General features: G+C 36.1%; 2 protein-coding genes across 3 annotated transcripts in view; both read left to right on the top strand.

Annotated features, from left to right (window-relative positions):
* Positions 1 to 44,400: 44,400 nt before the first annotated feature.
* On the top strand, positions 44,401 to 121,680 carry LOC128868804 (myeloid differentiation primary response protein MyD88-like). Of its 2 annotated transcripts, none has more exons than XM_054111328.1 (6): positions 44,401 to 45,430; positions 77,210 to 77,880; positions 114,205 to 114,533; positions 114,682 to 114,850; positions 114,937 to 115,135; positions 120,558 to 121,680. In XM_054111328.1, exons 2-6 carry the CDS (start codon positions 77,400 to 77,402, stop codon positions 121,012 to 121,014), a joined length of 1,635 nt encoding a protein of 544 aa, XP_053967303.1. In that variant the 5' UTR covers positions 44,401 to 45,430; positions 77,210 to 77,399; the 3' UTR covers positions 121,015 to 121,680. The 2 variants fall into 2 exon arrangements, with proteins under 2 accessions (XP_053967303.1, XP_053967304.1); XM_054111329.1 differs by having other exon boundaries at positions 44,401 to 45,370.
* Positions 121,681 to 126,102: 4,422 nt separating this feature from the next.
* The window catches only part of LOC128865972 (uncharacterized), a 2,420-nt gene continuing 1,529 nt past the window's right edge, over positions 126,103 to 126,993 (top strand). Inside the window, exons 1-3 of the mRNA XM_054106420.1 lie at positions 126,103 to 126,355; positions 126,412 to 126,889; positions 126,967 to 126,993. The exon at positions 126,967 to 126,993 is cut by the window's right edge and continues 533 nt beyond it. Coding sequence (XP_053962395.1) covers positions 126,514 to 126,889; positions 126,967 to 126,993 — 403 coding nt within the window. The 5' untranslated portion in view covers positions 126,103 to 126,355; positions 126,412 to 126,513. The remainder of the gene's footprint in view (positions 126,356 to 126,411; positions 126,890 to 126,966) is intronic.

Here is a 126,993-nt window from a genome sequence, read left to right on the forward strand (position 1 = left end):
TGCTTCACTATTAAGTACTAGTAAATCAAGGAGTTTGTTTTAGTGCTTAAATACTTTATTATATCTTTCCTTTTAAAGAAAAATGAATTAAATACAACTTTGGAGGAAATTGAAAGTACCTAAAGGTATCAGCAATTCAATTTTCATTTTTAGTTTCTATGTTTGTATAGTTTGAGTTATAATATAATTTTATGAGTATTCCAGTTTTTTTATTAATTAAATGGTATATTTTGTGGGCAAGTGCACCAAATACCAGCTTAAAATACTGATATTCACCTATGAATGCAAAATGGCTTATCAGTTATGAACAACGAGAAAGATTAAGAAAGTAACTAAAATTCTACATCCTTTATTAAAAAGTGACTAAACAACTGAAGTTAAAAACTGTTATGCAATAATATAACTGCAGCAATTTTAAGTCGCATTAGTTGCCTTGCTTAAAGCCTCTGATATGCAAGCTATATATGACTTTTGGGTGTCTAGAGAGCTGGATACATCTGCTGAAAAAGTAAGTGCAGCTCTACAAAGCTTGATGAAGAATTTTCCAGTTGATGCGCGACAAAATTACTAAAACTCTGTCAATTCTGCGTCCTTTAATTTCAGGAAGAAAAAACCATGCTTTGTATTTAAATTCATTAGGAAAGTTTGGTAAAGTACAAGAGAATCTAGGTAATGAAAAATGTGTAAGCATATGTGCTTTCTCGAAATCCCCTACCACTACTACTTCCACTTGCGCAGTTCTAAGGAATCAAACAGCAGGGTTGCGGTCACCTTTGTCGGCGCGCAAATAGAATACTAAGGATGTGCTCACTTTGGAGGTTAAACAAATCATTTTGTTTGAGCGAATAGATATTCTTATTTATATTTTTGATTTCTTCCAGTATTTTTATATGACATTCAAACGTTAATTTGGGAAATTCGAAGCTTTTAGGTTTTTATTTTTAACATATGCGAAATGCCACTGTGCGAGAATAAGTAATGGAAATGTTTGCGCATTCTCGTAATATTTTTATTTATTTAATTTCTCTTTGAAAAAAAAAAAGTTCAATACTTTAATTTTAATTTTACCTAATTTCACCCTCAAGTGGTTTATTTATGTTTCGCTCAGCATTTCAAATGTACAATGACCTGGCCTAACCATACGACGAATATTTATTTATTTAAATTCATGAACACATGGAAAATTTAATTGGTTTTAAGAGCTTACAATGGAAGTAATTTGAAATTTAATGAATTGAATTTCTTTTTGATAAATATACATTTTGCTCGAACTGGATGAATTTTAGCGTGCTTGCCGAGGATGTATTTCTTAATATCAGACCGACAAAGAATCAAAAAAAAATTGAAGGAATCAAAATAAATTTAAACTGTTTATTATTAACAAAAAAAAAAATACTTTACTGTACTAAGTGGAAATATAAAAGAAGATGGAAGCAACTAACTGCATGTATTACAACAAAAAACACATGGCCGTCATACAAAATCCAAAGGACGAATGATCTGTTAGGAAGTTCTCAGCCAAACATCTCACGCATCACTGCAACCCTTACAGGCCATTGGAAAGCAGGGGATCATTCAGCTAGTCTCAACCTACCCTTCAATCCAATTTGCAGAAGCTGTCTAGCGGACGGAGCGAAGGAAAGTCTTTTCCACTACTTATGTGAATGTACAGGGCTAGCTAGAGCACGACTCGGCTCCTTTGGTAAGCCTTTCTTGCAGCAAATTAATGAGATCTCAGACATCGAGATACAGAATTTGCTGCTTTACTTGAACCTCACTAAATGGATTTGACTTACTCGTAGAACAAAACAAAAAAAGTAAAAAACATCATTATACGAGGACGGTGGTAGTAAAACGATGCTGGGCACTAATTAGGATTATTTCAGTGGAAATACTCAACCACTTCAATAACAACAGCAACAACAACAAGTGGAAATTGTTCAAGGAAACAGTAATTGGCTTAGATTAGCCGAAGCACATCCGTCAAAAAAAACTCACATACTCCTTTAAATTATAAATTGTGAAATCGAATTCTTTTAATTTAATAAAAGATTGTAAATTTCAATTAAATTTTTAAATGAAAAAAAAATATAATTACTTTTCCCACAAAAGTCATATGAATCATTGTTTCAAACCTTCCAGGAGTTTCAGAAACATGCATGAAGTTTCCAAGAAAATACCAATAAGAATTTTCATAAAACGTTTGTGTATGCAGTTTTATAGTCTATTTAATTTTTGAAGTGTAAATTTAATGTGCCTAAAAAATCGCTTTGAATTAGAAAACAACTGATAATATTATGTATTCTCTTCCTTTATAAGTTTTTGCACGTAAAAAAACTAAACACGTAAAATTTTAACACCGTAAGTACAAAAAACAAATCCCCAGTACGAGTATCAAAGCGATTTTCGAGGCACTTCAAGTCTTTTATTAAACTAAAATTAAATTGGTTCCGAAACTGCATAAAAATAATAATAATAATTATCATAGTTGCTATAGCGCCGGCTGGTGGGTACATAGCGCCCACTGCATACTCAGAAGTTAACTAAAAATTCTTGTTAAAAAGTTAGAAATTGTGATGAACTTTTGATGAATATTTCTGAATTTCGCAGAAAGTTTAGAATTTTTACTCATAAGGTTTTTGTTACATTAAATAATAAACTACTTTTTCACTTAGAGTCAGTAAAAATTAAGGTTAAAAAATTAAATGTAAAAATTTATAATCCAAACGAGTGCGTGGGATTTAAATCGGCCGCCCTATATAAGTTTCTCATTGAGATCTAATGTACCCAAATACAGGATTCGAGGACGTTTACGGCCAAAAGACCTCAAGTGCCAGAGCACATTGAAGAAAGAAAACGCTGCTCTCATTATCAAACATTGAAAAAGGACTTGCATGGTTAAAGCAAATTCAAAACGAAATTGGACAAACGTCATATTCACGGATGACTCTTTTAGGCGAATAGTTGCATATGTCGGTCCTAGTGCGCTGCTGATAATTGACAACGTCAACAAACTGTTAAGCAGCCAGTTAAGGTTCATATTTGAGGCTGCTGCTCTGAAAAAGGATTTGGCTGTTTATTTCGGCCTATTTTATTGCAGTTTTGATTAATAAAATTTACCAAAAAGCATTATTACTATCAACTGCAAAGATATTAAATTCGGAAGAACTAGCAAACATTGGTTTTTACAGAATTACAACGTTCCCAATTATCGAAGCCGGAGGTGTGTAGAGTGGAAGCAGGAAAATGTGATAGTAATGTTAGAGTGGCCTTCACAGTCGCCTGGTGTCAAACCTTTTGAAAATTTTTGGACAGAAGTTAAGCAAAAACTGAACGGAAATCAAATATGGACGGAGCCAAACAGATATCAGGGCAAACTCGGTTGATTTGGAGCCGATTACCTTCACAATTTGCGCAGAAATTAACTCAAAGTAAAACTCAAAAAGGTGCAGTCATTATAGCTATTGGGGGTGACTACCATATACATTTCATTGAATATATTGCGTATACGAAATATTATGAGGTCATGCAGTGCAGTTTGTTGAAATCGAATTGCTCGAATAGTTTCTAAGTTATAACGGGTACGCTTCCATTAGATCGGCTCTTTACCGTATTTCGTTAATAGTAACCGAAATATATCTACCGAAATATATCTACCGAAATATAACTAACGCTAGCCTTCTTATATTCCATCACGTATTATGACGAATCTATCATGGCAGCTTTTGCTGGCTGAAGGTAACGCTTGACTATCTCAAGATTATTTCTGAAATAGGAGCGAGCTGCTGCAAGCTCCCGCGAAATTTCCCTATTCCTGTGGTGTCGGTACGCACTTAGAAGCACTTGTACAGTACATTGTAACTGATCTGGCTAGGAGTGCAGTTCGTTCTTTTCCAGCTCAGCAATAGAAAATTCCTCCACATAGAAGCTAGACTCAGCCGAATATGAGAAATTTCAAAGGGTCTTCTCTTATGTGGGAGTGAAACATCCATCAAGCTTTGCTATTGGGAGCGCCAAGCCACTGGGTTCTCTTTCTCTCAGTCAAAAACCTGAGCTATAAGTGCCTATTTTTTAAGCTTAATTGTAATTTCAATTTTTATAAATAAACTGTACACAAGAATACTGAGAAATTCGCCTTTTTTGAGTAGCTAAGCACATGCTACTTTTTAAAATAATTCACAAAATAGTTGCTATACAATTGTTGTTCTTCTTTTTTTAATGATGTGAAGTAGGAAATAATTAGTAGAAAATCGTAAATTAAAAATTTATCAAATGCCAATATTTTAGTGTCAGGACTTGTATCTAGGATGACTTTCCCGATACCCTATATAAAAATAATAATAATAATTTCTCTCAGAATGATTTTTGAAAAGGCTACTAAGAGGAACAAAGGCAGAAACTATCAAGTCTTCCCTATGTGACTGCGCTGCTTTAAATAGAAAACAACGAATTTAGCGTACCGAAGTGGACCGAGAGCAGTAAAAGTGTTGAAAATCAATAGCAGCTCAGATCTGTTGCCTCGATTAACAGGTTAACTTAGAAGACTTCAAAAAGTAAGTAATCATTACACATTTGCAAACAAATTTCGGAATTAATAAGCTTGAGGTATTTAAAAATAATTTCTATAAATCAAATTCTTCAAGCATCATACTTTTTTCTATATTGATCGTATGTGCACCAATGTGTCGGAACAGTGCCACAATTTTGGTGGTACCAAGGTACTTGAACAAGTAGTAGCAGTGGAACAAAAACAACAAGGACTGATGGTTTAGAGTAATTAAATTTGACAATCTTGAGAACAAAAAAAATAGAAAAAAATCAAATTTGCTATGTGCCTTGGATGGCACTCACATTTTTTTTACTGAGAATCTCAAAAACCCATTTGAACATGAAATGGATTCGTATATCTGAGAGGAATTGAGGAAAAAAGTTTATGGCGATGATTGTCTAACTCGTGCCAGAGTCAAAGATGGGCGTGAGGACATAAATTAGAATGAACATACGGCCGCTAAAAATCAATAATCACCGAAAACTCCATCGAAATTTTTCCTAAATTTATCGAAAATGAACCGAAAACATCCTTGAATTTCATGGAATCGGAGTTGAATATCTCCAAAATATCGATTTATCGCGTTTTAACTGATCATTTGGGCTTACGAAAGGTCTGTGAACATTTCACTCCGCACCAGTTAACTGAGGGCCAAAAATTTCTCAGAATTAAACATTTGAAAACCTCATTAAAGAGGTGAGGAGAGACAAGAACTTTCATTACAACATTGTAACTGGTGATAAAACGTGATGTTTCGAACATGAACCTGAAACTGAAACTAAGCACCCAAGTGCCGAATGGAAGGCAGCAGACGAGCCACCACCCAAAAAGTCGCGTTTGGAGAAGTCAAAAATCAAGTCGATGCTCATTTGTTTTTACAATTCCAAGAGAATTGTCCACAAGGAGTATCTTGGCGTTATGAAGCGTTTGTTGCATCGCATTCGTCGAATTCGCCCTGAATACCGCGAAGGAGGAAGCTGGCGCTTATTGCATGATAACGCACCATCTCATCGATCCACTCTAATTATTGATTTTTTGACTAGAAATCGGATTTTAATCAACAATCGTTCATAGTATTCGCCTGATATGGCTCCCTGTGACTTCTACCTATTCGGAAAATTGCATTTAGTCATGAAAAGAAAGCGTTTTGCGTCCGTAGAGGTCATCCAAAAGTCTTGTACTGACATCCTGAAGGGCATTTCGGCCAATGACTTGAAACACTCTTTAGAAAAGTTTTTAGATCGCGCAAAACAGTATATCCAGGCCAGAAAGAACTATTTTGAATAAATTTTGTCAGAACAAAGCTCCTCTAGTTTCTATTTTATATATACATATAGGCTCCTCTAACTCCTAAACTCCTAAATGCAGCATATGGCGACTTTAGAATGAGCTGTAAAACTAAACATAAACGTTGCGATATTCTTACCCAAGTGGAATCTAATTAGAAAACGATAGTAATAAAGTCGTGCAGTCGAAAGATTATTTAAAAAAAAACACATTTAATTGTATCCTATCTTCGATTCTAGGGCGATATTTTTTGGGTGTTTTTGTGTAATTTCTGCTGCTACTCAATACTGCCTCGCCAAAAACTGGTTAAAATAGGAAAAGTAAAGCTATGGCTTTGAGTCCCCGTAGCACCAAGAAGAGCTCAATTATAAACCTATGTCTGCTGGCAAATTGCTAACAGTCACCTCAACCTAACCTAACCTTTTGCGATTTCATATAACAGACTTGTTACTGGAAAACATTTTGCTCTAGGTTTTATATAAAAGTTTTTCTAGAGGCTGATCACATTGGAGGAACTTTTTCAATCAAGCTTTTTTGACAGATCACGCAGGTTTACTGTCAGCTTAATAGATAATTTTTTTCAGTATTCATTGGTTTTTCATCACGGAAAGGCTTACGCCTCAACAACGTTTAAAAATCGTAGAATTATATTACGAAAATTGACGCTCTATGAAAAGTGTTTATCGCGCGCTCAGATTAACTTATGGTGTTCAACGATGAAGCCCATTTTTGGCTTAGTAGCTGCGTCAATAAGCAAAACTGCCATATTTGGACTGAGCAACCCGAAGCCCATCAAGAGCAGTCATGACATCTATTGAAAATAATCGTTTGGTGCGGCCTATGGGTTGGAGGAATCATCGGCCCATATTTCTTCAAAGAAGACACTGGCGTCTATGTAACAGTGAATGGCGAACGATATCGTGATTCCTCAAAATTTTTTCCAACAACACGGCGCTTGCAAAACTTACCATACAGGCCGTAAAACAATGGATTTACTGCGCCGTCGTTTCGGTGAGTAATTTATCTGCCGTCTCGGACCAGTAGATTGGCCACCAAGTTTATGTGATATCACACCTTTGGACTTTTATTTGTGGGGATTTGTAAAGTCTAAATGCTTGCTTGTGGATAAACCAGCTTCGATTGAGGCATTGGAAGCCAACATTACTAAAATTGCTCACGTGATACCGACTGAAGTTCTCCAGCGACTCATTCTAAATTGGTGTTTACAGATGGCCGAATTACGGCGCAGTTGCGGCCAACATTTGAAAGGTATTTAAAAAAAAAATGTTGTGAATGGTTATACACAAAACTAATAAAGATTGCCGAATCAATTTGAAATTCCGTGTCTTTATTTCAATTTAAAATCCGATACCTCTAAATGCATTACCCTTTATAAACGTTATGAGAAAGAGCATTGCTTGCGCTTGTAAATTAAATGCAAACATTCGTAGCGATTCATTCAACCTTTCAAAGCGAAGGCAAATTCATACCAGTTTATCAATTCCGTCAATTTTTTGGCTTCTTAAAATATTCAATTAACTGCTTGCAGGTATTTATTAAGAAAATACTTTTTCTCAGGTCTTTTAGTTTTTGCATATTTTTTTTTTTGTATTGTATATATTGTTTTTTTTTTTTAAACCATTTTTCGCACACGCTGTATTTCGTTTGCTATGTAAACTTTTTAATGAGTTCTGTCAACATCTACCATAGTTTCTTTAGCAAACTTTGCTTTCACCAAAATTCTCTCTGCTTAAATGGTCAGATTTCTGTTTGAGACAGTCACCAATTTTTGCAATTTTTTTCGTCTCAAATTTCCAATTTTCTGCAACAACAGCAGCAGCACTCACAGACTGGCACAAGCATCCCAGCTGTTGCTGCTTCTTGCAAGGCCAAGGTAGCAGCTTCGTACGCACCTACGCACGTACACACACGTTTTTCTGTTTGTTTTTGTTTTTATATATAGTTTGGATATGCATGCACGTGCTGACTTGCGTGGAAACGCTCAAAACACCAACCACAAGAAAAAGGAAAGTAAATTGTATCTAAATAAGTATTTTGCACGCCTTGAGTGTGTCCCACTCGCTTGAGGTTGTCCCACTCCCTTGGGGACTTGCTCGGTTTACTCGCACTGTGGCTGCACTCAGACACGCAATAACCGCAGCAGCAGCAGAAATCAAACGCACCTTATGTTGCTGTAAAACAGTTTGCTTTTGTTGCTGTGCGGGTGTGTTGTTTTCCCCCTGCTGTCAATTGCACGTCATGCACAGAATTTAAATTGTGTGATTTTGGAAGTGGAAGCAGAAAATGTAGCCATTGGCCAATTTCCACGAAATTAATTTTTATAATTTTTTCTTTGCTTTGATTTCTCTTTACACTTTCACTTGACTTGTTTATTTAATTTTGTTATTTTATTTTTTATTTCATTTTTTTTTTCGTTTTTCAACTCACTTTAATAAATTTTGTATTATGCTTTGAAAAATTGTAACGGTTTTCTACACAAAATTTAACACTTTTGCACACACACACACTCGGCACATGTTTGCCTATGTACTTAGGTATGCATATACTCTACATATATGTATGCGCCGCTACAACGTTGTTGTGTTAGTAAGCGCCACCAAGCAGGATTTTGGAGCACTATGTGCAAATTCATTGCTAGTAGTATTTACTTCCGGTTGCGCTTCACTTTAGGTCGCTTAGAGATTATATCCGCTAGCCACGTCCGTTCTTGAAAGCAACACGTCTTCTACTGTTGCACAGTCACGAAACGGCAACTTGTGGCTGCCGACGATGATGTGGAGACTGATGTGGATGCTGCCGACGCAGCATCGTACATTCACTTTGGCTCCAGTGTTGCTGTTGTTTCTACGTAATTTATCACTGGAACATGGTGTTGTTGTTGTTGTTGTTGTATTTCTAGTTTGCGTTTGTTTTTGTTTCCTGCGCAACAACAATGGGGTGTTTGTGATGCTGTGTCAGATAGAAAAGTCTCCAAAGTAAACAGATGAAAGCTTCTCGCAGTTCGTACCAAATGAGGAGAGAGTTTTTTGAGAGAAAAGTTACGTTGTACGCGCTATGCTTCGCTTTGCAATTCTTATCAGTTGGTCCTGCTGTGTTCTCTCATATCTGCTATCATAACCCTGGCACACTACTCGTACAAGGCTGATTTTGTTTTTATGCTTTTTTTGTCTTGTCTTGTGTTGCTGATATCTTTCATGTCTGCTGTGATGTTAAGATGGACTGTGGAGGCAACCGCCTGTTGAAAGGCAGGTAATAATCTTGAATTTGTCCGTATGGCTGAATATTGAAGATTGCAGATGGACTGTTGTGTATGTGTATATTTATATTATATTTATGTATGTGTGTGAATATTTAGATTTTTTTACGTTCGTGTACATTTGTTTGAATATATACGTATACATATGACGATTTATTTCCTTCGCATTGGACCACCTCATTATTCGACCTTCTTGGAAAATCCTTCAAAAACATCTGTGATTTTTCTCATTGCGAAATATTGTCCACACATGAAAATATTTTCATATTCGATAAGCATTGACAATTAATTATGGATGTGGATATGAAGAATATGTACATTTTTCCTTTGAATGGTAGGCAGAGTTCTAATGAGCGCATAATTCCTGGAGAAAGGTTGGTTTTGAGCTTGTTGGAAGTTTTTTCATGCACGATTTCATTTCAAGATATGTAAGAATTAGAAGAAGCTGCCATAGTAATGGACAGACGAGTACAGTTAGAAGAAGCTGGCGTAAACAACGGAACAGAAGAGTACAGTTTGATGAGCAAAATTTAAAAAAGTGAAATACCCTGGCATTTTGTGGATTTTCATCCGGCCATTTAAGAAATACTATCCAGTACATGTTGATTGACAAGTGATAACTGCAATTCAATCTTTTTCCTGTAATTTTTTTCTCAGAAAATATTATAGAAATCAAATATTACACATTATATGTATATTAGGGCGGGTCGATTTAAAAATCGCTCATTGCTCTGTGAAAATCGTATTCTAGGGATCAAAATAAGAAACTTTGCCGAAGGAGCCACACCTCTAAAACGAATTCTGATGTCCCCCAATTTGGGTCGAACGAAAAATCCCACTTTGACCCATTTAGAGTGCTCCAATCGAGTCCAAATGTATGACCGACCCCCACTAACTTTGGACGGCCGATCCACCCATGCCAGTGGGACACCCCCTGGAACTCCCCTGGGGGGTTCCCCATACAATCATTTCAAAATATCACCATTTTTGACCTTTACATGAGAAAAGAAACCAAAAAGTTCGACCCAAATTGGGGGGCATCAGAACTCGTTTTAGAGGTATGGTTCCTTCAGTAAAGTTTCTTATTTTGATCCCTAGAATATGATTTTCACAGAGCAATGGGCGATTTTTTTGCCTCCCCACAAAAGACACTAAAAGTTCGACCCAAATTGGGGGATATCAGATTTCGTTTTAGAGGTATGGTTCCTTCGGCAAAGTTTCTTATTTTGATCCCTAGAATATGATTTTCACAGAGCAATGGGCGATTTTTTTGCCTCCCACAAATCGACCCGGCCTAATGTATATGTGTATAATAGAATTACAATTGAATACTTGCACGCAATTTTTATCTAATATTTTTATTTTACAATACTTTAAAGAGATGTCTAAGTTGCCGTCAAACAATCGAAAAGAATTCGACTTCCGGTTCATTTTCTAGAAAACTGTTTTCGAGATTCACTTCAATCGAGTTTCAATAAAAATTCAAACGTTGCCAAGCTATTTAATTGGTATTTCAGATATATTGTTTTGTTTTTGTTTCCTTATTCACTCCTCCCGGGAGTTTCGTTAATCTATTTTTGATTTCTGACAGGGTAGGTGATTGCCAGCCGCTACCAGCCCTAAGTAGTGGGAATGCCCACCTGTCGCTGCTTAGAAATAACACCTTCTTACTGCTTGGAACGCCATCTGTGTCGCACATTTTTCTGGCAGAAGGATCGCAAAGATTGTTGAGGACTACGCTAAATTTTGTGTGCCTGGGCTATTACCGCGGTCGCCCGCTTCCTCTTGCTAGCGCCACTGATACAATGTGTAACTGTGTATTTTTCTTTGTGTTTTTTTTTTGTTTTTTTTTTTTTTAGAAACAGGGAAAGTACGTAAATTTAAAAAAGTGCGAAGAGCGCTTTAGGTGGGATTCGAACCCACAACCGCTGGGATTTCAGATATACATATATAAAAAGGCCAAACTTAAGGCCTCATGAAAACCATCTAAACACTGTATCTTCTACCTTTTTGTAAAACAACTTAAAGACACGCACCACAAATTGCAGGAGCACCTTGTAGCGCCAATTATTGATGCAGAAATAAACAGTCCTTGGCCGGATGAAAACCTGGGTCGTTCCGGTTATGTAGAACCGACTGTCGTTCCCAAGACTGTCGTTCCAACTTCAGCGTCTGTAATAGGCATTCAGTCTGCGTAAATTATTTTTGCATTAAAGCTGTCAAAAGGGATCGTTTTTTAAGCATTCATTGTATTTGAAAGAAAACAGAGAACTTCTTAATTCTAATAAAATGGGAAAGCAGAAAAGATTAACGATCACGAAAAAGGACAAATCGATATCTTGACCTCAGAGGGACTTTCAAACCGCCAAATTGCCAAAGAGATTGATCGATGTCCAAACGTTGTGTTTCTTCACGTGAAACAAGGTGCCCTTTATGGTGAAAAATACAAAGGCAGAACTGCAATGGCTTTGACACCGATGAAAACCCACAAAAATTTTAGGATTGAATCAAATTCCGCGCTTCTTACAATAAAAGCTAAAGAAATGGCAAATGTTGCAGCCAACTAATCCATCACTCGAAAGGCTATTCTAAAAGCGCCACAACTGAAACATGAAAAGCTCCAAAAAAACCACATTTGCATAAATTTTACAAAGAACGCCGACTCGATTTTGCAAGGGACCACAAGATTTGGTGTTCTGTTTCAAATATCTACATATCCCGTTGAATTTAAAAACGTAGTACTTAGTGACGAAAAGAAGATCAATCTGAATGGGCCGGATGGATACAATTAGTATTTGCATATCTTAAGAAAGGAGGAAATGTACTTGAGTCGACATCACAGCGGTGAAGTTGGAGTTATGGTATGGGACCAGTATCGTTACAACTGCAATCATCTTTTCCCAAGATACGTGAAACATTTGGACCTATATATATTACAATTTTTTAATAAACTTTTCCTCCTCGTAAATCGACTTCAAGTTACAAGTGGCTCAAAATTCTCTTTGATTTTCATTATTTTTTTTTCACTGACGTTGCAGCAAATTTGCTGCATATAAGGAATGCAAGACATTTTTTTTGAGGGTCCCTGATTTTTAAACCACTTCTTAATACCAAAAAATAAAAAAACAAATAAAAATAAAGATCGGATCGTAAAGTGATTTCTTTTAAAAATTCAAAAATACTAATAAAATAAAACAAAAATTTTTTCGATTTGATTCGATTGGAACAAATCGTCCCCTTAGTATTAAAATAGCCTATAAATTTTTTGATGTTTTGAGAAAATGAATTTCAAACTTTTTGTCGAAAGTAGCTCTCACTCAAATCTCGTTATGTCTGTAAATATTTATTATTTTTGACTGACGTTTTGACCCACTTTCTGGAACTAGAATTTGACCAAAATTTGACCACATATAAAATCGACGATGGAGAATCCAAAAATTCAATAAAAAAATAATAGCCTATGAGCACATAGGCTATTGTTATACTAAGGGGACGAAATATTCGCATTATCTACGCAACACGATTTCCTTCGTGTGACTACCTTGACTGGCTTCGAAGTTGCTCATCCAGTTAACCCTGTTGTCGAACATTTTGGTGACGGTTTCTGGCTCTATCTTACGCATGGCTTGCTTGATATTCGTCTTAAGGGCCTGAATCACTGATGGATTGTTCGCATAACATCGATCCGTTACGGCATCTCACAAAAACAAATCGAACGGCGTGAAATCGCAGCTCTGAAGTGGCCAATTAACATCGAATTAAAAGCTCGAAAGGAAAGATCGTCCACTCACAGAGGAGGAATTGGTTTCTCCACGATCACATGCTGGTTTAAAAGCCTCCAAATACAGCATTTTTGCTTGTTTGCTTACCCTGCGAGATGAAAATTTGCTTCCGCAGAAAATATGATTTTGACTTCTTTTCTTTTATTGTTTGATGATTTTGATTTTTCTCATTGAAAGCACGTATACTAATGTTTTTCAACCGTAGAACGATTAATTCCGATCCGCGGAGTTACGATATTATCTTTCTGTCAAGATTTGCAGCGGAAAGTCATTGGACATACATAAATGCGCGCCTTTTTATTCTTTAATTCTTCCAGAACTTTTTAATTTTTATTTTTGAGCTTGACTCCGATGCAGTTGCATCTCGTTATGATAAGAGGGTACAGTTCTGGTGAACTTCTAGGACAAAACCATTTAGGAAGTCTTAGTCGGACCCGCTTTAAGCCATAGCCGCGCAATAAAATGCATGTTTAGGTAGTCAGTACTCACAAGTTATTAGAAGTTATGATATTTCTGCATACTCCAAAAAATGGTAAGAAAAACTTTTCCTTAACAAGATTCAAATCTATGCAAACTTCTTATTTGTGTAAACAAGCAACTTTGAGAGATTCGATTTGACTTTCGATTAGGAATTGTTGTTACTTTTCAATAAAAATTAGTAGATTTGGAGTCGTTGACCGTTTATATTACAGGGTCTGCCTATCCTTTTGAAGAAGCAACGAGCTTCTACTTTCTTCTCTCTCGCTTTTCTGCGTCTTCATATCCTCCCTTCACCGTACCATTTATTTTCATTTGTTTCCTATGTATTCCTAATCTACAAATCTATTACCTTTCTTTAAATACAGTGTGCTTAAAACTGTTTTGTTATAAGCGAGATAAAAGCTCACTTCTACAGCTTTTACCTAAATATTGAACTTTTCATATTGTTTTTGCTGCTTCGCTATGCTTTCAATCACTCTCACACCATGCTTGTATTACACATACACTCTCACAGCTGCACAATCTCTACAAAATTTACTCACCTCAGTGATAAGCGTGACCTTTTCTTCGCGGATGGAAGTACTGAGGCAACCAAATAGTTGTAAAAACAAGTAAAATAAAATTTTATAAAATTGAAAAAAAAACCAAAAAAAAAACAAATTGCATGCAACCAGTTTTTTAAGGTGATAAGTCGCAAACCAAGCCCAATAGCCCATTAGCCTTGAAACCAATAAGGCCACATCAACATAAATCCAAACAAATGTTGATCATCAACGCAATGGACATAGATCAACAACAAGAATATATTTACATAGGTATATTACGGTGGCCCAAAAAGGAAACCAAAATTTTATTTTTGATAAATTTTAATTTTTTTTTTTGGTCAAAGCAACTAATCGCTTAAATATAATTTTTTTTTATTTAATACGAGTATTTTTACCCGTATACCAGCGGTTAGCAATTTTCCTAGGAAAAAATGCACAATTATAGTATTTAATCCTCTCCTAACTTCTCTTCACTGACGTCCAAAAAATTATACCAGAAGTAAAAGCACGAGATTAACCCTTATTCTTACCTCAAACCCATGTCGGTGGGGCGTTCGCGTTCGGCGCTTATTTCTACTATGTAACGCCAACAGAAAGAGTGAGTACGAAGAGCTTGAGATGCTGACCAACAGGAACAACGCCCGAAAATTCTAAACGAAAGTTTGGCGGCTTACAGAAGGTTTTAAGACCGGGGCGTTTTCCTGACATCCATGGCGGCGAGGAGCTGGTAAGGTGTATGCATCAGCTTCTATACAAAATATGGTCGGATGAAAGCATGCCTGCCGATTGGAATTTAAGTGTGCTCTTCCCAATCCATAAGAAGGGCGATCCTGCAATCTATGCCAATTACCGCGGGATTAGTCTTCTAAATATCGCCTACAAGGTTCTAGCGAGCGTATTGTGTAAAAGGCTGAAGCCCACCGTCAACCAACTGATTGGACCTTATCAGTGTGGCTTTAGACATAGAAAGTCTACCGTCGACCAAATATTCACAATACGGAAAAGACCCACGAAAGGAGTATCGACACACACCATATTTTCGTCGATTACAAAGCTGCATTCGACAGTACGGAAAGGAGTTATTTGTATGCCGCGATGTCCGAATTTGGTAACCCCACAAAACTAATACGGCTATGTAAGATGACGTTGCTCAGCACCAGCAGCGCCGTCAGAATTGGGAAGGGCCTCTCCGAGCCGTTTGATACCAAACGAGGTTTCAGACAGGGTGACTCGCTGTCGTGTGACTCCTTTAACCTGGAGTTTGAGGAGAAAGATACTGCGCAAGATTTTTGGACCTTTGCACGTTGACAGCGGCGAATATCGCAGGCGATGGAACGATGAGCTGTATGAGCTTTACGACGACATAGACATAGCGAAGCGAATCGGCTACGTTGGCTGGGTTATGTCGACCGAATGGATACAAACGCTCCGGCTTTGAAAGTATTCGATGCGGTACCAGCTGGTGGTAGCAGAGGAAGAGGAAGGCCTCCTCTGCGTTGAAAAGATCAGGAGGAGAAGGACTTGGCTTCACTTGGTGTGTCCAATTGGCGCCGGTTAGCACGAGAAAGAAACGACTGGCGCGCTTTGCTAAACTCGGCCAAAATCTTGTAAGCGGTTATCGCGCCAATTAAAAAGAAAAAGCACGCCAACAGAAAATTAGAAAAAATTCAAAAGGTATCTTCTAGGCTTTAACTAAACATATGCGAAGAGATTTTTTCAATTTTTTTTATTTAATAATATTTTATCATAAACAAGTGATATGAAACATGCACCGTGCAGGAGTTTAATAAAAAATTCATGATTTCTCAACGAATTGGCCGAACACGAACGACCCATCGACATGGTTGACTTTTAAATTTATAAATAATTTATTTTTTTAAGTAAAACTTAAGGCATCGTTTCGTGGATATTTCTGAAGGGAAGTAAAATAATATCGATGTTTAAACATTTTATATTGGGAGGTTGAATTAGTTTTAAAGGTGACACACAGATGGCGCTATTTATCACTTTATCGCGTTGGCAATACTGAATATATATTCATGACAAAGCCTCATCCCTAGGCTTTGTTTATCAGTATCTGTCATTTCGCTGAAGTATAAACAACGCAGTGTTTTCGTGCTCCGAGTATGTCAACTTTTGTGCCGTCGAAACGCAATTTGCGGGAAGCTTTGCTTTTCTGCTTCAATTTGAAAAAAAATACAGCCCAAGCCCGTGAATTGCTGCAGGAGGCCTACCCAGACCATACTCCGTCGATTTCAACATGTGAGTACTGGTTTCGACGATTCAAAAGTGGTGATTTTCACACCGAAGACAAGGAGCGTCTTGGCCAGCCCAAAAAGTTCGAGGACGCGGAATTGGGGGAATTGGTAAACGAGGACTCGTGCCAAACCCAAGAAGAGCTTGCTGAATCATTGGGCGTTGATAAATCAACCGTTTGCAAGCGTCTAAAAGCGATGGGAATGATCCAAAAGCAAGGACATTGGGTCCCGAGTTGAAGCTGCGCGACCTCGAACGGCGACTTTTTACGTGCGAATTGCTGATCGAGCGACAAAATCGGAAGGGTTTTTTGCATCGGGTGGTGACTGGCGACGAAAAATGGATCCACTACGATAACCCAAAACGCAAAAAATCATGGGGTTTGCCCGGCCACGCATCAACGTCGACGGCCATGCAGAATATTCACGGCAAGAAAATCATGCTCTGCATTTGGTGGGATCAGGTCGGCGTCGTATATTTTGAGCTGCTCCAACCGGGCGAAACAACCACGGGGGATCGTTACCGACTGCAATTGATGCGTTTAAGCCGGGCATTGAAAGAAAAACGGCCGGAAACGGTAAAAAGGCACGACAAGGTTATTTTGCAACATGACAACGCTCGGCCGCATGTTGCTCAACCTGTCAAAAAATACCTTGGAACGCTTGGCTGGGAAGTGTTACCCCACCCGCCGTATAGTCCAGACATAGCTCCCTCCGATTATCATTTGTTCCGGCATATGAGTCTCGATTTGGCGGACCAGCGGTTCTCCTCGTACGAGGCTACCAAAATATGGGTTGAGTCATGGATAGCCAAGCAGCGGCCAGAATTTTGGAGAAACGGCATCCGGAAATTGCCCGAAAGATAGGCGAAAGTTGTAGCTAGCGATGGTCAATACTTCGAATAAAATATTTTGTACCGTTTTTTCACAATAAAGCCCCAAATCTTCGAAAAAAAACCTTTAAAACTAATTCAACCTCCCAAATTTACGAAAAGCGAATTTACCCATGAGAATTCAATGGCAATTTTCAAAGCTGGTAAATATTAAATATAAAAAATATTAAAATAGAACAAATGTACTGGGTACCATCAATTTTTTACCATTCAAGGCTCATTGAACATGAAATATGTAGCAGTAGAGCAGCTGATTTGAGTTTTTATATTTATTTGGTATCTAAACCGTCGATTCTTATTTATAGATTTTGAGATTCTGATTCAATTAGTCTTGGGATCATCCTAATATACATACATACATTCATACATACCCAAACCCCAAATGTCGTCTGGTTAGTTGAAGCTGAACAATTATGGTCAAATGAAGTCGACAGATGGACAATTTATGGGTATTTTGTGTACGCGAAGCGCCTACATACAAAAGCACACAAGTACGGGCGCAAGCCTAAAAGCACGCTACGCTAGTTATTAAGCCTTACAAAAATATACAATTGCCATTTGTTGAAAACCAAAACGACAGATTTGTAATGAATTACATATGGGGAAGCAACACCGCGCGCCACATTGGACTACGTACAATGAAAAACAACAAAAATAAAAAACTGACAATATTGAGGCTGGAAGTTGCCACGCATTGTGAGAGTAGTCAATCGCTGTGGGTATAACCATACCGAAGTGGCCTCAAATTAGCGCCTCTAGTAGGCCATTGATGGAGCATTGTTTGTGGTGAACAGCAGCTGTAGACATAGGGACGGCGACAACAATCACACGAGTATCGCATAGCAATTGGCATTGGAGTGGTTAATAGGAGGAAAAGTTCCGAGAGCAATTTATTGTCAATATGAAGATGGCAAGGTTTTGCCATTGTCAACTTGAGATGCTTACCTATGCGAATGCGGTAGAGGCGGTAATGGCGACAGTTGTTAAGTGCCTACAGCAGCAAATGTTCAGCTCCCAGAGTAACTAACTTTTCACCCAAACGAACCGCAGTGGCGGTAAGTGTTGAGGTGATGAATGTGGTGCAAGAAGAGTATAACTAGCTTCTGCTTTCATTGGGGCATATTTTTTGGTATTGTTGTTGCTTTTGGCGATAGTAAGTTAATCTTGATTCTGTGTTTTTGCACACATACGTTCATTCATACACCTACATATTTAACGTATTTTCTAGTTGATTTGTTATTGTCGCTTTTTCGGCAACATTTATTTATTACTCTGTTAGCTCTTATAAATTTCTAAATATGTGTTTTTTATAGTTGTATAGGTGTATGCACACGTGAATGACTCTTCTACTTATTTCAGTTGGTATTTGTTGCCGAAATTCTTGTCTGTCTGCTTTGTTATACCCCTGTCTAGTATTACACAAGTAATAACTTTGTGTACATAACGGTTGTGTGCCATAGATATGGCGAAATGAAATCGAAATAGATACGAGTATAAATATCAAAATTTCGTGGATGATGGAAGGAATTTATTTTGTTCTGCCTGGTTACCAGCTTTTGCAACGGATAACTGAAGCAAAAACAGAAATATCTGACCAAAAATCGGTACTCATGGAAGAGTTGGTATTGAAAATGCGTTCGTACGCACATAAACAATGCGAATCTGTCATATAACAGTAACTCCCAAAAAAGCGAAAAGGCGATATTTCATTAATACGATTAGTAGAGAAAAATTACTAACACTATTCCAAAAAACGATCAGGCGCAACCAGGAGCTTTAGAAAATGACTTTTAATTGAGGTCGGAATATTGACAAATAAATAATAGCAGTAATTATATATGTTGTTATAGTGTTAAGTTAATCAGTTCACTAAAAAAAAACGAAAATTAATAAAAATCTTTTCATTACAAAAAATATTACGCAACTGTATCCCTGCTCCTTCAGGATTAATTAACAACATCACTCCGGACGCTGTAACCTCATCGCTCGAAAAAGTAGACGTTTACTAAGCTACTATTTACTGTGTTTGCCAAGAATTTGTGCATGGTGAAGGTAGTAAATGCAGAGCTAGATGAATAATCTGGAAGACATAGGTAATTCTAAACGAGGAAGACATGATGCCCCTTTTCAATGGCGTTACGTTAATGAGAGTGAAAGGGCAAAATAACTAGGACTAATTTTAGACAGGAAATTAAATAGCAATTCCATGGTCGACGAAAGATAGTGCAAAGCCACAATGATAGGCCTCTTCTATACGCCAGTTATCTGTTCGCTATCTCTTATGAGGTATAACCATACTCGCTAGCGGCGAATCCTGCTCGAAAGTTTTGTTGTTCCTTTCATATTCAAATTTTTCGCCACCCCTCGAACAGAATTGCAGCGGGCAACGGGTAACGTGTTGACGGATGCCCACTCTCAAAATTAGAGCACATTTAATAGCATGTATCTTTCCGATGGAAGTGGATCAGCTAATCATCACTCGTCAACCCGTTACGCGCTGTTCCGCTACAATTCTAACATGCAAAACTGCGCATCATCACATGCAACATGTGACTGTCGAGAAGCCAATGCATCCTCTGTGAATGAACGAGCCCTCGTTTCAGCAAGATGGCGCGCTATGCCTCACAGTGCATGCCACAATCGATTTTTTGCGACGATGCCAATTGCGCACTTCAGAGCTGCGATTTGACGCAGTTCGGTTTTTTTTTCTGAGATGCCGTGACGGACTGATGCTATACGAACAATCCATAATCCATGAAGGGCCTGACCTTAAGGCGAATATCGAACAACCCATCATTAAATAGACCCAGAAACTGTCTGCAAGGTCTGATTTAAGAGGATGAGCTATTGCAAAATCAGCCGAGGGCATACATTAAAAAATAGAGAAGGCCCAGCGACTAGTATTTGAACTACTTAACAACAAATGCGAGATTGTTTTTTTTGCGGTTGAGGGGGATGAAAATGCCTAAAGCATCATCAAAGCTGCCGTCACAGCAATGGTATGCCCAGAGTCAAAGAAAACTCCCTCTCGTTTAGAAACTCTAGAATCGCTTTCAAACTTACGTTGCATCTTCCTCATTACCTCATATCTGCGTCCAGGTCCCTCTTTTTAATTTGGAGAATTCTTTCTGCGAAACCACTGATGATCTCCCACGTTCCCTCGCTACTTAGCATCTTGTCGATTACATTTTCAGTGGTGCGAAGAGATTTGAAATGACACATTCGATAGTTTGAACCTAGCGAAAAAAAGTTACACATTCCAAAATAAATTACAGGGCAATCACGCTTAAAATCCAACCTTCCACACTCCTTTCGAATATTAAATTCATATTAGTGAAAATTGGAGTCATTAGCACTTTCACTGGCGGTTTCCAAACCCTGTAAAAATCTTAACTAGATTGCAAATAGGCTGTGAACTGGCACCGATCTCATTCCAAGATTGTGGTACTAACTTGCCTGAACTGATATCAGGTATACTTATACATAAGGTAGTCCCTTACAAATGAGCTGAACCCCTTCCACATATAAAATTTCTACTTCAACATTCACTCAACAGGTACGGCCTTTACAAGATATTGCTTGATTCACTTACACACAGCCATATCAAACTGACTTCTGTAGAGTTGTGGAGAAGGAGACTAAACAACAGTAATGAAAACACAGTAAAGTGATAATGGAAAAGGTTTTATTGTTTTTCAAAATATTCATCTTGGAAGTCAATACACTTCTGCATTGAATTTCGCTTGTACCGATTTTCAAACCACTTTTCCGCTCAGAAGAGGATACCTCTAAAAAAAAGGCGTTTAAATGCTCATTCGGGCGATGAGAAACGTTGATCTTTCATTTTATTTTTGATGTTTGGGAACAAAAAGAAATCATTAGGTGGCAAATCAGGGGCCGATATCAAGAAATCTTCTTGATAAATGTATGCTGGTCCCACTAATACCCAAGGGTGCCTCTATTTCGCTATATGTCACATGACAATCTTACGTTATCAATTGACGAAAAGCATCGATATTTTCTAACCCAACAACCATTTTTGAATGGCCTTCCCGAAATTCATCCTGCAAGGATCGACGGCCACATTGGAACACGTTGTACCAACATTTCAGTAGCTAAGTGTGGCGGTTCAGAACTAAAAGTCGAAGTAAGTCGATCATGCACTTCTATCTCGATAATCGACGTCGAAAATCGTAATAAATCATCGCATAAAAATTTAATTCCATTTTTCAGGCGAAATGAATTTTTCCACTCACGGAAAAAGGAAGAAATATAGCTCGTAAGTGAATACGTTATATGTAATTTTATGCTAAAAGATACCTAACTTTTCAATAAAACAATCGAATTACAGCTCATCACACGTAGTGTTGCAAAGCCGCAAAATATAAAGGCAACCAACCATCACAAAATCATTAGAAACTTTATAAAATAAGTTTTAAATTTACAAATTGGTAGTTGGAAATACTCTGGGGCAGCCCTTACAGAGATAATTCGTATAAAAACTCAACTTGATGCTAAGTTTTTAAATCATTAAATATCTCTTAACTAAAACTCCATTTCTAGCGTTGCAAGCGCTATTTCTTTGAAGTATATAAAATTCGAATCCGAACGCAATTAGGCACTACTTTACTTATTTTCATCTTCCATTCGTTTGCCTTTTTAATATTTACACTTCTGTCCTTGAAGAGGCTCTAAATTTGATGCGGGTTAAAAACAATTTTAATAGTTATTTTGTTGTGCGTACATTTTTTGTTTTGCCTGTCAACGGCGGACACTGACTGACAAATCTGTCTGCGCGTCATTGTCATTTCGTGTAACTGTCCATCAAGAAAGCGAAAAGCGCAAATTGTTTATTAGTACGATTTGATTAAAATATTTCAATTGCAGACAGCAAATTTAGCGAAACCCTAACTGCTGGAAAAAATCCGACTTTGGAGGCGTGAGAATGTAGTTGTATAGGAAAAACATGGTATTTGCAGCCTCAGTATGACAAGTTGTTTACACATTCCACAAAGAACCATTACTCAACTCAACCCAGCTCTTTGATAACTAAGAGAAGGTTAGAAGTGTCACGCGTTGGTTGGGCCAGTGGTTACAATGCTCTAAATTTTGTTTTAAAATAAAACACTATTTTTATTCAAAATACTCTTAACAATTATGTGTGAAAAATATCTATTATATAGTTTAATTTAACTCTTGTTGGAGCATAGGGTGACAACTACGCCTCTTCGCCAACGCGCATGATTTTGAGCTACTTACTCATATTCTGTGAAAAAGTACCGATAATTGTTCAATAAAAAAATCGAAGCAATACACATATGCCAACGATTACCTGTAGTCCAGTCATCAAAGCACCTTTTAAACGTGTTTGAAGAGATCTTCAGTTCAGCTCCTTCAGTGAATTCTCCTTAATGGCCTCTATCGACTCAAGGCGGCGGCCTCGGAGTGTCAATTTAAGTTTCGAGAAAAGGAAAAAGTCACAGGGGGCTAAACCCGGGGAATACGGTGGTTGGTCGAAGATTTTTGTCGAGTTGTTGGTCAAAAAAGTGTTCACAATATGAGCCTTGTGAGACGTTGCATTATCACAGTTCAATATCCATGAGTTTTCTTTCCACAAATTGGGCCGTTTCCTATGCACATTCTCTCTCAAGCGTCGCATAGCTTCCAAATAATATTTTTTATTCACTGTAGAGCCATTTAGAGCGAGTTCCGAGTGCACAACACCATGATAATCAAAGAAAACGAGTAGCATGACTTTTACTTTTGACCGAATTTGAGAGGTTTTTTTATACTTTCGGCTCATGTGGACAGCGCCATTTAGCCGCCTATTGACTGGTGTGCGTATGAAACTTGTATACCCACGTCTCACCATCTGTTATGATGCGCTAGATTAACGTTCGAATCGAACTCACTTGCTCAAGCATATCTTCAGCCACGTTCTTCCGATGAATTTTTTGAAAGAAATTCTACTCTCTTGGAACGAGTCGAGCGGTCACGCGTCTCATGGCTAACTGATGGTGTAAAATGTTGCGCATTGATTCGTGAGATACGCTAAAGTCACGAGCTACCTCCCTCAAACTTAAATGATGGTTTTCCATTACCATTTCTTTAACTTTGTCGACGTTTTCATCCGTTGAAGACGTTGACGGGCGACCAGATAGGTGGCTTCTCGGCCCCCTGCAAAAGCCTTTTACCACTCGTAGACCCGTGTTTTTGATAAAGCACACTCGCCATAGGCTTTCTGTAACTTTTCAACGATTCGGCAAACGAAATCAAGTTCAAAACCCCAAATTTAAGAGAAATTCTTTGTTCGATATTTTTAGCCATAGTGAAAATCGCACAGCACACCTGCGGTTGACTGATATAATTAAATGCCAAAAACAAGCTAATAAATGACAGATCATGCTCGAAGTCTGCGACACTACAGAGGACAGTCGTACCAACACTCCGGCAAAAAAAATTTAGACATACATACATATGTGTAACGCGCGCTTTTTAAATAAACAATTTCCGATATTGTTTTGACAAAATGTATACTCGTATATCCCAGTTCGTTTCACGTAAGACCAAGCGAGTTCATTTCAGCTTCTGTTGAGCGTCTCCATGTAGTATGTGGCCTACAAACTCCTCAGCCGGCTGGTTTGATGGAGTTCCAACGCAGAGCTTGCCTAGCCCTTTTTGCATTTGTCCTATCCACTGTCACTTCCCTTTTCTTATTTTTCGCCCCGTCCGCTAACCAGCTTAGCTTTTTTTAAATAACAGATCCGAGTTCAATATTATACTGGGCCAAGAAATTCGCGAAATATGCCACAGGGAGCGGTTGGCAAACATTTTCATGCGTTTCGTGATTGTCGCGGTTACTTGGCATGTAATGCATGAAGGAGGACAGATGTGACTTTTGTGTTAAATATGCGCAATTTGGTATGAAGGCTGGTATTTTACTGCGTAGGCGAGAAGATGCACGATGAAATAGCTTTGCTAATCCTACCCTCAACTTCTACGTCACAGCCGCATTCGTGGGCGCAGCGCTTCGTTTTTCTAGGATTTATCTTAAGGCCGGTACGTTGAAGCTTGGAGTAATGCATGAATTCGAATAAGGAGATTTAGGCCGCAAAGTCTAAGTTAGTGAGCAGATGTCATCCACGTATGCCAGGTACCTGCAAAATTAAAATATTACGTAATTTAAATGTTCATCATGAGTACGTCTACTGGTTAAGACCGCCTAATTGTTGAGAACGTCCAGATATCGATGTTGAAGGTTGTTCAGCAACGCTTTGCGATACAGCTGCAATATTCTACCGTCCTTTTTTTATTCAGGAGTACCCGTTTCTTTAAATCTTTTCACCAACCATTGTTGACTCATTCGGGCGATTATTTCCAAAAATCGCCAATATTGCGATAGGTTGTTCTTATGGATAAAACATTTTTTTAATAAGTACCAATAATTTTAACGCGTTGTTCTATTGTGTAAAATTGTACATCTGTCTAGTTGACAAATGTCAAAGATGACAAATAAAAGGTACCGTCTAGGAATTATTCCCTACTCACATCTAGGTGACACTTTTGAAATACCCTTTATTTAAGCAAAAGCTTTCGCATGTTGAACTAGCAAAAGCTGAGTTACTAGGAACGGCATGGAATCAGCAGGTTTGGGTACTCAGTCACACTACCTTCTACAGCGGCCACTGACTTATTTGATATACCCCTATGTCTTAGTGAATAGAAGCTACCCAGACTCAAAGTTTATACTTATAGGTTACAAGATTTGACCACCCGAAGCAAAATTATGAGAGAGAGAGGTTAATGAAATGATAACCAAATATGTAAAGTGAGATTAGTTGAATACAATCAGTCTTCCAATCATTCGTTTTTCACATAGCAATGATGTGAGGTTCGGTGTGACTCTGCTGATTATATATTGTATATCGCCAACACGGTCACAGTGTTTGCCGACCTCATGTCCCTTTTTACGTCAGCAAATCAGCTGATTGCTTTGAAATCGCTGAAAACCGGTTGCCGGTCTGATGTTGGCCACAGACTCAGATTAATGTGACGGAATAGCCGTTATTGCAGAACTTTTCTCAGCAAAAACTTGTTTAAGTGCATTTTGCAAATGTCTTATTGAATCTTACTGTAGGTACCCCAAAACACCACGACCACGCTTACAGAACAATATCCTTTTCATGAAATTTTCCATAACCGAATTGTAAAGTGGCTGCCCTATGTCCTCGAATTCCATCTTTGAGATCTTGAATCGACCCTGGGCTGTTGGCGTAGACCTTCTCTTTCACGTGGCCCAAAAGAAAAAAGTCACAAGGTGTTAAATCACAAGATCTCGGTGGCCAATTGTGATCACCTCTTCGAGAGACAACACGGTCCGGAAACTTTTCCCGTAAAAGATCAATGGTTTCGTTGCTTGTGCGGCACGTAGCGCCGTCTTGTTGACGTTGTCCAGATCAATACCATCCAATTCCGGCCATAAAAAATCGTTAATCATCTCTCCTGTTTAACACCTAACACCTGTTATTGGAAAACCCTTTTTAATGAGTGCATGATATCTCAAGACTATTGTGACACAAATTAAAGTCGATCGAAGCAAAATTGACGCAGTTATGAGTACAAGGATAAGTCCAAAATAAACAAGGCTGAGCTAAAAAAAAAACAAGGCTGAGCTAAAATAGAATAGGCTGAGCTAATTTCGAGTTTATTTATTCAAAATAGTCCCCTCTGGTGTGTGTTTTATTGACCGGTATGCCCTTCAGGATGTCAGTACAAGCCTTTTGGATGGCCTCTACGGACGCAAAACGTTTTCCTTTCATGGTCAAATGCAATTTTCCGAATAGGTAGAATTCACGGGGATCCATATCAGGCGATACAGTGAGTGATTGATGGTTAAAATGGGATCCATGAGTTGGCGAGTTCTCATGTATTCAGGGCGATCTCGACGAATGAGATGCAACAAAACACAAGAAAGAAAATCGCATTGGCTCGTTTGGCTCATTGGCACGAACTCCATGGAGATACTTTGACGCTTAGTTTCAGGTTCATGCTGGAAAACCAACGTTTCATCACCAGTTACAATGTTGTTTTCTTCTTTTCTCGCCTCTTTAATGAAGTTTTTCGATTGTTGAGTTCTGAGCAATTTTTGGTCATCAGTTAACTTGTGCGGAATGAAACGTGCAAGGACCTTTCATAAGCCCAAATGATCAGTTAAAACGCGATAAATCGATATTTTGGAGATATTTAACTCCGATTCCATGAATTTCAACGATGATTGCGGTTCGTTTTTGATAAATTTACGAACAATTTCGATGGAGTTTTTGGTGATTACTGATTTTGGGCGGCCAGTTCATTGTCATTTATGTTCTCAGAACCATCTCTGAAATGTGTAAACCACTCATGAACTCTAACACGAGATAGACAATCATCGCCATAAACTTTTTTCATCAATTCAAATGTTTCGGTAAACATTTTACCGATTTAAAAGCAAAATTTGAAATCAGCTCTTTGTTCGAAACTCATTTTTGTACCGATGGCACAAACATACTGACTCTTTAGACGCAATAATTTCGCTTCTACTGAACCGAATGTCACCAAGCTTTCACTGGAAGTTAACTAGGGATTTACCTTCCTACGCAGTAACTCATTAAGAAGATAGCGCCATCAAAAACATTTTTGTAATGCCAGTCTTTTTTATTTTGAATTTTACTTAATATTTCACCGTCCGCTACTGCAGGCCGGGTATTTATAGCTGACCGACTTTAAAGCATTGTTCTGAAACTTGTCAATTTTTCAAGCCCATATACTCCATAACTCAAAATCTACTAGACCCTTTGTTTGGAATATTGCCAGTACTCCTTCACATTAATCACAAGGTATCCAGAATTTTTTTTGGGTTTAGGGTTTTTTAATAAATATTAATTTTATAATAAATATCAGCCGATTTGTTTCGGGTAAATCGGTTTTTGGTATCCACGTGCTAAAATCGAGAAAATTCCGTATAAGAAATATCTCTCAGAAAAAATACATTTAAATTTTTTTTTTTTTCAGATGATTCAGTGGCAAGTTACAAGCATTTTTTTTTTTTTTGAAGCGCCCCAAAGATTCAGTGTCATTCGCTCTATTTTCGATATTTTGCAATGAAAATTTAGGAAAAATAATGGAAAAATGTTGCTCTACTAGTCAAAAATTTACTGAGTTAACTAAGATTATCAGTATTGTCAAAAAAAATTCTTAAAAGGATGCATTTTTTCAGGAAATTAACCTTACAACCACCTTTAATTTAGGATGCCAGCGTCAACAAAGAATCAAGAGACTTTCAATTTTAATTTCAGACAAAACAGACGCAATTTCCACGCAGCATTTCATTTATACAATTGTTTTTGCTTAATTTAGTGCTTAGATGCCTAATCGCCAATTTTTGATAAAGTTTTTTTGTTTCCACGACGGTTTTGCTAAGTGCTAAGAAATCGATTTATTGGACTGATCGAATGGACCACGTAACTCGTAGCTACGGCGAATATACACCGGATATCATTTTCAGGAAATTAACCTTACAACCACCTTTAACTTAGGATGTCAGCGTCAACAAAGAATCAAAAGACTTTCAATTTTAATTTCAGACAAAACAGACGCAATTTCCACGCAACATTTCATTTATACAATTGTTTTTGCTTAATTTAGTGCTTAGATGCCTAATCGCCAATTTTTGATAAAGTTTTTTTGTTTCCACGACGGTTTTTGCTAAGTGCTAAGAAATCGATTTATTGAACTGATCGAATGGGCCACGTAACTCGTAGCTGCGGCGAATATACACTGGGTATCATTTTGAAAAAATAAATGCTATGAAATTATCTACTAGATTGTAATAAGAAAAATTCATTCCAAAAATATTTCTATTTTGTATTATGATTTTAAATTCTCAAACTCTTAAAAACACATCCGATACATCAACACACCCAACTTCTACCCTCAATTCACAGTCTTAGTTCAACAAAACGCTTAACGCATGCACAGCTATTCAATTTTATTCTTGTAATGCCTAATTCCTTTATACCTCCCACTAAAGCCGGTAGGCAATCAACGAGCTATTTATTTATAGACTGAACCAATTTTGGGCAAACCCACTTATTTGTTGCTCTTTACTACCATATTCTCACATATAACTTTAGCAAAATTTGTATATCTGTCAAATATTTGCATTGGATTCCGTTACAACCTATTTGTGAAATAAAACTTTTTATGCATTGGATACAAGCAATTTTTGGAATTTATTTACGCTGCTCCTTTATTTGGCCCGCGTGCTTGCACTCCTTCTCATTTCTATGTACTTAAATTGCCACCCTCATCATATTCTCTTTATCTAACTTAGATAGGTCTTTCTTTTTACTCCTTTTGCTTTCGAATTCCGCCGAATTTAAAAATTAGTTTGTTGTTTATTTTCAGTTTAACCAACAAAACGTAGCATTAAATATTTAAAGGGTTTCGTGGTTTGAAAATACTTTGTTTTTACCTTTTTATGCCAAAAAATCAGCATGGAAAACAGAAAAAACATGATATCACACGATACTCTATATAAATTTTCTTTCGGTGTTTAAAAAGTTACTCCAAAAAATGTTGAGCAAAATGTAAACTTTTTTCACAGTTTTTTATTGAATTTCATTACATTTACTATGACTCCTTTTGATTGATGGTATTTTGCCATTCAACTTCAACCAGTATCCCCCCAGTATACAACTTCTAAGTGCTCTGAGCAAAAATAAATTTGAAATTTTTGCAGACCTCTATTAAACTCAACAGGTACCTTTAAAAAGGCTTTGCAGAGACAAAAACAAATTGTAAGCAAAGGACAAAATTTTAGGTAGACTTTTATCTCGTGGATTCATCATCACTTTCTAGCCAGCACTCTGAGTTTTTATCACGCCATGTAAAGTGTGGTTCAGTTTCAAGGGCCGGTGTTGATTTTGAATAAAGCACAAGTTTTTTGGAAATTATTATCATTTATTTTTATTATGATAATATTGGTATAGCTCAATTACGCATGGAATAAAATATTGCCCAAATAGTGTCCACGGTCTCGGCGGCACACCTCCATCCGTTGGTCCAAATTTTCGATGACGCTGAGGCATAATTGAGGTTCTATGGAGTTAATGTGCCGAATTATCTCATCCTTTAGCTCTTGAATTGTTGCTGGCTTATTGACGTACACCTTTTCTTTCAAATAACGTCAAAGAAAGAAGTCCAACGGTGTCAAATCACATGATCTTGGCGGCTAATTGACATCGCCGCGACATGAGTTTATTCGGCCATCAAATTTTTCGCGCAAAAGAGCTATTGTTTCGTTAGCTGTGTGACAAGTTTTACCGTCTTGTTGAAACCACATATCGTCCACATCCATATCTTCCAAGTCGGGCCATAAAAAGTGCATTATCATATCACGATAGCGAACACTATTCACAGTAACTGCCTGACCGGCCTCATTTAAGAAAAAATACGGCCCAAGGATGCAGCCGGCCCATAAACCGCACCAGACAGTCACTCTTTGTGGGTGTATTGGTTTCTCGGCAATCACTCTTGGATTATCATTCGCCCAAATCCGGAAATTCTGCTTATTGACGAATCCACTGAGGTGAAAGTGTGCCTCATCACTGAAGATGATTTTCTTCACGAAGTGCGCGATATACATTTTGATTTGAACGCCCGTTTTCATAATAAGCCTGAATAACTTTAACGCGTTGCTTGATTGTGTATCTTTCCATGGTTCAAATTGAGTTAGTCTGAAATTGAAAAATGTCAAATTAAATGCAGAAGAAAACTTGACGTTTATGTGTGGCTCACATTCAACCACCCTTTACAATTTATTTGCACTGTAGCTACCAAGATACGGCTGGATTGATGTTCATCAAACCAGGGTTCATTTCATTACTCTAATTAATTATTGATGAGAGTTCAGAGAAACGTTCGATCAGGCTATAATATTTAATTCGCTTCAATATTAGAACAATCCTTTTACCGATCACCGTCAACTTTTTCCATGATTTCATACATTTTTATATAGACTCAAGCGCTGACGAATCTTCACGATGACTCTACGATGAGTATGCGAACAGCATTTGACAATTTCTCGTAGCCACTCTAATTGGGAGAAGGTTTTCAGACCTCTAGCCTAGCATAATGGATGTTGCTCCTTCAAAACTCAATCCATTTTTAGATAAACAAACTGCAGCAAGGCTCTTAAATCGGATATGCGTTCAAGAATGTGGAAAGCCCCAAAATCGCAAATTTATACCAGGGAACCAAGGCATAGTGATATTTCGGAAAATAAGGAAGTTGATGATAGCGCCAAGGTAGCTAATAACAGTAGATGAACTAATTTTGGCGCCTACAGACTATCCCATTCATTTTATATAACATTCGAAAAAGCATTTCCTTTGCAAATAATCTGCAGTTCAGAGAGTGAGAAGCAATTTCTTCCAGGATATGGAGAGTGTTGTCACAGACACACAAGAAGATCTCATTGGATTCACCAAAGTGTATGAAAGGATTGAAAGATGAAAGGAGATATGCAGCCGATGCTGATTAAGAGTTTTAAATTGATTTGATTAGGAGTTTCAAATTGTAGGACGCAGTCCTAATCGCAATGTTTCAAGAAGTTAATATCCAAATCTCTCGTTGATAAAAAGTGAGTGCCGAAATGTCTGAATATCATATTAGCATTGCGAAATCAGGGCTGCTGAAGAGTCAGTCTTAGCCAACTAATTTCGAACGAATAGGCTCTGACGACGCCATGGTGCAGATCGAAACTAGTCAATTGCTGTAAGGAGGAGATCAAATCTCTTGAGTGTGCAGGTAATATTTCTCTGATCTCGATTCGGGGACATAGGAGCATGGAAGAAAATGAAATTGCTGATGAGGGGATTGCTTTGATCTCAGAGACCTCCTATCTGGTCTGACTGCACAACTTATTCCTCAAGAAAGAGCAGAAAAGTTGGAGCTCCACTTCTTCATGTTCTATTTCTCCATTGCAGAAGCTGTGTAGACCTTTCTGAGAAGGAAACTGTTGATCATTTTCTCTGTAAATGTCCGGGCTTGGCAGCTAGACGATTAAGGTCACTGGGTGCTCCTTTCTTCGACAGCCTGGGGCAGTGCACCAACCTAAATCCCATCAATCTTCTCCATTACATTAACAGCTCAAAACAGGCTTTAGTGTTACTTGGGTGCCAGAGTGGTACCAATTTAAGCTATTCACCTAAATCTAACTGTATTTGCTTGAGGGTCTCAATATCAACCCCCAAAATATGTTTTTATATATACTTTTGGATATGTAAGTTGTACGTTGCTTCAGAAATTTCAATATTAAACTCTATAGAAGCCTTTGTTTTTTAATATTCCCACGCTTATGAAACTCTCAGTAAGTGGGATGTATGGGTCTACAAGCCTCTCTCCCTTTATTATCCTTACCATTTGAACAAATGTTAAATGTATTTTTGTAACTCGTAAATTAATTTCAATTTCTTTATTTTCATGATACTTAAATAAGGTTTTTGATATTTATATTTGATATTTCTTTAATTTTTAAATTGTGCTATTAATATCATTCTATTCCATTGAGTGCCCTTTTTCAAAATATGCTCATTACTTTAGCCTTTACCGTAAACAATAATTTAATGTAATTAACTGCAGTGGAACAAGTCTCACGTAGCCTTGGTATAACAATCATACTTAAAGCGTCCATGTGTACCTATTTACGCGAGTACTTTGCCCACGTGTACTTGCGATTGCGTGTAAACGGTTACACCCTGCAGGAAAAGCTTAGTATGCCCAAGTGATGTGGATCATTAGTTAGTTCATCTACTGCTGTTTCTTATGCAAATACTGGGGAATTTCGCTTGGCGATTGGCTAAAAAATTGCAGTGCATTGTCGTAATATATTATATATTTTTGGTCAATAAAATGCTTATAACATAATTTGCCTGACCAAAAGGCCAATTGTAGTTATTAGAATTGCAGTAATTAGTGAAATTGTGCCAAAGCAGTAGGCTAATGGTATCTTGCTTCTTCCAAAATTATATCTACTGATATACTCATATATATCCATATGTATTTAGGCAAAATTATGCATGAAACATAATAAATTTGATAATTTTGATAATAAAAAATAAAAAAATGTTGTATTATTTGAAAGGAAAACACCAAAGCATACTGAAAAAAAAATCAAAAGTAACGAAAATTAAACAAATTGAGAAAATGTATCGGTAAATCATTCCTTTGAGCATAATAAAAGCAAAAAAATACAATAAAAAGAATCTAAATTTGAACAAATTAAAAAAAAGAAAATTCGTTGCAAAAAATTAAAAACAAATGTCGATAAATTTTAAATAAAAGCAAAAACATGAATCATACTGAAATTTTCGAAATTAAAAAAAAAATTCAATAAATTTTTCATTTCAGCATATGAAAAAATAAAAAATATGCAAATTGAAAAAAAACTAGATAACATTTTCATTGACGCATATGAACAAAAAAATTAAAAATATCTAAAATTGAAAATAAGTTCGTTAAGTTTTTCATAGGAGTCTAATAAAATCAAAAAAAAAAATATCGAAATTTGTACAAATTGAAAAAAAAATCGATATACTCTTCATTGTAGCATAGTGGCAAAAAAATCAAAAGTATCGAAATTTTGAAAATATTCAAACTTGAATAAAGCTTTCGATAAAATTTTCATTGGAACATATAAAAGAAATATATATATCCAACTTTGCAAAAATTTAAAAAGAAAGTGTTTGATCAATTTTTCATTGAAGCATAATAAAAGCAAAATAATGTTGAATATTACGAAAATTTAAAAAAAAAAATTAAAAAAAAAATGTCGCATTGGGAAATAAGGAAAAAATAAAAATATCGAAATTTACAAAAAAAAAAAATGGATAAAAACTAAAAAAGAGGTTGTCTGTAAAGTCGGTTTACTCATAAGAAAATATTGATGTAATGGTTGCAATTTTCAAAACAAAATTTTAATTTTATTTGTTTGATAGATATTTTGTATGGATATAGAGGAGGAGGTAAATGGAATTGCAATGGAATAGGTCAAGATACATTTACACAAACGTGAAAAATGATGAAGCATTTATCGAATTCATGAAAGATATGTTCAATTTCGATTGTGCATCAGACGTTAATAAGTCAACAACACTAAGAGGCACCATCATCGATTTGCCTTTTTCCAGACACTTTACACTCGAAACACTCCCTTTCATTTCCTACTATTTCTATCATCGTCCTATTCTCAACAGAGAAATGGTTCATTACCATGCACACAGGAAGAAGGCATATGCAAATACAAGTATGTGAATTTATATACAAATGCGCATATACATACATATATATGCTCACTCAAGTAGGAGAGAGCAAGATGTCGAACGTTGCCGTTCGTTTGCTTTGTCGTTCGTTCCGCGCTTTCGCTTGCAGTTCATTCAAGGTAATGGCAATGAGCAAGGTAACGACAAATGAGCAAGGTAACGACGAATGAGCAAGGTAACGACACATTTTTTCGTGCGTGCAGCCTTCTAAATCGAATTATAAGACATTATCACGTCAAAAATAAAAAATATGTAAATTTGAAAAAATCTAAAAAAATTTCTATAAATTCTACATTCGGGCAAATGAAAAAAATCAAATCGAAATTTTAAAAATTTAGAGAAAAGATTCAAAAAATTGTTCGTTGTGGAATAAGACAATTCTAAAAATTAAAAAAAAAAAAAAATACAAGTTGCCTTGGTGCAAATGAAAAAAGAGTCAAAAAAATCGAAAACTGAAAATTTGTTTCGATACATTTTGCATAGTAGTAACATAAGAAAAAAAATCAACAGTACTAAAATTTTGAAAATTGAAAAACAAAAATGTTGATACATTTTTCAATGGAGCTAATAAAACCAAAAAATTAAAACTATGAGAAAGAATATTAAATTTAAAAAAGAATATTGAAAAAATGTTCGATACGTTTTTCATTGTAGCATTTTGAAATTTGAAAGCATTTAGAAACATTTTCGATAAATTTTCCATTAGAGCATAATAAAAGGACAAAAATCAGAAATATCGAAATTTTTTATAAAAGCAAATTGAAAAAAAAAACATTTCGATAAATTTCTCATTGGACCATAATGAAACAAAAATATTCAAACTGTCGAAATTTGAAAATAATAAAAAAAAATGTAAACAAGTTTTTTAACGAAAACTTTTATATTTAAATTTTTTTATTGAAAACATTTATTTTTGTTTTAAGCCGACTTCAAACGGTAGATATTTTTATGAGAAAGTTTTTCATGGCCGAAATACACTCGGAGGTTTACCATTGCCTGCTGACGGGCGACCGCTATTAGAAAAAACTTTTTCTTCATTTTGGTGTTTCACCGAGATTCGACCCTACGTTCTCTCCGAATTTCGAATGGTAGTAACGCACCAACGCATGCGACCGCCGATACGATAAGAAATTGACGCGATTTTCAAACCCTTCAAACTTGCACACCATTGCACCAAAACTCAATGTGCTATAATCATGCATACTTGAAGTTTTTTAGAAATCTACAAAATGTTTTAAACTAAGACTTAGGTTAGGTTAAATGGCTGCCCTAGCTTAGGGCGCACTTGGACAAATATTGAAAATCTGTCCGTTGTGATTCCACACATGGGAGAGAAGAAAGGAGAAGGGAAGGAAGAAGGAGCCTTGGAATTAGAGACATTGATGACCATGCATTTTACGACGACGCCGACGGTGGCTGATTTGCGCTCGTATTTAGCCGCAACAAGCTACTGATGAACTTCACCAAATTTATGATATTTAGACCCGCTACATCCGCAGGCGCAGCGAAAAAATGAGAGCCCAGATGTCTAAATCTTTGCCAGACGAGATCAGGGCAGCTGAGAGGAAGGTGTTGAGATGATTCCACCTCGTCCTCAAGACAGCTTCTACAGAACGGACTAGAGGCAATCCCAAGTCTCACCGTATGAACACCTAACGGTAAGGATACCCACCAAATTCGAGAGCTGGGGCTTTGTTAGCCTTAGCAGTTCCCTCGAGCGTCCCCGATCTAGCCGTGCCGAGAAGGATCTCGCGACCTTGCACGTTTGCGCCCTAGCCCAGCGCTCGCTGAGTTTTCTCGAGGCCCATCTTTCCAGGAGCAGACCACAGGTTCTTAAGGGAACCCCAATTCTCTCACCATCTCCAAAGTTCCCTGTCTAGCCAGCTCATCAGCCCAGCAATTTCTCACTTTGCCGCTGTGACCGGGAACCCAAATGAGCCTGATGTCGAAGTATTCGGATGCAATCGAGAGAGAAGCCAGACCTTCCCCGACCAATCTCGAACGCACAAATAACGAGCCCAAGGCCCTAATTACCGCTTGGCTATCGGAGTAAATATTTACGTCCTTAACGGTTATTACCGAGGTAAGCAACCAATCCACTGCTTCCTTAATTGCGGATACCTCCGCTTGGAAAACTCAACTTAGACTTAACTATATTGTTTTTGTGGAAGAATAAAATATACAAGTATTTTGATATATAGAATTATGAAATAAACAAGACAAAAATAAATAGTCAGAACTTCTTAATAAGTTACTTTGATATACATATATACAAGAAGGCACAAAATTGATCATTTAAATTTGTTTTTCAAAAACTTTTTTACTAAGTAAAAAAAAATATTTTGAATCATGGAAATCTTTATTTTAACCTTTACACGATCTTTACTTATCTGTTTTGAAGAAGTTCAACTCAATACGATCCATTTTCCCTACAGGAAATATATTTATATGTACCAACCATGAATATGCCATATAAGTAGTCTTATACATCTGTATATCTGTATGTATGTACGCACAACAATGATGTAATATGTGCATATGTGTGTGTGCATAGAAATAAATGCTCCGATGCCTTTTAATATCCCTAAAGTCCATGAAGGTGGGTAACAAACAAACAAGCGTTTTTGATGACTTTGCGATAGCGTACACTTGGACGTCCTAGACACTCAGGGTCAAATTGGTATCCAAAGGGAATTTCAACTGTCATGGTGAAACTAAGAATGGCACCAACTACCATAAAATAATGGTAGCTAGGTGGGTACGTGCATATGTATGATAAGTAAGCACAACCAAGCAAGGTATAATTGCACTACAACGGAGAGGTAGACAATCAGACGGAAACACAGACAGTGATGTAGACGAGTATTTAGACTGGCAAAGAGATTCGTAGATAACAAAAGAAATGCGTATTAGTTAGTTAACGTAAAACACACACACCTACATATGTATGTATGTAATAATTATTTGTAAGCATATATACCTATGTATTTGGGCATGTGAGGGAAATGCAGAGAATTACACATACATACACGTACATATATAAGAGTGCTAAGTGATTTAACTGGTGAACGGTAAATGCTGGCTGCAGAATTAAGGAGCTAATGCTGGGTTAAGTTGTACTGACAGGTCACAATCAAATAAGGAGTGACTACTAAAGTATCTAATTTACAGTTTATTAACAAATATATGGATTCGAAACTTACTGGGAACGTGAAACATCAAATGATAGAAAAAGCTTTTTTTCTAATAGCGAACGTCCTTGTGCATTTCAGCCATTAAAAAGTTGTTCATAAAAAAATTTTTTTTTAAATTAAGCAAAAAAAAAACAGCTGCTGTTCAGAAGCGGTGTAGCATAAAAGTAAAGAAAAGTTGGTCTGTGAATGTAGGCGCTTTAAGTTCCGACTTGAATTGGTTATTACAGTGGTCGGAGGTTAAGTTAATCCGTCTAGCATTAAGACACGCATAGACTTTTTGGTCCTTAGCGATAACAGATGGAGACTGCAATCAATTAAGACATAACGAAGAATGTCAACGCTTTTAGCAAGCAGCGCTGGAGGATCTATTTTTGAGATATCCTCGAGACCCTCAACCAGTGGTGATCCCAGGCACTTCGAGCGCGTTTTTAATAATGCTGTATAAGGACACAGAAGGTGCTCTCAAGTTTCCTCTATTATCCTCTCGGCAGTTTCTGTATTTGTCGTTGCTAGTGACCCCTATCTGGTAAGCAGCCAATAGATAACGATATGTCACTATACCAATAGTAGTGCTGAGAGCGTAAGTACGAGGTTATACTGAATAATTTCCAACTATAACTCCGATGTACTCCGATTATTCGAAGATGCGTGCAAGTAAAATTATTGTCGAGTACATAGCCATTAATTTTACTTTTAAGTGCAATATTCCGGATTAACATCAAAGAATCTATGTATAGGGTTGTTCAATAGGTGCGCTTCAACTTTTTTCCGATAGGGAGGGCGAACGACGCAATATTTTTTTATTTTTCGCTTGTCATTTGTAAACTTCATTAGTATACATTTCATCATGGAACGCTACACACTTGAGCAACGATTGCAAATCGTGCAAATTTTTTATGACAATAATCGTTCTGTTGCTGCTACTTTAAGAGCATTACAGCCATTTTATGGTCCATTTAATAAGCCGTCCCGTTTTGGGGTTATGTGAAGTCATTGGTCTACAGTAAAAAGCCGGCGACGATTTGTGAGCTCAGAGCCAATATTGAACGCGAAATTGCTGGAATTTCGGCCGATTTATGCAAAAGAGTGGTCGAAAATTAGGTTCAACGATTGGACTTCGTAAAACGTGCACGCGGTGGTCATACAAAAGAAATCGAATTTCATACTTAAATGTATATATTCAAACTCGATAATAAAAAAAAAATTAGTTAAAAAAGTCAAACCGTTTGTGTTTTATTCAAAAAAGTTCAAAAGTTGAAGCGCTCTTACTGAGAAACCCTATATATGTGTGCTTATACCGATCATATCTCTCATGGTAGGTAGGTAGGTAGGTAAGATGGCAAGAGTACCCCAGGTACGCTACAAGTAGCACTTACGTGCCGTTTTGATACCATGATGTGGACCACTACCTGTGAAAGGATTAAGGGAGGAGATAAAACCGTCTACAGCCATCCAGTGCTGTTGATGTAGCGGAGGAGAGAAAAGGGATCTAGGCTGGAGAATTTCATCAAGTCATCCCCAAAGGGGACGCCGAGAAATCTCAAGCGCCTAGCCGCCAAAGCCGGACATCTGCAGAGAAAGTGTTCCACAGTCTCTTTCTCTGTAGGATCCCCACAGCTTCTGCAATGGGGGTTGTACAGGATTCCAAGCTTCTCCGCGTGAGTGCCGATCACCCAGTGGCCAGTGATCACCGCAATGAGTTTGGAAATTGAATGGCGGGGGGTTCCCATCACCTTAAGCGTTCTGTTTATATCATATTGAGGCCATAGTGCGTTAGAAATGGCACACGATGAGACAGACCTCCATCTGTCTTGCGCTTTTCTTAGAAAGAAGTTGTGTAGTTTCCCTTTAACGACGGCCAAGGGGATACCGATGTCTGAGAAGAGGGCTCATGGTACCAACGACCAAATTGTGATGCCTGCGTTCTGCACTCTAAGGCGATCTTCCACTCAACCAACGAATTGGGGGATCATTTTCACTTCTCTGTCATTTTCGCAAGGGTTATCTGCACTGCGCAAACCACGGGACGACATCCCACGGACAGCGCTAGACTGGAATCCCCAAGGAAGCCGTAAGTACGGGAGACCAGCCAACACATGGAGGCGACAAGTAGCAGCGGAAGCGGACAGACCAGGCCGTTCCTGGTGTCAAATTAAACATTTAGCTCTAAACAAAGGAAATTATAACTTGTTTATTGATGCCCTATGTTTTATCTAGGAACTATGGGAAAATATATATATGTATATCTACATTATGTCACCCTAGAAGAACATTCATATTTTTATCACGGTAAAGACAGCGGCCGCCGTAGCCGAATGGGTTGGTGCGTGACTAACATTCGGAATTCACAAAGAGACGGTAGGTTCGAATCTCGGTGAAACACCAAAATGAAGAAAAAGTGTTTTCTAATAGCGGTCGCAAACCTCTGAGTGTATTTCTGCCATAAAAAAACTTCTCATAAAAAAATATCTGCCGTTCGGAGTCGGCTTGAAACTGTAGGTCCCTCCATTTGTGAAACAACATCAAGACGCACGCCACAAATAGGAGGAGGAGCTCGGCCAAACACCCAAAAAGGGTGTACGCGCCAGTTATATATATAAAGGGTGGTTAAATTTCAAGGGCCGATGTTGAATGTGAACCACACCTAAACGTCAACGACACCGTTGGACTTCTTTCTTTGGGGTTATTTGAAAGAAAAGGTGTACGTCGATAAGCCAGCAACAATTTAACAGCTAAAAGATGAGATAATTCGGCACTTTAACGGCATAGAACTTCAATTATGCCTCAGCGTCATCGAAAATTTGGACCATCGGATGGAGGTGGGCCGCCGAGGCCGCGGCGGACATTTGGCCGATATTTTCTTCCATACGTAATTGAACCATACCAATATTATCATAATAAAGAGAAATGACAATAATATCCTAAAAAAATTGTATTTCATTCAAAATCAACACCGGCCCTTGAAACTTAACCACGCTTTATATAAAGCTGGCTTCGTATGTCAAGTATAGGTATAGTGCGTTACACGCCAATTGAAGCTATTATGGCCGCCTTTAATATGGTTTTCAATTTATTTTATTATTGATTTTGGTGAGTATCCAAAAAGGTAAAGGCCATAGTCAGTTTTGGAAACAATTAAGGCTTTGACTGCAAAGATCAGCGAATCTGGATTACAGTTGTAGTTTTAGTTAAATAAGCATTTTATAATATTAAGACGTTTATCTAAAGAAACCAAGAGATTTTGAATGTGTGTATTCCAATTGTATCTTATATTAAAGGTGACGCCTAGGAGCTTAATAGTTTCCAGTGTCATGGGGAGTATGAATTAGTTAATGTGATATTAAATTTACTATAAGGAAGCTAAAGCTATCTCAATGAAGGTTTAAAGCTTCTACTCCTCTGCATGCGTATTTACTATCAAATTACATGAATTCTCACCCGAATATTATTAGGCAAACTGCTACTAAATCATAATTTGCATTGAAATGAGTATCGATATGTTGATATTTAGCAGGTACAACAACAAAAACGCAAGTGCCCTTGAGAGTATTAGCACACACAGATATACTCGTATGTCTGTAGATGAATATATGTACGCACATTCATACATATCTATCTAATTATATAGATTTTAGTAAAGAAACACCAGCAGCTACAATTCCTACAACTAATCCTACAATTCTCAATTTTCACCTAAACTACACAGACAGCCAACCAGCCAGTCCAACTGCCAGCCGTCGTGTAGATGTTGAGCTTCGATTAGTCAATTAAAAAGCCATTGCCCTGGTGCAACACGTACAAGACACATTTGTGTTTGACTTAACTGACACGAGTATTACCACACGAATGTTGCATACATATTATATTATTTACGTATGGATGTATGTATGTGTAAACGTATGTATACAAATTTTGTTTGTCCTTTACCAACAACTTTTGCCGCTATTCTAGGCATATGAACTCATAGTCTAAGTGGCTTGTGTTAAAACTTTATCACAACAATATTTCCATGTTTGCATATAAGTTAGTATTGGTAGCACTGCCAATCCTGCCCCAATGCCGCTGCATACATATACATGCATATATTTCAATGTCATTGCGCTTTGTCTCTCGGGTGACGTTCTTTTGTGTAAATTTTTGTATTTTCATATGCCAGTTTCTACTAACTGCTGCCATTGATGCGCCTTGTTGCTTTGGGCCCTTTCAGCCATTTGCCTTCTCCCTTTTAATCATATTAAACGCTTACCAACACTTACTTTTGTTTAGAAAGTTATTTATCTCTGCCTCTCGCTTTGAAGTGTAATATCATTGTCCTTTGGGGTCGTTGGTATTTGGCATTACTTTTAGCTGCCACGTTACTTACTATATGTTTGAAAAGCACACATTTGTATGTTCTCTAAAATCCTCCGCTTTAATATTCGCATGCAATTTCATCTCGTATACGAGTATCTAGAGCACAGATAGCAGTCCATCAGATACGCCAACTAACCCCCATAAAAGTTTAACTCGAACTTTAGTCTGTAGAGTAGTTTACAAGGAGAAGCGTGAGGATTTAACGGCGCGCAGCCTCTAGGCATTAGTTCCTTTTCAATGCCCCAAGATACGCCACTGTTGACGAAATACTACTGGGCTGAGGAATAAGTTCATAGCGTTTTTTATATTTTCTTTTATTTTACAATGATGCGTTTCCTGTTTGGCAAAGGGTAAGTATTCATTCGATACAACTCTTTCTGCTCTTCAAAACTATGTTAATTGTATTTTTCAGTTATTTAATTTGTTATTAGTTTTGAGGCTTAGAAATGGAATACCCAGTAGGCAAAAATCAATATTTTCGATATCTGCTTTTCATCGAGGTCAAAAAGCTGCCAAAGTAGCCCAGGCCGTTTGCGATGTGTATGGAGGAGATGTCATAGGCGAGTCTACAGCACGAAATCGTTTGCAAAGTTCAAAAAGGAAGACTTTGCCGTCGATAATACGTCCCGTAACGGAAGGCCCTCTGAATTCGATGAAGAACGTCTCAAATCACTTTTGAAGGAGAACGGTCGCCAAATTAATCGTGAATTGGCGGAAAAAATTAACTGCGGTCATAAAACGATTCTCTATCATCTTTATTCAATGGGATTTACGGCAAATTATGAGCCTAGGTGCCTCACAAGCTCTACAAAAAAAACTAGGAAAGTCACCTTCAAATTACTTCTCAGCATCTCGTCCGCCATCGAGCAACACGCGGCCATAAACAGCGCTTTTTGTGCCGAATCGTCACGAGAGATGAGAAATGGTGACAAAAGCTACATCAATATGAAGCAAAGAAAGAAGTGGGTGGTTCCACTTCTCCGAACCTTGCACCGACCGATTATCATCTTTTCCACTCCCTCTCAATCCATATGAAGGGTTTTACCTTCGATAACAAAGAGGTTCTTAAAAACTGGCTCAACAACTTCTTCGACACCAGACCAGGCGAATTTTGGCAAAACGGCATCAGCAAGTTGGTCGAGAGGTGAGGAGAGATTGCAAACAGCATCGGCGAATATATAATTGATTAACTTATTAATATAATTATTGTTATTGTTAAAATAAAAGTCTTCTGTAAAAGCGCTACGAACTTATTCCCCAACCTAATATAATAATTATCCCCTTAAAATCAGTGGTGACTTAATGCCAATATCAAGATTTACATGAAAAAGTAAAAAAAATTAAAAAAATATATATTTGGCCAAAATCATGAGTCTATGTTGCAGATAAGTAGGACAAGACTTACATTTCTCTTAAGAAATATGCGTCGGTATTCTAAGTCGAGGCATATCCATTCCTTGAAGAATGGAATAGTCCATTCAGTGAATAACAAGAATAAGTGGAGGGACAGAAACATATTCAAGTTGCGATTAATGTCATGGTCCCTTAGTAGAAAGCATAGCTTAACTGTCGTAGATAAGAGAAGAGTAAAAAGTCGTGGAGGAGTACCTAAAAATGAGGCCTGGATTTCCTTGCATACAAAAATAACACTAGCACTATCTTCTTCAATTATCAAATACACCAATAAAAAATAAGAAACGGTGGATCAATCTCATTTTACTTTCAATTTCAGAAGGTACCTTCGAGTAAGATTGTGGTACGGCAGACAACATTTGAGACGGCGGAACACTTTCTATGTGTCTACTCCGCTTTGTTGATATTAAGGGTTTTGCAAAAAAAGATATGTGGATATATTAAAATTTAGCACCCAACAATCTAGATATCCAAATTTTAAGGATAGAAAAAAATTAACCAAATTCCGCTCTGTGTAAACATTATATAAGCAGCTCAAAAATAATGTTGCAATATTGCAACTGCATTTCCGTCTGGCGATGCTTTTCAAGAATTACTTGTGAACAAAAAGTTCCCATGATTTTCAATACAAACAAAAACAAATTAGGGAAATATATTCTTGTACGTATTGTATTGACATTTATAGGGATATATGCTCACATGGAATTCACGATAGGGCCGAATATATCGATAACATTAAAATAAATTTGACCTTTTTTTTTTTGATTAAAAATATCTCAAAGTCTATTCGCCAATTAATAAAACTAAATATTATGTGCATTTTCTTTTTTTACTTCTACAAACTTTAAAAAACTCCCTTTTAAGTTCATAGGTGTTAGCAACACTAGTGCAAAGAAATTCGCTTCAGCTAAAGACGAATTCACACAAGGTGACTACGCTACAGCAGCCGATTTGTTTTATTTTCTTACGATTTGCGAATTTTTATGTTTGAGTGTGCTTCTTCGTTTATACGTTATTGGTTGGCTTAGATGGGTCAGGACAAGATGGATTGAATAAGGTGACAGCATTCACCCAGCTGAATTTTTCGCCGAAGGTATGGCTTACGTCAAATTGATATGCTTTGTTTGTATGTATTGGTATGTTTACATTCGTATGTTTACATTTGCTTGCTGATTTTGACATGATGCTTGCACCAAACGCAACAACAAATACATGTAGGGTTTTACTTATATGTGTTTGCTGTCACCTGTAATAAATTCGCCTTGGGTCAGGATTAGTTTATTGCTGCATAGAAAATTTTAGACAGAATGAAATGATTTATTTAACAAAACTTGGTGGAGATGTTAAGAAGTGATTCTTATACAACCTTTATAACTCCCAATAGTATGGAAATAATAGCATTGCAATTGTTTTCCTTCAAAGTGCCTTCGGCAACTTCACTTTAGTGTGACACACTATAAAACATTTTCTTCTATACTGCCCTTCACTTCATAAAATATACAATCGCACGGGTATTTTTACTTGCTTTCAAAATAATTCAATAAAAATTATATGAAAATTAATTTATCAATACCATCACTTGCCAATTTTAAACGAAAATAACAATTCATGGGATTTGACAACAATATTGTGTTACCGGATGCCTGCAAATGAAAATAAAACCCCAAAAATATATAAAGTATTTCAGTTCGTAATTTTATTTAAATACAATTTTAACAATATATTACTTAACCACTATAAACCTCCGGAGCGTGCGGTTTTAAATTTTAGAATAAGGATACACCACTCTATCTCCACTTTACATCATTTTTTTTCCAAGCCTACGGCATTGTGCTAACTATTCTCCGTTTAGATTCTCACGGAAACTTCGATAATCCAAGTATCATTGCAAAAAAAAAAAAATGCATGTAAATGTGGTTATTGCTGTAGCGAAGTCACCTTCTATGCATTCGCCGTGAAATCAACTGTTTTGACATTTGCTCGTTGCTCTTTTGGTCAGTCGTCTTTAGCCGTCATTGCTCGTTTGTTGTGTTTTTGTCTGTGAATTACCACTGCCTTTTCAACGTTTCATGCTCGCAGCAGTTAAGTTATATTTTGATGTTCAATATTCGCGTATCTATTTATCGCTTTATTAACAAATGAATTTATTAGAAAAATAACAGTCATTTTGTACTTGCATAGTTAAAATTTTAATGTGAAGAATTTTTGTTACTCTATTGTTTTGTGGCTGCTATATATAAGCATCTGGTGTTGTGCCCGCCTCTACTGGGCTACGCTTTGCTGTTGTGTGGCAAAGTGCCAGCGCCGCCGCATTAAACGTAGAAGCAGTGCTAAAAAAGTGGAAATGTGGCTTGTGATCTCAATGGTGATAGGAGGAGAAGTACTAAGCAAGCGCAACAAGTGTAGAAGTGCATAAAAAAAGAAATAATAAGCAAAATTTGAACTATTGAACCAATAAATTGACAAAGTGTTTTTGTGCCTTCGTACTAATTACAAAATTCAAGCGCAAATTCAGCAAACATCTATACGTATCTATACGAACGACATATCACCCGAATACATATTGGGCAAAACAAAAAATTTAAATAAATATCAGCACGAGTTAATTGAATAAAATAATAATTGTGTTGGCATTTATTATTATTATTGCTTTTATTAACATATTTGACTGCGGTTGTCAGCCAGGCAGTCAGGCAGTCAGTGTGATCATTGGTGTTTGTTGTGCGTGATGTTGGCATGATTGTCATATGCAAACAATTGAAATTCGCGCATTTAAAAGGCTGCACTAACAACAACTATCGTAACAATATAAAGTGAACTAGTAACGAGTACATCGAAATCTAGTGGAGGCAGCACAGTTGAACAGAAAAAATCTGTGGAGCTGAGTCGTAGCTGTAGTCGCAACACCCGCACCTCCGCACTCGCAATTTGTGCGTTAGTTGTCAACACACGACGCACACGGTGTACGCCTTGGACATTGAGGTAATCGCACTCGCCACTAACAGATAGAAAGACACAGACGGAGACGCAGACAGCCTGAAGGTGAACACAATTCACATTTAGCAATATTTTTCATTCTTTCACTACGACGACAGCAACAATTGAAAAAACCGCAATTTGTTTAATATGTATTTATGTGTTTCAGTATTTTGCACAGTATTCCACATACATAGGTATATTGGAATGTTTTGTTTTATTTTCTATTCTGCCGTGTATTCGCTAATTGAAAATAATTTGCTCAACTACACCTTCTGTATATAGGTTCTGTTATTGCTGTTACTGCTGCTAATTTATCTATATATGTGTGTGTGTACTTAATGTATAGTTGCTTATATTGCTTATAGATGTTTGACGCGCTATGGGTTATCACAACATAAACGTCCCATATATCCATCAGTTGTTTACAGCCCCAATTTAAGCAGTTGATTAGTGGAACGCCAGACTCTTATTTCTACGTAGTATATTCGGTACATACGACATATGTATATATATATATGCACATATGTGTAAAACAAATGACAAAATACGTGCACATGCATACATATATGTATAAGCTAGAACTCGGCTAGTTCTAAATATTGCAATTCATTGATCAATCTAACTTTACTCAGAAGTGTTGAAATCATCGATAGTGGCTGCTCGTTTAGATACACCAACAGCGGTACTACCTTTTTAATCGCCCTAGCACCTGGATTTATAATCACGAATATCTTGCGGCAAAAGTAATTTCAAATTCTTAGTACTACCACAAAAACGTCCCACAAGGTCCCACAAGTATATTCATACACACTCACAATGACATGCATATACATATATGTATTATATTACATATAGTGGAGCACAATTAAAAATGTAATAAAAATAATAGCGACAATTGATAAACACAGCTGTAGTCCCAACTACAAAAATGCTGGCATTGACGGCCTAAACCAATTATATTTATATCCATCAACAAAGTTGGATCGAATAAAAGTATGAAAATGTTACAAGTGTCTAGTGCTTACGTGTAAGCATGTTTGTGTAATCAAATAATTAATAAAGCAGTGTACTTGTAATTATTTAGCATTCAAGCTACAAAAGCAGTGATACCTGAACTGTATTTAATCATAAACAATCTAACATTTTTGTGGAATTCTGCTGAAGTGACAGTCATTGCATGGATATAAATCTGGTTGTTCTACGAACGTAGATCTCTCAATTGTGCGATATGATCTATAGGCCTAAACATAGGGACCTACTATGGAGTTGTGGCCAATGACAAGCTAGGCGTGAGGAAAATGTTGGTTTTACTAATGCTAGGAAGGAAACGTTTAAATCTCATCATGTGCGCATAACAGCAAGCGGAGTTATACAAATTTTATAAAAGTGAAGAAAATAGTATCAAAAGTAAAAGAAAGGAGAATCAACTACCCAAATAGTTTCCGTTCCCATGACAGTCGGTTATACGTTACCGGTACGATTCAAATTTATATCCGGTTACAACAACAATAACCATAACCATTTCTAAAGCCTTAACTTTCGAACTCTGCCTTCGCAACACTAAGTGAATTGAAATGTATTAAAGTTTTTAACAAATATGTTAACCAAATGGAAAAAGGTGAATATTAATTTGGATTCGGTGAAACACTTAGGTTCTCGTTATAGCGCAAAGAGAGAAAACTAACCAAAGGCACGAAAACTAAAAAAAATACTTTCCAGCCAATAATAGTCAATCACTTCAGTTAAAATTTTTTATGTCTCGAACAAACAAAAAATTTGAATTGTGCATTTGAAAGGCGATTTTAATATCTTGATTAACCGAATACTCCTTAAGTAAGCTTCTCAAAAGAACGAGAATAGAGCAAATAATCGGTTTTTGAGCTGTTTAAGGTCCGATACGTAAAACCGGCCGTTATTAAATAAACTGTCATAAAGTAACGTTTTCTAAGTTACACAAGCCACTTATTGCATCGTACTTTTTATGTAATACCACTCTTCAATTGGTCGATGGGATTAAGGAGTGGTTTTTTATTCAAAGTTCAATTTTACTTTGTTTATAAATTATATTATTTCCAAGTCACTTGCTATACTGGCATTTGTTCGACGTCATTCTTCGCAATTCTCTGAGTCATATACACTCCAGATTCCATATTCTTCATTTGTTCAGTTTAAATTGGGACACGCTGCTGTTAACTACGTCATTCATATATGTAAATCGATTGGAAAGTGAGCAGAATATATTCCAACATTTTGCTTTGCACTCCTTACATATTTCTGAACCGATCCTATCTTATAATTCTCGTTGCCAATTAATTGGCTTATTATCATTAAATAACAGACGATCTCTTCTGGATTTTTCATTTCTTCTCGACATTCTTTCTAGTAAAACCGGCTGTTCTTCCCTTCTTGGGTTAATTGATTAAAATGTGTCATGTAGAAACCTTCGCAGTTTAGTTACTTTTCGTATAGGCTAGACTCTAGACTTATCGGATACGAGATTAATACTCTAGCATTAATTGAAGTCCTATTTGTTGAAGTACTCTTAAACCCTTAAGGGCATTATACCTACTACAGTCAAACGCAAGAGTGTTCTGATATGGATAAAAATATCGAACCAAGAATTTGTTTATATTTTGTGTTATGTCGTGTGCCGAATCGGTGAAAACTTGTGCAGAAAACCTATTGCGAGTGTGCTTTATCAAAAACACGGGTCTACTAGTCGTATAAGGCTATTGCAGAGGGCCGAGAAGTCGTGAAAGATTTGCCCCGATCTGGTCGCCAATCAACGGATGAAAACGTCGACAAAGTCAGGGAAAGGGTGCTGGAAAACCATCATTTAAGTTTGAAGGAGGTAGCTCGTGACCTTAGCGTGTCTTACGAATCACGAGTTGAATTTCTTTCAAAAAATTCATAGGAAGAAGGTGGCTGAAGACATGCTTGAGCAAATGAATTCGGACCCAACATTTATCCGGCGCATCATAACAGTTGATGAGACGTGGGTATATGTGTCTGACATGCAAACCAGTCAAAAGGCGGCTGAATGATGGTATCCACATGAGCCGAAACTAAAAAAACCAGGTCAAAGTCGGTGAAAAGTGATTTGAGTCGATAGGGGCAATTAAGGAGAATTCGCTGAAGAAGATCTCTTCAAATGTGTTTAAAATGTGCTTGGATGACTGGACTAATCGTTGGCATATGCGTATTGCTTCCAATGGAGCCTATTTTGAAGGCGACAAAATAAATTCTGATGATTAAACAATTATTTTGCGTTTTATTGAACAATTCCCGGTACTTTTTTGACAGAATGTATTTTGTAATTTTCCTACCATTTAACTGTACGGATAATATGTAAATTAGTACTAGTAATATGCAGTGAAAAACCTCCAGACCTGTCAATATACTGCTATCAGGACAGCCACGGGATGTATTCTCTACAACCCCTTTACAATAAGGCTGCCATGTTTCCGGTCAAGAAGCACAGCAAGCACATTTTGCTGAGCTGTTACCGCAGGAGTCGCCCCTGTACACGCGTGCTAGAGTGTGAGTCACCACCCAGACGAGTCAGTAGATATCTCTTCGATGAGATCTAGGATCAAACTCGACTGCAAATACTGGATTGGACAGTATATAGACAGACATTAGACGAAATTCAGCGGGACATTCTCACCACCTTCCCCAAATTTCCGACCCAAATGTCATCGTTATCGTACCCCCACCCATTGCAAACGAAAAGTTCCAGCTCGTGTGGATACGTTCTGGATATCGTAGCAGGTTAAACTACTACTTATCCACAGTATCGACCTCCACATATTCAAAATGTATGTCCAACATGCTTCAGCGGCTTCTTTGGCTGGGTTATGTTCTCCGAATGGATACCGACTCTGAAAGTATTCGATGCGGTACCAGCTGGTGGTAACAGAGGAAGAGGAAGGCCTCTGCGTTGCAAAGATCAGGTGGAGAAGGTCTTGTCAGACTAAGAGCAAATTTATACAATCACTTTTCACCCTGGGCTTTTTGCACATTCTCTTTTAAGGAAGTCTTACAAAATCTTCGTGCATTTACACGATCACTTTTTTTATTATTAAGGCTTTCCTTGCTTGTTTTTGGCGTTTAAGTGGATAATTTTCCTTGGTCATTCGTTCGTTGAGCACGAGCCCAAAGTGCACGTGAATATAAATACGAAAATATGAATACTTTCCACCCCTCGATGATGTGAAATGTGAATCTCGATCCCTCGATTTCGCTGACTGTGCGTGCATGCCTACCCCGTTGATTTCTTTACACTTTCTGGCACCAAGCACGACACGCATGATTTTTCATCCTGGGTGGAAATTGGAAATCGTGTAAATTGACTCTAACAGTGTTCGGCCACTTGATCTAGGTTATCAAGTTACTTTAGAACTACTCGAAATTATTTGTTTTTGAAAACCGATAATAAGCAAAAAACCTGCTTGGGAATATACCCCTAGAACTCAATGTGTTGAGAGTAACCGCATTTCAGCTCTCATTGCGTCAAAACAGTAACACGAACAGAATATAGGTACATACAATTATACTGCTCTTCAACAAACAATTCTGGAGTGTTTAATGCTCAAAATCCCATAATTCCCCCTTGTAAACGTAACCATTTAAATACAAATGTGCTTCGTTCTTTTTTTTATAAATTAAATATCAATCACTTTTATGAAAGATTTCGAGTAAATTTCAACAATTACATGCAGAAAATGTATTTTATTGGAATAAATAGCAAATATTTTTCAGTATCTTCGTCAAAAAACTAGGCTTGGTCACCTCAATATGAATACGCATCTATTGAAAATCTATATTCTTGTTGAAACCGCTGCATAGCTCTAAAAGGTGCCAAAAAAAACTTAAGTCATTGCCTATTTTCAGTCTGCCAACTAGAAACTTTATAGCGCCACGTAATGCAATAAAATGACTGCAAAGTAATGTAATCATTTGTACCCACTACTAACAAGCCTAATCTTGCAGTGCAAACGATTCCACTTAGAGTGAACACCTTGCCTCTTTCCACTTTCTGCACGTTTGCATTACTTGGCCGCACGCCAACTAAGGGAGGCGACCATGTGATTGTCATAAACCTATAAATTAATTTAAAAAAATTACTACGAGTTCAAGCACTTTCCCGTTGGAAACACTGGCGACACAAGGTCGTACGGCCAACCAATCAACCGACGGACGGACGGACGGGCGGACGGACTGATTGCTTGTCAATAATAGTGAGAAGTGCTTATCGTTTCTCTTATTTTTCGTTTATGTTTGCCAATTAGCACACAAACAGGACGTCATGCTATGTCAGTTTGATCGACGTTTTAGCGATAGGAACACCTCATTTGTCTTGACTGAGACCATTGTGAGATTTGATAATGGAAAATATGTACAATCACTCCGCTTCGCTTAGCTTATCAAAAAGAGGCATATCAGTTTTTTTTTTTTTGTTTTTTTTTTCTTTTATTACAAATAAGCCATTTTAAGGGATTATAAAATTTTAGGATTTACGTGCAAGCAAAGAAATTAGTAAATAGCTTATAACTGATCAAGACAAATAAAGGGTTTTTCAATAAGGGCGGGTAGATGTTGAAATGGAATAAAATGGCGTTTGCGGTGTGGCACGTAGCGCCGTCCTGCTGTAACCACATGTCGTCTAGGTCCATATGGTTCAATATGGGCCATAAGAAATTGGAAGGGCCACCACGTCTACCGAAAAATGGGCGCAATGCGCGTAATGTTTGCGTTAATGAACACTCATTTTGATAATAAAGTTTTATCATTTGAACGTGCTGTTCAATCGTGTAACTTGCCATGGTGATTTGGCATAAACAACTGAATAATAAACAAAAGATTTGACAGATGTCACCAAAACAAAATGGCTGCCACAGGGCGCCAAAATCGACCCGCGCCGATTGAAAAACCCTTTTTAACATTAGATTTATGAAGTGTTTGAAATATATTTAATTTTTTTATGAATTTGATTGTACTTCCGTTACGTTACGTTACCAGACCGAACCGGATTTATGCATATACATATGTATGTATGATGTTGTTGTTGTAGCAGTATGTATGTATGCATGATGTGGGTGCTGTAGCATGATCATTCCTATGTTTAAATATTTTTGGCGAATCTGTATGTTGTTACAACAATGACAACGTGCTTATGATCTCATTCGTCTAATTTTCATCTCTGGAATCTTGAACTAAATTAATTGAAAGCGAATATGGCACTTTTCCATAGAGTAGCCATAGCTACAATAATAAACATCAATATTCGCTTACAAGTCATACGGGGCTCTACGCAGAGCTCCATATGACTTACAACTATTCTAAATTCATTGTTTATATGACTCTACTCTAACACACCCATTTTTCCCCCCTCTGACTGCAATTTGTATTTCGCAAAACAGGAAATCAAATTTTTTTTCTCTTTAACTTAAACACTCCAAATATTTATTTAGCGCGAAATGTTCAGTTTTGTTACAAGAACTTTCTCTACTATATTTTTGACGTCATTAACGTAGAGTAAACTTTGTCTACCACAGCCTTTGCTCTATGGGGACCACCTTGACGGCCGCATTTTAGTCAAGGGCTATTTGATTATACTTATAATTAAAAGTGTTCCATGGTATGTCTAATGGTCACGGGAGCCAATCCAGCTAGTGCTTTTGATATTGCGTTAATAGTCTCAGGCTCATTCATTCAAATTAAGAATAAAATAGCACAGGTTTGAGAAAATGGTAGGCCAAAAAATTGTATTAAACATACAAATACTATTTATGTCGCCATTGAACTCATATAACACTCCATTCCACCGCCTGCAGCAATAAGAAAAAAAAGTTAAAAAAAAAAGCAATGCCCAGCATGGGGAGCAGGTCTGCCTGTAGTAAACCATATTTTATCACATTATGGCACACGCCGTCGGCTAAGCGTAGAAGTGTAGGTATGCATGCATGAAAGTAGTCTGTGCTTCTACGTCATAGGTAGACAGGGCGAGCATAACAAATATATATACATATGTTTCTTTTTTTTCTGTACGTAGTGAGAAGATTACTCATTCCAAAGTAGCGCTTTTTGGCTAGAACGATTGGCGGTCAGAATGATTAAATGACTGATTTAATATTTTTTATTGCCATTAAAAAGGCAGCAGCACCAGCACCCAACATGCATGTGAAGCTTCAAAAGGTCGTGCTGGCTCCTTATCTTTTATCTATAAAGAAAGCAAACGGCTGTGCGGGTCGTCGGTTTGGAAAGGCACACGAATTAGTCAGCTCCTTCCAACTGGCAACGCTCATTGTCCTTAGCTCATTCACGATAGAATCCAGGCATCTTTTCCGCGGTTTGCCTCTGCTTCTTTTTCCCACCGGTGTTCTGTGATATGCTATGCTAGTAGCTCTATTTTTTGGGATTCTGCTATCTTATTCGTTGACTCTTTATATATCTTACTACATTTTCTCTTTCTATAAGTATATTATATCCAGCTCTTCGTTATATCTAAGTCGGTACGCGCCATCTCCCATGCAGAGTGCACCATATACATATATATTTTTTGGAGTATTTTCGTTTCGAAAGTTAATGCTTGTGTTATCTTTGATGCCTTAAGGGCCCACACCTCGCAACTATATCTCAAGATTGGCCTCATCATGCACATCTTAAATATTGCCTCCATTTCAATAGCATATCAAAACGTCATGTGCGAATTGGGTCAAATAAATGCATGACGTTCTGATACATGAAATTTTCCCGAATTTTTCCAATTGCTACGTCCCAGCAGCAGTCAAAGTTACCATTGACATTTAACTGTCAAAATACTCAGTAATTTGGTATTTGCCATGGAATTTCAGTTTGCCATTTCATCAAACAACGTTTCACGCTTGCCGAATGAAGTCTGTGACGATTTAAAGCAGCTTTACATATTCAAAGGCATGCGCTAATTGTAGCCATGACATTGCGGATTTTAAAACTGAATATGTATAACTTTTAACTGACCTGTTTTTTTACAATCAGCTCATAGGTGCACAAAAATCGTGTTATCTTTTAGCAAATTTTTCTCTTATTTATGACGGTTTATCTCTTGTTGCGATCTTAAAGCTCGCAGCATGCATGCACATTCATATATATGGATATACGCACATACATACATATACAGTACATACTCATTCTAATACTAACTTCAAACTTATTCACCACCCTTAAAATAAGCAAAATAATTCATTTGATTCCTACTTCATTGCCTTAACTGGTGCGCAGCGCAACCTGTGGTTCATTTGCTACACAGAAAATTATAGTTTAGTTAATTATCATATTTGATTTGTACTAGTTTTAGACAGTTTTCCTCGTTTGTGATTGAATAAAGCAGATTGGATATTTGGTACACGTTTTTGCCACAAGCCAAAACAATAATTGTTAATGATAAAAAGTAACAATTAACATTTTGTAATGCCTACAGATACATATGTAGATGGTGAATGTACTGTGTAAAATCTTTTGAAAGCCGTCGCAGTAGTCAGTTCATTTTCGCTTAAGTGCTTATTTACGTTCTTATTTGCCTGTTCTTGATAAAGAATTTGTTAAGAACAAAGCAAAGTATATCTGATTTGAAAAGCACTCATTACAAGTGGTAGCCAATTTTTTTTAATTCGCTATACGCACATTTCTTGTGGTCTGTCTTATAAAGGGTGGTTCCAATACACGTGTATTGATTACTTATTTGCACGCAAAAGTTTTATATTGGTTTTTGGGTTGTGACGCGCTAGCTCAAAATCATCCAAGACCATGTAATCTGGTAACCACGACTATCTTAGTGCGCACCGTTGAATGAACTGCGTTACCAGAATGTCCCGTCTTTATACCCGGCCAAAGACTGTCGCTTCAGCAGCATTTGCTAAATATTTATGAGGAATGTTTGTGCAGCTACAACAGTAACAGCAGCACAAAAATCGATAAAAGATGTCAACATTTTAAAATCCACATCAAATTACCTATGCATTGGCTGCACAAAAATTAAATGTGCAAGTTTTCCGACCTCCAGGTTTTGTAATTTTTTTTGTTTTGCGAAACTTCCGGTGTCCAATTTGAGCTGGTCTAAGACTCAAACTAACAAGCTGTAAGTTAGGTTAGATTAATTTGACTGATAAACACTGTTACGCTGATCCGATGTATCCTTCGATGATGAGGGCAGTGACAAAGAAGTTGATGACTGGTGCCCCACTCTTAGCTTTATTCTGATTTTTTTTTGTGCCTTGTGAAATGGTGTAGAAACACCAAGGCCACAATCTGAGAGGTCGTATTAAAAGATGAGTCAATATTTGTGCTATTAATTCGAAGCAAGATTTTCGCATTCCCACAAAAGTTGAGTTGAATGGTTCTAACAATTTTTTGATCTTTGGTCAAAAAAATTTGGCCTATTTTTGTTTAACTTTTTTTCACATATTACAGTTTTTGTTTAATTTCGATCTTTTTTTAATTAAAGATTTTTTCTTTAAGCTTTTTTAATTTTGGATTTTCAACTTTTTTAATTTTTTTTATTCTAATATTATTTTTAGTACTATTCTAATATTTTTTTTAATTTGTTTAACTTTAAACTTTTTTTTTTTTAATTTTAAACTTTTTTTTAATTTTTTGTTTAAACTTTTTTTTCATTTAGACCTTTTTCTAATTTTTTTTTTTTAATTTACATTTTTTTTTTCATTTAGACCTTTTTTTCTCTTTTTTTAATTAAATTTTTTTTCTTTTAATTATTTTTATTTATTAACTGTTTTAAATTAAATTTTTTTTCATTTTAAACTTTTTTTTAATTTTTAATTTTTTTTAATTTTAAACTTCTTTTCAATTTACACTTTTTTTAATTAATTTTAGGTTTTAATTAATTAGTTTTAATTTTTTTTTTTAATTTTAGGTTTTTTTTAATATTGTTTTTTTTCATTTTAACTTTTTTAATTATAATTTTTTTTAATTTAAACTTTTTTATTTTAAACTTTTGCTTTTAACTTAAACCTTTTTTTAATTTAAAGTTCTTTTTAATTAAAATTATTTTCTTTAAGCTTCTTTTACTTTTTAACTTTTTTTAATTTTAAACTTTTTTTAATTTCAAACTTTTTTTAATTAAATTTTTTTATTTAAACTTTTTTTAAATTTTAAACTCTGTCTTTTATTTTTAAACATTTTTTTCAATTTTAAACTTGCTCTTGTATTTTTAAATTTCTTTTTTAATTTGAAACTTTTTCTTGTATTTTTATACTTTTTTTTTTAATTTTAAACCTTTTCTTTTGATTTAACTTTTTTTTAATACAATTGTTTTTTATGCAACATTGTTTTTAATCTTAAACTTTCCTCTATTTTTTAAATGTTTATAACTTTTGGCTGGCCCCTACCAAAAATTATGCATATTTTTCACATTTGTGAAGTGAAATTAAAAAATACTATTCAATAATATCGATATGTAAACATTTTATCTCAAATTGACGAAAAATTATACTGAAAAAAGCTTCGTTTTCGATATTATTAATATGTTTAGCTCAGAGCTGCGATAGCTGAGTAGGTTTTTCCCAGCTAATTTTCAATACCCATATTCCTTTGCACGTGGTTACCAGGTATAAATCAAATAAAGAAGAAAACACTTAATCGTAAATTCAAAACTTTATCAAGCTGCCATTTGTATCTTTCAGGGCTTCGCTCAAATTTTATTGCTGATTTTTAATACTTGGCATACCCGTTAAGTGAAAGCAAAAAAAAAAATCAGACCCTTGAACTAACATTTTTTAATGGACGTATAAGCCAAAAACAAGTTTTTTTTTAAATAATCTTTATAATCATATATTTCGAAAACGGTTAAGTTTTGCATGTTGATAACCTTGTATATTACCTGGGTGCCTGGACAACCTAAAACGAAACGATCGGTTGTTTGCAGTAGCTGAGCCAATTGAACCTTGAAATGAATCATCTAAGCTTTTTATACAAATCAGACTCATCAGACTGGTGCAAAAAATTTTAAATTTTCAAAATAGATGGCGAATCTATATTGCTGGTTTGAATTTCACACTCTTGGCTGGAGCAGCACATTGTCATCAGAGCATACCCTACTTTTGGCGTGTGCTTTCCACAAGCAAATCTGTGTGTAGTAGGCGCATTAAACGATTTTTTCCTATAAAAATTTACAAAGCGACTTTTTTGGATCGTCAAGATATCGAGGGGCAGTCTTAAACAGAAAATTGTACTTGAACCACCCTGTATACGTGTACAGGGAAGCGAGATAAAGCTGCCAGTGTCAAAACAATCTTTGTTACATATGTATGTACGTGGTAAATAATTTCTGGCGTAGAGCGAAAACCATACAAATAAATATGTGTTTAAATAAATAAACTAAAAAAAAGTAAAATTAAACGCTTTGCCGTCGAAGGTTAGCGCTTATGGCAGACATATTCTCGAAGGTATTTTCGTATCTCTACTAAAATATTTATCTTGAAATCCGTGCAAAATCTAAACATTGATTATGTATAAAAGTGTTTTCTTTTTTTAAATCTTGCTATAAATTCGAGCAATAAACAACAAGCCTATCTTTCTTCTATTAATTACAGCCGCTGAAAAATACTTAAGAACGATGCGTTGGCAACCATATATGCGTATCTTTTATTCAGTACGATTCCGTTTATACGCTGTGATTACATTAATTTAAGTTCATTCATTCATCTGTTTCTCTCGAAGGGTTCGCATTGATTTTTTGCGTTTTAGTAGAAGCGCTGAAATTTTTTTTGTAAGAAATATACTTAAGAACGCTTCGATCATCGTCCAAAATTTAGTGAATTGTTTTCTGTTTTATACAATATTTATCTGGCAATTAAGTGAAAAATAAAGTATCTGCAGTATTCCTTCAGCACTTTACTTTAGATGAAACGATTCAATAATGTCGAAACCGAAAAATTGCACCCCTGCTCTTCGAAAAGCAATTATAGAGTGCAAAATATCTGATTATACTATATTTCAACACAATTAAACTTTTCAAAGGCGATGATTCTTAATGCATTGAAATATTTTTCTGAGCATGAAAAGAAAGCGCAAAAGACTACTAGCCAAATTTATAGAATGATCGTTGGATTGTCAAAACAGGACCCCAGGAAGAAACCTTGATCACTGTTCTGGAAGGGCATCTTCGAGTGCCGACTTAAATCCAATAGAACATCTTTGGAACGACTTAAAAAATGCACACAGTACGCAGGATATCATAAAGTATCAGTTATTTGAAAGGCCAAGGCATCATGGGAATCAATTCCTGTTGAGCGTTGTATAGGTTAAATGCAAAGGCACCTGTGCCTAGTAAAGCAAAAATGATTTTCAACAAAGTATTAATATATACTTTTCTCTTTCGTTTGCATTTTTTAATTTTACTATTATTTTTCTCAAGTGAATTTCGCAATGAATTAACTTTTGTATTGTACATAAAGTAAAAAAAATGTATGTTTTTTCAGACAAAAAGACTGATACATACATATTGAACACGTTTTAAAATTTTCAAATATAACTTAATATGCAAAACATTTAAGTGATTTTATTGAAAAAAGTCTCAAATGGAGAGAATTGGGTATCGTTCTTAAGTATATTTCTACGGCTGTATATTCTTAGTTTGCTAATCAGCAAATTAGCTCATAAGATAATGTTAGCTTGTAATATTGCTTATTGGTTACAAATTTAATCTTCAAAATAATAGCCATCGCTAGCGACACATTTTTCCCATCTCTCAGACAATTTGCGGATGCCGCGCCAAAAAAATTGGCCGTCTTTGGCCGCAAACCAATCATCGAGCCATTTTTTGGCTTCTTCGTGAGAATTTAAGCACTGCTCGGAAAGTGCGTGTCCCATCGGTGCAAACAAATGATATTCGGAAAGCGCCATTGTCGGTTTATGCGGCACCTATCTTCCGACCTTTAAAATCCGGCGTCCTCAAACTTTTTCGGTGGCCGGCCACGGTCCTCGTTCTCCACGTTAAAATCACCCCTTCGGAATTTTTCAAACCACCTGAAGCACTGTGCTCTACTTAGAGCATGTCCACCATATGCTTCTATAAGCATTTGATGAGCTTGTAATGGTATACGTAGTATTAATTATTTATTAAGATAAAAAGTAGTCAACAAAAAAAATTGTCTTACAGACTAATATAGATTTTTTAACAAATACAATAATTTCAATCCGTAAGAAAATATAATTACTATATGAAATTATTTATAAGCACAATGAAGAAGTTTTATGAAAGAGAGCGGCCACCGAATGGGTTGGTGCATGACTACCATACGGAATTCAGAGAGAGATCCTAGGTTCGAATTTCGGTGAAACACCAAAATGAAGGAAAAGTTTTTTCTAATTGCGGTCGCCCCTCGGCAGGCAATGGCAAACCTCCGAGTGTATTTCTGCCATGAAAAAGCTCCTCATAAAAATATCTGCCTTTCTGAGTCGGCTGGAAACTGTAGGTCCCTCCATTTGTGGAACAACATCAAGACGCACGCCACAAATAGGAGGAAGAGCTCAGCCAAACAACCAAAAAGGGGGTACGCGCCAATATGTACGCGAAAGAATGTTTAGAAGAAGTAAAGTCAATTCCGATTGATTTTTAAATAGTATTGAAATCGACCAGAGCTCTCATGACGGGTGCATTTCTTGTATCCTTTAAGTGCAATGCACTTCTCCTGTGTGTCGCAGGGTTTATTTATGGTAAAAAAAAAATTTTGTTCTGGGTCTTGAAGATGAGGCAAAACTAGCTGACTTTACCTCATCTTCATGAGTGAATTTGTTTCTCCAACGCTCTTTTTATTTAAATATTAAACCTAAAGAACTAAATCTAGACCGTAAGGAGGATCTTATTCCATTGGCATATTGTCGTATTAAAGTTGCACCCCTTTAAGTTTATTCTCCCTTTGTGTTTTCTTCAAGCAATCTTTTTATTTTTCCTTAAAAAATACTAATTATTCTGTTCTTCAGCTAATGATGATGCCTTCGGACGTTCCCTCGACTGTTGTCTCTACTTTGTTGGAACGACCCGAATTTAAATCTGACCAAGGACTGTCGATGACGCCCTATGCTCCAATAGGAGTTAAAAGAAAAAAGTATAAATAAAATAAATAAAGAGTCAATCCATTTTTTGGGGACTATTTTATAATGTTACAACAATTACGTGAATGCCATAAAAAAAAGATATTTACCAATTTTGTAGTGAAAACTAACGCCCTGAACCTTTAACAGAGTCATTCACCTTTTTTGTTATGCTACATAAAATCCTCCAACCACTCAGACAGATAATGGGCTTGTTCGAGGCACGTAATAAAAGCGGCAATACTGCTACACTGATGACAATTTGCAACACAGTTGCAATTGCTTAGCTGATATTTTTCTGATGTTCGGCAAACAAAAAATTTTTGATGCCGCGCACAATATTTGCCAAATTTTTGACACTTCGAACGTGATGCTTTTGATAATGTTGCCAGAATTTTACATCGAACGTGATACTTTCACAAATCATGCAAGGATTCATGATTGAAGCTTGAACAAGCCCAACAATGCAACCAAGTATTTTCTTCAGTAGCAATCCTATTCGTTAACTCTTCCTCTTCTCGCTACTTTAATTCGACTTATAAAATTCGCGAGTGGTGTGACACCTATTGTGCGCTGACCTTAAATATACCAAGATGATCATAGAGGATATTCAAAACGATCGTAGACGATACTCTAAACATTGTTGGTGTTTTTTTTTTTGTTTTTCTTCGAAGTGCATTGGCCAGAATAAACCTTTCGCCTTTTCAATAATGTCTGAGATCTTAGCCTCAATCACCCGGCTTGATCGTTTTCAATTGAATCTCTACCTTGCTTGAGTATAATATTCCAATAACTCAATTTTTTTCCTTGCATGGTGGGGAAGTGAATCAAGATATGGGTGTCAATTTTTGAACTTCACATTTTCTTCCCGAATGACTTATTTAGCCAACGATATTTGAAAAGTTAGTAAGCGTCTTTGACCAAAACATAGGTTTTGCAGTTGTAATCAATCGCGAAAGCTCATACTCCAGAACACAAACGATCCAATTTTGGATCTGCGGTTAGCGCATGCTGAGCCATACAACAATTCATAAATTCTATGCCAAAAACTTTATCTGCATCACGCCAAGGGCAGAATCTTGGCTAGTCCAACGATTCGAGTTTCGTTGTTTCACCATCCAGATCAAGAGGATATTCACGTGCGGGGTAGTCTGGAATGTTCTGAGTATATGGACTGTTTTACAGGGCTCTTCTTCTTCTTGATTGAAGCTTAAAGGGTCCCAGTGGGGTCGAAAATTTAGGGTATTTTCAGGAATTTTTTACAATAAAAAAAGAGTAACGACATTTACATTTTTTAGGCTTTTTATTTAACTTTAATTTTTTTTATTAACATAAAAAAATGAAATCAAAAAATGTTTTTAATTTTAATAATTTCAAAAATGACGTTGAAGTTGACCCTCCCTGGACTTGAAGTTGACGCTCCCTGGACGCTGAATTTGGACCTGGACGGTGTTGTCCATTTTGGCTCTTCTATTTGTCTGAAACACAAAATCCAAAAACCATTATTAATCAGTATGACTGTAGCTATGTCCTGTACTATCATAGAATAAAAAAAACACTTCACAAAATGGCGTGGTTTTGAATTGGACTTTCTACAAATTGGGGGGTTTTCCAGTTTTTTAATCAAAAAATACGAAATAATTGAAATAATAATATTGTATGATTCTAGTACGGGCGATATTGTATGATTCTAGTACGGGCCACTGATGTTGTGAACAACATATTAAACTTTCAGATAAATCGGTTAAACATTTTTTTTTTTTTTGACAACACCAGGAGGTAATTGAGTTTAAAGTTTTGAGAGTAGATAATCCAACCATTGATGTCGCCGCGTGACGAATCTTACTCTACCTGCTAAAACGGCTGTAGAATCGGAAATCTTTCCAAAAATTTGACAGTATATTCTTAAAAGCCTGTACTTTCGAAATATAAAAAAAAACGATTTTTTGAAAATTCTAGACCACCGGGACCCCTTAACGAGTTGGCTAAATGCTTTAGTTATTTCTCGACATAGAGGGGCGTTCAACAATCTTAGCACAAGATCCATAATTGAGGCTCTTAATATGTTAGGCACAGACATAGGGCCCAACGAATGGATAGAGAAAATGCTTAAAACTAGAATAATCATCGGTGAGGTAAGCAGCAGCACGGTAAAACGCTCTGTCTACAGGGGAACCCCTCAGGTAGGAATCTTATCCCCTCTGCTGTGGTTACTAGTTGTCAACAATATCCTTACCAAATTCGACCGTAAGGGAATTAAAGTGGGGCGTACGCGGACGACATAGTGCTTATGGTTTCAGGAATGTTTCCAACCACAATCAGTGAGATTATGAAAATAGATCTGGTATTACTCAGTAATTGGGCCACGGACTGTGGTTTAAGTGTAAACCCGAGAAAAACTGAACTGTTGCTGTTCACCAAGAAAACCAAGGTACCCAATTTTAATCCCCCAAAACTAAACGGCGTTAGTCTCACGCTAACCCAAGAGGCAAAATACCTAGGTGTTATCCTAGACCCCAAACTCAGCTGGAAGTCCAACGTAGAGTGCAGGGTAAAGAAAGCGAATATAGCACTTTACAACTGTAAGAAAATGTTTGGTAAAAATGGGGTATCCAACCAAAACTAACCAATTGGACCTACACAGCCATTGTAAGGCCAATACTAACCTATGCGGCACTAGTTTGGTGCCAACAAAAAATTAATACAACGAAACCAAGCTGAACAAGATACAAAGAACAGCGTTTATCTTAATTACAGGAGCACTTAGCACCAGTCCTACTGAAGCGCTCAATGTACTAACTCATCTGCTCCCATTAGACTTACACATTAAAACAATCGCTACTTGCAGCGCGGTGAGACTGAGAGACATAGGAAGCTGGACAACAAGGTCGTACGGTCACAGTAAGATCCTCCTACAGGGACCCTCGCTGCTCAAAAACAGATCAGACTACACAGTCCCCGACCTTAACTTCAAGAAAGACTTTACGGTACGTTTTCCACCGAGAACCGAATGGAGCAAAGGGAAGGTGATTGGAAGATACGATATCGAAATCTATATCGATGGTTCTAAGATGAACTGTGGCATGGCAGCTGGGTTCCATTCGGAGCCACTCAACCTATCTCAGTCAATTCGCCTTCCTGCCTATGCCAGCGTGTTCCAGGCAGAACTTTTTAGCGTTCAGAGAAGCATGCAAATCACTAAAACTCTACGAGGAAGTTGGTGAAAGAGTAGCTATCTTCTCAGAAAGTCAAGCAGCTTTAAAAGCCTTAGACTCCAACTGCATTTTATCCAAACTAGTCTTGCAGTGTAGAGAGGAGCTGGAATTGCTCAGTCATTGGCTTGAAATCACTCTGATATGGGTTCCCGGTCATAGGAACATACGGGGCAATGAGATAGCGGATAAGCTAGCAAGAAAAGGTTCGACACTAGACTTAGCAGAGGCGGTGGCAGTCTCGACCCCATTGTGTTCAATAAAAGCATCCATTACTTCACACGATCATGCTTTAGCCGAAAGAAGATGGAAGCAACTAACTACATGTATTACAACAAAAAACACATGGCCGTCATACAAAATCCAAAGAACGAATCACCTGTTAGGATGTTCTCGACCAAACATCTCCCGCATCACTGCAACCCTTACAGGTCATTGGAAAGTAGGGGAGCATGCAGCCAGACTCCTCCTCCCCTTCAATCCCATCTGCAGAAGCGGAAGGGGCGAAGAAAAGCCTTTTCCTCTACTTATGTGAATGTCCAGGGCTAGCTAGGGCACGACTCCGCTCCTTTGGTAAGCCATTCTTGCAGCAAATTAATGAGATCTCAGACATCGAGATAAAGAATTTGATACTTAGACCTCACTAAATGGATCTGACTTGGAAACAAAACAAAAAAAAAAAGAAAAAAGGAAAACAAAAAAAAAAACATCATCACACTAGTCAGTGGTAGCAAAACGGTGCTGGTCACTAATTAGGACTATTTCAGGAAATATTGAACCACTTCAGCAACAACAACAACAACTATCTAACTACAATTTTTCAAATCAAGTGAAACCAAATTGTTCTTTTGTGCTCTTCTCAAAGGGAAGACCATTCTGCAGCTTGTTGGAATACAGTATTAAGAAAATCGCCTCAAACGCAGGTACCTGAACAGTTTTTCATATGGAATATTTTGCAAAAATTCTTTGTGTATTTGTGTGTATTGTTTATCTATAAGATGCTCAAATAGGTGTTGTGCGCATACTATACAATTGTAAAACTGTAACTTTTTGCTGTCTCGATACAGGAATTTCCCTTTCACGCAAGTCGAGTCACATGTGGTTTTTGACACTTGAAAGTTGTTTGCTTTTACTTATTAAATCAGTAAGTATGCTCGCATTTACTATCGACAGCATTTGTTGAATAGATAGTTAAATACATATTGCCAATAAGTAAATACCCTAGGCCGAGGTATATATACTCGCAGATATGTATGTATGTATATACCCGTAGCACAAATAAGGTGCAGTGACTGGGTAAATTATCCGAGGCATCAACTGTCGGTGGCCTATTTACATAAATACTCGTATATTGGTTCTGTAAGAAAGTTATAGGGGCTGTTCTATCTACAAAGTATTGACATATAGTGAATGACAATTGGAAACTCATCCCGTATTTAAAAAAAGTGGCCATTGTTGTAATACACCTCCGAAATTATTATAAGGTCAAATATTTGGAAGTTTTGACTATTTATTTAATTTCAATTAGTTTTTTATAAAAATGTAGCTTTGTTAATTTGAATTATTAAATCAATTTTCACACTTTGTAAAAGAATTTTTTTTTTTTTTGAGAACATATAAGCTTACATAATTTTATCTAATTTTTGAATGAAAATAAAAAAGCCCTCATAGCAGATTTAGAAAAAGCTTAATTTTCTTGGGGAATTATTTTCTTTATATTCCATAATTTGTTGTTTTTGGTTTAATAGTGTACCTTCAAAAAGTTATACTTCTGAAGCCATTTATAATATCTTATTTAAACGGTAATTTTCAGTAGAAATACTGTGCTATAAGAGATAATTTTGTGAATATGGGACGATTTTTCGAAAATTGAAAAGCTCTACTTTTTGTTTTTGAAATAATATTTTATGGTAAAAATTATATAGGTACTCAAACTGGTATATACAGTGTTGGAAAAAATAATATTGTAGAAACGACAATCACTCCATATTTCATATACAATTTTTAGTTTGCAAGTATGTACCTATTTATGCAGATGCACACTGTGTAATACTGTTTGATAACGGGATTTTTTTTGTCTTGTTTTTATGTGCATAATCGCAAATATTTAGGCTCAGTATTCTCTTTGGTGCGTGCTTTAGTTGGAAAAAAATAGAAACGTTTCGGAAAAATTTGAATAGCTACAGTTAAAATTAATAATATACTGTTATTTTTTTTAAAACAAAAAAAAAACGTTTTTTGTGGCGTAGGCTTAGTGGTAGTGGCTTAGTCGCCTCAAATCACAACTCTAAGAATTCATTATTCCCGTAATAGATTTTGGTCTTAAAAGCTTTGCTCAATCCCATAAGAATCAAACTTATAGGATCCCACCTAAATAATAGCGGAGTTCTGAATCCATAAGGGCTGTGAATAAGAGAGTCATCTTCAATTCATCAGCCTTTCTGGCCTACCTCGTTTTTTTGTGCTAATTTAGTTAAATTCGTAATTCGGAATTCAGATTAGTTAGAAGTTGTTTGTTTCGTTGGCCGGCTAGAGCCTTCGGCGTTCTTCTCTACAGCGAGTAAATGCCACACATAAATACTACAAACCCAACCCAATAAATATATATATTTTTTTAATCTATGAATAAGAAAGGTCGTAACAGCCCTCTGCCTCATGCAGTTTTTATGTTTGTTAAGCTATTGCTTTTATGCCTAACACACCGGCTGTAACATCTGAATGAGAGAATATGGGTTTTCTAAAAGTGATGGTTTCTCGACAGATGGCGGCAAGCCTTTATGTAGATTTTTGTCATGGAAAATCTGCTCAAAAAAATTCTTGGTGCCAAAATAATTTATAGCTATGCTCACTAGTTCGGCCATCTGAATTGGTATTTAGGCTTTCAAACAAATTTTTGTTCACCCCATGCATTCCTGGAGACTATGAACTTTCAAGCTACAAATGTCCATGAGTTTGAAAATGCTAAACGCTAGGAAAAGTGTTTTTCTGTTACTTTAAGTTAACTTAAATACCTATGAATATCGCGCGACAAAACGATATAACATAAATATTTGTACGATATTTTTTTTATACGAAGAAAATCAATTGGATTTTTAGGATCCTCAAACCAAAAAAAAGAGGTTGTCTGTAAAGTAGGTTTACTGACGATAGTTTAACGTGACAACGTCATAAGAAAATACTGATTTACAAATACAATTTTCAAAACAAAATTTTAATTTTATTTGTTTGATAGTTATTTTGTGTGGATATAGAGAAGGAGGTAAATGGAATGGCAATGGAATAGGTCAAGTTACATTTACACAAACGTGAAAAATGACGAAACATTTATCAAATTCATACGTTAAAGCGTAACAACTCAAAATTTCCAAATTTTAGTTTTTTGCAAGAAAACAATGTACAGTGGTCATCTCTACCCACTGTAAAAATCGTTCAGTGGTTTATCTAGTCTTTCGTTAAAAAACCGTTATGACTCTCTCTTTGTTTTCAGAATGACTTCTTTTGTCTCAACTAAAGACTTACATTTTTAGTTGTCTCCAAGTGTTTGAACAAATTTGTGTCACATAAAGTGTAACATTTTGAATTGTGCCTGTTTACAACCAAACGGTTTGTTGAAGTTTGTTTAAGTTACGTGTTATTTTTTCAGTTAAACAGAGACAACTCAAAATAACACCACTACGTGTATAAAAAAATTTCAAAAAAAGAGTAACAACTCAAAAATTTGTTATTTTAGCGCAACTACTAAACATATAAGAATGAAACAACCGTTATATTGTTTTTAATGATATTTTCGTGCAATTACATTTTTTTTCCTTGTAACATATTATTAATATTTACGGAAACAGTTTTTCGTCCCTACTGAAAATGTTCAGATTTTGAGTTGTTACGCTTTAACGTAACAAGTGCGATATGTTCAATTTCGATTGTGCATCAGACGTTAATAAGTCAACAACACTAAGAGGCACCATCATCGATTTGCCTTTTTCAAGACACTTTACACTCGAAACACTCCCTTTCATTTCCTACTTTTTCTATCATCGTCCTACTCTCAAATGGTTCATTACCATGCACACAGGAAGAAGGCATATGCAAATACAAATATGTGAATTTATACATATATGTACATATGCGCATATACATACATATAAATGCTGACTTAAGGGGTAACACCACTGTACACGCGTAAAATAAACACGATTTTTAAAGAATTTTTTTGTATAGAAGGAAAGGAAAAACAATCACTCTGATTTGGGAAGTTATTACTTATATACTAAAATACAAAACTACAAAGTTTGATCGAAAATTTTTACAAAATGGCGGCATTGGAGACATTTTTGTAATGTGGTTTCTCTTGAAGGAGCTCCGCGGCACGCAGCACAGAGGGTGCAAATTTTAATCTGGAACAAAGAAACATTTTTTTTTTCTTAATCTAGATAAGACTAACTAGAGAAACACGTAGGGGATTTAAAAAATATTTATTTTTGTGGAATTAGCAAGCATTTGAAGGAAAAAACTCTATTTTGGACTAAAAAAACGGCACTTAAATAATTATAACAATCGTTTAAATTAATCTATCGAAAATCCCCTACGCTCTTCTCTTAAGAAGGTTATTATACACACGTAGTGAAAAACCTGATTAAAAATATTTAAAATTGTTTGAGTTATGCTGCGTGCCAATTTCAGAAAACGTGTTTTGAGAAAAACGCGTTTAAAGTTTGAAAATTTGGAGAAGTCGTTAGGTAGCAGTCACTAACGCTTGGTTAAAAGCTTAAAATATTTATGAAATAAACTTCGGTAACGTATAAAACTTTTTGTTCTGTATTTTAAAAGGTTCAAAGAATTTTTTAAGCTTATAAAAAGAAAATCAATTTTTTGAAATTTCTACAGTGGTGTTACCCCTTAAGTAGGAGAGAGCCAGATGTCGAACGTTGCCGAAAGCGGGGGCCGATTGTGCTCTTTGTCGTTCGTTCCGCGCTTTCGCTTGCAGTTCAAGCAAGGTAACGACCATGAGCAAGATAACGACAATTGGGATTAGTTTGTTGAGTTTTTCTAACTTTTGTACAAAGTTTGAAGCTTGTATTTATATGGTGTTTAGTAGACAATCATCTATACTTTTATAAACGTGAAAAACAAAACATTTAATCGTTTTATATAGTGAAAACTAGTCAAAATGTTGATATGCTTTCGTTTGTCGCGTTCCGTGCATACCCGTATAACTTAGCTCTACTTTTAACTGCCGGAGCAATCCCTATAATACTTGTAATTATAGTAATTATAGATTAATTTATTGAAATTGTTATTTATGTGGCAGCCAATTTAAAGATTTTAGCGCAAACTGACACTCGTCTTGAAAACAATAAATATGCATTTCAGCCCTTTCCGGCACTCCTTTTCGTCGTATTTGTAGCGCTTAACGTAGACTCGCTTCGCCAGCTTGCTAAATATTTTCAACACGTTTTTGTTTTTTCAATATTGTATATTTGCCTTTTTTGTATATCTTAGATTTTTTCTTTATAAATGATTATATTACATGTACGTATGTAAGTATGAGGCTTACATGTGTTAATGTAGAGATGGTTAATGAGGCTATTTGTCATTTTTTTTTTCAAACCTGTTATTGTGGTTTTACCAAAATTTATATATAAGCACTTACTGAAATACACTCATTAAGGGAAAATGCGCTTAGATATTTGCTTAGATGGGTACAACTATTTTGTTTTAATATAGCTAACCTTTCGTTGTTTGGTAGATCGTTTTAAATCTCAACGCTTTGATGCTTATAAATATTTCTGTTATTTGAAATAAAACGTAATAATAAATAATTATTTTACTACAGGAAAGGCACCAGTGACTAAAGCTATCGGCCGGAACATTAGTACTTGTATATTCGAGATCATACATGCGTATGTGCATTAGGGTGGTTCGATGTGTATGGGGGATGTATGGGTATCTGCCATGAAAAAGCTCCTCATAAAAATATCTGCCGTCCGAAATCGGCTTGAAACTGTAGGTCCCTTCATTTGTGGAACAACATTAAGGCGCACACCACAAATGCTAGGAGGAGCTCGGCCAAACACCCAAAAAGGGTGTACGCGCCAATTATATATATAAGTGCATTTTTGCAACAGAGAAACCAAACCCAAGGGATATTTTTGAAAGAGGACATCGATCGTGCTGACCATTTTTGCTGAACAAAATTATGGTCCAACACGTCTGAGTTTTTATTTTATTTTTTATTTGCTTTAAACGGTTTAGAGGGTCATAATGTACAGCAAGTACTGTAGCTACAGTCTTGGTGATTGGGAAAAGTTGTTTCATATAAGCAGTTACCCGGCTTCTTCCCCCATATTTTTTAAGATTTTCATAATTTAATTTTTTTTTTTTTCAAAAGGTCAATACTAACTGAAATATTGAAAATAGCTCAATGATGAAAAGATATTTCTTATGAAAACAAAATCTCTATTCTAGTCTCATTCAAACTGGTTATCAAGAAAAACCTCAACTGTTAAATTCTTACGATTATCCGTTTATTTTGATACATTTCAATGGTAATAATAGTATATTTATGAAAATATGTACTTAAATCGAATTCAAAATAAGAAAAAATTGGTGATGGGGTGTTTTTCAAAAATGTTTCACAAAAATTGTTCCCAAATATTTTGGGGAACATAATAAAAACATTTTCTGAAAAACAGACTATATAAAAGTCTGTTGCATAAGAGCGTGGTGACATAGAGGGCACTTCAGTGCTTTCACCTTCATGCTTTTTGTAAAAAGTCAGCTGTCTGTCAAATTTAGTCTACAATTGAGTGGTTTTTCGAAATGAATGCTATTTACGCCTCTCGCTTTGAGGCAATTTTTCTATGTTTGCATGAAAAAGGACCCAAATTAACGCAAACTGCTGCTGCGAAATATATATGTACCTATATGGGAAAGTCGAAGCAGTTCGTTAGCAAGCGGATAAATCGCTATAAAAAGGCCGGTAACGTTGATGATTTTCCTGAACGCGGAAGTGCAAGCAAAGTCGCAAAAAAAGAAGAAAAAAAGATTATCGCATTGTTTTCGAAAGATCCAACTTTGACTTTGCGTGGAGCTCCTGTGAAATTGAAAGCAAAAGATGTTGACATATCTTACGGAACGATTCGCAGGCACTTGCTTGCCAATAAACTGAAATATCGCAGTACTTTGGAAAAACCAATGTTGAGTACAAAACACGTTGAAAACGAGTGGAGCGCAAAACGGAGTTGTCACTTTAGATTGGCCATCTCAGTCACCGGATGCAAATCCCATAGAAAATGTGAGGGCTCTGATGAAAATGCAGCTTCGCACATGCAAGCCATGTAATTTAGATCAACTTTCTCGATAAATTCGGAAAATTTGGAGGTCGTTTCCGGTACAATATGCAGAAAAACTAGTGGAAAGTATGCACCGACGGTGCCAGGCCATAATTGACAATGCAGGAGATTGGACTTGCTACTGAGGTATTTGCATTGAGTATTGACGACCAAATTATCAATAAATTTGCGAATTTTCGAAAAATCAATTGTTGTTATTATTTAACAGTGACCACGCTCTTATGCAATAGACTGTACCAAGTATATTTTATCGTAAATAAGAAAAATTATGAAAATGTTAAAAAGGACCAAAGATATTTCTCCTAAAAAAGTCCATATCAAATGCTTCAATACTGAAAATTTATAATTTAAATTTTTTTGTTTTTCAAAATTTGTTCGGTTTATTTCTTATTATACTCAAGCTTACAAATAACCCAATTATTCAAAAATTCGCCGACATTATCCAAAATACTTGGATTACATGGAAACGTCCTTATGTGATACAAAATCCGCTATACCTAGGGGTGGTGTTCTACAAGTGGTGCAAAATGAATCACCCTATCGGAAGATTTATTATTTTTGCAAATGGCGTCTTACGTCAATCACATTTAGCACTTGTGAAGTAGATAGCTGCAGTAAAAAAATAGATAAGCCATGGAGTGCGTAAAGGCTTTGATAAAAAAGGGGTGTGCAAAAACAATATTGAATGATTAATTTTGCACCACCTTGTCTAAACGTATGTATTTCTATGCTTACTATTATTAACTTCCGCAATTTTTCTAAACTGTGCCGTACTTTTTCAGGATGGGTAATACATATATATGAGTTCACAAACTCATCTTAAGTGTTACCCTAATTACCTTCTGCGCGGGCAGACAACCAGTGACAATTTTATGCGTTACGATTTAACGAAAAAAGCGACCATCCCAATATAGGTATTAGGCGAAGTAAAAAGTTTTCAACATTAATTCGCTTTTTTTCGACGATGAAATTATCCGACAGTCATAATTATGCTTACATGCAAATGGTTCCTAACAGTTTTGTGACAAATTTTTTTCAATATATTCGGCAATCCGCCTACCAGATTCTGCTTCATATTCAAATCACATTAAATAACTCTTTTTAAGTATGTAGTATCACCTTTAAATCGGCCTATAGTAAGGCCCGATGAGGTGCATGAGTTCACCGTGAGGCATGACTTATTAAAGATATCTAACAGAAAAAGCTCAACACTTTGTACTTCATAGTCTGATAAAAGTGAATTATTTATATAGAATTTGTTCGTACATACATACATACATGCATACATATGTATTGTATATATTTTATCGCAACGCCAGCCAACAATTATTTATTAAAAAATGCGATAAAGTATTCAAGTGGTTATTATAAAATTAATGAATGAAATTTAATTTATATTTCCATTCTCTTTTAATCGCTTAAAAGTGTATAAACGTTTGTTTTTGTGGTTAGTACTTTTTTCCTATAATGGATCTCATTCGACTGGGCTGTCACGAACCTCAGTTAAATATATAAGTAATATATGTACACCTGTGTTCAAAATAATAGGAGCGCGACGGATAACCCAGTTTTAACAGATTTTTTTTACTTTTTTTATGTTTTTTAGAGGTGTAGGGCATTTTAAAACAAAAACCATATAACTCATATTTTGTACAAAATTCACAATAATTTAAAAAAAAAATATACATAAAATGTTTTAGAAAAATTCTAGTTGTGCAGTTTTATAGCCCCTTCAATATTATTAGAATGCGAGAGTCAAGTAATTCAAAATTCTCCTTAATTTTTAGCAATTTTTTTCGTGACCATTGCCCCCCTAAAACGGACTTCCCAACATGTGCTTGGTTCGACTTCGAGGTTTTATTAGGTTGTACACTTCTGTTAGGTGTTTGGTCGAGCTTCTCCTCCTACCCCAGATTATTTCATATCTTAAGGGTGGTTAAAATTCAAGGGCCGATGTTGAATGTGAACCAACCTAAACCTTAACGACACCGTTGGACTTCTTTCTTTGAGGTTATTTGAAACGTCGATAGGCCAGCAACAATTCAAGAGCTAAAGGACACATTAACGGCATAGAACCTCAATTATTCCTCAGCGTCGTCGAAAATTTAGACCATCGAATGGAGGTGTGCCGCCGAGGCCCCGGCGGCCATTTGGCCAATAATAATAATAAAGAGAAATTACAATAATTTCCTAAAAACATTGTATTTTATTCAAAATCAACACTAACCCTTGAAACTTAACCACCCTATATAAGCACTTTGAAGGTAGGTGGGTGGTCAGGAACGTCTAAAAATTAGCAAAGAAACAGATCCGCTAGAAATCGAATGCCGTTATCGGAGTCCAACCACCACCCATCGCAGGCGAAGAGCTCCAACTTCCCCGAGAGCCCCGCTTAGCCTTGGTACACCTACGTTGTGGATATTGTAGCAGGTAAAACTCCTACTTATCCAGAATTGACCCCGACATACTAAACATATGTCCGGCATGTGAAGGCACCCCGCACAACACTAACCACCTTTTCACATGCCCCAACAAACCCACTCATCTAACACAGCTCTCTCTATGGAAGCAACCCGTTGTTGTTGTTGTTGTAGCAGCATAAACATTTCCCATACTTACATATGGGGAATGCTGCTGGAGTGACAGTCCTTGGCTAGATATAAATCCGGGTCGTTTCGGTAACGTAGAACCGACTGTCGTGGAAACGGGACCGAACCCGTCGAAACAGCTAGTTTCCGGGGCCTATTGTTAGATGAGCTAGACGAAGGCAGTGATTACACTACACTGACGGGGCAAATTTACTTCTACAACAACAACAACAATAACAACATGCGCTAGAAACGGTTATCTGTTACACAAAAAAAGTAAGCAGAACCGAAGAGATTTTTTCTGTCATCAAAGAAAGTTCTTTAAAGTTAAAGAACATAACAAAAACTTCATAAGAGTTAAAAATAAATTTTTAAATGGACTGAATTTTTTTTTTTTTCACCAACATAAACCATATTTATAGTCACCGGAAATAACAGAACGTCTGCGAAGTTGTTCGCCACTTCTTTTCATCCATCCAACCTACTAAAGAAAAATGTCTTGACTCTACAGTATAACGAAATCATAGCGCCGAGATGGTCAATCGACACCGTCAATAAAATTGATAAACGATAACCTAGCATAATTCGCAAGGGTTCGATTACTTTATAGACTGTCTGATATGGTGTGCCGCCCTCCTGGCTAAAACCTCAACTATATTTTAACTCACAAAAAGTCAGCAATTTTAGCTTTGTTGTGTCACCATTCATCGAAATAGCATTTTCAGCAGCATTTTAGAAAAAAATAATGTATCACCAATACAAAATATGGTATAGACCCTTTTTTAAATAAATGTGTCATCAGTTCGATTTTTTTTTTAATTGCTACTTTGTTTATCTAACCTTTGCACTACACTGTTTTTTTAACTTTTGCCTTTATTTATTCATAAATATTAGTATTTATTGTTTCTCACTAACTGGCTTTCAGATTGTCTCCGCTGAGTCACCAATTAGTTTACTTAGTTTTCTTCTAATTCGCAGTGTACTCTATGAAAGTATCTGTGTGTGTGTGTGTGTGTGTGTGTATACACAAAAAGTAAATATTAAAATTTGTTTTTCATGCTCCCGACTATTAAATTTGACGGGTTCACAATTCAGCGCTTTTAAAATAAGATAAGAGAATAAAGTAAAAAGCTATTATAACGCGAAATGATGTAGTTTTCTCTTATAGAAGCAATTTTAATCATCATTTTAGTTTCAGAGGCTACCTTCTGTATATACCCACATAAGCAGATTTCACCTCTTGCTGAGTTGACTGTACCTATGTATGTAAGAATAGCAATATAGCTATATACATACCTATATTGCTTATCGATGTTGTAAGGCTATTGCAATGAATAGTTTATTTGCAGGGCATAAGTATACATATCATTCTAGCCTCCTTCGATTTCAAACTCGTTCATTTGATGACAAACAAAAACAATTATTATTGACTTTGGTACGTAGTCCAAGTCAACTAAGTATATGTGACCTGATAAGCACGTGTATTGTATCACACACATTTTTATTATTTTGACAAGCATTCAACACTAATGTGTGTGAAGTAATTAGACCTATTCCGCTTTAAAAATATAACCTATTTTATAGTACTCGTATTAAACTGGTTTAAAGTGAACTAGTGCTGAGTGTGGGTTTTATGGTACAAATATTTCGCCAACAAAGTCACTGTTCTCTAAGTGGCAATGCTTTGGTTGTCCATACAAAACTCTACAAGAAAATTGAAGGTCATGAAATTCATCTTTTGATCAAAAGCCACAAGTTAGACGGTATTTCTGCCCCCAAAAAGCTTTCAAAAAATTCATAGAGCCATCCCGAAAAGCATCTTACTATTTAAAATGTTCGATATTGGATAATTACTAGATAATTATAATTTTTAAATAATCACAAAATTTTACATTTTGTTAACTACCGAAAAAAATTGTAAATGGAGATGACCCTAAGGCGTTATAGGTACCACTCTAGATTTTTAACAATAGTTTTATATCTACAAAACAATATCTAGTTTATTCTATAGGGGTAAAAAATTTAAAATATACAATTCTCGAAATAAAATTCATGAAAATGAGCGGGTAGATTGTTGCAAGGATTGAGAAGAAATTTCGTAACACAATAAAATTTTAGGGAAGTACCAAAAATTGGGCAAAAACCGAATTTTTTTAAGTGTACAATTTCTAAATGCAAGCTCTGATTTAAAAAAGCAATTCCTAACTACTTTAAAAGGCAATATGGGTTGTAACAATTTTTGTTTATTATTCCATGTCTTACACTTTAGGTGAAACACCTTTGCCCATGGAGGAGGTTTTAGAAGAAGAAGCGATTGCTAAGATTGGATTTGTCGCCGCATTAGAACGACAAAAAATGTATCATATAGTACATACAGTGAATCAAAAATCAAAGTTCCCAGTGCTATAACTTTTTTTTTAATGAAATTATAAAAAAATAGAAAATGGTATTTTCTAAATGTATTTATTTATTAGGTATCTGCACAAAAAAAAAATTATTTCAACATAGGTTTACAAGCTCAACCCTGAAAACGCACAAATTACATCAAAAAAGTATTGGCACAGGTAGTGTAATCAGTTTACTCCATTGCAGCTGTAACGCGCTAATACTTTATGGGTCCTCCTTTAGACTGAGTTGCGGCATGCAAACGTCTCTTCACTCCATTTACCAGATTTGAAGTTTCGGAAGGTGTTATTTTAGTCCATTCAGCAATTATTACCTCTTTTAGAGAATTCTTTGGCGTTATATGGTGAGATCGTATCTCCCGTTCCAGAAGATGCCACACATGCTCATTATGGTTAGCCATTGTCTCATCTATGAACACGAGCTTTCCGACACCAGAGGCCGCGAAACACCCCCAAACCATCACATTTCCTCCACCGTGTTTAACTGTTTTGAGCAGGTTGTTCTCTTGAAGGTCTTTATTTGGCTTTCACCAAATCTTTTGTGCTCCATCTGACCCAAATAAATTGAATTTTGATTCATCGCTAAATATGGTGGTGTTCCAAAAAGCGTTGGGCTTATTGAAGTGCTGTTTAGCAAATTCTAGCCTCTTTTTCTTATTTACCTTCGAAATGAAGGGCTTGTGTCGAGAAACACGGCCATCATACCCAGCCTTATGTAGGGTATTCCGACCAGTTTGGGGGTTGAAATTGATTTCAAATGAATTTTGCCGGGTCTCGCACAGTTTGACAGCCGTCGTTTTTGCATTTTGTGCCACCGTGGACTCTGCTCTCCGGAGCTATTTTGCCAGTATTGCAATAATGCATAACGATGTTTCGAACGCGGGACCATGATTTATCGACAAGTGTGCCCATTTCGCGATAGGATTGTTTTAAATACAGTTTTATCCTTAATTGACGTAGTTCTAGGGAAATTTCAGCACCACGGCCCATTTTGGTTTATATCCGTTGCGACCGTATGCAACTCCTAAAACGTAAAAATAAGTAAAACCGATATTGAAAATAACGGGAGTTTGCCGTTATGACGCCAAAATCATAAGCTAACACAAAAAGAATGTGTCAATATTTTCTTGATGTGAATTTATGCCTTATTTTACATTTAAGGGTTAAGCTTGTAAACCTTTGTCGAAATTTATTTATTTTTGTGCAGATACCTAATAAATAAATACATTTAGAAAATACCGTTTTCTATTTTTTTATACTTTCATTCGAAGAAAAGTTATAGCACTGAGAACTTTGATATTTCGAGTGAGCCAATACTTGTTTGACTCACTATACCTCTATTCATATCAAATATACAATCTGAAGAGAAGTATTCCGTACTCCCAAACTATGTAGTTAGTCAACGTTAGTATTTTTTTCGCCCATTTAGGTAATGTTACCCCTGAAGATCATAAATTCATCTATAAGCATAGAGAATTTTCAAGGGAAGTGTAAGAATTGAAGCCGACCGGCCACTCATATCAATCGACGTAGATTCGCTTAATTCATTCAAGAACAAGCCACTGGTTTATTCAAAAAAAAGACCATTTTCATTTGTCTGGATACGTCAACTAGTAATTTGCCGTACTTTTGGACTTGAGAAGCCTTTGCTGGTTCAAGGTGTCACCGTTGGATGCGCTATGTGTTCTGAAAGCGTGAATGGGCCTTATTTCGAAAATTTGGCTAAAACTGCCAATGTAGCTACAAAATCAAACAGTCCCATATTAATTTAGGAAGAAATTTTTTTTCGCCCTTTTCCTGGGTATTCACGCCGACCAATATAGCTTCAAAATGGACTAGTCTCACACTAGCATTGAATTCATCCGATTAACTTTAGCGATCCTACTGCACTTGCACATATACCTGTACACATGAAATATTAGCACATATAAGGATGTGAGTAATCGTGCGCTGTCAGCTATTCGTCAACGCCAGTAGCGCAAATCAAAGTTTGTCGGTGTAAACTCATTTCAACGGCTTGACGTTGGATTAGCGCTTATCAGTTATTATTTTATTGCAGTTGTCGTTGTGATTCTTGCTAAATAAGATTATGCACTCTAAATACAATTTTTATTGAAATATACTTATTCGTTATTTCCTTTATTCTTTCTTTCTCTTCCTTTTACATGCAAACGTTCGTGTCGCTGGCATATAGAAAGGTGTGTTTGTCTGCGTGTTCACGCTGTCGTGAGCGTTCGTTGAACGCTTCAAGCCAATAAACTCGCGTGCAAGACAACAAACAACAACAACTGTAACACAAACATAAAAATATCAAATTAACAATAACCAACCAAAACCAAAAACAAAAAAAAAATAAAAATAAAAGCAAAACAATCAGCTCAAATATGGTGCAACAACAACGTCTGGCCATCTCTATACCAAATATTAGTAATCGCATGCCGTCCGTCCCCTCAGTCGGTGTCAGCACGCCCGGTTCTGCATCTTCGACCACCTCCTCCACCTACAATGCCAGCCTATCGACGTCAATGGACTCGGCCGCAACGGAAGTTAGCAGTGCCGATATTGGCTTGTTTGTCGAAACGCCACTTCAGGAATTGAGCGCAAATACACGCCTACAATTATCGCAGTTACTAAATTGTCGTAAGATTTTGCGCTCGGAAGATGGCTACGAGCGCGATTGGCGTGGTGTCGCCGAGCTGGCCGAGGTGCGCAGTTTCTGCAGCAGCAACAATGATGATCCAATGCGCACCGTGTTGCGAGAATGGTGCTCACATCGACCGCTGACAGCAACTTTTGCACGGCTGCAACAGTGCCTTGGCATCATCGATCGGTGGGATGTCAGCGATGACATTTATGAGAATATGGGTAAGTCAGTTGCTAGTGATTTATAAAAATTATTATAAAACGTGCGGTAAATGAGAAATTTAATTGGGTGATTTTCGGATTCTATTTTAAGTATATTTATAAAATTTCATTTCAACTTCCCCTTTGGTGACTTTTGTTATAAATAATACTTTTTACACGGATTGCAAACATGTGTTGAAAATTCGTGTGAATTCCGTTAGAAGCTTAATATCACTGCAAAAAGTTTTTCTTTAAATTCTATTATCAATTTACGTCCCGTGATCGATAAATAATTAGCAGTCTTATCACTATACTTAGGCACCATAAATTTGTAGCGCAGTGCAACTAATTGTCAATTACTTCACTACGGCGACTGGTCAGAGATTACAAGTTTCAATTGCATGCGTAAATATAATTGAATTAATGAAATATTCGTCATCATCAATCAACGTATGTTAAATGGCTAAACAGCTCCCCTTTGTTTTTAGCAATTCCAGCGATAACTACTACAAGTCGACTAAGTTTTGAATGAAGCACGTGACTGTACTTAACCCTAGGGTTTTAACATGTCGAATACAATTCTTCATTACGCGAGTTCGACGTTATTCGGAAACTCGGTAGCATCAAATAAATTCATTAGATAAAGATTTGTTTCGGTTAAAAACAAACTTTGTTCAGGGTTAAACTTTCATCCTTCGTCAAGAAGACGGCGGCTGTTTCTTATTTTCAAGCTTTCTCAAGCGTTGAAATGATATGTATTTCTTTTAATTTTGATTAAAAGTATCTCATTACTTATCTAGAGGATCATTTTAATATGGATTTCAATGGGTGTTCCAGGATTAAGCTACAAAATGGATTTTGATGGGGAGGAGTAATACAACTACGGCGGCTTTTCAAAAAAGATCTCTTGATATTAGCTGGCCGCAAATTAAGCAGTTAAGCTTCTGTTTTGTACTTTTACGAGTAAATCGGACCACTGACGCTCCAGGACACGACTGCAATTTTCATTTAATATATCCATATTTAGCTTAGCTTTCATTAGGGAGGCGGAAGAAGTGTTCGCCAGCCAGAAATAGAGATGTATTACGGTGATTTATTTAAAATTTTAGTGAACGACCGAGCCTTGGCTTTGGGCACGAAAGTTCAATTCAGCTTCGGTGAAAAATAAAAAAACACTGAACTTTGGCCGAGCATTTTTTACTTCAGAAAAAATTCAAAACATTCGAATTTACAGTATATCTAAAAAATGTATAAGCTGCTAAATAGGCGTATCCTTTTCGTGTTTTGCAATTTGTTAGTTTAATGAGAAATTTAGAGCGCGTACGCAGTGTTTACAAGATGAGTTCCGCGTATAAAAAAGCGACTTGAAGCAGCGTTCCTAAAGACCTAAAAATGTTCGTTCCCACGACAGTCGGTTCTACGCAGCCGGAACGACCCAAATTTAAATCCGGCCAAGGATTGCCGCTTCAGCAGCATTCCCTGTATATGCATGGGGAATATTTATGCTGCTTCTACACCAACAACAACAACCTAAAAATGTCACGTGCATCTGCAGCAAAATATTTGAAAAAGTCGGAGGCGCTCATAAATAAATAGGTGAAACGGTATACGAGGTGTGTTCAAAAAGTATCGCGAATTTTGAATTTTCGCAGGCTACGTATATTCCAATTTAGATTTTTTTGTGGCGATATGTTGGTGCTCATATCTCTCACTCATGCCGACGAGTTCGGCCATTTTGAATGTTCAGTTAATTATTGACAGCTGCTTTGCTTGCTCATGTTTCGGCTCGTCTTCGATTTTTACCTATTCAAAAAGATGGATCAAAGAACCTGTATCAAATTTTGTGTGAAAAACGAAATGAAGGGCGCGGATGCATTCCGAATGTTGACTGTGTCATACGGAGAAGCTACGCTACTTTTGACCAAAGCAACGTTTATCGGTGGTACAAAATGTTTTCAGAAGGCCGAGAAGATGTGAACGACGAAAAGCGTGCCGGACACCCGAGCATTACTTCAACAACAGACGAAAAAATTGATGAAGTGAAGAAAATGGTATTGGCCAATCGTCGAATCACCGTTAGAGAAGTTGCTGAGGACCTAGACATATCGATTGGTTCGATTTTTTTTCAATGATTTAGGCATGAGACGAGTAGCCGTAAAATTCGTGCCAAAACTGCTCAATTTCGACCAAAAGCAGCATCGCATGAACATTGCTAATGAGATGTTGGACTCTGTCCGCGACGACCCAAATTCGCTCCAGTGCCAAAGCTCAATAATTTCAATGGAAACTGCCGCACGAACCTGGACCGAAAAAAGGGCGCCAAGTTCGGTCGAATGTAAAAGTTTTGCTCACCGTTTTCTTCGATTGCAGGGGCGTTGAGCATCATGAGTTCTTGCCCCTCGGTAAAACGGTCAATAAGGAATATTACCTGCAAGTTATGTGCAATTTGCGCTAAGCAATCCGCCGGAGAACGCCCGGATTTATGGAAGAACCAAAATTGGCTCTTGCATCACGATAACGCCCCTGCTCACACATCGTTGCTTGTGCGCGACTTGCTGGCCAAAAACAACACACTAATGATGCCACAGCCACGGTATTCTCCAGATCTGGCCCCCTGTGACTTTTGCTTGTTCCCGAAACTGAAGTGGCCCATGAAAGGACGACGCTACGCTACGATTGACGAGATAAAGACGGCATCGAAGAAGGAGCTGAAGAAGATAAAAAAAAAATATTTTTTGAAATGATTCGAAGATTGGAAAAAACGTTGGTACAAGTGCATAATATCTCATGGGGATTACTTTGAAGGGGACATAATAGAAATTAATGATTAAATAAATAATTTTTGAAAAAAAACACAAAATTCGCGATACTTTTAGAACACATCTCGCAACGAACTTAAAAACGTTGGTGACTTACTCAAACGGAGACAAAAACAAAAATACAAAAAGCCGAACTTATCGTTGCCTGAAACTGCAACAGTTTTAAGAAAAAGTGTATCCAAAGACGTGATTCGAGGGCGTCTACGTGCAAAAAATCTCAAATTCCGGAGCACATTAAAAAAAGACTTGCATGGGCTAAATAAAATTCAGAACGGAATTGGGCAAACGTCTTATTCACGGACGAATCTTTCTTTTTTGCGAATACTTGCATGCGTCTTTCCTGGTTCATGTTGTTGTTGCAGCAGCATAAGCATATACGTGAAATGCTGCTGAAGTGGCAGACTTTGACGGATATAAATCCTGGTCGTTGCGGTTACGTAGGACTGACTCGTTAGATTCACGTTTGGGGTAGCTTCTCCGAAAAATGATTTTACTGTTTTTTGTGCTTTCCCACAATTTGAAAGCACTTTTGCTAAGATGCTTGGAAGAATTAGCCAACCTTAGGTTTTCCAAAAAGACAACGATCCCAAGCATCGAAGCCGACGGTGAAGGAAACAGCAAAATAGGATTGAAATGTTGGATTGGCCTTCACAGTATCCTAATGTGAACGCTTTTGAAAATGAACTCAAAGATGTGCAACCATTATAGCTATTGGGGGTACTGCCATATACATACATTTCATTAAATATATTGCGTATAATAAATATTATAAGGCCATGCAATCCATGCAATGCAGGTCGTTGGAATCGAATTGCTCAAATAGTGCCCAAGTTATGGCGGTCACGCTTCTATTAAACAGACTGTATATGATACCGATATGATTTGCAGTAATAATATTGAAACAAGTTATTTTAGAAATTTATCTTAATGAATATCTATTGCCACCTTTTCTGGTGAAAAAATTCGCTTTAACATATCTAGCGAGTGCGGTTAGTGAGCAATTGTTATGAGGTGCAAATGCCAATAAGCTTAGTCCTGCCATAAGTTCTGTTACGAGTTAAGTCCGTTATAAATATGAAATACTTATAATACTAATAATACTTTTTTAATGAAGTTAGTTTTATTTAATCATGCAAATATTAAAAAACAAAAATTTAAATTTTTATTCAAAATGGTCACCATTTGCTTCTTCACAAGCCTTCAAACGATTAGACTATTCAGCTATTGCAGTACGCACGGTTTCGATGGATATTGACGTCGCTGCTCGAACCAAAGTTTGTTCGAGACTCGCCACATTTCTGTGAAGTCTCGACCAGCCATGTTCTCCAATTCTGACCACAAATTGTAGTCTAATGGATTTAGATCTGGACTTGCAGGCGACAAATCTTCTGCGACTGTGAAACCAGGAATATTGTTTTTTAGCCACTGCTGGGTGGTTGTTGCCTTATGAGTTGGAGCAGACTCTTACCGAAAGATACAACGCCCTCCATTGAAGAGAGTACTGCTCAACTGCTTCACCACGCCTTTTAAGGCATTTTCCTGGTACACACCCTTTTACGCAGAAATGAAGCAGAAGTAAAGCATTTACAAGACACTCACCATCAAACCATTACGGAGGCTGGATGGTGGGCGCGCTGAACCCTTGGAACAACATTTTTTGCGTTTGAGAGGTTTTTGCATAGATTTTGTCGTTTTGCTAATGTGCTAACAGTGCAAATTTTCTCATCAGTGAAATATTTTTATGACCGCGTGCCACCGAAGAAGCTGCTTGCATCTCTCGAGTCTAATTTTCTTTAAGCGCGTTGTCAAAAGATGAACAGTAGAGCGACGGAAGGCCTTCATGTGGAGATCGGCTCTAATTAGTCTTGGCATGGCTCTGCTCGATATATTCATTTCCTGGGAATGATTTTCTGCTTTTTAAAGGGATTTCTGCGAATTCTTTCTCGAACGGCTTTTATGGCTGCACTGATTCGAACCACGCGCGGGCGACCACATCTTTTTCTGTCTGGATTGATCATGCGGTAAACAAACATTCTCGAAATAGTAAGTTTTTTTCAGCAATTCGTAAGTCTCACTTGCACAAGCAAAAATATTGAATTTTTTCTCGACGTATGCATTGTAAAATTTGTCGCAAAATGTATGGCAAGACTAAGTACAATGTGCAAAATAATGTGCGAATAATAAACAATTACTACTTGGCACATGTAGAAATTTGTCTTGTGCTTATTATTTTCACAAAACATTTTTATTAATAAAAAACAAAAAAAATGTTATACATTGTTAGTTTATTGCTCCGAAAATGTTTGGTCGTTCTATACACAATTTTCTATACCTCTACATTTCTTCGATTTTTCTTGGAACTTCCAGCCAGAGTACTTTTCCAGGAAACCCCAAATGGGCTAATTTAAATTAATAAAAGATTTTGTTTTGGTCATATTGCAGACATGCATACATATACACGTACATATTTTGTTTTATAAACCTGACCAGAAAATTATATTATACGCCATTGTTATTTATTTTTAAAAATTTGTTGCTTCACTACTCTTTCTGTCAATTCTTCTGTATATAAAGACATATTTTTTATCTTTTTTCGCATGGTTGTTGTCGAAAATCACTTGACGTTCCACATTTACGGGATTTGTCAAAATAAAAAAATAAAAATAAAACACAGCGAAAGAAACAACCACTTTTAGCCAAATTTAACTGCGCTCATAAAAGAAAACGTCCACCAAAACCCGAAACGAGCAGTAAACAAACAAAAATTAAATAAAACAGAATGACAGACGCAGCAGCCGTGCAAATTTACACATTCGCAGGCATTGTCAACATTCTCCACCGCGGCCCTTGCCATATACACACATATATATGTACAGGGTCGTTCAAGTTAGAGTTAACTTTTTTTTTGCAGTATTGTTTTAAAAGTTTGAAGCCATCGCTATTGGAAGATTTTAAATATAAAATGTGCAATTTACTTACTTGCACTACGTTTTTTCTGGTGAAAAAAGTATTTGTAGGAGAAAGTACAAAAGTAATTAAAATGCGCTACCGTCGTAATAGTCGATAAATCGACAAATCTGTAAACATTAGCTTGGATAAAACTTTCTTCTTACCTTAACACATATTCGGTTTCTGTGACCCTCAATTTAACCCTCTAACTGCCTTAATAAACGTTCATTATTACCTAAGAGAAAGGGTCCATAATACTCATTTAAGCAGGAGTTAGAGAGTTAAAATATACTACAGAAAAATTCCTCGTCAAATTCTACTTTGAAAGTCCGACAAAGAAATTATATTTGAAATCGTTTTATACTTAATATCTTCGATGAACATTCGCACCTTCGCCTAAAATTTTCAAACTATTTATCGGTAAATAAAAACTCAGATCTTCTGAAATATGTAGTACTGTATTCCACAAAACTGATGCTTGAGACTTCCTCCTTCTGTCGTCCGACGTCCAATGTTAGGCAGTATTCTCATTCTTAAATTGGGTTCCCAACTAAAATAAATATAAATTTAGTTCGAATTAAAAACAAAAATAGGTTCAAACTTTAAAGACCCTGCATACACTCTCTTCCTTTCACCATCAGCCGTTCGTTGATTTCATTTTGTTGATGTCAGCTTCGATACGTCGTTGGCTGTGGGGAAGCGCTTTTATTCGCTCGCGTCTCATTAATGTGTGCGCATGTATAGCGCAGCCGAGTTGTTGGGCCGTGCGGCGGTGATTAGCGGCTTCAACTCCAACTGTTGTGCGGCTTGACGAATTTTGCATGGCTCAATGACTTTCAGATATCACGTCTCACACAATCACAATCACGTGTACACACATGCACATGCATATCTACACAGATACGGCAGCCGAAGGACAGTAAAATTGTCACAGAGTAATTTGAGGGTATGAGCAAAAACCTAAAAATAAATTAAATCACTGCTAAGCAATGAACAAATACAATAAAGTAAAAATAAGTGTATGTACATATGAGAATATGATATGGTTCATACACTTTATGTACATATGGCTGGCAATTGTTTGTGAATTAATAGTAACGTCCAATGCAGGATAAGATGTTCGTATTTTCGTTGGATTTACAAGACTGTTATGATTATCTAAGGTATTTAAATATACGAGTACATACGAGTGCTCTGTACAGTAGACCGTACCACTTTATAAGAAATTTTTTTTTTTTTTTTCAAAAACAAAGTGGTTGAACGCAGGCTTTTACATTTTTTGTTATATATCTTCGGCATTTACAGTCGGATCTTCACATATGAATAAAATATATCGATATTTTTATCTGGAGAGGACAATTTCTTTGTTGTCTCAAGTGCCGCGTTCTAGTATGATACTTACCTACCAGATCAGAGGTCCTACCACCCTAATGTACCACTGTTGTCTATAAATTAATGGTCGTCAAAAATCATTTTACACTAAATCAAAAAATGTCTCCACAAGCTAAGCTCAATAATATAATCATACCTCAAATCAACGTCACAAAATATCTCGGCATGCATCTTGATAGCAAACTTAGATGGAAATCCCATATTTTAACCAAATGCAAGGCTCTGGAATAAAACTCAGAAGCCTATATTGGTTACTGCATGAAATGTTTCTCTCGAAAGTAAGCTCCCACTTTACTCAGCTACTATCTTGAAACCGATATGGACATACACATACACGCTGCAGCATCGAAATACTTCAAAGATTCCAGTCGAAAACCGTCAGAATGATCTCAAACGCCCCTTATTATATCACAACTGCGCAAACTCATCTTAAAGTAACTACAATAATTGAAGAAATAAGAAAGTATGCTGCATCACTCAACTATCGACTCCAATCGCACTCAACCCTCTTGTCACAAAAATAATTGCAAATCTCATAACCTTCATCAGGCTCAAGAGAAAGTCTACAACAGACCTCATATCATAATAAGTTAGGCTACACTACGAGGGGTGCCTTTTATATTTCGGGATTAGAGAACAAAAACAAATTTTAATCATCGAAAATCACTTTATTGTTTTTCAAAATATTCTCCATGAAGATGATCTATACACTTTTGCATGCGTTTGAACCAATTGTTGAAGCACTTTTGCCACTCTGAATGAGGTACCTCCAAAACATGCATTCTGAATGCCGCAACCGCTTCTTCAGGTGTCGAAAAACGTTGACCTCTCAGTTTGTTTTTTACGTATGGGAATAAAAAGAAGTCATTCGGTGCCAAGTCAGGACTATACGGCGGATGACCCATTAATTCGATGTTTTGGGTGCTCAAAAATCCAGTTGTTTGAGCCGATGTGTGAGAGCTCGCATTGTCCCGGTGAAGAGTGATCCGTCTTTGGCGATTGGTTTTCCTAATTTCTTGGAAGACAACTGGCAAACAAATGGTTGTGTACTACTCAGAATTTACTGTTCTGCGTTGTTCTAGTGGTACGGTTGCGACATGTCCAGTTTTTCCGAAAAAACAGGCGACCATTTGCTTGGACGGGCTTCGTGCGCGAACAACTTTTGTTGGATTTGGCTCATTTTGAAACACCCATACAGTCGACTGCTGTTTACTTTCGGGCTCATACGCGTAAATCCATGATTCATCACCTGTCACGATGTCATAGACGTGTTTCGAAGCCCCGCGATCGTATTTTTTGAGCATTTCCTTCGACCAATCGACACGAGCCTTATTTGGAGCGATTGACAAATTGTGTGGGATCCAACGCGACCACATTTTTTTGACAGTCAAATGTTTATGCAATATTGAATGTATGCTCGTCCCACTAATGCCTAAGATTGTCTCAATCTCCCGATAGGTCACATGACGATCTCAATGGTTTTCGAAACAACAACTGATTTTGGACGACCTTCACGAAATTCGTCTTGGAGTGAACTACGACCACGATTGAATTCGCCATACCATCGATAAACACTGGTCCTTGATGGAGCTTCATCGCCAAAAAATGACTTAAGTTCATCCATGCAATGTTGCTGAGTTAATCCACGTCGAAAGTTGTAAAAAATAATCGCACGAAAATGTTCACGATTTAATTCCAGTTTTGGACCGAGATGAATCCTTTAAGTTACTGTAAACAACACAAATAGCGCTGGTATTTCAAAACGTTCTGGGGTACGTAAAAACCAAAAAATGTCAAACTTTACGATACAGCTGTCAGTTGCCAGATTGCAACACCAGGGTTGCCAAATCCCGAAATATAAAAGGCACCCCTCGTATTATTTATCATAAAATTAGTAAATGGTTGCATCACTGACTGCATTCCATAAACGTATTTGAAATTAATTAAATAGCTTTAAGTAAAAATATTGCTTAATGCTTAAAAAATAGATCGCATTAAAAAAAAATCATTCAACTGTTGCTAAGAAAGTGTTTCAATTCGAAGGCAATTTAGGTTTTGTGTTTTTGTCGAACACGGCGACATCATTGTTTTGCCGACTTTGCTTTAAGACGAACTTTTTTCCCGTACGGTCTAACGTACAGTATTGTGCAAAAGCCAGTTTTTTTAACCTTGAATCACTAAACATTCGTCTAATAAACTACGTACTCCTGCAGTTTTGCGAATTCGACATATTCTCGTCACACCACCTCACTAACAGATCTTTCATAAATACATAGGTAAATAGAAATAATATAATAATTACTTCTCTTAATTTGCACTCATTTGTTTGAAATAAAAATATACTTACATTTAATTTGTATTCTGTGTGATGAATGATTAGTGACCAAGTTAAGTTACTGATCTAGGTTCAAGCGAAGAGTTGGGTTCTAAAAGTTCAGGTCGACCAAACCTTGAATATTTTCTATAGATGTCCGCAAAACTGGTTGAGCACAATTTCGTGAAGTGCAGCTACGAAGATGTTCTATATCCACTCATTTAGAAATGAAAGCAGATCGAACTAAGTAAACCGCAGTGTAATATTATTGACCGAGTATTATTGTCCGATAAAGTAGTGATTTCATATGTGATTCGGTGCTGAAGCTTACTAAAAAGTAACTAGGGAAAACCATTACACTAACGCGCCTTCCGCTGTAATCGTGCTTTTGACGTCCGTTGACTTACGCAAGGCCAGCTTTGGTGTTAAGACGCGGTTTTTGCTGAATTCAGTCTTATTATAAATTCTTAATTTTAACCTAAGATGATGGAAAGGTATATTCTTGCACACTCCGAATGAATATCGGTTAAGAAAAGGGCTTTTCTGGCCCTACATTTCTTAGAAAAATTCAAGATGCACACTAATAATGTCCGTCATAATATATGCAACATAGTATTGTCATACTTGCATATGTACCATACGGTCAACGTCAAAAGAAAGTGCACATTTTATATTAACAAATTTTGACTATTTTATATATATGCATATACATAGTTCATACTACTCGAAAACCATTATTGCATTATAAAGTCTTAAGCTTGGTACAAAATTAATAAAAAAAAAACCGGCAAATTTTAAAACTTTTTTTATCAGAACTTCTGAAAGAATTTCAAATATGCAATATTACAGCTCATTAAATTTTGGTATAGTAAAGTGCAAGTTTCAAGTAGGTGAAAATTCACGCTGATTTTTGAGAATTTTTTTTTTTGGGTGTGGTCTTGTGCATCTTCTCCATTTAACACCTACTCCACATTTTTTTTTTTTTATATGGAAGAAAACACCCATTACCGAAGCAGAAAAAAGTCGAAAATTAACGCAATTTCGGAACCACTTGAAACTTTCACTTTATTATTACCAAAATTCAATGACCTATAAAATTTCATGTTTGCATTTTTTTCAGAAATTCTTGATTTATTACACTGCATACCCGAAATTTTTTTTAAAATTCGAAGTAGAAATTTTGATGAAAATTTTATACAAAGTTCGAAACTTTGCTCTACATGGTTATTGTTGTATGAACTTTATTTTTATAAAATAATAATCGAAATCACAAAATAAATAAGTCAGAATTTATCAATATGTGGTGTACACTTGTTTTTGACGCTTACGGTATATTTTATTAAACGATTTTTAATTTTAAAAATTTTGTTTGCATTAGAAAATTCCACTAATCAAAATTGCTTTAATTGTACACGTACATACGTAAATATGTTTAGTATAAATCGGTGTTGCTTTGTGAAATACAATTTATTTATGTGCAAAAAGGTGTGTAGGTATGAATTTGTATGCCCTAAAGACTATGTACAAGGCACATAAATTTCCATACGTCAAATACTTTCTCCGAATTTTTCGCAATAATTCCATCAAGCGAATTTGCGGGTATGTACTCCTATGTGCTTGCATGTGTGCTTGCAAACGGCCTGCTTGCTGTATTGGCATACGACGTAAGTACCTACATAAAAGACCGTAAATAACATTTGCACAGTACCTACATTTTAAATGCTTTCCGCTATTGTTTTCGTTATTTGGCTGTTGTCCGTCTATGACATTGAATGGTTTGTAATTGTTTACACTGGGCCAAATGCCCGGCCGCTGACAACAACAACAGACGACAATGCGCGTGTTGCTACTAGCGTGCGAATTATATGGAACAGTCGAGATTTGCTCAATTTGAGCTGTTAAATTAAAGCAAGCAGTCAATAAAAAAATCAAAAGCTAAACTAAAAAAAAAAAACAAATCGAAGCTAAAACAAAGGCGAAGTGCTAAAACACACACAATATTTTTACAATAATATTTATTTTGTATGCATACATACTTATGGTACTCTATAGGGATACCAATCCCGAGATAATTTCTTCTTTTTTCAGGTTCAAGTGTAGGAAAGAAAGTGGGCATTAATCGAAATTACAGAAACGTCCGTGACGTGCCAAAAATAATGCAATAATTCGAGGACATACTGCCTAATACTCACTATTGCATAACAAGAGTGCCATTCTAATGAAAACACCCATCATTGTGAGTTATTTCAATTTGAAGCCATTAAAATTACTAAATGTTGGCATTACGTGCCAAATTATGTCGTAAGCATTTGGCACACTGAGACCAGACTTATACAACAATCATGTGATGTGTGGTGTTTTTGTCAGTTGGTTTTGTGCACAATCAATTTAGATTACGATTAAAAAACTCCAATTCTCATAATTTCTTAGCGACTCAGTAAAAATCCAATAAACAATAGCTTTCCGATTTTTGAGGCTCACATAAGTATCCTTAATACAGAAGAAGAAATTTTAATAAAAAATACAAAAAAATGTTTCCAACTGTTCGCTTTAGTATACACAAGTGCGACTTATAAATTATATTAATCTATTAACTAGGTTCTGATTTAAAAATTACTTTGTTTGAGCTGTTTTTATTTATTAAAAAGGTAACGGTCAAAACCTGATCTTCTTAAATTTTTATTTTTATTAAAGCGTGTCATTCCTAGTAACGGTCGTTTTTCTTAGCAGTTTTGAATATTTTTTTCAAAAACTTAGAATTTCAAGAAAATTCATAGAAAAGGATTCTCAATCAATAATCAGTAACAATTTGCCTTTTTCCAGACCCAGAAACCGGACTATATATTTATTTTCGAAGAATTTTGATGAATAGCTCTATCAGCTCTGGTTTTCGAGATATCCTAACCTAAAAGTGCAAAAAACACCGTTTTTGCCCATATTTGAGGTTATATAGCCTTGCAGATGCCAGAGCTGATAGAGCAATTCTGAGGCCAGATTTGGATTCAGCGCATCATAAACCTTCGGAAATATATAATCTGGTTTCTGGGTCTGAATGTTGGTTAAATTTTGTCGGCCTGTGTAATTCTTTGTACTAAAATATTCCAAAAGAAACTGTTTTGTCTTTAAGTGAGAGAAATATTTATTTTTCAACATAAATCACGCCTACTGAACTGTATGAAAAGCAGATGCAAATGTATTTTGAACAGGCTTTCTTGTAAATTATACAATGCAGTACATACAATGGAATTGTTAAGATTTTTTCTATTTTCTGAAAAATGCCTTGATTTTTTCTATGGGGGATAGCCACTATATCTGTGAAGTCGTTCGTGAGCTATCAACGTCGCGTTCGAATATCTTGCCTTTTCTCTATTATAACTACTTTCTAACGACATCGGATATTAAAATATCGCTGTGCCCACATATTTTATATCACTATATATATTATATATTATATAAAAAAAATCGATTTCTTCAACCCATCAGACGGAATGACCCTTTTAATATCAAAAGAGGGTGGTTAGTTAAAATTTTTAAAGTTTTTAGCACAACACAAAAGGCTGATTCAATTTTTACCGAACTGTATTTTACGGGAAAACATTTGAAAAAATCCCGAAATGAAAAATCGCCGTTAATATTGGCAAATACAAAGGCTTTTCCATTTTTTAAAGAAATTTAAAAAAAATTTTAAAAAATTAATTTACATTTCGGGACTAATCCCGAAATTCTTAAGTAAAAAATTACCGCTAATATTGGCGAAAAACAAAGGCTTATTGATTTTTCAAAAATTTACAATCCCGGCCTAATCCCGAATACCAAGATTATATTCAAAAATCCCGAAATTCCTAAATCACAAATCACCGCTAATCATGCATACCTACTATTTACACATATACATATACTGCACATTATAATCAGTATATACTCGTACAAACATGCAAATGTACAAATGCACAACAGAAATGCGGGATGTATGAAAAAAAAATTATATGATATTTACAATTTTGTATGGGAAAACGTATAAATAAATAAACAAAATCTTAAAACAAAACAAGAAACAAATTCTAAAAACAAAAACAAAGAATATGTGGGCAATAACAGATACCGCCTGTGGCATATAGTGCATAGAAACAAAAAGTATGAGCAATTTTCTGCTGAAAAATCGTAACATCCGTCCACTTTTGATTTGAAACTCTGTTATTTTTGCATACATATGTACATACATACATACAAGTGTATGTAAATATTGTGCATGCGCCCATATATATGTAAATAAATCGCACCTGAAAGTGTAAACGTCCTAACGCAGGCAGCGAAAGCAGATGGTAGTAAGCAAATATACTTACACGTACATAGTTTAATCAAACATGTTTATCACGTTCGGTTCTCAAGAGGAATTACACACTACACCAGCGGCGTGAGCCAATAATTTTTATTGCTTTTGCAAAATTGCGTCCACCATTTACGCCTTCACCTCCCCTTACGCGCTCATTAAGCTTCGGCCGCTGTCGACGACGCACTGGCTAGGTGATCTTTGACGTAATATGGTCCGCCACCTAGTAGGTTGTACTCAAAGTACATCAACCCTTAAATGCACGCATAAACAGCCAAAAAATTCTGTTCAGCAGCCATTTGTATGCCGAGGACGTACATACATATGTAAGTAAATAATTGCCATTCAACAATGCCGAAATATTTAATGACGATTGCATATGAAACAAGTGTTTCTTGCTACACTGTGGAAAAATATAGATTTATTTTTTTTATTAAATTTCTAACCATACGCCAGTTTTTATTCGAGTTCATTAAATCGCTAGCTGGAAACAGTACTAATCGGAGCTCTTTATCATAGTTCGCTGTAATTATACCAACGTTTTCTAAAGCTCGTTAAAGAATAAAATAAATAAATAAACAATTGACGCGTACACTTCTGTTAGGTGTTTTGGCCGAGCTCATCCTCCTATTTGTGGTGTGCGTCTTGATGTTGTTCCACAAATGGAGGAACCTACAGTTTTAAGCCGACACTGAACGTGAAATGGTTTTTTATGAGGAGCTTTTTCATAGCAGAAGGGGCGACCGCTATTGAAAAAATACTTTTCCATTTTGCTGTTTCATGCACGGAGGTTCGAACCTACGCCCTCTCAAATAATCGTCACGCACTCACCATTCGGTTACGGCAGCCGCATATTCACCGTTAAAGAATACCGATATATTTGAATTTATTTAAGCTTTGGCGTTAAATTTAATTTAAAAACATCGATTCTCCCTATTTTTATGCCGTCTAAAGTACTCCAAAAATATCGAGGTCTGAGTATATTCATTTCTATGTTTTATTTCCATAAAATAATTTATACTTTTTTCGTTAAGGATATATATTTTCATAAAATAATCTAAACATTTTCATTAATTTCAACGTTAATATAAATCGCTATAGATATGTCGGGTAAAATTCTTTAAAAAATGTCGATATCTTTTCATAAAATTATCGTTACTTTTTTGCTATTCAACTGTTTGTCATTGTTTCTTTTTTTTCTTGTTCACTCCGCCCTGGAGCAAAGAGCCTCGACAAGACTCTTCCATTGTACACAATTCTGGGTTATTGTTTTTGCGCCGTCTTATGTCGGCATCTGCAAACTCGCCTAACGTCGACCTTCTCCAAGAATTCTTTGGCCTACCGCGACTTATGCTCTCGTGCGGGTTTCAGTTCAGTGCCATTCTCGTGATGCTATCTGGTGGTTTTCTAAGCTTGTGACCTATTCGTCGCCACTTTCTGCGTTTGATTTGCCATAGGATGGGTTTCCTCATTCGTTGACCTCTACAGCGTGTCGTTCTCATGGTGTTCGACTAGAATATTCTATAGATGATAGGGACGCATTTGTTGGGGAAAGGTGTATGAAGGTGTTAAAGAACAGCAAGATTTCACTGCCTTTCAACAAACTGAGCTGAATATTGGGCAATTGACAACTTCTTTTGCTCCGCCGGCTGTGTGATAGTACAGCCGAGGTAGCAGAAACTTTCGACAAATTCCACTGGACGGCCGTCAACCATTATATTATATGTTGCTCATATGTTTCATTTAAAATATCAATAAATTTGGTCACAAAATCGAAATTTTTTTTCTTCACTCATCTTATAGTAAATCATTTCAAGAATGTTGTGTCAACATTTTAAGTGGATCGGAGCAGAACTCTCAAAGTTATAGCCTTTGTAGGCACTCTACCTCGAATGCGGAGCATCGATAATTTTTCAGTCATTTTTTCAAACGCGTTTTTCCCGAAACGACTTCTTAAAAGTTGGTGCCAATCACTGCTCCGAAACTATTCAACCGATTCTTTTCAAATTTGGCACACGTTTTCTAAATCAAAAATACCTCCCCCCCACACTGTTTTTTTTTAATTTTTTTTTTTTTAAGGTTGTTTTTCACTTAGAAATATGGCGAAATTACGTCATACTTTAACTGAAAAATTCGACTTTTTTAGTTTCAGATGATTCTACGACGAATGCCGATTGGCACCGCAGAGCACCTCTCGAAAAACATATCTCCAAAAAAACTCTGTCATGGGCTTATTTGTCAATATTTTATTATTAATATTTTTTAAAAACTTATTGAAAAGATGTACAATAACATGCAACTGATTTTATTAAAGTATCTTAAGCCATATTTCTCTAAAAAATAAAAAAAAAAGTGTTTTTTTTTAGCGCTAAACCCTACCACCCCCTTAACCACTTTTCGAGTTTAACTTCAATATAGGTAATAGGAACACCTTCAAATACATTGAGTGAGAATACCTTTAAATGTCAATATGATAATATATTACATTTTATTTTTAAAGAATGATTTTATTGGAAGTATCGATAACCGATAAATTGGATACAACATATTTTGTTTTTTGATTTCAGGCCTATTTTTTTTTACTTTCAATATAATTAAACCCTTCCTCTACCTCTATAGCGCTCCATCCACATTTTACATTTTTCAACACAGCGCTGGAAGTCTTCTTCAGGCAGCTTTATTGGGACTTTTGGCACTTTTTTTTAGATTTTCAATACTGGTGGTTCGGTGTATGCGAACTTCTTGTACTTGTATAAGAGCGTCAATATGCATGCTTGCATACCTATGCAGTTATTTAGTATTCTCGCATGTAGGCAGTCATTTTCCCCTCAGCGCCACCCATCGCCACCTATGCGTTAAGTCTCATTGGCAAGGTCATTTCTCTGTTAAATTTCTATTTTCTTTTGTTCAGCGACGTAGTCAGCAACACTTGGTGACGAAATGTCTTTTTCTTGGTAACAGCAGAAAGGTCACCAGACACAATGGTTGTCTTGTCTTGTTCCGTCTATCGGATTTTGTGGATGACGGTTTGTCAAGTACATCAATCAACCTGGCAGAGCACTTCCCTATTTAGATAGTCGGAAATTCTAGGCGCACGCTCAACAGTCATGCACCTTTCTTTATTCACGTGTGCCTTCGTCGTGTTTCTCTTGAACTTTCACTTGAAAAAAGCAGCCACATATTTGCTGAGCCTGAGCACCATACTGAGTATTGTTTTTATTTTTTTGTTTTTTGGCTTGTTTTGTTTTTTGAAAATCAATTCATCTCACGAGTTTCAAATATAAGGCGTCATGCAGCCACGGTTGTAAAATATTTACATATGCCTGCATTCCATACATACATACATACATACATACATACATACATACATACATACATACATATATGTACAAAATGTATTTTTATCGCACCTTCATATCTCGTTCGTTTCTACTTTTTTTACGCAAATGCAAGCAATAAAGATAGATCTTATCACCCTCTGATTTTAATAATGTTCATAAATGAGTGAATACCTGTTTGATAATCATTTATAAAATTAATTACGTGCGATCATAATATTTATAATGGTATTTCTTCTCATAGAAGGCTGTCAAGTTTAGACCGAGCAGCTCGTTTGGGAAGAGCTTTTTATGGCAGAGAATTTCTCATAGCTTTGACTGTCGAAAAGCAAGCGCAAAAGAAACATCGCGTAATAGTATTTAGGCAGATATGCTATCTCTATCAAATTACTTGCTAATTACTCCTTCACAAACAACAACAAAAAAATGGAAGCACTACATTTCATACAGCTTACCGATAAAAATACTAAATCAAAAATGTTAATGCGCTCTTAATTGTAGGAAGTTAGTTGTGTTGCAAAAAAACTGAAAAAAATACTATCAAAATTTATATTCGAAATAATACCCCAGTTCCACATAAACTTGACTACAGTTAATAGCTCTGTCAAGTTTCAGAATTATCAACATTTTCACCACAATAATTTGCATGTAATTCGTTTGTCACAGAAAATAAACATTCATGGTTAATATAAAGCAAAATTTTTCTTCCATATTGCTTCTATATTTATCATAATTTTGCAAGTTGTCTACGTAATTTACGTCTTGGCGCAAAATTAATCATCCAACTTCGTTTTTGAATAACTTTTTTAGTAAATAAAAACAAAACAAAAAGAAAAATTGTTTTGAATGATGGAAATCTTTATTTTGACCTTTACCGTCATACGCAAAAATTGTAAATGTTCTGATAGGATGATTAAATTTGCGCCGCCTGGTATTCAGTATCATCAAAAGATGTTTTGTAGAACAAGAGAGATTTTTGAAAATATTACCCATTGAATTTTCATCCAAGGGCCCTGTTCTTATCGTCGAGTTTTCAAGTGGCCTAGTGGAAGTAATTATTGAAGTTACGAAAGGGGTTCTTGATTAGTGTTGGCTGATTGATATAACTGCATATTTAGCTTTTGTTTTACTTAAACCATTTTCATAGTTAACAATAAACGCATAATTAATAACAAACACTGTTCGCAGCTTTTATATAAAAATTGCAATGAGCAAAGTTAAATTAAGGCCACGGGTGTCAAATGACTAATAAGCATTTGTTTTTTTTGTACTTTTTACACATTCAAAACTATGCTCAAAGCCATACCATATATACCATATACCACCGTATTACCGGATTTAACCGCCTGAGACTTTTTCCTTTTTCCCAAAACTTAAATTACCATTCCGCGAACGCCGCTTTGATTCGATAGAGGCAATTGAGGAGAATTCGCTAAAAGAGCTGAAGAAGATCTCTTTAAACTCGTATAAAAGGTGCTTTTATGACTGAAAAAATCGTTGGCATCTGTGTATTGCTTCCAATGGTGCCTTTTTTTGAAGGCGAAAAAAAAAATGTTGATGATTAAACAATTATTTTGCGTTTTATTGAATAATTCCCGGTACTTTTTTGACAGAATGTATGCATTCTCGGCTCTAGCTGCGCTAGAAAAATTTTTGTATAGGTTAGATTGAACTGATTGGCTTGTCGTCACGCATAGACCGGTTCAGTCCACAGCGCTACCAGATGAAGTTCATCAGTTGTGCGTTTTGAAATAGTCCAGCCGCATGGTGCCTGTTTCTATTGCCAAGTTAATTAGACATTTAATTAGACCCACTGCTGAGTTGTCTTTCTATCCATCAAACTGTGATGTCCCCAAATATTTTAAGCGTGTTTTGTATAAGGATATGCTCTACAGTTTCCATTGAGTTATGCTCCCTACATTTCGTGCATTCCGCGCTGTCCGAGATTCCTATTTTATAAGAATACGGCACAACTGGGTATGTACGCTATGTACCGTCAGCTCACCTACCAAAGTTATACTTATACAATCTCTTCATGTTAGTGATAGTATATATCGAGTACGACTGTGCGAAGACCTCAGCCTGGAATAGCACTGGAGTAATCTGGAAGCTTATACAACTTCCTTAGGTCCAACTCTGCACAATATATCCCAGCGGCTACTCCACTAGTCATTTTAGAACCATCCGTTTAAAAGTTAAGTATGTATTGCGTTTGGAGCCAAAGCCCTTACACCATCCTTCTTTCGATAGTGCTCTACATTTGTAAAGGATCATCATTGTAAAAATAAAATTTTCTGTTAGCTCAACTTTTGTTGAGTTAACTCTGATCTGAGAGAAATTTTGTAAATTAAGGCATTTAAATTCTGTTTGAAAGTAACTAAGCGTAAACCTAAGTTAAGGCGTCATGGAAATAGGCTATAAATCATTTTATTTAAAGTATGGTTTGTTCCTCTAATTATTAACCATAGAAACCGGTTTTATGGAAGTTTCTCTTTAGTTATTTTTCTGGAATGGAATTGATAAGGTTTAAAAATAACCATTAGTTAAAAGTTTGGAGGTTTTTAAGCTGTAATCTCAATATATTATATTTAGAGGGCTTTTCTAAAAGCATTAGTCTGTCAAAATAAATTGAATTTCGCTCATTGTATTTCGTTTCTAAAAATATAATTTTATTTTGTACGTATGTATAGTGGTGCTCAAAATAATAGCAGCGCGGAATCGTACTAAGTTTTTCCTTTTTTTTTTGTTTTCCTTTTATTAACCGCCCAAAGCAGCACCAATTACAATTTTATTTCGAGAAAACCGAGTACAATTCGAACATTGTGAGCAACTGATGGTGCGTTACCGACTGTTGAAGTCTCGCGCTCAGATTTACTGAAGCAAGTACATCTCATTTTGCAATAGGTAGAACAATACTATTATAATGCAATAATACATTACAAAATATATGATTTTATTTGTATTAGTATTTCTTATTTATAGATAGAAAAAAAGCGCTGTTGCACAGTTTCTGTCTTTTTGTACTGATTTAGAGAAAACGCAGTTGCGCTGCTTGAGATTCTTCGACAGTGTTTTTTCACTATCCCCTTGGACTCAAACGGTTGAATTCTTTTTTTGTGTTTGTTTTAAATATATAGTTCATACGAGGGGTGCCTTTTATATTTCGGGATTTGGCAACCCTGGTGTTGCAATCTGGCTAGTGACAGCTGTATAGCAAAGTTTGACATTTTTTGGCTTTTACGTGCTCAGAACGTTTTGAAATACCAGCGCTATTTGTGTTATTTACAGTAACTTAAAAGATTCATCTCGGTCCAAAAATGGAATTAAATCGTGAACATTTTCGTGCGATTATTTTTTACAACTTTCGTCGTGGATTAACTCAGCAACATTGCATGGATGAACTTAATTCATTTTTTTGCGATGAAGCTCCATCAAGGACCAGTGTTTATAGATGATATGGGGAATTCAATCGTGGTCGTAGTTCACTCCAAGACGAATTTCGTGAAGGTCGTCCAAAATCAGTTGTTGTTCCGAAAACCATTGATGCTGTGCGCGAACTGATATTGCAAGATCGTCATGTGACCTATAGTGAGATTGAGACAATCTTAGGCATTAGTGGAGCCAGCATACATTCAATATTGCATATACATGTGACTGTCAAAAAACTTTGTTCGCGTTGGATCCCACACAATTTGTCAATCGCTCAAAAAAGGCTCGTGTCGATTGGTCGAAGGAAATGCTCAAAAATACGATCGCGGGGCTTCGAAACACGTCTATGACATCGTGACAGGTGATGAATCATGGATTTACGCGTATGAGCCCGAAAGTAAACAGCAGTCGACTGTATGGGTGTTTCAAGATGAGCCAAATCCAACAAAAGTTGTTCGCGCACGAAGCACTTCCAAGCAAATGGTCGCCTGTTTTTTCGGAAAAACTGGACATGTCGCAACCGTACCACTAGAACAACGCAGAACAGTAAATTCTGAGTGGTACACAACCATTTGTTTGCCAGTTGTCTTCCAAGAAATTAGTAAAACCAATTGCCAAAGACGTATCACTCTTCACCAGGACAATGCGAGCTCTCACACATCGGCTCAAACAACTGCATTTTTGAGCACCCAAAACATCGAATTAATGGGTCATCCGCCGTATAGTCCTGACTTGGCACCGAATGACTTCTTTTTATTCCCGTACGTAAAAAACAAACTGAGAGGTCAACGTTTTTCGACACCTGAGGAAGCGGTTGCGGCATTCAGAATGCATGTCTTGGAGGTACCTCATTCAGAGTGGCAAAAGTCCTTCGACAATTGGTTCAAACGCATGCAAAAGTGTATAGATCTTCATGGAGAATATTTTGAAAAACAATGAAGTGATTTTCGATCATTAAAATTTGTTTTTGTTCTCTAATCCCTCGTACTACAACAAAAACCATATACCCAAAGTTTCAAACTTAATGGAAAATTCAAAAAAAATTAATATGCTTTCGTAAAAATTTGAAAATTTTTAGTCAGAATTTTTAGTCTATTCAATAGTAGGTATAATAATGTGCCAATGTTATTTTGAGGTAGCGAAAGTTCTCATTGATTTTTGAGAATATTTTTGTTCGTTGACAGGGAGTTGCGCATTTTCTGTCACAAAAAAACAATTTCGAGCATTGGTTTTTGTTTTCGTGTGAAAACCATTTGTATAAAAAAATAAAAAAAAAAATAAAAAAAACTTTGCAGCATAACGCGTTGCTATTTTTTTTCACCGCTACTGTATATTTATAGTATGCATGCTAATATCCCAAGTCTGTGGTGAAGCCTCATATCACCAATGTCAGTTAGTTTTTGTTTTTTTTTATTTTTTTTTATAGGAAGGAAGTTGGTTATTGCAGCTTAAAAAGGCCAAAGCAAGAGCAACATATTTTTGTTAACGAGTTAATATTATTGATGATTATGAATTTTTGATTAAATTTAAAAATGGGAATAATAACATGCCTCATTTAAAACTCATTTTATGTAAATCTAAAAATACTAGACTGGTATGCCATTAAGCTACCGGGGGTTTTGCAATTTCAAATTTGTTTTGTTTACTTTTTTTGCTGTAATTCGTCGTGTTTTGTTTTTGTTGTGAGTCAACAAATGCTCACGTGAATTTAAATAACTAGAAATTTAAGCTCTACGGAAATCAGTATTCCAAATGCATGTATGTACATCGACAGATACCTACGTATGTACGTATGTATGTATGTATGTATTCGTTGTTAGTATGTGTAGGTATGTAAATTTACGCGTATACATATATAAATTGAAATATGTCTCAACATGTTTAACGATTTTTTAATGTGTTGCATAGTCGTAACTTTTATTTTTCTTTTCGTCTTCCAACATTTTACATAAGCTATTGGCAAAAAATTAGTTTGTTCAAAGAAATTTGCTCGATAAGGTCATATTCCGATTTGAATAAAAGCAAAATGCTTAAAAAGATCTTAAATTAAGTTCATGCAAGCGTAAAAAGATAAACACTCACGCATGCGTTGAAAATGTCTGATTAAAGCACGAGTCGAAACGAAGGTTTGGCAAAACTTGTTCAGTTAAGAAATAATTTTATTATTTCCTTTTTATTGGCATTCGTTTTTAATGTGCATACATACAGATGTACATACATTTGTAGCTGTTTGATATCTTAAATTTCTTTATTTATTTATTTTATTCTTTTTTTTTCAAACTTTAGCAAAATGACAAAGAATACAAATTGACTTTTTTAAGCAAACGACCAATAATTGCTAAAAATTGGACGCGTCAACTCAAATTATAAATTAAATTAAATATAAGAGTATACATACATATGTACATACATACGAATATTATACAATATGTATTTAGATTATGCGGTATGCGTCAGGAAATAATTGCAAGCTCTAATTTAATAAGCTATTAGAACGAATGTACTATTTAATAAAAAAAAAATCGAGTTTTGTTTATTTCTTTTACCGTTTATTTTCTTTTTTTTTAATGATTTACCCCAAAATCTTTAGTCTTCTACAACTGATTCAGTAATAAAAAGTTACGCTTTCAAGCTGCTTTCTCGCTTCCACAGAAAACAGCGGTTCTTAGTTGATCAACAATGTTGCTCACTCTTCAGTTTCCAGTTATTATAGTAGTAATATAATAGTTATAGTAAGATCTTAAGATTAGTTAGATAAGTTAAGAGTTGATAAAGGCAATATATCTTATACACTAAATAAATGTTTTTCTTCATGATTTATGGGGAAACATTTTTTGCAAAATTTGACTTCTTATAATGGCTATATCTCTGCCAAAAGCAAGTTGTGTCTTGTACCACAATACGTGCACACAAAAAGGCATACAATTTGCCCATGTCCGAAGGAGAGAATTTAACACACGGACTGAAAAGTTCCGGGCCCAACCAAGTAAACACTTTTTTTTGTGTTCAAAATTAGTTTTATTCACCAACGTAATTTCCATCAAGAACAACACAATCATTCCAGCGCCGCTCTAACATTTCAATATCACTTTTGTAGAACGATTTCTCTTTTGCCTTAAAATAGGCCTCCGTTTCAGCGATAACCTCTTCATTCAAGCGAAATTTCTTACCGCCGAGCATTTCTTTAGACCTGCGAACAGCCAGTAGTCGCTGGGAATCAAAACTGAGCTGGCGAGTACCTTGCATGTGGGAGCATTTCGAAGTACGATTCATGTAGTTTTACCATTGTTTTGATTGACTTGTGACACGGTGCGTTGTCTTGATGAAGCAAACCAGTGAACAAACGCGGCACCCACGTCGAACAAAGCTTTCTCTTAGTCAAATACTCATGCAATATAAAGTCAACACGTTCTTTTGATATCTTTACGATGTCAGCTAACTCACGCAACTTCACTTTTCGCTCATTCAAAACGATTTTGTGGATTTTTTGATGTTTTCTGGTGTTACCGCCTCATTTGGACGTGCACTGCGTTATGCATGATCGGTGTCTCTACGACCGCGTTTGAAGTCAGCAAGCCATCGTTTTATTGTTGTTTCTGATGTAGTGAAGTCCCCATAATACTTTTCAAGCCATTGCTTCGCTTGAGCGGCCTTTTTCCCCATCTTTTTAATTCACTATTTTGAAAATAATAATAGTAGCGTCACTCTTGGCACAATAACTCACGAACTAATGAATATCATGTCATGAAATTGTAAGAGCAGTTAGTACTAACTGAACTAACTTTTTAAAGTTAGTACTAACTGAATGCAATAAAACTGGGCCATTTGTTAAAAGAAAACAAATGGATTGAGTTGTTCGGCAACTTCTTGAAGTCCGATGAAACATTATGTACACTTCATTTCTCTGAAATGGACTTTGAGACCGCGTCTGGTCGGAAAAGAGCTAAACTTCCCGGTGATGCTCTTCCAATACCTGTTGAAGTTTTAAATATGTGGAATGTGGCTGTACAAACCGATTCTCCATTTGTCGGCGCTTGTACTCAGACTGATAAAAACCCGCTTTTAACTAATAAAAATTAAGTATGCGAAAATGTATTTTGATTATTTTTTGATTGCTTGATTGCAACTATTGAACAAAAATTGGCCAGGCTCAATGCACGAGTCGTGGAATTGGAGAAATTTAAGTCCAACGTCAAGTCAATTTTCACAGAAGGTCAAGTTAGAAAATTAGAGAATAATGAGAAAAGGCATCAATAGACATGAAACGATATTGCATTCGGCTGGACCTAAAGGATACAACCATTTGTACAATAAAAATTCTGCCTTGCCGAACTTGTCCACTCTATCCAAATGCTGTCGGCTACATCATCCGAAAGCTCAAAATAAGCGAATATACATATGTACAATGGGCCTTCGTGTACAAAGATCGGCACTGTTTCCAAGGGCGCATTGGTTAAACCAAGCGTTGATTTTTTAAGAAAAATTAAGCTTTTGGAAGCAGCGTTTGCTAAGTTCGCATTAAATATTTGAACAAGTGTTTAAAGAAAGATAGTCCCTTATTGAACCGGTGATAAATACTCGTATATGATCAAAAGTCGTTTTTTATTTGTAAATAGTTTTTAATTATAATGGTTTTAAACTTATACTATTTGTATAAATTGAAGACTTATATTATTAGCCATTGACTTCTAATGAGATAGTTGATATTAGATAACTTTTCAGATAACCCCGACTACGCATCTTGCTATGAGTTTGAATATAAAATGCAATAAAACAGGTTTTTCTCTACAGAGTTTTCACTATAACTAAGTCGTTTTGTCTATCGCTTCAATACAGGTTTGACCAAAAAAATTTGTTCGATTAAAATAATAAAGAAAAATTAAATGATTATACACAAGAAAGAATATTACATCTTATATAATGTAAAATAAGAAAAAGGATTGAGGCCCTCATTTGAAATGGTGATTTTTTTGGGGTATTTCTTTAAATGCGTGTAACGAAAAAGATTTTTTATTTTTGTTTGGAATATTTTTTTTCCATTGTTAAAAAATAAAAAACTTTTTTTGCCCATACGAGGTTAGTTCAAAAAGTTGTCAGCCTCAAAAATGGTTTTCCAAATAAAGGCATGTCCCTGACGATACGGATTCCGGGACTCACAGGTGTCTGAAATCAAAAAGACAAAATGATTCTTCTTCAGTATAAATGTTGTTATCGTGTGAACTACGATCTTTAAAAAACCTGAACTTTGACAAAATGGCCGACATTAAAATATGGAAACCCGTTTTTTAACCCTTTTCTTACTTTAAAGGTCCGAAAAACATACTCAAATTTTTTTCCCGAATGATCGTAGTTCACACGATAACGACATCAATTCTACGTCATTTAAATTTTATTTCATCAAAATCGATTCAGTAGAACCGGCTATATCTGCGTCCATCGTCCCTGTGAAGACCATTTTTTGTAGGTCGAAAACTTTTTGAACGAACCTCGTACGGCAAAAAAAAATTATGTGGACCAACAAATAAAATACTGAAAATAAAGCTAAAAAATTGTTTTTAATTTTTTTTTAGTACGGAAACCCGTACTGGATAATTAGGTAAATCTGCATGTGCCTTATCGGCCATTGATCGTGTCAAAAATTATAGAGAAAGAAAGAAAGCAAGTAATAGCAATAAAAGGGCAAAATTATAAAATGCCGAGCGATGTAAAAAATATCGTGAAACTGTAAAAAAAGACATTACAAAATAATGCGTGCATTTATTTTTCAGTCGCATGTTTTATGCATAGTAAGATCGACGCAATGGCCTAAGAGAGACATCAGAGATAATTTTGAAAAATCCGCCGTCCACAGTTCTTCAGAAAGAACCCAGTGAAGTTAATAGCAATAACAAATACGTAATAAAGTCAGAAAGTGAAGATTTTGATATTGTAAATGGTTTCCTGGCAGATGTGAACAAAATTATGCAAGTCTTATTATTGATAAAGCGAATTTTGTACAAGGCAATAAAAGGAGACAATTTAACAAAAATGTAATCATGAGATTCAATTTTATTCAATATAATTAAAAAAAAAAAGCAATTAAATTGCATACATTGGAAACATGCTCGGTATTTGTGTGAGTAATTCGGAAGACTTTGCCGCAAAAACAATTATGCTAAATTACAAAGCTTTAGAGGGCAAACATAGGGTTTCCATTTGCCATTGCCAACTCTTAAACATAATCGGCACTTAATTGCGTGCTGCGTTTTTAAGGCAATATTCGAAGATTTTATCGATAACTTGGGCAAATTGTTTATAAAATCTAATGAATTCAAGAATAACCTGGCATCACCACCATATTCAAATGGAGTTAAGGGTATTTTGGAAAAACTACATACCATGCAAGTCACAGGCTCGCGTATTTATATGAACAATACAAAACCAAATGTATTCGATATAATAAAAATTTTCACGCCTCAAGTCCCGCCGGTGAAAATTACGCCAGCTAACTACGAGTATTATGGAGCTCAGAGGATAAAACTTGGTTGAAAGTAAATGGAAAAACTTGCACAACCATCTGATGCTATGTTCACGCGTTGAGCATTAAAAAGCTTACTGGCTCAAAATAAAAAAAATGTATTCTTTTCGATTTAGAAACATCCAGAAAAATTAAAAATGCTAATGACGACGAAAGCAGTGAATACCGAAAATTAAATTTAAAACATTCAAAAATATTGTAACGCTTTTCAAATTTTAAAATAAAAATAAAATAAAAGAAGTTACAGTTATTTTGTTTGTTAAGTTAAATTGTATGGACTAATAGCATGCGAAATAATTTTCAATGATAACATCGTTTGAGTATTCGCAAAGACTGTATTGTTTTTGTTCGACAATGAGCTATATTTTTACACAAAAATAATGAACATTCAAAGAAAGTATAAAAACAATGTCTCAAAACTAGACAAAATGTTGATGTGCTGTAACTTTTTTTTTTTTTGTTTTGGTTTTTTTTTTAGCTTTGTTTTGGTAAACCTCAGCGTACTCGTTTGCCATTAAATTTATTGGGAGTAGTCCTGCAATAACCATAATGGCGTCTTCGGATACCGTTCGAAACGCGCAACACACTCTGAGGGCACTCAGTCGATACACTGATTTCATACAACTCACATAAGAGCTGCAATTAGTTGCTTCCGCCCATGCTGGAGCTGCATACAGCAAAATCGATGAGACCGTGGTATTAAGTAGTCTCCTGCAGTTTTGCCTAGGGCTTCTAGTGCTCATCATTATGCGCGTCAGTGCTGTTACTGCCTCTGCCGCTTTGCTGCTCTCGTATCATAGGCGATCTCTGAAGTTCAACCTATGGTCGATTATTACGCCCAGGTATTTAATGAACGGCTTCGGTCCTATGGTATTTTCGCCCACAATTATATTTGCTGACTCCATCTTCTTCCTGCTGCTAATGAGCACTGCTCCCGTCTTATGATCCGCAAGAGTTAGACCGTTCTTGCGCAGCCATTCTTTTACCATACCGACAGCCTGGTTGCAGGTTGCTTCAGCTTGGTGGAGTACTTTAGCTACGACCATAACAGCGATATTGTCAGCAAACCCTATAATTTTTTACCTTGGGGGTAAACTGAGACGTAAGACTCCGTCATAATACATAATATTCCACAGCAAAGGGCCTAGGACTGCGCCTTGTGGAACTCCGCCAGTTATTTTACATTCCCTAACACCCGCTTTGGTAGTATAGCGAAGGGTTCTGTCAGTGAAATAACTGACGATAATCCTGCGTATATACGTTGGAACCTGGAAGCAATCAAGTGCCGTCAGGATCTGGTTCCAGTTCGCGGTATTGAAGGCATTCTTTACGTCTAGCGTTGCCATTAGGCAGTACTCCTTGCTACCGTATAACCACCGAGTTCCTTCGATTGCCTTCTGCGCAATGGTTTTAACCGAAGCTACAGCATCTGTGGTTGAGCGAGCCTTGCGGAATCCCAATTGCAAAGATGATAGACCGCCTGCGTCATCAATGGCAGCCTCAAGACGATTAGCGATCAACCGTTCCAGAATTTTACCTGCGGTATCGAGCATGCAAAGGGAGCGGTAGCCTGTAGGATCTTCCGTAGGCTTAGATCCTTTTGGAATCAGCTCCAGTTTCTGTAACTTCCATTGAGCTGGAAAGGTGCCTTCTTTTAAGCATGTGTTGTAGAGATCTACAAAAATGTCGGTATGACTTCGAAATGCCACTTTTAGTGCCTCGTTGGGGACTCCGTCTGGGCCAGGAGCTATTATTTTCGCAGGGTGTATGTATGTATGTCTGTACATATCTATGTGCTTATACCTGAATTATTATCTAAATTAAAACACTCTGTTAACAATACTATCTTAATACCTTCTGTTATCTTTGTAAACTCATTTAGCAGAATTTCATCCAATTAGGCGCTAATTATTTTGGGTACGAAATGTCATGGAATTTTCCCTTTACTCAGCTTGTATTTTTGTAACACTTGCTTTCATTAAACACTTTTTATGATTATTTATCGACTTTTTTGTTTCTTTATTGGCAACTCGTCAACAAGTAACCACTACTGAGCTTTATTGAGCTTTACAAACGGCGATTAATTAGCACGAATTGTCAGAAAGATCACAATAAAGTGCAATTTCATGCGCGCGTGTACGATATAACAACACAGTGTGTATGTGTATATCTGTATGTTTTGTAAACATGCTCGTGCGAGTATGTATGTAGGTACGTATGTGTATAAAATTAAGTATAAAACCTATGGTTAAATATTGATTTTAGCAGATAGACGGAAATTAGCTTGAAAATACTCCCTTAAACAATCAACTCTACCACACGCAAGTCTACAAAGAAACTAAATTTTCTATAACTTTTCAAGTTCGGTGTTGTTTTTTTTTTTTCTCATTTTGACCGTCATTAGTACAGCAGTTTTTCTTTAGCAAGCATTTTAAATGCGCATAAACACACGTGCACATGCCTTTGAGGCAGAGTCATTAAATGGAAATCATTTGTATGGTAGATTATCGATAGCGCGTATTTGAGTGTACTCAAATATTAGTACGAGTGGTGTTGGTATTGGTATGAAAAATCTGTTGATATTTTCACATCCATTGATTTTTTGTTTTGAATGATGTATTTTTGCTGCAAAAATGTACTCCTCTAATTATAAAGAAACATCTACACTTCTTGCATTCCGCAAAAAGAACACTTTTCGCTTTCATAGAAAAATTTTTATTAGTAATATACAAAAATACATTTGCGTGCATCATATGTACCATATGTGTACGATATTTATATGTGATCGCATATTTATACTGTATTTAGGTAGTGCGTACAGTGACTCCAAAGAATTAACGGAACTGTTTTAAATAAAATAGATAATTTTAGCAGCGTATCTCTCGTTGAAGACACCAGAAACATTTCGCTTGATGCTATCGGACTTTCTCTACGAGTATGAGATTAAGCTTCATCGATGGTGCATGAGGTCGCGTCCGTTTTTGAATATTAAAAAATGTTTTCAAATACCATTTCCGAGGCATCACTACATTTTTAACACATCCTACGCTATTTCTATGATTATAATTTACTTCAATCTGTTACACAGTTTAAGGATCTTGGAGTTTTCGTCGATACAAAATTTTCCTTCAGTGGTCATATTCATTTTCTTCTTTCAACGTCGAGCTCGGTTCTAGGCTTCATGCGTCACAATACATCCGAATTTTCTAATCCGTATACATACCTATAAAGGCCGGCCGCCGTAGGCGATTGGGTTGGTGCGTGACTACCATTCGGAATTCACAGAGAGAACGTAGGTTCGAATCTCGGTGAAACACCAAAGTGAAGAACAAGTTTTTTCTAATAGCGGTCGCCCCTCGGCAGGCAATGGCAAACCTCGCAGTGTATTTCTGCCATGAAAAAGCTCCTCATAAAAATATCTGTCGTTCGGAGTCGGCTTGAAACTGTAGATCCCTCCATTTGTGGAACAACATCAAGACGCACACCAAAAATAGGAGGAGGAGCTCGGCAAAACACCCAAAACGGGTGTACGTGCCAATTATATATACATATATATATATACCCATAAAGTGCTTTGTACGGCTCTTGTTCGTTCCCACTTAGAGTACGCTGTTATCATGTGGAGACCTTACGACCAACTTTCAAGAAATTCAATAGAGCGCATTCAAAAAATATTTCTTAAGCAGGGAGTACGTTCCCTATGATTTGAGGCACCTGTTCTATCCTATAATTCTGGGCTAAAGTTAGTTAGTTTAAAATCTCTAGAAAAAAGAAGAGCAGTTCTTTCACTTTCATATATTTTCAGTGTTATTAATGGCATCGCCGACTATCCAGTTCCACAGGGTGGGCCATATAGCGTTTGCTTTTTGAGCCACCTATTTTTTTGAGAATGGTAACACAAATGACATGTCAAATGTGTTCATAATTTACTTAAAGGCTTGACATTTACGAAGTGGGACGCTATACGCTTGAACAAAATTAGGAAATATTGAATACCTATTTCCAAAGTGGCGAGTCTTCTTCTTCTTTTCTGATTTTCACATCGGTGGCTACGTTAATAAGCAAAATTGTCGGATTTGGGGCTCAGAAAATCCACACGTTACTGTAGAGAAGCAAATGCATCCACAACGAGTCACTGTTTGGTGTGGTTTTTGGTCTGGCGGCGTCATCGGGCCATTTTTTTTTTTCGAAAATGAGTGAGGAGGACAAAATTGAAGAGGATGACATGGACGACATTTGGTTTCAACAAGACGGTGCAACTTGTCACACTGCCAAAGTTACACTCGAACTTTAGGCTAACTTGAAAACCGAATAAACAGCCGAAATTCCGATATCAATTGGCCGCCTCGGAGCTGTGATTTAAGCGCGTTGGACTATTTTTTGTGGGGAGCCGTTAAGGACAAATGCTATGCGAACCATCCAGAGACGATTAGTGCTTTAAAACACGAAATCGAAGTTGCCATTCATGAAATTGGAGCCCAAACAATCGAAAATGTGCTTGAAAATTGGGTTGATCCAATGGCCTACTGTAAAGTCCGTCGTGGCAGTCATTTGAACGATATTATTTTATATTCATAAATGACAATGTTCAATCTTCTAAATAAAATAAAAAGTTTAAAAAAATATTGATAAATTTTTTTTATAGTCGATTCAAAAAGCAAATTTTACATGGCCCACCCTGTACTTGAGCTTTAATGTTTCACAAAAAAGTCTTCGCAATTTTTACCCTTTTTATGGCGAAAACTAAAGACTATTGCTCGCGCACTTCCAAACTATAATTCGCTTTACAATCCCAGCCTACTTGATTATGCGCTGTCTAGAAATTTTAAGTTGTATTGCTAAATATTGTATTAATATTAACTGCTAATATTTTAGTTGCCCAATTTGGCTTGTATATCTTTACATTTTTGTCTAGTCTGTAAGGTTATTTGTACTGTAGATTATTAAAAAACAAAAGACAAAAAAAATGAATCAGTTAATAAAATAAAAATAATTAATTAATTAATAGTAAAATTACGATCTATATAGACCTAACATCGTAAGTTTTATACGTTTAAAGATAATTTTGTATATAATTTATAACTTACAATTTTTGACTATTTTTCAACTTTCATGATCAAAACATTTACTACTCTTAAAATTATAAATTTGGCATATTTATTTAAAAGCAGTTTATATATAATTTTTATCAATTTGACCCTTTTCTTCTACTTTCATGTTAAAAATGTATATATTTTTTTATGAAAACCTCAAAACTGGTTTATAAACTTTCAAAGTGGTTTATATAAAAAACTAGTACAAAGTAAGGGATTTTCCCCATTAACTCTTTCAGCTGCATTTTTGTTTTTTTTTATAATTTCAATCACATATTTGTTATGTTTTTCCGCGGCTTGGGGTACACTTTTTAAGCAGCAGCCCCACAAGAATAGCAACAGTCGTTTGACCGATCATATAACAGTGAGTGTTATTGGACATATTCAGGAACGCTCAGAGCAAAGTTTCTATCACATTTTTTAATGCCAAAGTGAAAAGGTTGATCAAACCATTTGTTTACATACACATTTTTGTAATCTTCAATACTGTTCACTCCAATCCGTATTCGTCATCAACGATGAAAAATTCATCAGATATAATAAGTCACAGTTGGCACAATTTTTAATCACTATTGATTTATTAAACTTCATGTAAATGCCCATCATAAATAAATGAAAATCGTACAATTATATTTTTTCGCTTTATTTTCTTAAACTTTCATAATACTTCAAATACTTCAGTGACTCTCCAACGCTGAAAGCACGCGCGCACTTTTAAACCTCATAATTTTAAGTTTTTCTCTCATGCTCTCAATGCTGCAGCTCTAGCATAATTTATTTCACTCTTGCATATACATATGTACATTTTTTGAATATATAGTAAATAAAAAGGGTCAAGTGATCTTTTTTTCACCAATTCATATGCGCGAGTTCGATGTCTCTTTACAATAAGACGCGCTTGGTGGATATCAAACATTGATTTACACGAGCGATGCAATCAATATTAACAAGCACAAGAAATGTCTGGGATAGCCTAAGAGTGGAACCCTCAGGCGCAGAAGACGACACAAAGTTCCTTGAGACGGCAATTCGTGTGATATACAGGCCGCTACAAAACGATAGCACCTCAACATGTTGACCAGTTTTGACTATTTTTCTTTGTTTTGTTTTTGGAATGTTCAAATGTCAAACAAAAATTGCCGTGCATTTGTTATATGAAGCAAATGCACAACACCGCCAGGAAAAAAATTGCCAAAAATCAATGGTATTTTTTAGCAGCTTGAAGCTTGCACTTTATTGTACTAAAATTAAATGAACTATTGCATACCAAAAATCTTCCCAGAAATTCTAAGTAATGCTAGATTTACCATTACTTTGAATATATCTATTTCTACCAAAACCAGTCAAAATTTCGCTTGTGTTTAAAAGAAGTGCTTAGCGAGCTTTCAAGGTTTTAATTATCTTTAAAAGTGACAAAAAAAGTTGAATAATATTCATTGTAATACATAAATAGATTTATGCACATTATCCGTTAATAGTAACAATAATAATAATAATAATAATAATAATAATACATTGCAAACTCGATTTTCCAAATACGCTGAAGGTGTCATTCGTTTCATTAATTTTGGCATTTTCAGAACCTGGTGATAACTAGAAAGAATGAGTGAAGCAAAGGGCCGCCACACGCCCTGCATCAGAATAATGGTTTTCCCTCATTCATATCTTTTGTCCCGAAAAAAATTTGCAATACAATCATTTCATGCGCTGCCCCAATGCATTTTCATCACATAGAAACTTGCACCAGTAATTGTCACTGGCACTGGTATACGTGTGAATTACAAACAATATATTTGTTACGAATATATAAAAAATTATATAAAGTTCATAAAATTGAATTCTTTAGTATAGCTACAAAAGTCATTATATCATTGCGGAAAAAATGTTATTGGCAATAAGTTTCCGCTCTCGTAAAAGAGGTGTCGGTGCTGGTACTATTATTTGTGTTCTCTCTAGTAATATACTGGTGATTTGATCGCAGTAGTTGACATTCGTTTGAAGCGTAAAGATCCTTTTTTATCTGATGCCAAAAATATCTACGTTCGTTCCGAAAAAGCAGCATTTGCGGGAAGTCTTGCTTCATTATTACTTTTTAAAGAAAAGTGCAGCTAATTGATCAATATTAACGGTAATCCGCTCCATCAAATACAAAACTTGTAAAGAGTGGTTTCGACTCTTCCAAAGAGGCCATTTCGACGTGAGTGATAAAGATCGCGAAGGGGCACCGAAAAAATTCGATCATACTCAACTACAACAATTATTCGATGAATACGCATATCGAACCCGTAATGATATGTCTAAAGAGTTAGATGTTGACAGATCAACCGTCGGTAAACGTTTGCACTTGATGGGAATGGTCCAGAAAGCAGGTAACTGGGTGTCACATCAATTGAAGGAGAGCGATAACGAGAGACGTTTGGTGACGTGTGAGTAGCTTCTTGAACGGCAGAAAAGAAAAGGTTTTCTGCATCGCATCGTCGCTGCCGATGAAAAATTGATCTATTATGATAACCCTAAGCGTCGAAAAAGTTGGAGCCTGCCAGGTGAACTAAATCCATCGACAGGAAAAAAACAAAATATTCCTACTTCAAAAGTTATGTTGTGCATCTGGTGGGATCAGAAGGATGTCATCTATTATGAACTCCTTAAACTATCTGAAACCATCACAAGCGATCGTTACCAACTGCAGCAAATGCACTTGAATCGAGCTCTCAAAGAAAAGCGACCGGAATGGGACGGTAGACATGACAAACTGATTTTGCTGCATGACAACGCCAGGCCACATGTTTTTCTAAATGGGTCCAGAAGTATTTAGAGAGACTGGATTGGGAAATCTTGCCCCACCCGCCGTATTCCCCAGACATTGCATCTTCGGTTTACCATCTGTTCCGATCAATGTAATCAGCCCTTATTGGGGAGTGGTTCACTTCTTACGAGAGCATCGCAAACTGGCTCAATGAATGGATCAAGTCAAAAGAACTTGAATTTTTCGTCAGAGGAATCCGTATACTGCTTACTACTTCTCATAATATCATGTATTATTTAATTTTTTAAATAATTCGTAATTTTGGCTAAGAAATGACGGAAACTTATTCCCATACCCAATACATGCAGCAAGAATTTGGAATTTAAATTGCAAGACCAGTCATTTTGGCTAGTCTGGTAAGTCTAGTGTTGAAAACTGTGTGGTTGTAATGAATAGTTTGGGGAATTTTTCTAATTTTTGCATGTATTGTCCAATATAAAGTTTGAAATTTGAATTTATATGGTTTTTATCAGACAGCTCGAAAAACCATTAACATTAAAAAAAGGTCCAAACTGGTCAAACTCGTGATGTGCTGTTTCTGACCGACAATTATTTTCTAGTACTTTAAATAAAAAAAGATAAGTATTCGCAATTTTAATTTTTTTTTTGATGGGCATCACAAGTGTGAGAATTTCATGATTATTTGCATGGAGTCTCATGCCATGTGTATCTTATTGCAGCCACTCGCACATTTTTCTTGACTGATGTTTACCCATTATGAATGCCAAATTTGAAAGAAAAGATGTTTATAAGACTTATAAATGCTGAATTCCAATCAATGCTTGTGCATGCATACATACATACATATGTGCAAATATATTTAATGCCTGCATTAGAATGCTAATCAAAGTGCCTACGCGCAGCAATTAAAGTACACTCATCCGCGTCATGTGCTTTTTATAAGGCCAAACATTATTTGCCGATAAGCATCACATTTTTTTTATGAGTACTCATTAACTACATACATATGTACAATATATACGTATATACTTATATGTGGACAGGAACAAAAATACGCACATTCATATCGTTTTCCAATGTGTGTAAATGTGTGTATGTATGTACTACAGAGTATGTGTGCTCGCCATTTCTGTGTAATTAGCTAGGCAAAATGTACTCGGATGTCACGTGTGATAATCCATCATATTTAAGACACTAAGTATAATTTGATTACCATACGCGTTCAATAGTTCCCATACACAGTCAAATCCAAAACTTAGTAATCACATTTCATAATTGCGTTTTGTTTACTTCAATAATTTGTAATCAATCGCCTGATAAATAATAAATATTTTTTCTATTCAATTCTATGTAGTTATGTATATGTATATATGTATATGTTTTTTTTTTGCTTACAGTTGAGGATGCAAAAAAGTATGCCATAAAACTACGTCAGAAATCGTTGATTGCCAGCGATACAACTGACGCCTCATCGTCGGCCTCTACATTGTGGTCGAACACAGCGTCACCCTTTATACCGAGTAGCAATGGCGTTAATTGCAACGACATCAATAGTAATGAACGCGATTCTAGTATGACCATATTGACCAGGGACGATGTGATACTCGCCCAGAAGGGACTGCCGCCACAACAGTATGACGCATTCGTGTTGTTCGCCGATGCGGATATAGAACAAGCCGCCGAAATACAAACCAAATTCGAGGAGAATGAAAAGTATAATTTCAAGGTATGAATATATTATATGTATGTGTGTATGTATGTCTGTATATATACATACATGCATATGTAATAAGTAATTGTTTGCCAAAAATATTATTGTAATTTCTTTGATCATTTGTAATACCATCACTTCTCCCTTTTTGTGCTCCCTACAGTTGTGCTTTAAAAATCGTGATCTACTCGGTGGTGTGCCGTTCACGCATGTTGCATTAACGCAACTGATCGAGGAGCGCTGCCGCTATTTACTTGTGATCTTAACAAAAGAATTTCTCGATAGTCCAGAGAACCAATTCTTGATGAACTACACACATGCGCTGCAAATACGTGAGTACATACCTACATACATTTTGGGTATTTTATATAAAAGAGGAAAAATGTAACTTTTTTTTTATTTTTTTTTTTTTTTTCAGAGAATAATACGCGCAAAATCATACCGCTCATCTATGAGGATTCAGTTATTATACCACGTGCCTTAAAAATATACACACACCTCAAATACAATCCGGTACCTACGACGCTATTCGACTTTTGGGCGCGTCTTGGTGATTCAATACGACGCTCATATAATGCAGTAGACCCATCGCCATTTGGCCTAAATGAAGTTGACAAGTAAGCAAGCATAATTTTATTGACTAATAGTCCATTTCCACTAAGTTAACGGAGCTAAGAGCTCTACGAAATTTCATATATATCAAACGTTTCCACCTTATTAGAATTAACTCAGGGAATTTGATTTTTGTTAACATTTTTTTTGTTTGACGCTTCCGAATAGATTGTTTTTTATAAAGAGCTTTTTCATGGCAGAAATTCACTCGGAGGTTTGCCTGCCAAAGAGCGGCCGCTATTAGAAAAAAAACTTTCTATCAATTGGCGTATCGTGCACGGAGATTCGAAACTACGCACCAATCCATTCGCCTACGGCAGCCACCATACTTGCAAGCGCCAAAACGAACTTTGAATGAAATGAACTTAACCACTTGTTGTGAGCTAAGTTCATAAAAATTGATACTCAGGGATTTTTGAAAAATTTACCACACACAAAAATGTTTCTTCGAACTTGTGCAGTTTCGAATAGTGATCACGCACCGACCCATTCGCCTACAACGGCCACGAAATTATTTATTTCAGCTAAAAAATAGAAGAATAAATAGTTGTCTTTACAAAAATTAAACTCACAAAACTTTTTAAGTGATCTTACAGGCTAGCAAAGTAGAGTTAACTCCATTCTAAAAGAGAGTTAGTGACTTTTGATGCAACAAAAAGTGCATCGACACTTAAATGAGAGATTAAACAAAAGTTCTGCCTAAACTGCAGTTAAGGCTCGTTGAAAATACCTCGACATTAAGGTTTGTTGTAACAAATAGTAGTATAATATATGTGATTTTTTAGAGCTATAGGAAAGTTTTCCAAAAAAACATACGTAAAATTCAGGAAATTGCATGAACTTTTTGTTTAAATCGATAGTACAGTCCATATAATTTAATGTTTAAAGATTATTTCATGCAAATGTTGACCGCGACTGCGCTTCAAATGGTCCATCCGCTTAGTCCAATTTTGGCATACTCTTTCCAATGTTTCGGCCGGTATCTCACATATAAATGCTTTAATGTTGTCTTCCAATGCGTTAATTGAAGCAGGCTTGTCTGAGTAGTCATGAGCTTTAACATATCCCCACAAAAAATAATCTAAAGGCTTTGTATCGCACGATCTGCGTGGCCAATTGACAAGTCCCGAACGTGAAATAAAATGTTCACCGAACTCGCCTCTCAACAAGTCCCTTTTTACGTGTGCTGTGTGGCATGTGGCACCGTCTTGCTGAAACCACATGTCATGCAAGTCAACCTCTTGCATTTTGGGCAAAAAATAGTTGGATTTCATTTCACGGTAGCGCTCACCATTCACAGTTACGTTACGATTCGCAGCATCTTTGAAGAAGTACGGTCCAATGATACCTCTAGCCCATAAACCGCACCAAACTGTGACCTTTTCTGGATACACTGGTAGCTCTTGCAATTCTTCTGGCTGATCTTCACTCCAAAATCGACAATTCTGCTTATTTACGTACCCATTGATCCAAAAATGAGCTTCGTCGCTGAACACAATTTTTCTTTAAAAAAATGGATCTTACACTTTCTTAACAGAACACGCATTTTTATAATAAAATTCAATGATTTGCAAGCGTTGTTCGTTTGTAAGATGATTCATGGTTAAATTATAGACTAAACTGAAGATGTTTGTCAGTGAAACAAAATACGAAACGTGCGTCTCAGCTGTTTAAACCAACTGTTTAAAAAGATAATATCTAAAAAATCACCCTTTATAAGTAACATACCCCATACATTTTCGTTGCATTATGAAAGTCGACGATTTCTTTCAATTATTTAGGCTTGATCAATAGAAACGCGCTACTTCAATAGATTTGACCCAGAGCGCTCGTGACGAGATGAGTTAGGTGTACATAATTAATTGACAGAGCAACAGTTGCCACATACTCATGAACAAGTCTGGCATAATACAACTTAAATCTACCGCACCATTCCAATTGTAGTTAGGCCAGAGTAGGCCGATTTCCCGTGTGACATCACGCTATTATATGTTTGTAGATGTTTGACGGAGTGTCTTGTATCTGGTTCCTTGAGATCAGACTGCTCTATTGCTTTGTGTAGAATTTTCAGCTGGTGGCATTCAATAATCGTCACGTCAATCGCATTCCTTTCTCCCTTAATCTTAAGCGTAAAACTCTTACCATGGAAACCCCGAAGCGCGTCCTTTTCTATCTAACTATCCGACTCATAAAGCTAAATCATAATACAATCAGTTTATGTATGCCTAAAGCTGTATATCCTTGAATGCGTTGAATGCCGTTCGGGGCCTGGCTATATTCTGTCCACTCCGATAACTATCAAATGTAACGGTTTAATGCATTTGGCGTGGCTATACGTAGCTCGGCTTCCAACAGATATCCTTCCTATTGTGGCCACTGCGGTAGCATTCTAGCAAAAACTACTGGTGATAGCTCCTTAACTGGAAGCATGAAAGTTTCACTGTGTAGCTGATGTTCATTAATACTCATCAGGTCTAGCGCCATCATATCAGTATGATTAAAAAGCGTACAGTAGCCAAGGGACCTTCGAGGGCTAGAAAGCTGCAGTCTTATGCGAAAATTATGAAAAGCGATATATTAAACTCGTTGGGACCCATTGAATTGAATATAATTAAGAAAACATCCGAATATCATTTGTTATATAATTATTATGAAAGAAGCTATTTCAACTTTTTAACTTAAAAAAAAGATGCCATAAAATAATCACTTCTTGACAAATCAACTCATCTAACACCTCTCTATTTATATTATATTTCTGTCTTATAGATACATATTTAAAGAATAATTTCTGAAATTTTCAAAAAAAAAATTAAAACTCCTCCATAGTGACGTCATTTCCGGTGACCCCTCGAAAAAAAGGTGCGTCCGCGTTGTCAGCATAACTCCTGGCAGGAGCATCTAAAATGAAAAAACAAAAATAAGTGTTTTAGTTAAGACTATAAACTCGTGCTTGAGCAAAGGAAAGAAAAAGAGTAAAAATTGGAATTTTGGCAGACATTTTACCAAAACAATGAAAATTTCGGTCAAATTTGCTTGACATTTGGTTTTTTTTTTAAATAGTTGTAATTGGAAAAAAATCCTTCGTCCAAGCACGAGTAAATTGTATCTCGAACACCTGTGTAAAATTTCATCAAGATCGGTTGAGTAGTTTTCGACAAAATTTGACAACCGACTTTGAAAACAGGGTTCCGAGAAAAACGCATTTAAAGTTTTGAGTAACAATAAAAGTGGCTTGGAGCGCACACCTTCCAAAGGCTGTATCTCTGAAACTATTATTCGGATCGACTTTAGGATAATATTTTTGAGATGTTGTAGAAATTAATAAGCCAAAAAAATCGATTTTTTGAACCCACGACACCCATGTAACCCCTTAATCCTCCGTTCCCTGACAATCTACGTTACTGGAATAATCCATGTTGTTGTAATTGTTGTAGCAGCATAAACATTCCCCGTACATATACAGGCAATGCTGTTGAAGCGACATTCCTTGGCCGAATATGAATCCTGGTAGTTCTGGTTACGTAGAACTGACTGTTGTGGGAACGGAATAACCCATATTTTTAACCGGTGGTCGTTTGTCCCTCAGTCATATCGCCTTAATTTATAATTGTTGTTTTAAAATCATAAAGCATGCCCAAAATAAATGCATGACAGCGCTTTTTCCCCTCATTCGTCTCAGTACTTTTTTCTGCAAAACACTCAGCACCTAAGCGTCTTTTGCGATATTTTCATTCACTGATTTAGTTAAAAATTCATATCCGAAAAATTAAGTAAAAATATTTGATAAATTATTACACAATACCTGAAAATAGATCGGCAGAAGAGAAAATAACTATAATACCTAAATTATAGTTTGCTTCATCGAAAGCCCACAAATTTATCAGGAATATTTTGATTTCCAAAAAAATGTTTATAGAATTAAAGTAAATTTATTGTCTTTCCATCTAATAAACTTAACGAGAAATATTGTAGTAATACTCGCTGCACTCAAACTTGCAGTATAAAAGCACACATGCATATGTACACATTTATATGCAATTATAAAGGGTGTTTTTTTTAGAGGTTAGGTTTTCAAGTTGTCACTACTTTTTTCGTAGATGGTCTTTTTGGCAGCTGTCACTTGATTTATGCTCAGTTTGGTTTGCCATTTCATAATGAATAGACTTACACCTGAACAACGCTTGCAAATCGTGCAAATTTATTACGAAAATAATGGTTCGGTTCGCGCGACGCATCGCGCGCTGCGTCCAATATTCGGTCGACATAATCGTCCATCAGAGTCACTAATTGGATTAACCATGGATCGGTTTCGCACCACGTTTGCTCTAGTGGATAATACGCATCCTCAGAGACGTCGTACAGTGCGCACCGAAGACGCTATTGCTGCTGTGGAGCAGAGTATCGAAGAAGACCCGAATGAGTCCATCCGCCATCGCGCGCAGCAATTGGAGATGTGCCCATCGACTTTATGGAAGATTTTGCGGAAGGATCTTGGTTTGCGGGCTTACAAAATCCAACTCGTGCAAGAATTGAAGCCGAACGACCATCAAGCGCGTCGCACATTCGGTGAATGGGCCCAAAACGAGATGGCCACCGATCCCGATTTTCACAAGAAAATTTTGTTCAGCGATGAAGCTCACTTTTGGTTGAATGGGTATGTCAATAAGCAAAATTGTCGCATTTGGAGTGAACATAAGCCACAAGCCATTGCTGAGACGCCGTTACATCCTCAAAAAGTCACTGTTTGGTGTGCTCTATGGGCAGAGGGAATCATTGGTCCATATTTCTTTAAAAATGAAGCCGGCCATAATGCTACAGTCAATGGAGAGCGCTATAGAGCCATGATTAATGACTTTTTCGTGCCTGAATTGGACGATGTTGATGTGGACGACCTTTGGTTCCAACAAGACGGCGCTACATGCCATACAGCCAACGCAACAATCGATTTATTGAAGGAAACTTTTGGTGAGCGCATTATCTCGCGCCGTGGACCTGTGGCGTGACCTCCAAGATCGTGCGATATAACTCCGCTGGACTATTTCTTGTGGGGCTATGTGAAGTCGCTTGTCTACGCAGATAAGCCCGAGTCGATTGACGTCTTGGAAGAGAATATTCGGCGCGTTATTGCTGACATACGGCCCCAATTGCTGCAAAAGGTGGTCGAAAATTAGGCCTCTCGGCTGGAATTTATTCGAGCCAGCCGCGGCGGCCACTTGCCCGAAATCTTTTTTAAAACATAATGGCAAACCCTTATCTTTATAATAAAGCTAAATCCTTGGCCATAACATTAAATTATATACGTTTTATTTCATCTTGAAAACCTAACCTCTAAAAAAAACACCCTTTACTAACCACCTAATCACTCACTCAATGAAAATAGCTTTCGTTATCATTTATTGATTTATACAATATTTCTTTCTTTCACAGCGTACCCGCCAGTCGACAACTATCTAATGACACGAGCTACTCAAGCTTACCGAGCCCGCGCACAACTGCAACCACACCCACCTCGCCCACTTCACCAATACCGAGCATTAATATCAATGGGCATGCTTATACGCCCGAAGAGGAGAAGGAGGATGTATTTCAACAGAAGGAGCAACGTAATCATTTTACCAAGCGTTCATCATTGCGCCATCACAACAGTTTATACAGTCACAATCACAACAACAATCGCATTAGTCAACTAACCAACGGTCATGGGCTGCGAAATGCGCACTCCACCAGTCAGTTAAATGCTAGCATTACCGTTAATAATACCATCAGCATGAACGATCTCAGCATAAATGGTGAGGCAAAGAAGAAGAAGAAGAAACCTATCAAAGCTGTGCTCAAGCGGGTTTTTAGCCGCAGTAGTCCGAAACTGCAAGAAACGGCAGAATAGTATTTCGTATTTTGTTTTTTGTTTTTGTAATTTGTAATTGTACACTATTTTTAAAATCATATTTATAAATACTATTTAATATTTTTGTTGCAAAACCAATGAATATCATAACTATGTATATTGCAAGTGGATAAGAAAGTTGTAAAGTTAGGTCTATTATATTGTATTGTATATTATTTATTAATTGATTTATGCGAATGTTGTTGTTGTATGCAAAATCAAAAAAACTTAAACCTCACAACCGTACATACATATGTAGTTCTTTACACGCTTTCAGCTCCTTCCACGCACACGCGCGCAGTCTGAGTCGTATACTTACAACTTACAATGTTTATGTATGTAGTGGTGCGTTTATTTATAATAAATTTTTGTTTTTTGTTCTGCTTGTAAACGATATATACATATACATATTTACTGTTACTAAAGTCAATTTTCGCTAGCAGCTATTTTCCATAAGATGTTTAAAATATGTTAATTATATTTAAGCTTTTCAGTGCTCACTACATAATTCCTTAGCAATTTTTGCATTTTTCTTCTGCACTTATAAATGCTCATGCACATAACGTACATATGTACATACATACTTACACACCATCACCATTCAGCGATCAGTTTTGCACGCATACGCATGTACATAAGTATGTGCATACATATCTGATACTTGAATTTATGAAAAACTGCAAATCTACTTGCACAAATCCGCGTCATTACAATGACTATTTTAACTGTTAAATTAACTGTTTGGATAATGCAAATATGTTAGCAAGCCATAAAGTGCTTTATAAATCAATTATTAAGAGTTAAATATATTATATATGTATATGTATAAATATTCATGAGGAATATACTATTTTAAGACAACGAATAAAGACAATATGCAAACTTAACGAAAAAACCCATGTCATTCTTAATATATTCAATTATGATTCATTTAAAATTTAGTACGTAGTAAACAATGCATTCGATTGTTGTGCACAATGCGGGGAAAAAATCTATAATTGCTGTGGGCAAAACGATTTTATGAATGAAATGTTCGAAAGGCACTAAGCTATAGTCGAGCTTTGGCTGAGAGAAAATTCGGCTTTTTGAATACAATGGATTATTAGCGCACAATATACATACATACACCCCGTTGCATAATTATAAAGAAACAATAATTTCACTCATATTTTTTATTGCGTCTTAGAGAAATCATTTTTACATGCACTGTTTGAACCAGAGTGTTGAGAGAAACAAGTTCAAATAGCAAACAACAAAAACAACATCATTTGTATAAGGCCAGAAGAGTATGGGTAAATACAACTGTTGCGAAATTATAAACGCACTTTGTGGAGTCGTTTAAACTATTTTTTATTTAGCTCTCCATTATTGTCAGTAACTTCAAAGATCCCTTTTGAATTAAAAAACTTTTGTACTAATTGCGTGCTAAGGGAGTCCTTTGTATGAAGAATGGCAATAATATAAACTTGTCAATAAACTGCTCGGGCCAAATCACCCCACACGTTCTCCATAATATTGAGATCTGTAAAGATTGATGGTCACTCAATAAAGCGAAAATATTGTTCAGCAAACTAACTGAAAGTGCGATGAGATGACTGACAGGCCGCATTATCTTGCTGGAAAACAGAATGCACATTGAGAAATGGCAACAATTTATCCGTAAGTAAGCTTATGCATTCTTTGTAATACCTTTTGAGTTGTTCTTTGAGTGTTGATGAGCAGTGGATATTGGTATTTCCAAGTGTAATCACAGCACACCACGCCATCACAGATGCACCACCCAAAACTTTGTTTTTGAAAAATATCTTGGCTCTAAACGCAAATTTCTCCAATAATTACTAAATCCATCGGGCCCATCTAAGTTAAATTTATTTCCATCAGAAAAGATAACCTTCAAAAAATTGGTAAAATTTGGAAAATGTACACACATTTTGGGCAACGTTAAGTTTTGGAGGTGGCCTCATTTTAGAGAACTTAATAGTCTAAGAGCTGGCTACATGAAAGTGCCCGCATCAGGTACATGGCTAATTTATATTGAAAATAATAGTATTAGTGTAGACGAATATAAAAATGAATGTCTGCCATTGCAAAACTGGGGCGCAAAGGGGGGATACGCAGTGAAAGGGGTGAATTTTGTGTGGGAAAAAATTCATAAGGTACAGGGATTCTATGTACGGGAAAAGTTCGGTTATATATTTGAGAAAGTGTAAAAAAATTGGCAGACATTTTGCGAGGGGCTAACAAATATAACAAATTGTTTATAAAATTCCCTAAAAATAAAAGTTATAAAATAATGAATTTCATTGATATATTTCATAAATACCGATAATAATTCTTCTGCACCTAAATATCAAGAATGTGACTAAAAATGTTGATGTGTAGCGCACTTTTTAACGTCGTCTGCCGCGGCCTTAGCCCTCACTTTTTTGTCTGCCATTTTGTAAATGACTTTTGGATTGTTTAAACTTTAAAATACAATAATTGGAATTCATGTACCTTATGATTTTTTTAAATTAATTTTTGCAATCTTCAGCGCAGTCTGCCGGCGAGTTAGCCCCTCGCAAAATGTCTGCCAATTTTTTTACACTTTCTCAAATATATAACCAAACTTTTCCCGTACATAGAATCCCTGCACCTTATGAATTTTTTCCCACCCAAAATTCACCCCTTTCACTGCGTATCCCCCCTTTGCGCCCCAGTTTTGCAATGGCAGACATTCATTTTTATATTCGTCTACACTAATACTATTATTTTCAATATAAATTAGCCATGTACCTGATGCGGGCACTTTCATGTAGCCAGCTCTCCGTCTATAAGGGGTTAGTGGTAGTCAGAATTTTCAAAAAATTTGGATTTTTTTTTTTGCATCTTCTTAAAATATGATATGTTAAAAATATTGTGTGAAAAGTTGAAGTTAGTCCGACAAATACTTTTCGGGTTATTCAACAATTAACAGAGGGCGTATAACTCTACATAAATCGATAACAAAGCTTTAAATGCGTTTTTCTCAAAACTATGTTTTTTGAACTGGTGATCACTGTAAAGCCGATTGGTAGATTTCAATAAAATTTAGACTGCTTTTGAAAAACATAAAAAACTCGTACCTGATCGAAGGATTTTTTCCCCATAATTTCGATTTTTTTTTAAGCAATTAATGTTTTTTTCCCCCCGAAGGTCTGAAAAATATTGAAAAAAGAAGCTTCGATCAGACACAAGATTAATAATATTAATAAAACAAATTTCTCTTGTCCGATTGATTTTAGATGAATCTCCAAGGAGATTACATTTTTTTTTTTTTGAAGCTTTGTTAAACTCAAGTCGAAACATGATGTATGAATGCTATGTTTTTATTTTTGTAAAATAAATCAATTGACTAGCAAAAAAAAAATTATTGAAAATCATAATTTTTTCGGGCCTCTGACTACCCCTAACACCTTAATACTCACCGAAAACTTTAAAACTCGACTTAACGGAGCCCGAGAAACATTGAGCCTTGATATCACGTAAGTATTTGTACTGCTTCGCGCCACGCGAATAACTTTTCGCACTTCACGGGTGTTTAAAATTTGTATTGTTGTTGTTGTAGCCGCATAAACATTCCCCATATTTACATACGGGGAATGCTGCTGGAGTGACAGTCCTTGGCCGGATATAGATCCGGGTCGTTTCGGTAACCTAGAACCGACTGTCGTGGAAACGTAAAACGAAAATTTGTGTTCATTTACATTGGTTATTTGTAGCTCCATAATTTTTTTTTTTTTAATTTCCCGAAATGACTTTTTCGGAAGCAAATGCTAAAATTTTAACTTTTTTCCATTTCCGTTAGTTGTGTACCACACGGCATATTGATATAACATGCCCGAAATAAAGCTCAAACATTAATACCTTGAAATTATTTGTCAAATGAACTTAATTACATGAACACATTTCTACCTTATCTTTTCCGTCTCTAAAAAAATACAATATAATAGCATTGTGCAAATCTCTATCAGGTTTTTTCCCAATTTTTTCCATAAATTTTGGACCTTAGCCGGATATAAAAGTAACGTAGATCCGACTTATATGGGAACAAAATAATAGTACTGATTCCGAGTTCAAATTTTTTACTACACTTAGGTAGATTTGTATGTATTTCAATATCTCTCCTGAAGCGAATTTTACGAATAAAAAAATTAAATCACATTTTACTTTTTATTGCCCAGAAGTGGCATGTGGGAGACCTTGCATTTGGTTTTCGAAATTAGAGACCCCTCCATGCAAATTTATCATTTCGGAATTTCTTTATGCAGCCGGTCATAAATATATGATCTCAAATAGGTACAAGTATATAAATAGTAACCACCATAGACAAAAACAACGGACCAAAAATATATTTACATTTACTATTTGAAATACTAAGCCCTAAATATTACTCTAGCAATCAGTTAATTCATGGAATATAGAGGTTTTGTGTATTTTAAATTAAATTATCTTCAAGATCTAGATACCTCTTAAAGAGCTTGAGTTACTTTTGATATTTTAAACAAACATTTTCTGTCAATTTTCTCATTTTACATTTCTTCATTCTAGCAAATATGGTAGATAAGTTAAAAAAAACTGGCTGATTGTTTTAATTTTGTAGTACACCGGAAGTGTGACGCCCTATGATTGAGTTCCGCTGTGGTGCACACATTGCACATAGTTTTAAGCTACAAAATTTGTATGGCTTATAATTTGCTTGGGTATAGCATAGCGTAACAATGATAATTCATTTAAATATTGATATATACAACAAAAAAAAAAAAACAAATATGAGATATTTTAGTTTTGATCATTTTTGCGGAATAAATCAGCTTAATCACCCTGTAATCTTTGCGACAGAGTTTGCGATACTGCCACTTTAATTGTTTTTCTTTGGTGCAATAACCGTTTTATGAAATCATTATTTAAGATCAAAGCCCAACATTTAGCGAGTTCAATAATAGTGAACTTAATGAAATACAGGCGAATTGAGTACTTTCTCTATCATTCTTGAATGAAATAAATATTTTACTCCACACAGCTGTCTTCAATATATTCATTATAATAAATCCCTTTCAAAAATAAAGGTGTTGGCAACACTTGTGCCGGCAAATTGTTGAAATTCTTCGCGTACGGAATTCTAATTTATTATTTTTGCTAAAACAGTAATTATTCTGACCATGGTGAACACTTTGTATAGCATCCATATCGGTCAGTTATTTTGAATTAAATCTAAATCAGCTTCTCAAAAAGGTAATTGGGCGAATAAAAGCAACAGGTAGAACACCCATCGAATGACAACAAGCAACAGCTGTGCGCAGTAGAAAAAGAATATAAAAAGGTAAAACGTTTGATTATTTGCTTAAACATGCAAAATATGTTTTTAATTACAAAAAGAGCTTGGGCGAACATTCGATCTATAGTTTCCATGTGCTGGCGTGCACTGCGTCTCCTATATTTACATCGAGTACGCGGCCATATTGTTGATATCTGCGAAGGATGGTGCTTGATACAACGGCGGGTAACTCGATACCTTTCTCCATGAATGTGCCAGCTTTCAATTGCAGTGAGGAAGCGCGCCTACTAGCCGATACCCCTCTTACGGAACTGAGCTCTGAGACGCGCATTAAACTTTCTGAAATGTTGAATGGCAGGAAGATTTTGAGACACGCAGGCCACGATCGCGATTGGCGCGGCATTGCTGAGCTTGCAAAGGTAAGTAATTTTTGTAGCACCAACTCGAATGATCCAATGCAGGCAGTACTCAGTCAATGGTGCCACAAAAACTCAAACGAAGCAACATTTTGTCATCTACTGTATTTCTTGTCAAAAATCGATCGTTGGGATGTGAGCGATGATATATTTACGTTTCTGAGTAAGTTTGGCTTAAGCTAGACACGGAAAAGAGGAGAAATGAGATTATATATTGATAATTTCTACCATTGCTTTTAGTAAAAGACGCACGTTTATTTGAGTGCA

Source organism: Anastrepha ludens, chromosome 6 (genome assembly GCF_028408465.1).
Source record: "Anastrepha ludens isolate Willacy chromosome 6, idAnaLude1.1, whole genome shotgun sequence".
In the NCBI taxonomy this organism is placed as follows: domain Eukaryota; kingdom Metazoa; phylum Arthropoda; class Insecta; order Diptera; family Tephritidae; genus Anastrepha; species Anastrepha ludens.

Coding starts and splice junctions, on each gene's coding strand:
- LOC128868804 (XM_054111328.1), top strand. CDS start 77,400: ATGGTGCAACAACAACGTCTGGCCATCTCTATACCAAATATTAGTAAT. Junction 114,851..114,936: donor CACACATGCGCTGCAAATAC/GTGAGTACATAC, acceptor TTTTTTTTTCAG/AGAATAATACGCGCAAAATC. Junction 115,136..120,557: donor GGCCTAAATGAAGTTGACAA/GTAAGCAAGCAT, acceptor TTTCTTTCACAG/CGTACCCGCCAGTCGACAAC.